At 40.2% G+C, this 144,179-nt stretch overlaps 1 protein-coding gene across 1 annotated transcript; it reads left to right on the top strand.

Moving 5' to 3' along the window:
* Window positions 1-45,287: 45,287 nt before the first annotated feature.
* On the top strand, window positions 45,288-114,905 carry ATP1B3 (ATPase Na+/K+ transporting subunit beta 3). Its single transcript, XM_053709821.1, has 7 exons — window positions 45,288-45,512; window positions 75,829-75,957; window positions 86,654-86,758; window positions 88,709-88,896; window positions 96,722-96,772; window positions 98,681-98,764; window positions 114,066-114,905. Exons 1-7 carry the CDS (start codon window positions 45,410-45,412, stop codon window positions 114,231-114,233), a joined length of 828 nt encoding a protein of 275 aa, XP_053565796.1. The 5' UTR covers window positions 45,288-45,409; the 3' UTR covers window positions 114,234-114,905.
* Window positions 114,906-144,179: the final 29,274 nt, after the last annotated feature.

Raw genomic sequence — 144,179 nt, 5'->3', positions numbered from 1 at the left:
TTACCTTGGCTGATATGACTTGAACTGCATTCAAAAGGGAGAGTTCGTGCAGCGTTTCAGATAAACATCCTAATTCCCCAAACGAAGTGCTGAAGAATCAAAGTTCATGTATAGCCACACAATAGACCTGCAGGAGATATGAAAACTATAAGTTTATACTGTAAATACTGCAGAGAGCAGTTGGCTCAGAGTTACTCTTGGAGGAATAACAAAATACTAAGCAATGATTGCTTAATGAGCAGGTGCTTTAAAGGAGCTGCAAGGAGTTCATTGGTGCAGCCAATTTAAAGAAACAGAAAGTACAATTCCCTGACATGACTCCCCCCTCAAACAAGCTGATCCTCAGCTTGAGGTCTAGGGCGGTCCGGAAACCTCCTGTGATACTGGGAAACCAATTTAGGGGCATAGATGTTAGAAGCAGGTTCCCATGTATCATCCTCTTCCGTGTAATCCTTCCATCTCACTAAATACTGTAGACTTCCCCTTGAGTATCGGGAATCGATCAATTCCTGGACTTCGTATTCATCAGAATCCTGTGTAGAGATACTAGCGGGGAGATGTGATGTACCGATTCTTGTGAGACTGTAGGGTTTTATTAAAGAAACATGGAAGGTTGCATGGATTTTCATAGTTGGAGGGAGATCCAAAGTAACAGCGTTTTTATTTACAATTTTAGATATAGTGAAAGGTCCACAAAATTTCTGAGTTAATTTTCTACTAGGCAGTTGAATCTTGAGATTCTTGGTTGATAACCAGACTTGATCTCCAACCTGGTAGTTTGGTGGTTCTCGTCGTCTTAAGTCATAATAGTGTTTTTGGGAGGTTTGAGCCTTAAGAATGTTTTCTTTGATGAAATTGAAGTTGTCAAGTAGTGCGTTGTTTAATTCATCAACTAGGGGTGAAGCAGAGGGAGTGGAAGAGATGGAACTCATACTGGGATGAAATCCGTAGTTTGCATAAAATGGTGTGAGTTTTGTGGAAGAATTGATTAAGTTATTGTAGGCAAATTCGGCGAAGGGAAGAAAGGTTACCCAGTTATTTTGTTGATAGGAGCAGTAGCAGCGTAACTATTCATCCAACCACTGATTGATTCTCTCCACTTGCCCGTTAGCTTGAGGATGGTATGCTGTAGTATAGTGATGTTGAATACTGAGGGAGAGACATAGATTTTTCCAAAATCTAGAAGTGAACTGTGAGCCCCTGTCTGATATCACTGTAGAAGGTATCCCATGTAATCTGACAACTTGTTGTATGAAGAGTGATGCAGTTTCAGCTGAAGTTGGAATTTTATGGAAAGGAATGAAATGGGCCATCTTTGTAAAACTATCTACTACTACCATGATGGTAGTTTGATTTTTTGACGGAGGTAGTTCGACTATGAAGTCTATTCCGATTTGCTTCCATGGCCTGTCTGATACAGGAATTGGCATTAGAAGTCCATAAGGGGAACTCCTTTCATGCTTACATGTTTGACAGTTGACACATCCCTTTATGTATGTTGAGATTGTGCTTCTCATTTGTGGCCACCAGTATTGTCTAGATAAGAGTTGCATAGTACGTTTTTCTCCTGGGTGTCCCGCTAAAGGGATATCATGGTGTTGGTGGATAACTTCGTTTCTGAGTGGTTCAGGTATGTAGATCTTATCCTTATAATATAATATACCTCCAATTTCTTTTAATGTCATTGTAGTTTGCAGTGGGTCAGCTATTGTTAGTCTCTTGATTTCGGATAGTAGATCTGAAGCTATACCTATGAAACGTTCTGCGGGGATCATGGATGATGGTGTGTCTGTGAGAGGTGGAGATGGAATCTGTCTAGATAAAGCGTCGGCTTTTCCGTTTTTACTGGCAGGACGGTATACAATCTGAAAATCAAATCGTGAGAAATACAAACTCCACCGAACTTGTCGGGCTGATAAAGTTTTATTGTTTTGTAAATATTGCAAATTTTTGTGGTCTGTATAGATTATAAATGGTTTCTTTGAGCCTTCAAGGAGATGACGCCAAAATTCTAAAGATCTCCGTATAGCTAATAATTCTTTGTCCCCAATGGCATAATTTCTTTCCGCTGAAGTCATGATTTTAGAGAAGAATGAAATAGGACGTAGAGGTTCTTTGGGACCTTCTTGTTGGGATAGTACTGCCCCAATGGCAAAGTCCGACGAATCAACCTCAAGAATATATTGTAGGTTGACATTAGGGAATCTCAGAATAGGAGCTTCTGTGAACTTTGTTTTTAGGAGATCAAACACTATTGTATGTTTATCAGTCCAAATGAAAGGTTGTGAAATACTAGTAAGTTGTGTAAGTGGCTTGACTACTGAAGAAAAGTCTTTTATGAATTTGCGGTAATAGTTTGCGAACCCAAGAAATCTCTGTAAGGACTTCCTATCTGTAGGTTGTGGCCAGTCCTTAACAGAGTCAACCTTTTCTGTCTGCATTTGAATACCATTTGATGAGATAGTATACCCAAGAAAGGAGATAGTACTTTTATGAAATGAACATTTCTCGATTTTGGCGTAAAGCTTATGAATCTTTAATCGATCTTTAATCGAGCTAGCACCCAGCGAACATGTTTTATGTGGTCAGGTAAGTTGTTGGAATATATCAGAATATCATCAAGGTAAACGACTAAGCATACATCCAACAAGTCTCGGAAAATATCATTTATAAAATGCTGAAAAGAAGCAGGGGCGTTACAAAGCCCGAATGGCATCACAAGGTATTCAAATAATCTGTATCTAGTTCTAAACGCTGTGAGCCATTCGTCTCCTTCTCTGATACGGACGAGATTGTAAGCCCCTCTTAAGTCCAACTTAGTAAATATGGATGCATTGGTTAACCTTTCAATCATCTCGGGGATCAGAGGTAAGGGATATCGTTTTTTTATTGTCCGTTTATTAAGTTCGCGGTAATCAATTATTGGTCGTAGTGATGAGTCTTTGTTGGTAACGAAGAACATTCCAGCGGCTGCAGGTGAAGATGATGGTCTTATGAACCCTTTTCTGAGGTTATCTTGCAGATATTGTTTTAGATGTTCTAGTTCTGATTGACTCAATGGGTAGAGATGTCCTACTGGTAAAGTGGCTCCCGGTACTAACTCAATAGGACAATCGTATACCCGGTGTGGAGGTAATGTTTCTGCTTCCGTTTTACTAAAAACATCCGAGAAGTCTTGGTAGGGCTCCGGTATGGTCACTTCTGTAGAATCGACTTGAAGAATTACTGGTTGAGGAAAAAAAGTGGATTGAAATTTTATAGTGAATTGGGACCAATCGATTTGAGGGTTATGCATTTGCAACCAGTAAAGGCCTAAGACGACTGGAAAGTGTGGTGTAGGAATTATGTCAAAGGTTATATATTCAGTATGACCCCCTGTGGTAGTGACTAAGATAGGAATAGTGTTGTGTGTAATCGGTCCTGAGGAAATAGATGAGCCATCAATAACCTTGAGAGAGACTGGTAATTTTTTCAATACAGTGGGTATTTTATTTTGCTGTACAATGGAAATATCTATAAAGTTTCCAAAAGCTCCAGAGTCGAGAATAGCGTTGACTTTCAGTCTTCTAAGGTCCCACTGTAGAAGGAGAGATAGTTTACAGTAAGATACGGTTTTCACATCAGAACTGGTGTTGTTTATGTATTTAAACTTACTCTTTTTGTTCTTTCTTAAGATTGGGCAATCAGTGACCAAATGGTTGGAATTTGCGCAGTACATACACAAATGGTTTGTTCTTCTCCTCAATCTTTCTTCTGGAGTCAGTGGTCCTCTAATAACTCCTATTTCCATGGGAGATGGTTGGTCTGTTGAGGTGCTCTTTGGTATGGAGTATGCTGCTGAAGAGGGTTTTGGTGTTCCATCCTGATTGGTTCGTTCTGCCTTTCTTTCTCTTATTCTTCGGTCTATTTGTGTGGCTACCTTCATGAGGGATTCTAGGGTGCTGGGTAATTCTATACGTGCAAGTTCGTCTTTGACAATATCAGACAGACCTAGTCTGAACTGGTTTCTGAGGGAAACCAAACTCCAAGCTGAGTCTGAAGCGTATAGTTTAAATTCGGTGATATATTCCTCCACCGTTTTTTTACCTTGTTTAAGGCTCCTCATTTTCTGTTCTGCGGTAAGTTGTATGTCCGTATCACGATATAGTTCATCCATTGCTGTGAAAAAATCTGTTAAGGAATTCAGGAGGGGGTCATTCATTTCACATAAGTGATCTGCCCAAATCCTAGGCTCTGACCTCAGAAATGAAATAGTAGACAACACCCTCACTCTATCTGTAGGATAGGTTTTAGGTTTCAAATTATACAGTAAGTGACATGCGTTCTTAAATTGCCTGTACATTCTCCTGTCTCCAAAAAACAGATCTGGTAAGCTAATTTGTGGTTCTGGGCTTGATGTGTGTTGTTCTTTTACATCTTTAATCAATTCTCTAATTACCTGATTTTCCACCTGTAAATCGAGTATAGCTTGTCCCATTTGATCTACTTTCTGGCTTAAGTTGTATACAAACTGAGGTATTTCAGCAGGATCCATGCTAAGTATGGGTTAATTTTTAATGGCTTAGTATTATGTAACAAATCAACAATTATGTTTTCCTGTTTTAGAAGTTGTAATCCAATTACTTAGCAAACAATAAAAAATATTGTTTTGTATCACAAAGAGGTATGATAACACTGGGTTCTGAATGTTATCAGTATTCTTAGTGAAAGGTTAGTTTGTTTGAAGTAGAGTAATAGTATTCCCTAAAATCTACTTAAGGGAAGACTTCTTAACTCATAGGGTGAGTTCAGAAGATAAGGTAAAGATTTAGGCTGAACAAGTATTTGATGAGACAGAAAGATCAACCTAATTTGCATATAACTGTCGTAGAAGCTGGCTGTAAAATAAACTCCAAATTCTTAACAACACTTATGTATTGAGATGACCGGTATCATAAGTAATGCTTTCCACAATGTTATACTAAAGTAATCCTCAAATTGAGGTACTCACAATTCCAGCCGGATACTATGAAGTCTATTCCAGCCGGTTACTATGTAGTCTGGCAGCTTGAAGTTTGTACAAGCATCTGTAGGGGAGACGTGTACACTGAACACACGCTGCAGCTCGAGTAGCGTGTGACGTCACTGGAGCTGAGACGGCTGTGAGTGGTTAGGAGACAAACAGCGGTTAAAACTTTCAGGTATGTGATATTAGTGAGAACAGTGTACCTTAGTTTGAAATAGTGCCAGCTTGTTGTTACAAGGTCTTTAGAGCACATATAAGGATAGAATCCCTCAGTACTGTAGATAGACTCCGGTTACCTTGGCTGATATGACTTGAACTGCATTCAAAAGGGAGAGTTCGTGCAGCGTTTCAGATAAACATCCTAATTCCCCAAACGAAGTGCTGAAGAATCAAAGTTCATGTATAGCCACACAATAGACCTGCAGGAGATATGAAAACTATAAGTTTATACTGTAGATACTGCAGAGAGCAGTTGGCTCAGAGTTACTCTTGGAGGAATAACAAAATACTAAGCAATGATTGCTTAATGAGCAGGTGCTTTAAAGGAGCTGCAAGGAGTTCATTGGTGCAGCCAATTTAAAGAAACAGAAAGTACAATTCCCTGACAAATTGCTAGTGACACTTTATTAAAAGAAAAGGCATCAGGCAATCTTTCTAAGCACAAGCAATGTGGATTATGTGTGAGACTTGTGGGTGCTGACTTCACCACATAACAGAAGTGTGTAGGTTGATCATTGATCGCAACATCAAATATTTTATATTTTCTTTATGTATCAAGCATCCAGCAGTAAAATTATTATTAAAAGCTATTATTCTTAGGGAGGCGTGTCCGAGCAGCGGCTCTGTGTAGCCGCACTTTCTGGAGCTCTGGGAGAGTGGGTTATAAACTGCTTAATATCAACTCACATATACAGCATCTGATCACGACACAATATAATTCGTGTTTCTGAGCACTATATAGATCAACTCATCTACTTTTGGCTGTGCGAATGACCCCAGGGTTGGAAATGGACAACTGTGGCCTGTACTAGTGGTGATCACACAGACAGCACCCCCCCCCCCGGGTCCCCCGGGGTGTTCAACCAGAACCGGACTCAGGATAAACCCACCTTACTACTTTGAGCTTATTTTAGCATTTATTTGATTTCCCTGGCAGAGACTGCTTGTCGTATATACCAGACCACTGAAAAGGAAAATGCCGATCACCACAACGGACGAGGAACGACATAACCTTAGCAACGCTAGATCGGGCACTGTTTAAAATAGAAGCATTATTTCAGCAACTAACAGACAGGGCTCCATCGGAAAAGAACCTTCTTCATCTTATGCAGAGAATACCGCCGACAGCTCCAACGGAGCCTTTACTACTGCAATCAAAGATCCCGGTGTGGCTCACCCTTAGGGCCCGGGAGGGCCATACAACTCGGCACACGGCACGCAGGGGATCTTTATCAGTTGAATCTTCTTAACTTGCCCCTCTGCATGCCTACAACGCAACAGGGAGATCGAGAGTTGGAGGTGATTGCAAACAAAGAAAAAAACCTTGAAGACCTTTCACTTACCATCGGATATCCTGGCATCTGAGTTCCCTGTCCTCAGCTCTTTGCTGCATGCTCAGCTTACACCCGCGACCCAAGTCACAAAGATAAAAGACGGCCATAACAGCATTAAATGTATGCAGGGAATATTTCTGGATGTACCAAACTCATGGGACCCTCCTGACACTACAAGATCACTTGTTTCATCATTTTTAAGAACTGGGTCCGAGCGGATGCCCCGGGATCTTGGACTCAACTTTAACAAAATATATATCTGTGAATGAGCCGCTAAATGCCTTGTGGGTTCCCGTGGGGAAACGGAACACTTTTCCTGCGCCATTTGACACATCATGGTATCTAAGGGTGTCGAATACGCTTGCAAGCAAACCTCATTACCTGATTTTAATAATCCCTAAGGGTTAAGAATGTAATATTTGTAGTTGTGCCCCTGGCCTAACTATTGATCAGCTGTTAAAATCTGGAAAAGTAAATGTACTGTTCTGTCTAATTTATTTCCTATTTGTACGTTAAGTTCCCTTATGTATATTCATTATGTTTTATGTGCTTAGCTTATAGATAAACGGACAGAGTGATTTGCAAAGCCCCTATACTATACTATATTGTTTATAATATGAAAACAATATTTCCTACTGCAGGGTCAGGACCAGAGCCTTGTAATGACATTTGATGCATAACATATCTTTAGAACTTAACATGCCTAAAATGCATTTTATATATAAATACATGACAATCCCATGGCTATTAAAAGCCCTAGATCACTTATATGTGTTGGCTCAGGCTCCTCTCACTCCGCCAGCGGCCGAGGTGGTGTGGGACATGGTCTTGCATAAAACTTATAGACACTGCTATTAGCTTATTAGGAGGATGTGCTATATCCACTTAGTGGAGCTCAGTTCTGGCTAAATTATGGTCCAAATTACCATTTACATGGGATGCATAAGATGGGGTAGCAAATCTTTGTATACTTGAAGGTTAAAATAATCACTCAACTGTCAGGTTAAAGGGACATTATACACTCATTTTTTCTTTGCATAAATGTTTTGTAGGTGATCAATTTATTTAGCCCATAAAGGTTTTTTTAAAATAAATGTATAGTTTTGCTTATTTTTAAATAACATTGCTCTGATTTTCAGACTCCTAACCAAGCCCCAAAGTTTTATGTGAATACGGTCAGCTACCTTCTCCAGCTTGCTGCTGTTTGTGTAAAGGGTCTTTTCATATGCAAAAGAAGGGGGAGGGGGGGAGTGTCTTATTTGCCACTTGCAGTGGGCTTTCCAGCTACCTTTTCAACAGAGCCAAACTGACAGCTTCTAAGTAAGTTTTTAAACAGTTTTATACTGGATTTTTATATCAGTATCTGTGCATCTTATTCTTTATAGTAGTGTCTATTACATGCAGTTATATGAAAATGAGTGTATACTGTCCCTTTAAAGATGTGGTAGTAACCCATGACATTTAATCAAGTTCTGGTTGTTTGTAACATTTATTTTGTTTTTCTTTATTGTTCAATCTGTTTGTCATTATATCTATATCATACTCATATAGACTGTTAAATACTAGTTCTCAGCAAGTTAACTCCATCATTACCATTTCAGCATTCCTATTTTGTTGTGAGATCCAAAAGAGGTCTCTCTCATTGGGGTATAGAAAGAGCATTCAGTCACCATAGCCCACATGTCCTGCTTCCGCTTCCAAACAATATTCCTAAGAGTAGGAATATCCTACCTCTACTTAGAACTTAATTGTCAGTTTACCAGATCCTCATTTTTCATTTCTCAAGCTTATTGCATACTGTTATAGATATTATGACATGGTTTTATTATTTAATCATACAGTTTATTTTTATGTACCTACTTTTTGTTTGCAATGTTGATTTCATATTTGCTGTAAAACATCGAACTTGACAATAAAGCTCTTTGAAAAATTAAAAAAAAAAGGAAAAAAAAAAGGAACTATTATTGTTAAAGTTACCGCAGGTAGAGGTGGCCACTGCCTAGTTTTGATTTGGACACTAGGGCATTTACCTGCATTCCCAGTGCCACAAATTGTGCAAATTATACCACAAATGCTATGTTTGGAGCCACATTATATAAGGGCTGTTGGCTGTTACATTATACAGGGGTAGAAATTTAAAGAGACAGTCTACTCCAGAATTTTTATTGTTTAAAAAGATAGATAATCTTTTTATTACCCATTCCCCAATTTTGCATAACCAACACAGTTATATTAATATACTTTTTATCCCTGTGATTACATTGTATCTAAGCCTCTGTTGTTTTAACAGATTTGCATTTTAGCCAATCAGTGCTGACTCATAAATAACTCCAAGGGAGTGAGCACATTATCTAAATGGCACACATGAACTAGTGCTGTCTTACTGTGAAAAACTGTCAAAATGTACTGAGATAAGAGGTGACCTACCTAGGTTTAGCTTTCAACAAAGAATACCAAGAAACAAAGCAAATTTGATTATAAAAGTAAATTGGAAATTTGTTTAAAATTGCATGCCCTATCTAGATTGTGAAAGTTTAATTTTGACTTGACTATCCCTTTAAAGTCACATAAACATATGTTTTTTGCTGCATCTAAAATATTTTTTTAAGCAGGAACTTAATTTCCTCAACACCATCTTTCATCTAGGTCTCCGTAAGGATCTCCCAACATTCTAGATATCTATGTATTTATTTATTACTGGCCGTTAAACTAGGTATAGCAAGTGTATGGTTGAAAGTGGAAGGACTGACTTGGCATAAAAATTTAGAAATCTTTCTCTTTATCCTTGAGAGAGGCATTTCATGGTGTGGTGTTGGAGCATTGGGAAGTCTGGATAGCAGAAAAGAATAAGGTCGGCTTTGTTGACGTTGTTGGTGGTGGGGGAGAGATGGAGGGACCTTGTTGAAAAATTCCCTTTTTTTCCCTCTCCCTGCCCCAAGCTCTGTAGTGAGGTTGTCTCAGCCCTTTCTTTCCTTGTCCCAAGTTTGCTGTTCTTTACAATATATTTATTTCTCATTTCTTTCTCATCACTTAGCATACCTAGTGGTTGTCAATTTATCCTAAATTATAGGGCAACATCTGATGAAAGAGTTGTTCAAAAACAAATCACTTTTGTATATATACTCTACAAGACAACCCCTATAGAATGCTTACTGCTTAATATTACAGTTTAAAGTTTGTATTTTACACAAATCTGCACTACCATGGATATTAACATACACCTAGATTTAGAGTTCTGCGTTAGCCGTCAAAACCAGCGTTAGGGAGTCCTAACGCTGGTTTTGGCCGCCCGCTGGTATTTAGAGTCAGTCAGGAAAGGGTCTAACGCTCACTTTCTAGTCGCGACTTTTCCATACCGCAGATCCCCCTACGCCAATTGCGTGTCCTATCTTTTCAATGTGATCTTTCTAACACCGGTATTTAGAGTCTTGACTGAAGTGAGCGTTAGAAATCTAACGACAAGACTCCAGCCGCAGAGAAAAGCGAGGAGTTAAGAGCTTTATGGGCTAACGCCGGTTCATAAAGCTCTTAACTACTGTGCTCTAAAGTACACTAACACCCATAAACTAAACTATGCACCCCTAAACCGAGGTCCCCCCACATCGCCGCCACTCTATTAAATTTTTTTAACCCCTAATCTGCCGACCGCACACCACCACAACCTACATTATCCCCATGTACCCCTAATCTGCTGCCCCTAACACCACCGACACCTACATAATATTTATTAACCCCTAATCTGCCCCCCCCCCAATGTCGCCGCTACCTTACCTACAATTATTAACCCCTAATCTGCCGACCGGACCTCACCGCTACTCTAATAAATGTATTAACCCCTAAAGCTAACCCTAACCCTAACACCCCCCTAAGTTAAATATAATTTTTATCTATCGAAATAAAATAAATCTTATTAAATAAATTAATCCTATTTAAAGCTAAATACTTACCTGTAAAATAAACCATAATAAAGCTACAATATAAATAATAATTATATTGTAGCTATTTTAGGGTTTATATTTATTTTACAGGCAACTTTGTATTTATTTTAACCAGGTACAATAGCTATTAAATAGTTAATAACTATTTAATAGCTACCTAGTTAAAATAATTACCAAATTACCTGTAAAATAAATCCTAACCTAAGTTACAATTAAACCTAACACTACACTATCAATAAATTAATTAAATACAAATACCTACAAATAAATACAAATAAATACACTAACTAAAGTACAAAAAATAAAAAAATAATTTACAAACATTATAAAAATATTACAACAATTTTAAGCTAATTACACCTACTCTAAGCCCCCTAATAAAATAACAAAGCCCCCCAAAATAAAAAAATGCCCTACCCTATTCTAAAATAAAAATTGAAAAGCTCTTTTACCTTACCAGCCCTTAAAAGGGCCTTTTGCGGGGCATACCCCAAAGAATTCTGCTCTTTTGCCTGTAAAAAAAACATACAATACCCCCGCCAACATTACAACCCACCACCCACATACCCCTAATCTAACCCAAACCCCCCTTAAATAAACCTAACACTAAGCCCCTGAAGATCTCCCTACCTTGTCTTCACCACGCCGGGTATCACTGATCCGTCCAGAAGAGGGTCCGAAGTCTTCATCCTATCCGGGCGATGTCTTCATCCAAGCGGGGGCTGAAGAGGTCCATCATCCGGCTGAAGTCTTCATCCAAGCGGGGGCTGAAGAGGTCCATCATCCGGCTGAAGTCTTCATCCAAGCGGGGGCTGAAGAGGTCCATCATCCGGCTGAAGTCTTCTATCAAGCGGCATCTTCAATCTTCTTTCTTCCGGCTCCATCTTCATCCCGCCGACACGGAACATCCTTCCTCCACGACGAACTCCCGACGCATGACGGTTCCTTTAAGGGACGTCATCCAAGATGGCGTCTCTCGAATTCCGATTGGCTGATAGGATTCTATCAGCCAATCGGAATTAAGGTAGGAATAATCTGATTGGCTGATGTTCCGATCAGCCAATAGAATGCGAGCTCAATCTGATTGGCTGATTGGATCAGCCAATCGGATTGAACTTGAATCTGATTGGCTGATTCCATCAGCCAATCAGATTATTCCTACCTTAATTCCATTTATTAGAGTAGCGGTGAGGTCGGCAGATTAGGGGTTAATAATTGTAGGTAGGTAGCGGCGACGTTGGGGGGGGGCAGATTAGGGGGTAATAAATATAATATAGGGGTCAGCGGGGGTTAGGAGTAGCAGATTAGGGGTACATAGCTATAATGTAGGTTGCGGCAGTGTACGGAGCGGCAGATTAGGGGTTAATAATAATATGCAGGAGTCAGCGATAGCGGGGGCGGCAGATTAGGGGTTAATAAGTGTAAGGTTAGGGGTGTTTAGACTCGGGGTACATGTTAGGGTGTTAGGTGCAGACATAGGAATTGTTTGCCCATAGGAAACAATGGGGCTGCGTTAGGAGCTGAACGCTGCTTTTTTGCAGATGGTAGGTTTTTTTTCAGCTCAAATGGCCCCATTGTTTCCTATGGGGGAATTGTGCACAAGCACGTTTTTTAAGCTGGCTGCGTCTGTAAGCACCGCTGGTATTGAGAGTTGCAGTGGCGGTAAATTATGCTCTACGATCACTTTTTGGAGCCTAACGCAGCCCTTCTGTGAAATCTAAATCCCAGCGGTATTTAAAAGGTGCGGGGGGGGGGAAAGTACACGTAGCTAACGCACCCCTTTGGCCGCAGAACTCTAAATCTAGCCGATTGACTCCATCTAAAAAATGCATTAAAGGTTATAAGGGCTCAAAGATATGAGGACTCAGGCGTTAGAAAAAAAAAAAGTCCTGCAAAGGGCTTTAACATAAAATACATATACATGTCTAAATATGTATATGCATCTATGTGTGTGTACATATGTATATAAATGTGTATATATCTATTTACAGACATATATACACAAAAATACATATGTACACACACACACATATATATAAAGTAGAAAAAACGGGATGCAGACGTCTTTGTTCCTAATTCCAATACTTGATTTATTGCAAGATAAAATCATCCATGTTGTACATGATCAAAAGGATAATCACACAAATCCAGCATGAACTTGTGGGAAAACTGCTGCTGACATGTTTCGCCACTCACGGCGTAATCATAGCTACAGATAAAATCCCAGCATACCTATTTAAAGGGACAGTTTACTCAAAAAATTTCTCCCCTTTAATTTGTTCCCAATGATCCACTTTACCTGCTGGAGTGTATTAAATTGTTTACAAGTAGCTCCTTTACCCTTATATTGGCATTTGAAATAGTTGATTTAGCATGTGGTATCCCCACCTATTCTGAAAGTTTGTGGCCACGCGTACCAGCTATAGATAAGCTTTGTAAACACAGCCAGCTGAAGAAATTACACTCCCAGTCGGATATAGCAGAGATAAGGTAATACAATGTTGATTTTCCATTGTTCTCTCAAAGTACTGGTGATTGTTTTAAGGACAGATATAAGATAAAGAAGCAGGTATATGTGCACAATGTGATACAGTAATGAGATCTGATTATACCTACAAGCTCAACCCATTTTATTAGGTTGTGGCTTCAAAACAAAAAATCAGAGCTTTAATATACACAAATAAGCCTTAAAAGGCTAATTTTCATACATTTTTTACTCTGCAGTTGGTAAAAAAAGCAATTGTAAAACATTAAGGGTAAAACTATTTTACAGTATACTGTCCATTTAAGGCAGCTGGAAAAACCCAATAGGTTAAAACTTAATTAACAAGACATGCTGGCAAAAGGTATTTAACCCTATGTTCACTGGAAACGTTTAAACCATTCAAGGGTTCAAGCCCTGTATATTGTACTAAGGGACTTCTTATCCACAAAATTGGTGAAGTAAATTATATGCAAAAAACTTCAGTCTATTTAGAAGTTATTAAGTGATGTACATATATACAAGAATAGGCGGTGTTTACGCCAAATGTAAGGATGCATTTAATCCTTAGTCTTCAGTGAACATAAATAAAACGGAGGCCCCTTATTAAGCAAAAAATGATGACAATTTCTTGTCCACATATATTAAGTACACGAAATCTTGTTAAATAAACCTTAACAGTTATATAAAAGTCTTTTTAGACCTTTGCAAATTTACACAAAAATTTGTGATATTCAAAATAAAGTAATTAAAACATTATTACTGTTTTTCTAGTATTTAAATGACAGTGCTGAAAACAAGGTTAATGATACTGGTCCCAGGTCCTTTCCAATACCTGGGACCCTAAAACAGCCACACAATGCAAGCTTTCAAATCCAAACAAACTGGGAACAAGGGAAGGGTGCACAGGAATATGTAATCACCCTAGACATATACAAAACACGGAAGGGAACTGCACTCTCATACTGGACATACTGTTTTAGGGTCCCAGGTATTGGAAAGGACCTTGACGAGGTACCTGGGCTTGTCCCATTTGGCCAGATGCAGTAACTAACCTTTCCATTTTTGCTTTTAAATCTTAGCTGAGAGCTTGTAAGTGAGTGCTGGGTTTTTTCTGTGTGTTGTATTAATTTTTTTTGTAATTTTCCCTATGGTTCTTGCACCCAGACCTGACTGGGGTTAACTGGCTGTGACTCTGGGAGCAGCACAGCTTCCTGTGAGTGCCAGTGGCACCCAGGGCTGGGCATGTTGCAGGGTCATGGGATGTGTACCCGGTCCAGTATGAGAGTGCAGTTCCCTTCCGTGTTTTGTATATGTCTAGGGTGATTACATATTCCTGTGCAGCCTTCCCTTGTTCCCAGTTTGTTTGGATTTGAAAGCTTGCATTGTGTGGCTGTTTTAGGGTCCCAGGTATTGGAAAGGACCTTGACGAGGTACCTGGGCTTGTTCCATTTGGCCAGATGCGGTAACTAACCTTTCCATTTTTGCTTTTAAATCTTAGCTGAGAGCTTGTAAGTGAGTGCTGGGTTTTCTCTGTGTGTTGTATTAATTTGTTTTGTAATTTTCCCTATGGTTCTTGCACCCAGACCTGACTGGGGTTAACTGCCTGTGACTCTGGGAGCAGCACAGCTTCCTGTGAGTGCCAATGGCACCCAGGGCTGAGCATGTTGTAGGGTCATGGGATGTGTACCCGGTCCAGTATGAGAGTGCAGTTCCTTTCCGTGTTTTGTATATATCTAGGGTGATTACATATTCCTGTGCACCCTTCTCTTGTTCCCAGTTTGTTTGGATTTGAAAGCTTGCATTGTGTGGCTGTTTTAGGGTCCCAGGTATTGGAAAGGACCTTGACGAGGTACCTGGGCTTGTCCCATTTGGCCAGATGCGGTAACTAACCTTTCCATTTTTGCTTTTAAATCTTAGCTGAGAGCTTGTGAGTGCTGGGTTTTCTCTGTGTGTTGTATGTATATATATATATATATATATATATATACACACACACACACACATTGGAGTCCTTTGCAGTCAAATACCTGAAAGCATAAAAAAACAGAATTTATGTTTACCTGATAAATTACTTTCTCCAACGGTGTGTCCGGTCCACGGCGTCATCCTTACTTGTGGGATATTCTCTTCCCCAACAGGAAATGGCAAAGAGCCCAGCAAAGCTGGTCACATGATCCCTCCTAGGCTCCGCCTACCCCAGTCATTCGACCGACGTTAAGGAGGAATATTTGCATAGGAGAAACCATATGGTACCGTGGTGACTGTAGTTAAAGAAAATAAATTATCAGACCTGATTAAAAAAACCAGGGCGGGCCGTGGACCGGACACACCGTTGGAGAAAGTAATTTATCAGGTAAACATAAATTCTGTTTTCTCCAACATAGGTGTGTCCGGTCCACGGCGTCATCCTTACTTGTGGGAACCAATACCAAAGCTTTAGGACACGGATGAAGGGAGGGAGCAAATCAGGTCACCTAAATGGAAGGCACCACGGCTTGCAAAACCTTTCTCCCAAAAATAGCCTCAGAAGAAGCAAAAGTATCAAACTTGTAAAATTTGGTAAAAGTGTGCAGTGAAGACCAAGTCGCTGCCCTACATATCTGATCAACAGAAGCCTCGTTCTTGAAGGCCCATGTGGAAGCCACAGCCCTAGTGGAATGAGCTGTGATTCTTTCGGGAGGCTGCCGTCCGGCAGTCTCGTAAGCCAATCTGATGATGCTTTTAATCCAAAAAGAGAGAGAGGTAGAAGTTGCTTTTTGACCTCTCCTTTTACCGGAATAAACAACAAACAAGGAAGATGTTTGTCTAAAATCCTTTGTAGCATCTAAATAGAATTTTAGAGCGCGAACAACATCCAAATTGTGCAACAAACGTTCCTTCTTTGAAACTGGTTTCGGACACAGAGAAGGTACGATAATCTCCTGGTTAATGTTTTTGTTAGAAACAACTTTTGGAAGAAAACCAGGTTTAGTACGTAAAACCACCTTATCTGCATGGAACACCAGATAAGGAGGAGAACACTGCAGAGCAGATAATTCTGAAACTCTTCTAGCAGAAGAAATTGCAACTAAAAACAAAACTTTCCAAGATAATAACTTAATATCAACGGAATGCAAGGGTTCAAACGGAACCCCCTGAAGAACTGAAAGAACTAAATTGAGACTCCAAGGAGGAGTCAAAGGTTTGTAAACAGGCTTAATTCTAACCAGAGCCTGAACAAAGGCTTGAACATCTGGCACAGCGGCCAGCTTTTTGTGAAGTAACACAGACAAGGCAGAAATCTGTCCCTTCAGGGAACTTGCAGATAATCCTTTTTCCAATCCTTCTTGAAGGAAGGATAGAATCCTAGGAATCTTAACCTTGTCCCAAGGGAATCCTTTAGAGTCACACCAACAGATATATTTTTTCCAAATTTTGTGGTAAATCTTTCTAGTTACAGGCTTTCTGGCCTGAACAAGAGTATCGATAACAGAATCTGAGAACCCTCGCTTCGATAAGATCAAGCGTTCAATCTCCAAGCAGTCAGCTGGAGTGAAACCAGATTCGGATGTTCGAACGGACCCTGAACAAGAAGGTCTCGTCTCAAAGGTAGCTTCCAAGGTGGAGCCGATGACATATTCACCAGATCTGCATACCAAGTCCTGCGTGGCCACGCAGGAGCTATCAAGATCACCGACGCCCTCTCCTGATTGATCCTGGCTACCAGCCTGGGGATGAGAGGAAACGGCGGGAACACATAAGCTAGTTTGAAGGTCCAAGGTGCTACTAGTGCATCCACTAGAGCCGCCTTGGGAACCCTGGATCTGGACCCGTAGCAAGGAACTTTGAAGTTCTGACGAGAGGCCATCAGATCCATGTCTGGAATGCCCCACAGCTGAGTGACTTGGGCAAAGATTTCCGGATGGAGTTCCCACTCCCCCGGATGCAATGTCTGACGACTCAGAAAATCCGCTTCCCAATTTTCCACTCCTGGGATGTGGATAGCAGACAGGTGGCAGGAGTGAGACTCCGCCCATAGAATGATTTTGGTCACTTCTTCCATCGCCAGGGAACTCCTTGTTCCCCCCTGATGGTTGATGTACGCAACAGTTGTCATGTTGTCTGATTGAAACCGTATGAACTTGGCCCTCGCTAGCTGAGGCCAAGCCTTGAGAGCATTGAATATCGCTCTCAGTTCCAGAATATTTATCGGTAGAAGAGATTCTTCCCGAGACCAAAGACCCTGAGCTTTCAGGGATCCCCAGACCGCGCCCCAGCCCATCAGACTGGCGTCGGTCGTGACAATGACCCACTCTGGTCTGCGGAATGTCATCCCTCGTGACAGGTTGTCCAGGGACAGCCACCAACGGAGTGAGTCTCTGGTCCTCTGATTTACTTGTATCTTCGGAGACAAGTCTGTATAGTCCCCATTCCACTGACTGAGCATGCACAGTTGTAATGGTCTTAGATGAATGCGTGCAAAAGGAACTATGTCCATTGCCGCTACCATCAACCCGATCACTTCCATGCACTGAGCTATGGAAGGAAGAGGAACGGAATGAAGTATCCGACAAGAGTCTAGAAGTTTTGTTTTTCTGGCCTCTGTCAGAAAAATCCTCATTTCTAAGGAGTCTATTATTGTTCCCAAGAAGGGAACCCTTGTTGACGGAGATAGAGAACTCTTTTCCACGTTCACTTTCCATCCGTGAGATCTGAGAAAGGCCAGGACAATGTCCGTGTGAGCCTTTGCTTGAGGAAGGGACGACGCTTGAATCAGAATGTCGTCCAAGTAAGGTACTACAGCAATGCCCCTTGGTCTTAGCACAGCTAGAAGGGACCCTAGTACCTTTGTGAAAATCCTTGGAGCAGTGGCTAATCCGAAAGGAAGCGCCACGAACTGGTAATGTTTGTCCAGGAATGCGAACCTCAGGAACCGATGATGTTCCTTGTGGATAGGAATATGTAGATACGCATCCTTTAAATCCACCGTGGTCATGAATTGACCGTCCTGGATGGAAGGAAGAATAGTTCGAATGGTTTCCATCTTGAACGATGGAACCTTGAGAAACTTGTTTAAAATCTTGAGATCTAAGATTGGTCTGAACGTTCCCTCTTTTTTGGGAACTATAAACAGATTGGAGTAGAACCCCATCCCTTGTTCTCTTAATGGAACAGGATGAATCACTCCCATTTTTAACAGGTCTTCTACACAATGTAAGAATGCCTGTCTTTTTATGTGGTCTGAAGACAACTGAGACCTGTGGAACCTCCCCCTTGGGGGAAGTCCCTTGAATTCCAGAAGATAACCTTGGGAGACTATTTCTAGCGCCCAAGGATCCAGAACATCTCTTGCCCAAGCCTGAGCGAAGAGAGAGAGTCTGCCCCCCACCAGATCCGGTCCCGGATCGGGGGCCAACATTTCATGCTGTCTTGGTAGCAGTGGCAGGTTTCTTGGCCTGTTTTCCCTTGTTCCAGCCTTGCATTGGTCTCCAAGCTGGCTTGGCTTGAGAAGTATTACCCTCTTGCTTAGAGGACGTAGCACTTTGGGCTGGTCCGTTTCTACGAAAGGGACGAAAATTAGGTTTATTTTTTGCCTTGAAAGGCCGATCCTGAGGAAGGGCGTGGCCCTTACCCCCAGTGATATCAGAGATAATCTCTTTCAAGTCAGGGCCAAACAGCGTTTTCCCCTTGAAAGGAATGTTAAGTAGCTTGTTCTTGGAAGACGCATCAGCCGACCAAGATTTCAACCAAAGCGCTCTGCGCGCCACAATAGCAAACCCAGAATTCTTAGCCGCTAACCTAGCCAATTGCAAAGTGGCGTCTAGGGTGAAAGAATTAGCCAATTTGAGAGCATTGATTCTGTCCATAATCTCCTCATAAGGAGGAGAATCACTACCGACCGCCTTTATCAGCTCATCGAACCAGAAACATGCGGCTGTAGCGACAGGGACAATGCATGAAATTGGTTGTAGAAGGTAACCCTGCTGAACAAACATCTTTTTAAGCAAACCTTCTAATTTTTTATCCATAGGATCTTTGAAAGCACAACTATCCTCTATGGGTATAGTGGTGCGTTTGTTTAAAGTGGAAACCGCTCCCTCGACCTTGGGGACTGTCTGCCATAAGTCCTTTCTGGGGTCGACCATAGGAAACAATTTTTTAAATATGGGGGGAGGGACGAAAGGAATACCGGGCCTTTCCCATTCTTTATTAACAATGTCCGCCACCCGCTTGGGTATAGGAAAAGCTTCTGGGAGCCCCGGCACCTCTAGGAACTTGTCCATTTTACATAGTTTCTCTGGGATGACCAACTTGTCACAATCATCCAGAGTGGATAATACCTCCTTAAGCAGAATGCGGAGATGTTCCAACTTAAATTTAAATGCAATCACATCAGGTTCAGCTTGTTGAGAAATGTTCCCTGAATCAGTAATTTCTCCCTCAGACAAAACCTCCCTGGCCCCATCAGACTGGGTTAGGGGCCCTTCAGAAATATTATTATCAGCGTCGTCATGCTCTTCAGTATCTAAAACAGAGCAGTCGCGCTTACGCTGATAAGTGTTCATTTTGGCTAAAATGTTTTTGACAGAATTATCCATTACAGCCGTTAATTGTTGCATAGTAATGAGTATTGGCGCGCTAGATGTACTAGGGGCCTCCTGAGTGGGCAAGACTCGTGTAGACGAAGGAGGGAATGATGCAGTACCATGCTTACTCCCCTCACTTGAGGAATCATCTTGGGCATCATTGTCACATAAATCACATTTATTTAAATGAATAGGAATTCTGGCTTCCCCACATTCAGAACACAGTCTATCTGGTAGTTCAGACATGTTAAACAGGCATAAACTTGATAACAAAGTACAAAAAACGTTTTAAAATAAAACCGTTACTGTCACTTTAAATTTTAAACTGAACACACTTTATTACTGCAATTGCGAAAAAACATGAAGGAATTGTTCAAAATTCACCAAATTTTCACCACAGTGTCTTAAAGCCTTAAAAGTATTGCACACCAAATTTGGAAGCTTTAACCCTTAAAATAACGGAACCGGAGCCGTTTTGAACTTTAACCCCTTTACAGTCCCTGGTATCTGCTTTGCTGAGACCCAACCAAGCCCCAAGGGGAATACGATACCAAATGACGCCTTCAGAAAGTCTTTTCTAAGTATCAGAGCTCCTCTCACATGCGACTGCATGCCATGCCTCTCAAAAACAAGTGTGCAACACCGGCGCGAAAATGAGGCTCTGCCTATGCTTTGGGAAAGCCCCTAAAGAATAAGGTGTCTAAAACAGTGCCTGCCGATATGATTATATCAAAATACCCAGATAAAATGATTCCTCAAGGCTAAATATGTGTTAATAATGAGTCGATTTAGCCCAGAAAAAGTCTACAGTCTTAATAAGCCCTTTTTGAAGCCCTTATTTACGATCGTAATAAACATGGCTTACCGGATCCCATAGGGAAAATGACAGCTTCCAGCATTACATCGTCTTGTTAGAATGTGTCATACCTCAAGCAGCAAGAGACTGCTCACTGTTCCCCCAACTGAAGTTAATTGCTCTCAACAGTCCTGTGTGGAACAGCCATGGATTTTAGTGACGGTTGCTAAAATCATTTTCCTCATACAAACAGAAATCTTCATCTCTTTTCTGTTTCTGAGTAAATAGTACATACCAGCACTATTTCAAAATAACAAACTCTTGATTGAATAATAAAAACTACAGTTAAACACTAAAAAACTCTAAGCCATCTCCGTGGAGATGTTGCCTGTACAACGGCAAAGAGAATGACTGGGGTAGGCGGAGCCTAGGAGGGATCATGTGACCAGCTTTGCTGGGCTCTTTGCCATTTCCTGTTGGGGAAGAGAATATCCCACAAGTAAGGATGACGCCGTGGACCGGACACACCTATGTTGGAGAAAGCATATTTATCCAATATTAATATTTAATAATGTTTTAACTGTATATTTACTGTAAGTAAATAAATATATATATATATATATATATATATATATATATATATAACATAATTTATGTAAGAACTTACCTGATAAATTCATTTCTTTCATATTAGCAAGAGTCCATGAGCTAGTGACGTATGGGATATACATTCCTACCAGGAGGGGCAAAGTTTCCCAAACCTCAAAATGCCTATAAATACACCCCTCACCACACCCACAATTCAGTTTAACGAATAGCCAAGAAGTGGGGTGATAAAAAAGTGCGAAAGCATATAAAATAAGGAATTGGAATAATTGTGCTTTATACAAAATCATAACCACCACAAAAAAAGGGGGGGCCTCATGGACTCTTGCTAATATGAAAGAAATGAATTTATCAGGTAAGTTCTTACATAAATTATGTTTTCTTTCATGTAATTAGCAAGAGTCCATGAGCTAGTGACGTATGGGATAATGACTACCCAAGATGTGGATCTTTCCACACAAGAGTCACTAGAGAGGGAGGGATAAAATAAAGACAGCCAATTCCTGCTGAAAATAATCCACACCCAAAATAAAGTTTAACGAAAAACATAAGCAGAAGATTCAAACTGAAACCGCTGCCTGAAGTACTTTTCTACCAAAAACTGCTTCAGAAGAAGAAAATACATCAAAATGGTAGAATTTAGTAAAAGTATGCAAAGAGGACCAAGTTGCTACTTTGCAGATCTGGTCAACCAAAGCTTCATTCCTAAACGCCCAGGAAGTAGAAACTGACCTAGTAGAATGAGCTGTAATTCTCTGAGGCGGAGTTTTACCCGACTCAACATAGGCAAGATGAATTAAAGATTTCAACCAAGATGCCAAAGAAATGGCAGAAGCTTTCTGGCCTTTTCTAGAACCGGAAAAGATAACAAATAGACTAGAAGTCTTACGGAAAGATTTCGTAGCTTCAACATAATATTTCAAAGCTCTAACAACATCCAAAGAATGCAACGATTTCTCCTTAGAATTCTTAGGATTAGGACATAATGAAGGAACCACAATTTCTCTACTAATGTTGTTGGAATTCACAACTTTAGGTAAAAATTCAAAAGAAGTTCGCAACACTGCCTTATCCTGATGAAAAATCAGAAAAGGAGACTCACAAGAAAGAGCAGATAATTCAGAAACTCTTCTGGCAGAAGAGATGGCCAAAAGGAACAAAACTTTCCAAGAAAGTAATTTAATGTCCAATGAATGCATAGGTTCAAACGGAGGAGCTTGAAGAGCTCCCAGAACCAAATTCAAACTCCAAGGAGGAGAAATTGACTTAAAGACAGGTTTTATACGTACCAAAGCTTGTACAAAACAATGAATATCAGGAAGAATAGCAATCTTTCTGTGAAAAAGAACAGAAAGAGCAGAGATTTGTCCTTTCAAAGAACTTGCGGACAAACCCTTATCTAAACCATCCTGAAGAAACTGTAAAATTCTCGGTATTCTAAAAGAATGCCAAGAAAAATGATGAGAAAGACACCAAGAAATATAAGTCTTCCAGACTCTATAATATATCTCTCGAGATACAGATTTACGAGCCTGTAACATAGTATTAATCACAGAGTCAGAGAAACCTCTTTGACCAAGAATCAAGCGTTCAATCTCCATACCTTTAAATTTAAGGATTTCAGATCCTGATGGAAAAAAGGACCTTGTGACAGAAGGTCTGGTCTTAACGGAAGAGTCCACGGTTGGCAAGAGGCCATCCGGACAAGATCCGCATACCAAAACCTGTGAGGCCATGCCGGAGCTACCAGCAGAACAAACGAGCATTCCTTCAGAATCTTGGAGATTACTCTTGGAAGAAGAACTAGAGGCGGAAAGATATAGGCAGGATGATACTTCCAAGGAAGTGATAATGCATCCACTGCCTCCGCCTGAGGATCCCGGGATCTGGACAGATACCTGGGAAGTTTCTTGTTTAGATGGGACGCCATCAGATCTATTTCTGGAAGTTCCCACATTTGAACAATCTGAAGAAATACCTCTGGGTGAAGAGACCATTCGCCCGGATGCAACGTTTGGCGACTGAGATAATCCGCTTCCCAATTGTCTATACCTGGGATATGAACCGCAGAGATTAGACAGGAGCTGGATTCCGCCCAAACCAAAATTCGAGATACTTCTTTCATAGCCAGAGGACTGTGAGTCCCTCCTTGATGATTGATGTATGCCACAGTTGTGACATTGTCTGTCTGAAAACAAATGAACGATTCTCTCTTCAGAAGAGGCCAAAACTGAAGAGCTCTGAAAATTGCACGGAGTTCCAAAATATTGATCGGTAATCTCACCTCCTGAGATTCCCAAACTCCTTGTGCCGTCAGAGATCCCCACACAGCTCCCCAACCCGTGAGACTTGCATCTGTTGAAATTACAGTCCAGGTCGGAAGCACAAAAGAAGCCCCCTGAATTAAACGATGGTGATCTGTCCACCATGTTAGAGAGTGTCGAACAATCGGTTTTAAAGATATTGTTTGAGATATCTTCGTGTAATCCTTGCACCATTGCTTCAGCATACAGAGCTGAAGAGGTCGCATGTGAAAACGAGCAAAGGGGATCGCGTCCGATGCAGCAGTCATAAGACCTAGAATTTCCATGCATAAGGCTACCGAAGGGAATGATTGTGACTGAAGGTTTCGACAAGCTGCAATCAATTTTAGACGTCTCTTGTCTGTTAAAGACAGAGTCATGGACACTGAATCCATCTGGAAACCCAGAAAGGTTACCCTTGTCTGAGGAATCAAAGAACTTTTTGGTAAATTGATCCTCCAACCATGATCTTGAAGAAACAACACAAGTCGATTCGTATGAGATTCTGCTAAATGTAAAGACTGAGCAAGTACCAAGATATCGTCCAAATAAGGAAATACCACAATACCCTGTTCTCTGATTACAGACAGAAGGGCACCGAGAACCTTTGTAAAAATTCTTGGAGCTGTAGCTAGGCCAAACGGCAGAGCCACAAACTGGTAATGCTTGTCCAGAAAAGAGAATCTCAGGAACTGATAATGATCTGGATGAATCGGAATATGCAGATATGCATCCTGTAAATCTATTGTGGACATATAATTCCCTTGCTGAACAAAAGGCAAGATAGTCCTTACAGTTACCATTTTGAACGTTGGTATCCTTACATAACGATTCAATATTTTTAGATCCAGAACTGGTCTGAAGGAATTCTCCTTCTTTGGTACAATGAAGAGATTTGAATAAAACCCCATCCCCTGTTCCGGAACTGGAACTGGCATAATTACTCGAGTCAACTCTAGATCTGAAACACATTTCAGAAATGCTTGAGCTTTTACTGGATTTACTGGGACACGGGAAAGAAAAAATCTCTTTGCAGGAGGTCTCATCTTGAAACCAATTCTGTACCCTTCTGAAACAATGTTCTGAATCCAAAGATTGTGAACAGAATTGATCCAAATTTCCTTGAAAAAACGTAACCTGCCCCCTACCAGCTGAGCTGGAATGAGGGCCGCACCTTCATGTGGACTTAGAAGCAGGCTTTGCCTTTCTAGCTGGCTTGGATTTATTCCAGACTGGAGATGGTTTCCAAACTGAAACTGCTCCTGAGGATGAAGGATCAGGCTTTTGTTCTTTGTTGAAACAAAAGGAACGAAAACGATTATTAGCCCTGCTTTTACCTTTAGATTTTTTATCCTGTGGTAAAAAAGTTCCTTTCCCACCAGTAACAGTTGAAATGATGGAATCTAACTGAGAACCAAATAATTTGTTACCCTGGAAAGAAATAGAAAGTAAAGTTGATTTAGAAGCCATATCAGCATTCCAAGTTTTAAGCCATAAAGCTCTTCTAGCTAAAATAGCTAGAGACATAAACCTGACATCAACTCTGATAATATCAAAAATGGCATCACAGATAAAATTATTAGCATGCTGAAGAAGAAGAATAATGTCATGAGAATCACGATGTGTTACTTGTTGCGCTAAAGTTTCCAACCAAAAAGTTGAAGCTGCAGCAACATCAGCCAAAGATATAGCAGGTCTAAGAAGATTACCTGAACACAGATAAGCTTTTCTTAGAAAGGACTCAATTTTCCTATCTAGAGGATCCTTAAACGAAGTACCATCTGACGTAGGAATAGTAGTACGTTTAGCAAGGGTAGAAATAGCCCCATCAACTTTAGGGATTTTGTCCCAAAATTCTAATCTGTCAGACGGCACAGGATATAAATGCTTAAAACGTTTAGAAGGAGTAAATGAATTACCCAATTTATCCCATTCTTTGGAAATTACTGCAGAAATAGCATTAGGAACAGGAAAAACTTCTGGAATAACCACAGGAGCTTTAAATACCTTATCCAAACGTTTAGAATTAGTATCAAGAGGACCAGAATCCTCTACTTAAAGAAGTTCTAATTGCTTTAGAAATAAAGAACGAATAAATTCCATTTTAAATAAATATGAAGATTTATCAGCATCAACCTCAGAGACAGAATCCTCTGAACCAGAGGAGTCATCAGAATCAGAATGATGATGTTCATTTAAAAATTCATCTGTAGGGAGAGAAGTTTTAAAAGATTTTTTACGTTTACTAGAAGGAGAAATAACAGACATAGCCTTCTTTATGGATTCAGAAACAAAATCTCTTATATTATCAGGAACATTCTGCACCTTAGATGTTGAAGGAACTGCAACAGGCAATGGTACTTTACTAAAGGAAATATTATCTGCTTTAACAAGTTTGTCATGACAATCAATACAAACAACAGCTGGAGAAATAGCTACCAAAAGTTTACAGCAGATACACTTAGCTTTGGTAGATTCAGCACTTGACAGCGATTTTCCTGTAGTATCTTCTGACTCAGATGCAACGTGAGACATCTTGCAATATGTAAGAGAAAAAACAACATATATATAAAGCAAAATTGATCAAATTCCTTAAATGACAGTTTCAGGAATGGGAAAAAATGCCAAAGAACAAGCTTCTAGCAACCAGAAGCAATAAAAAAATGAGACTTAAATAATGTGGAGACAAAAGCGACGCCCATATTTTTTCGCGCCAAATAAGACGCCCACATTATTTGGCGCCTAAATGCTTTTGGCGCCAAAAATGACGCCACATCCGGAACGCCGACATTTTTGGCGCGAAATAACGTCAAAAAATGACGCAACTTCCGGCGACACGTATGACGCCGGAAACGGAAATAGAATTTTTGCGCCAAAAAAGTCTGCGCCAAGAATGACGCAATAAAATGAAGCATTTTCAGCCCCCGCGAGCCTAACAGCCCACAGGGAAGAGTCAAATTTTTGAAGGTAAGAAAAAATAGTTAAATCAAAATGCATTATCCCAAATATGAAACTGACTGTCTGAAAATAAGGAAAGTTGAACATTCTGAGTCAAGACAAATAAATGTTTGAATACATATATTTAGAACTTTATAAACAAAGTGCCCAACCATAGCTTGGAGTGTCACAGAAAATAAGACTTACTTACCCCAGGACACTCATCTACATATAGCAGATAGCCAAACCAGTACTGAAACGAGAATCAGCAGAGGTAATGGTATATATAAGAGTATATCGTCGATCTGAAAAGGGAGGTAAGAGATGAATCTCTACGACCGATAACAGAGAACCTATGAAATAGACCCCGTAGAAGGAGATCACTGCATTCAAATAGGCAATACTCTCCTCACATCCCTCTGACATTCACTGCACGCTGAGAGGAAAACCGGGCTCCAACTTGCTGCGGAGTGCATATCAACGTAGAATCTAGCACAAACTTACTTCACCACCTCCATCGGAGGCAAAGTTTGTAAAACTGAATTGTGGGTGTGGTGAGGGGTGTATTTATAGGCATTTTGAGGTTTGGGAAACTTTGCCCCTCCTGGTAGGAATGTATATCCCATACGTCACTAGCTCATGGACTCTTGCTAATTACATGAAAGAAATATATATATATATATATATATATATATATATATATAGATAGATAGATAGATAGATATTTTATCAAAAAATCATTAGAATATTCATAATTAATGTTGGATTTAGAGCACTTGAATAAGCGCAATCTTGTTAGCGCACGAGTATGGGTGTTAGTTTTTTTTGTTGTTGTTGAAGTTTTAGCACTCTGTTAAAGTCTATTGGAGAATACGTTACGCAGTGCAACCTGAGACAATCAAAAAAAGCCTCTATCTAGCGAAGTTAATGCACATTTGGGAGCGCAAATAGCGCTCCACTCATAATCTACCCCTAAAGGGGAGAAAATTGTACAGTACACTGTTCCTTTAAATATAGCTGTTTTTTCTTAATATTTAGTAATAGTGCACACATTTTAACATGTTATAAAGCATGGATGTCCATATGACAGAATGCAAAATGAAGGCTGCATGCAGATATCTAGGGATTTCGCAAGTCCTCAGCTTGCAGACTTAATTTTCTTTTTTTTTTATTACAGGTTGTACAGAGAAAATGCAGTAAATGTCTATAGTGCTGCAATGCTGTGTGGGAACAGGGTGCTATACTGCAGAACAGTTTATGCAATGTACTATGCCAATTTATTGATTTTCAGTGAATACAGCCCACCAGCATGTAATGCTGCAAAATCTGGCACACAGCAACCTAAAAGTTGGACAGCGCTCAAGAGAAAACTGTGCAATGGGACTAACTACAGACTAATTAGTTAAAGGGACATACAACTAATATATATATATATATATTGTGACAGGGTGAAAAGATGGGGTTTACATAAGCAGGAGATTAGAGAGAGCTGTTTTTCCTCTGTAAGGAAATGGTTAACCTTCTCCCTGAGCCCACACACAACTGTAGTGAATGTAATTACTGAGTTGCTTTTTATACAGGTCTGTCTCTCTCTCTCTCTCTCTCTCTCTCTCTCTCTCAGCGAGCAGCTGAAGCCCAGAGAGACAGGACTGGGAGAATCCTGTAGTTTACAAACCCACAGTAATCTGGTAAGAAGAGAGAGCTATACAAACTTTATTGGATTTGAACTGTTTATTTAAACTCTGGTGCATGGTAGCTGGCCAGAGTTCTTGTAGCTAGCTCTGCTGAACTGTTTAGTTAGCCTCCTAAAAAAGGAGTAGGTTTTTATTTTGATGTTTGCCAGTTTTTCATTTGTTTTGTTGCAATTTAAAGGGACAGTAAACCCACAATATTTTTGTTATAATAAAAAGGCTGAAATTCTGCAACTACTAGCTGTCCTGACTGATTATCTAAGTGCACTGGAAACTGCCTTGTCACATGTGGTGTCAGAAGTGGGATTGGAGTGACTAGGAGTGCACTTTGTCAACCCCTTAAAGGGGCAGAACCCATTGCAATTACTAAAGACTTTGCAAACATGGAAGATGTTGTAAAAGCCCTCCTACATGCTACAACAGTCCAGCAGGAGACTAATCAGGCACAGCAGGAATGCAATAGCTTGCTGGCTACACAGCTTGAAACGGTGTTGGAGGCACAAAGAAGTGACAGAGAAATTCTTAAAGAGATAGGCCATAGACTTTTGGTCCCAGGAGTTCCTGTGCAAGCTAGTATTTCAGACAGAATTCAGGCAAGTGGGTGCCTTCAGAAAATGACTCTAGGAAATTACGTGGAAGCATATCTCCTTACCTTTGAACGCATTGCAATTAGGGAGGCCTGGCCCCAGGAACAATGGGCAGGAATCATTGCTCCTTTTCTGCTGGGAGAAGCCCAGAATGCATACTACGACCTTAAGGAGGAAGATGCAACTGATTACTCCCATCTAAAAGCAGAAATACTAACCAGAATGGGAGTTACTTCTACTGTGAGAGCACAATGTTGCCACAACTGGCGATATGATGAAGGAAAGCCCCCACGGAGTCAGATGTTTGATTTGAGACATTTGGCACAAAATTGGCAGAAACCATAGACTCAGGGACCGTAATATCTTTTGGAAAACATCATACTTGACCGTTTTTTTGCGGGAACTGCCCCGAGGGTTCAGTGAATGGGTCGCACATAGTAACCCACTACTTATAATGCCATGGTGACACAGGTCGAGAGATACCTGTCTGCCAAAGACCTTGTCAAAGTTTCTCCTGCGGTATCTAAGACTGCCACTGGTGGTGGGCCTTACCAGACAACTAAACAATTTGCTAAGTCCCAAAGGTATAGGGCTAAGATGGAGGATGAGGAAGTCCGGCCTGGAATGAGTCCTCGTCCCTGGAAAGTGAACTTTGAGATCCATGATGACGCAAAACAGATTGATTTCAGGAAAACCTCTGTAACCTGTTTTGAATGTGGAGAGAAAGGACATGTGAAGGCAAGGTGCCCTAATCTCCCAGAACCCATGCAATGCGGACTTGGGGAGGACCCAAAGGCTTTTTGTGGACTCAAATGCTTGTCAGGCATGGGGGAAAGTGTGCAACCTTTCCGAATAACTGCTCTTGTCAATGGATCTAAAACTATTTCTTTAGTGGACTCTGGTAGTGCAGTAACATTTGTGTCAGGGAACCTAAGATATCTTATAAAAAAAAAAATGATGCAGTCTGGGTACTTTGTATACATGGGTGCACTGTGAATTATCCTACGGCCAGGATAGAAGTAACTGTGTTAGACAAGAGGGAAAATGTTGTGGCTGTGGTTGTGCCAAAATTGCCCTATCCTTTAGTTATAGGCAGAACTTATCCTGGGTTTCAAGAGTTGATACAATCTCAGGTGTCTTTGAGAGAAGTAGAGCCTTAAGTGGTTACTGAAAGTCCCCATGATGTATTTCCATTTACTCATTCTGACTTATTTGTAGAAAACCCCAAACACCGCAAAACTTGGCGAGAATGCAGAGAAAATAGGGATAGGTTTAATAAAGCCTTATGTGCGGCCTTGTGGAATTGGCGGGGAAAACGGTGTAATAAAGGGGTAGCTACTCAGGTTACAGAAGAGGAGCTAACAAGAGGACAAAAGGAACCTGAACATGAGCAAGGGATGAACCTATGTATAATGCCCCCGGGCAGAATGATGCTTCTAGTAGTTCTTTCGGGCCCAATCAGGCAAATGATCCCTTACTACAAAATGCCTGAAGTCGGGTAGTAGAAGTACATGGGGTACCAGTGGGTGGTCAACCTAAAAACACTTTTATCCTTAAAAATTACCTTCTTTATTGAGTGACCAAGGAAGAGGGGCAAGAGGTTGAACAATTAGTGGTACCCTCATCTCACACCCGAAAAGTACTGGATTTAGAACACTCATCTTTTGGGAGGACACCTGGGGGTTTAAAAAACACAGGAACGGGTACTAAAACGGTTCTATTGGCCAGGGGTTTATGAGGACTGTCAACTGACAGTCCCAAAACCTAAACTAAGGGCACCACTGGTACCGCTCCCAATAATTGATACTCCATTTGAGAGGATTGGTATGAATCTAGTGGGTCCATTAGAAAAATCTGCTAGGAGTCACCAATATATTTTGGTAATACTTGATTATATGCCACCCGTTATCCTGAAGTTATACCCTTACGTCAGGCAACTACCAAAAACATAGCGAAAGAGTTAGTTCAGGTGTTTTCACGAGTAGGCAACCCAAAAGAAATACTGACTGATCAAGGTACTCCTTTTGTCTCCTGACTTATGAAGGAGATGTGCCAGCTGTTAAAGATTCAAACATTAAGAACCTCGGTCTTGTGGAGAGATTTAATCAAACTCTTAAAGGAATGTTGAGAAAAGTGGTTAGTAAGGATGGAAGGGACTGGGACTTGCTTTTTCCTTACTTATTGTTTGAGAGGTTCATCAAAGTTCCACTGGTTATTCTCCATTTGAGCTATTATACGGCAGACATCCTCTGGGTTTACTACATGTTTTTAATGAAGTTTGGGAGGAACAGGGAGTTCCAGGGTCTAAAGTGGTTCAACATTTGGATAAGATGAGGGAGCGTATAGCTCACGTTATACCCTTGGTTCGCCAGCATATGGAAAAAGCTCAAGGGACCCAGAAGTTTAATTATGACAGGAGTGCTACTTTTAGGCAATTTCAGCCAGGGAACAGGGTGATGGTCTTAGTGCCCACAGCAAAGAGTAAACTCTTGGCACATTGGCAGAGCCCCTATGAAGTCCTAGAAAAGGTAGGACCTGTAAATTATAAGATTAGTCAGCCAGGACACAGGAAAAAAAAAAGAACAGATTTTTCATATAAATCTCCTCAAAGAATGGAAAGAGAGGGAGTCTTGTGTAGCATTAGAGGATAGTCTCAGAGAGGTTCCCCTATGTCCAAACTAGGTTGTTAAAATTGCCATGAATCTTTCTCCTGAGCAAACTGAAGAGGCAAGGGAAATGATAGAAAGAAACAAAGATGTTTTTTCTACTAAACCAGGCAGAACCCAGGAGATTTTCCATGATATTATAACGAATCCTGGGGTAACTGTAAATGTAAAACCCTATAGAATCCCAGAGGCAAAACGAGAGGCAGTCAGAGTAGAGATAAAGAAAATGCAAGACCTAAATGTCATTGAGGAATCTCATAGTAACTGGTCCAGTCCAATTTTTCTGGTGCCAAAACCAGATGGATCAATTTGGTTCTGCAATGACTTTAGGAAACTTAATTCAGTTTCACAGTTTGATGCATACCCCTTGCCCTGTGTTGATGAGCTGGTAGAAAGACTAGGAAGGGCTTGGTTCCTCAACATATTAGACCTCACAAAAGGGTACTGGCAAATACTCCTAACAAAGCAGGCTAGAAAAAAACAACAACCTTTTCTACACCAGATGGTCTCTTTTAGTACAAAGTTATGCCCTTTGGGCTCCATGGGGCCTCTGCTACGTTTGAGCGGCTTATGAACAAACTTCTCAGACCTCATGCCCGATATGCTTCTGCCTACTTGGATAATGTTGTGATTCATAGCCAGGATTGGGAATACCATCTTCAGAAGGTAGAAGCAGTACTGAAAACACTCCGGAAAGCTGGTTTAACTGCCAATCCTGTCAAGTGTACAATTGGGTTGGCCGAGGCCAAATACCTTGGGTATGTTGTAGGACAAGGGTTGGTAAAGGTCTGGATCAATAAGGTAAAAGCCATACAAAATTGACCCAGACCTCTTTGGAAAAAGCAGGTTAGAACCTTTGTAGGCATTGTTGGGTATTACCGACGATTCATTCCCAACTTTGCCACTAGGGATTCTCCTCTTACTAACCTTATCAAGGCTAAAAGTCCAGATGTTGTGAAATGGAATAGTGAGGCAGAAAGTCCTTTGTAGATTTACGCTCAGAGCTTTGTAGCCATCCTGTACTGGTAGCCCCTGATTTTGACAAAGAGTTTTTCCTATAGACGGATGCCTCTGAAGTTGGTCTGGGGGCAGTGCTTACCCAATATGTGAATAAGGAGGAACATCCAGTATTGTATTTAAGTAGGAAAATGTTACTCAGGGAACAGCGTTATGCTACAATGGAAAAAGAATGCTTAGCAATCAAGTGGGCATTAGAAACACTTAAATACTATTTGTTAGGTAGACGTTTCACCCTGGTCACGGATCATACCCCTCTGAAGTGGATGCACGCCAGCAAGGACAAAAATTAAAAGGTTACCAGATGGTTTTTGTCTTTGCGACCATTCAATTTTGTGGTGGAGCATAGGGCAGGTCTACTGCATGGAAATGCTGATGCACTTTCTCGAGTGCATGTACAATGGCCGCTCCACGTGACGGTGTTCTGCTGGTGAGGGGGATGTGTGACAGGGTGAAAGATGGGTTTACATAAGCAGGAGATTAGAGAGAGCTGTTTTTCCTCTGTAAGGAAATGGTTAACCTTCTCCCTGAGCCCACACACACCTGTAGTGAATGTAATTAGTGAGTTGCTTTTCATACAGGTCTGTGTGAGTCTCTCTCTCTGTCTCTCTCTCTCGCTCTCTCTCTCTCAGCAGCTGAAGCCTAGAGAGACAGGACTGGGAGAATCCTGCAGTTTACAAACCCAGAATTATTAGGCAAATTAGTATTTTGACCACATCATCCTCTTTATGCATGTTGTCTTACTCCAAGCTGTATAGGCTCGAAAGCCTACTACCAATTAAGCATATTAGGTGATGTGCATCTCTGTAATGAGAAGGGGTGTGGTCTAATGACATCAACACCCTATATCAGGTGTGCATAATTATTAGGCAACTTCCTTTCCTTTGGCAAAATGGGTCAAAAGAAGGACTTGACAGGCTCAGAAAAGTCAAAAATAGTGAGATATCTTGCAGAGGGATGCAGCACTCTTAAAATTGCAAAGCTTCTGAAGCGTGATCATCGAACAATCAAGCGTTTCATTCAAAATAGTCAACAGGGTCGCAAGAAGCGTGTGGAAAAACCAAGGCGCAAAATAACTGCCCATGAACTGAGAAAAGTCAAGCGTGCAGCTGCCAAGATGCCACTTGCCACCAGTTTGGCCATATTTCAGAGCTGCAACATCACTGGAGTGCCCAAAAGCACAAGGTGTGCAATACTCAGAGACATGGCCAAGGTAAGAAAGGCTGAAAGACGACCACCACTGAACAAGACACACAAGCTGAAACGTCAAGACTGGGCCAAGAAATATCTCAAGACTGATTTTTCTAAGGTTTTATGGACTGATGAAATGAGAGTGAGTCTTGATGGGCCATATGGATGGGCCCGTGGCTGGATTGGTAAAGGGCAGAGAGCTCCAGTCCGACTCAGACGCCAGCAAGGTGGAGGTGGAGTACTGGTTTGGGCTAGTATCATCAAAGATGAGCTTGTGGGGCCTTTTCGGGTTGAGGATGGAGTCAAGCTCAACTCCCAGTCCTATTGCCAGTTTCTGGAAGACACCTTCTTCAAGCAGTGGTACAGGAAGAAGTCTGCATCCTTCAAGAAAAACATGATTTTCATGCAGGACAATGCTCCATCACACGCGTCCAAGTACTCCACAGCGTGGCTGGCAAGAAAGGGTATAAAAGAAGAAAATCTAATGACATGGCCTCCTTGTTCACCTGATCTGAACCCCATTGAGAACCTGGGGTCCATCATCAAATGTGAGATTTACAAGGAGGGAAAACAGTACACCTCTCTGAACAGTGTCTGGGAGGCTGTGGTTGCTGCTGCACGCAATGTTGATGGTGAACAGATCAAAACACTGACAGAATCCATGGATAGCAGGCTTTTGAGTGTCCTTGCAAAGAAAGGTGGCTATATTGGTCACTGATTTGTTTTTGTTTTGTTTTTGAATGTCAGAAATGTATATTTGTGAATGTTGAGATGTTATATTGGTTTCACTGGTAAAAATAAATAATTGAAATGGGTATATATTTGTTTTTTGTTAAGTTGCCTAATAATTATGCACAGTAATAGTCACCTGCACACACAGATATCCCCCTAAAATAGCTATAACTAAAAACAAACTAAAAACTACTTCCAAAACTATTCAGCTTTGATATTAATGAAATTTTTGGGTTCATTGAGAACATGGTTGTTGTTCAATAATAAAATTAATCCTCAAAAATACAACTTGCCTAATAATTCTGCACTCCCTGTATATATATATATATATATATATATATATATATATATATATAAAATGTAATCAGCAATGAAACAATACATGGCAAAATATTTGAATTTTAAATTAAGGTTCGAAAAGCATTTAAATGATCTTACCTCTTTTAAAAGCCTATTATTTCCTCTTCTAAGGCATATTAGGGACATGTATACAAGTGCTATTACTGTGATCAGCTTACCACTGTGTAAAATGAAGCCTGGAGTATGCACTTACAATTTTTTGGGGAACACAATTCTTATAGTTAAAGGTATAGTTAAGTCCAAATTAAACTTTCATGATTCAGATAGGGCATGTCATTTTAAACAACTCTCATTTACTTATCAAATTTGTTTTGTTCTCTTGATATTCTTAGTTGAAAGCTAAACCTAGGTAGGCTCATATGCTAATTTCTAAGCCCTTAAAGGCCGCCTCTTATGTGAATGTATTTGACAGTTTTTCACAGCTAGAGGGTGTTAGTTCATGTGTTTCATATAGATAACATTGTGCTCACGCACGTAAAGTTATTTAAGAGTCAGCACTAATTGCCTGAAATGCAAGTCTATCAAAAGAACTGAAATAAGGGGCAGTCAGCAGAAGCTTAGATACAAGGTAATTACAGAGGTAAAATACATATTTCTATAACAGTGTTGGTTATGCAAAACTGGGGAATGGTAAATAAAAGGATTATCTATCTTTTTAAACAATAACATTTTTGGTGTTTACTATCCCTTTAAATTACAGAAAAAGGGGGGCAAATAAATAATAAAAGTATAGTACAATGTTTTACTACAGCACATAATTAAACATTGTATGTGGAATTCAGTTTGTGTTATGTCCCTTTAATTCCTTTCCTCAAAAGAATGGTTGTTCATCCAAGTTATACAACAGCATATACAACCCAGGAGCCTGCACAGTACGAGATCTAATTAGCCTTCATCTATCTCCCCGCAATTAAACATGCTACACACATTCCTTTTTTCTTACCACTCTACTCCTTAAAGGGAAAGTAATTAAACATAAATTAATTGGAAACAAATTTCAAACAACTTTCCTCTCTGGCTGCTCACAACCTTGCTTAACACTTCCAAATTGAAATCAATATATTTCTATGAACGTGCACTTCCTCAACTACACAATTATCTTGTGACCTTTTCAATGCATGGTCTATATACAACAAACTCGCCTGTATTGAAAATGTAATCATAATTAAATTACTTTGTCTATGAATAAGCAAACATGGTTCTCCCTCTCAAACATAACTGCTCCATCATAATTTTCTTAGAATGGTCTACACACTCCAGAACTGAAAACAGAAAAATGGGAGGTGTATGCATTATTCTCTCAACTAAATGTAGCTTCCTCTGCATTCCTACACATTTAAAGCGATCCTCTTAATAAATGTTGCTTGCATTTCTGTTGTATTTTTTCCATAGGTTTTTTGATGTATTGAGGGCCATAATAAAAAATACATGGAGACATCTATATTCTGTAAACAATACAAAGGTCACTAACTAATGTGCTGCAATTTAGTGGGTACATGTGATAGCATTTTCTGGGCTCCTTTTCCCTTGGTATTTGGGGTATAGATGAGGATTGATGGTATGAAAATATGGTGGCAATCCTTTGCCTTGTTCATTTAACTTTGTCAACAAAGCAAAGTGGATACGATTAAATGACTATGGGCTAGATTACCAGTGGCGCATAAGTGTAGCGCACGAGCAATAAGGGGTATTTTGCTGCTATTGGGAAAGCAATTCAGGGGTAGCAATACAGGCTTAGGTGGCAATATTGTAAGATCATCTGTCCCCTTCTCTTAAGTGAACATTTATAAGTGAGGCACAACGAATTATACAAGAATTGGACAAGGGTTAAGGCAAGTTCTGTTTTAATACACTGTCTGACTATTTTGTAAAAATGCGTAATATCTTTATATTCCTTTTTGCCACCTTTTGTCTGTTTAACAAACTACTTTACTCAATTACTCCTTACCCCTCACCACCTGCACTGCTCATTAGCCCATCTCTCTTAACCACACCTTATTTTTGTATTCATGAACTTCACACATTCCTAAAGACTCTCTCTCCCCCTTGCAACTCATCACAAAAACAGTCTCACTACTGCAAATCCGCATCTCATCACATGTCACGCTCCCTCTTGCTCATACTAGCTGCTGGCGACATCTCCCCTAATCCTGGTCCCCCACATTTTTCTTGCCCTGCACACCCATGTGTACCCTTCAATAGACTTCACAAACAAAACTCTGGTAACCCTAATCTCCTTCCTCTTGCATCTAAAGCCACCACCCCCTTCACTTGCGCACTTTGGAACTCTCGCTCTGTTTGCAACAAGCTCACTTCTATCCATGACCTCTTTATCTCCCACTCTCTCAATCTTCTGGCTCTCACAGAAACCTGTTTCTCTCCTTCAGACATTGCTTCCTCTGCTGCACTGTCACATGGGGGTCTTCACTTCAGCTGCACTCCTAGGTCTGACAACAGACAAGGAGGTGGTGTTGGTATTTAACTTTCCTCTCGTTGCACCTTTTAACAAATACAGCCCTTCTCTTCCCTCACATTTTCTTTATTCGAAACACACGATTCGCTTATTCTCTTTCCTCTCTTTATGCGTTGCAATCATATACTGCCCTCCTGGCTCTGCAACTCTATTTCTAGATCACTTTGCCGCCTGGCTACCTTACTTCCTTTCCTCGGATACCCCTGCCCTCATTCTCGGTGACTTAAACCTCCCTGTTGATAATCCCACTGCCTCCTCTGCAAAACAACTTCTGCAACTCACTTCCTCTTTCGGCCTGTCACAATGGACTGACTCTCCCACTCACAAAGATGGTCACTCCCTTGATCTGATTTTCAGCTATCGATGCACTATCTCAAACTTCACAAACTCAACTTTTCCTCTTTATGACCACCACCTCCTCACTTGTAACATAACCTCCCTCCCTACAACTCTCCCTCCTTCTACCCCTCAGATTAAACTTCACAGAAGTATCAAGTCACTAGATCAGCAACAGCTCGCTAGCTCTCTCGAACCTCTTCTCTCTTCTATCCCCTCTTTTTCCTGTCCTGATGAATCTATCTGCCAGTATAACTACACCCTTACACCGGTCCTTGATAATCTGGCCCCACCTACCATAGCTCGGAAAACATACACTCATCCTCAGCCCGGGCATACTCATCTGACACGGTACCTACGTAGATGTTCCTGTACTGCTGAGCGACACTGTAGGAAATCTCAGAGTTCTGCTGACTTTCTTCACTATAAATTAATCTTGAACTCCTACTATTCTGCCCGTAATCTATATAACATTACTTCTCCACTCTTATCTCTACTCTTTCTTCAAACCCAAAACGTCTGTTCTCCACATTCAATACTCTTCTCCGCCCACCCCCACCTCAACTTTTTTCTCAGCTCAAGATTTTGCCAGCTACTTAAACAACAAAATCGACTCCATCAGAAATTAAATCAGCTCTCAACATACTACCGGTCTCCCACCCCCTCAAAAGCTCACAATCATCCAAAACCCACATAGCCATAAATTTAGCTCTTTTGCCCCTGTTACAGAGGAAGAAATCAGGAACAAAGTTCAATCCAGCACTACAGCAGTCAGCAAACTGCAAAGTCACTTGGGAGCTTCACTCAAAGCTCCAGCCAAGTATTCAAAAATCCACAGGAGAGTGACAGCAGAATAAAACTTTTATTTAGGTTTCACACAGAAACAAATAGCGACGTTTCGGAATTAGAACTTCCTTAATCATGCATACAGCTGAAATGATTTCTTCACTATATATAGGTATATACCACTAGATGGCGCTATATAACAATAAAAAGAGGAAGAAATGTCTGCCCTTATACTATCCTCTCACCTCACTACATGTCCCCTCGACCCCATCCCCTCACAACTACTCACCTCCCTCTCTTCTACCCTTACCCCTATACTCACACACATCTTCAACCTCTCCCTCAGCACTGGTATAGTTCCCACATCTCTTAAACAGGCATTTGTCACACCTACCCTCAAAAAACGTCTCTCGATCCAACCTCCCCATCCAACTAGCGCCCTATTTCCCTACTCCCTCTTGCCTCAAAGTTTCTTGAAAAACTAGTATATGCACGTCTATCCCATTTCCTTACATTAAACTTGATCCACTGCAATTTGGATTTCGCCCCCTTCACTCAACAGAGACAGCAATTGTTAAGGTTACCAACGACCTACTTACAGCAAAATCCAAAGGCTACTTCTCTCTACTTATTCTCCTTGATCTGTCTGCAGCCTTTGATACTGTCAACCTCCCTCTTTTGCTCCATACCCTCCAATCCTTCGGCATCTGCTACATGGCTCTCTCTTGGTTCTCTTCCTGTCTAACTGTACATTTAATGTAGCCTTCTCTGGGGCATCCTCTGCCCCATTACCTCTTTCTGTTGGGGTACCACAAGGCTCTGTCCTCTGTCCCTTTCTCTTCTCAATCTACACTTCCTCATTAGGTTCCTTAATAAAGTCCCACGGGTTTCACTATCATCTGTATGCCGACGATACCCAAATCTACCTCTCTGCACCAGAACTATCTCCTTTCTTGCTAACCCGTGTCACTGTCTCTCTCATATCTCATCTTGGATGTCCTATAACTACCTCAAGCTGAATCTCTCCAAAACTGAGCTCCTTATTTTCCCTTCTTCAGAAATCTCCACATCCCATGTTTCTATAACTGTTGATAACTCCACCATTACCCCAACCTCACATGCCCAATGTCTTGGGGTCACACTCGACTCAGATCTTTCTTTCACTCCTCACATTCAGTCCTTGGCTAAAGCCTGCCGCTTCCACCTTAAAAACATTGCTAAAATCAGACATTTCCTTACACAAGACACAACTAAGATTTTAATTCCCTCTCTCATCCTTTCCCGTCTTGACTACTGCAACTCCATCCTCTATGGTCTCCCTAGCTGCCGCCTAGCTCCTTTACAATCCATAACGAATGCCTCTGCCAGGCTCATCTTCCTTACACGTCGCTCTTCATCTGCCACACCTCTCTGCCAATCCCTTCACTGGCTTCTTCTTGCCTCCAGTATTAAACACAAAATTCTCACTCTGACTTATAAAACCCTCAATTGCATTGCTCCCCCCTACATCTCTGAACTTGTCTCCAGATACTCTCCCTCCCGACCCCTTCGCTCTGCTCATGATCTCCTACTCTCGTTACCTCCTCACATTCCCATTTACAAGATTTCTCCAGACTGGCTCCCATCTTATGGAACTCTCTGCCTCGCTCCACAAGACTCTCCCCTAGTTTTAAAAGCTTAAAGTGCTCCCTGAAGACTCTACCATTCAGGGACGCATACAACCTACACTAACTTTCCTATCTCCACTGCTATCCCCTTAAACCCCATAGCATGTAAGCCTATGAGCCCAGCTGTTTGTAGTCCACCTTCATTAGAGCCGACTACAACAGTGCAACTCTCGGCAGGACCCTCTACCCATTTGATCCCTGTAATTGTTTTTATATACCACCTATGTTCATAGCTCTGCGGAACCTGTTAGCACTCTACAAATACCTGATAATAAAAAATAATGCTCTTTACGCACATTAGAAAAAGCGTGCGTATTATGAGAAGTAAATGCATTCGCTTTAGCATGATTGAATTTAATGCGCGTCAGGTTTGCGCGACTTCAGATCTCTGGTTAACTGTTAGGCAAACAAAAAACCCATCAAAAATACATTTAAAAGTGCAGTTACACACATAATAACACTGTCTGATAAAAAAATGTTAAAAAAATTGCATTAAAAAGTTATAAGGGCTCAAAGATATGAGGTCTCAGGTGTTAGGGGAAGGGCTTTAACATAGAGATACAGGGCTCCATTTATTAAGCAGCAGATGCTGCTTCGGAGCCCCATAGTTTGAGGCTTGCCTGAAACGGCAGTTAAGAAGCGGCCGTCCTTAACTTGTCCGCTACCTTTTAGGTGGCGTATTGAAATCATCCCAAACCAATTGGGATGATTAACAGCCCCTGCTAGCGCAAGCCAGTGAGCAGGGGCGGCATTACACAAGCATTTCCCTAGAAGGTCGAGCTACAGCGAATCATGTCCGCTCAACTATTAATATATCTACCCCACATACTCTAAATATATATATATATATATGTGTGTGTATGTATATATACACAGGTGAGTGAGAGTTCAAGGATACTGAGCGGAAAAGTCTATGCAGGAACACACAGGAAATACTGCAACGGCGCCTCTCCCGGCACAAACCCAGACCAGCAGACCAGGCTGCCTGTTCCAGGTATACAATAAACAAAGAAAATTTCCTTATAAGTTGCTCCCAGACCAATATAGTCCACTATTTAAGGCACAACACAGACACATGAGTCAAAGTAAAGCGAATTGGTCATACCTTTATTGTGGCATGTCGGACAAACACTCGGCAAATACTAGCGGTGTGACTACCAGGAGACACAGGTGTATGGAGTGTGACGTCATCTGACGCGTTTCACGCCCTTCTGGCGCTTTGTCAAAGATATATCTTTGACAAAGTTTGACTGTAGGGACTATATTATCTTTAAAAGCCTCATTTATTTTTCTGAAAAAAGTAGAATGATAGTCTTTACCAAAAAGCTGTAATTTTGTTAATTTATGGCTTAAGAAACATCAGTCATCTACTGTAGACATACCATTCAAAGTAGCCATACACTCATTTACATATCTGGGTATTAAGATTTCAAGAGACCCAAGCACCTGGTACACCTTTGAATATTACAGAAATACTTTTGAAGGTCAAAGAAAATCTGCTTTGTTGCATAATTTGCAATTAAATATTTCAGGAAGGATTGCTTTGTTTAAAATGATCTCCTTCCCTAAAATTTTATATATAATTCAGAATATCCCTATAATTCTTAAAAAAATAAATCTCTCCACAATTTTTATTCATCACTATCATATTTTATATGGCAAGGGAAAAATTCTAGAATTGCTTTGAAAAGATTATTTCTGGGAAAAGAACATGGTGGCCTGGCGCTGCCCGATCTGGAACTCTATAGTTTGGTCTCTTTGGCGAAGTTTTGTGTAGGTTGGCTTGAGGCTTCAGATTATTTCTCTTAGCTTAACCTCGAAGAAAATATTTTACACCCATATTTACCTTACAGCACTCCTCCACTGTAATTTTAAAACCATTCCCAGATTAGTTAAAAATCTACCCTTGGTATATAATTTATTGCTTGCTTGGCAGAAGGTAGTTGCAAAGCTGGGTCTTCATTATGCAATTTCCAATTACCAGATCACCTTGGGGAATCCGAAATTTATTCCAGGAATTTAAACTAAGATATTTGAAAAATAGGCCAGTTTGGGGCTTCTTAAGGTGGCCCAATTTGTGGACTTTAATTTATATGCAGTTAAATCTTTTTTGGCTATGAAAGAACAGTATCTTTTAGATAATAAGGACTTCTTTGCTTATCCCTTCTTAGATTCTTGCACCTGGGCCCTTGGGTTTCTAGTTACGCCTCTGCGTGAAACCACACTATCGGCTTCTTGGAGAGAATCTAATCTTAAACTATTATATATGACATATTATACCCTGTATAAGGGCTATAAATGGCTAACCTAGACTTTAATAAATGCCCTAAATGTCAACTATTAGGAGCAGACCTAATGCATATGCTATGGGATTGTCAGAAAATAAAGCAAATGTGGTTAAAAGTTGAATACTGGATTAATACTTCTCTTAAAATGGTTTATTTTACTTTTTCCAAGCATAATATAATCCTCCTCCTTCCCTATAATAGTGCTATGCTTAATAATAAAATTATCAACTCTTGCATTTTGTGCATAAGAAGCCTCATCTTCCACAAATGGAAAGATAAGACAATACCCAAACTTACAGAATGTATGAGCTTTATCAAAAAACTATGCATAATTGAACAGAGAGACACAGATACTAATGTAGATTTATAAGTACGCTCCTTTTTTGGGAAATGGTCAATTTTATTTCAATCACTCTCTAAGGAAGAACAGGATATTATGATTTTTCCATTCAGGGATTCAGACCTAATTTTATTGGGAATTTGGTAGGCTCACGGATGGTACCTTGAGGAGTAGAGAGAAAAGAGGATCAAACCATATTGGATAAATATTCCCTTTTTATTTTTTGGTTTGACCTGTTTGTCTTGTTCTGTCTTATGTCATTACCACATTTTCTTGGTTAGTCTTTTAGGGACCTGTATATGCTAGATAATATCAAGGTAACTTAGAAAATGTTATTTTGCATTACAAATTATCACCCCACAATGTGGTATTTTCTTTGTACTGTATTTTTCTTCTTTTCTAAAATATAAAATCCCTACAAATGTGTACATTGAAAGGTAATAATACTGATTTGAGGCTAAATGAAAATGAATATGGTGTATACTCCTATGCTCTTTTCTTTTCTATGCACCCTGCGTGGCGTTTCATTGATGTACTTATACCTCTACTTTTTTTTTGTATTCTGTACACACTGTCGGAACTAAATAAAGATTTAAAAAAAAAAAGTCCCAAACACTGAAGAAAACATTCAAGAGGCTGAAAAGGTTCCTTCAGTAAGGTTCCTCTATTAAGTGTGTACTTGGTCACATTAACATATTTAACATCTTTGTGGGGGTTAAACACACAGAGCAAAAGATTAGCACAATACAGGTACAAATCCCCAAAACCAGAATTCCAAAATCCAAACTTTTCAATTAATATATTTTTTTAAAATAAAATTATAAAAAATGACATGTATAAGCTGTATTATGACATGTAAATATTGTCTAAATAACATGAGATTGCTGTTTACATTAGTTTCCCCCCCCCCCTCTAAATTGTCCCATTTTACAAACGCAAATATTCCAAAATCCAAACTATTCCAAAATCCAAACCTTTTCCGGGCCCAAGCAGTTTGGATAAAGGCTTTATTACCTGTATAAAATATATCTTATGTATTGGGGAACAGTTTGTGGTGGAATGTTCCTTTAAAATACCATTAAACACCTCTTATTTTAGGTAAATATTGTGCTTTTTCCCACACTCCCTAGAGAACCCAAAAAGCAAAAAAATGCAACCTAAGTTTTCACAACGCTGCAAATTGTCTAAATCAGCTATTTTATTTGCAACTTTTGCAGATTACAGAATAAAAATAGATCATGGTTGTGACGTCACAGTTAGGGCCAGATTTATCATTGATCAGAGACTTGTGGGACGCATTCATTTACAATATTTAGCATTGTACAAGAGTGCACATGTGCAATGCCGCTCCTCTGCTCTCATTGAACCAACTGTGCAAGAGGAGACATTGTCAATCACCCGGTTAGATCAGTCCTGGGTGATTTTCACCAGCCAACTCTAGGAAGCAGCAGTTTAAAACACAACCTGACAGGGGCATTTGCATAATTTTAAATCTATCCTTTATTACAGAATAGTTCTAGCATTATGAACTATTAATGTACACTATTGATTACAATAAACCTATATATTGGGATAGATTTATTCATTTGCACACTCATTTAATCGGAAATGCTAGTGTAATGCAGGCAACCTGCTCTCACCAATAGCACAAGAGCAGGGCTTGTCAATCACCCAGGTTGAATGAGTCCCAGGTGATTTTAATTTGCCAACTCTAGGAAGCAGCGGTTTAAAACACAACCAACAAGGGCATTTGCATCATGATATATCTACCCCTTATTACAGAATAGTTCTAGCATCATGAACTATTATTGTACACTATTGAATCGACAAATTACTATATATATATATATATATATATATATATATATATATATATATATATATATATAGGGCTAAATTGATCAATTTGCACACTCATTTAATGGCAAATGCTCTCACAGAATCAATTGCACAAGAGTAGGGCTTGTCAATCACCCAGATTGAATGAGTCCCAGGTGACTTTCATCCGCCAACTCTATAAGTTTGCCAAGAGGGTTTAGGAAATAGCGCTCTATAAACCGCTGTTATAAATATATAAGCTCAAGGCTCAAATGACCAAGCCTGCAACTGATAAGTGCATTCCCCTCATAATAAATAAACACTTAATATTGTTACTAATTTCTTGGTTTTTATTATAGCTAATTTAAGGAATAATGGAGTTTCTACAAAGTATATTTAGCAGACTTGTGTTCTGCTTTTTACTTATGTGACTCGATAATTGTTAATATCCTTGTATTGTACCTCACTAAATAAATATGTATTTACTGCAATTTTTACATATGCATATTAGGACGCATATATGCATATCATGCATTAGTGTTTTCTTACACAGCATTAACAAACCACGTTTGTGAATATGAATGCAGTTTTATATTTTGCTTAACGCAAACGTTAGAGCGAGGTGAAATTCCTGCTGACACAACTGTGACCCACATCTGAGGGAATCCTATATAGCACATGCATTTGCAGATATCCCATGGGACATGATATTTAGCATGTTCTATGCACTGGCACAAATAGGAGGAACGGTCGGACACGTGATAGTGCTGCGGTTGCTGAAGAGGCAGAAGTTCCCGCGCCGTGCCAACCTCACGGGAGTGCGACTAAAGCCCATATACGCGAACATTTCGGCCGCAATTCTCCAAGACGCGCTCCCGTCTCCGCAACAGCAAGCAATTACTGTATTCACTTGTACGCCGCGCGTGCTATGGGCTCTGCAGCAATAGCCACAATTGGCTGGCAAAAAAAGCGGTTACACCCTCCTGCGCATGACAACCCTCCATTAGTATTAAATTTGTTTCGTAGTTACGCCCATTCATTCGTACAATTGGTCATCTTTACGGAGTACTTACGCCTTCTTTCTAGTTTGGGGAATCTCATTGGTTAGCTAGGATCACGCCCAAGCTGTTGTGCCGGGGAATTCAGTGCTGCAGCCACAGCGGCCTCAGAAAGGAGAGCAGCTGGGGGGGAAGGACTGGTCCAGGCTGTTCGCACTCCGTATTCACTGCATCCCGTAACCCGGATTCCCCGCCCTCTGCGACACAGCCATGGCCAAGGAAGAGAACAAGGAGCAGTCCCAGTCTGGGTGGAAGCAGTTCATTTACAACCCCCGGAGTGGAGAATTCATGGGCCGCACCGCCAGCAGCTGGGGTAAGAATTCATATTCATTGTGGTGAGGAGCCATGTAACGGTACTGTGCGCATCCTCATAACCTGCTGCTGTTACATGTGGTAATGTGAATGTATGCACTAATACATACAACATAACGCATGAAATGAGCCTTTAATAAAACACGTACCGCAGTATATATAGACACATTTTTATTGGCGACTAGATTTATGTTAAAATAGTATTCACATGTGTACAGTAGTATTATTTATTTATATTTTTTTACGTTGGTACTGAGATTGTCGTTTCGAAGTAAGACTGACGAAATGTTTCATTTGAACTATCAGCCCATTTAGAGCTGAATGTTGTGAACCCCTAGCTGTTCCATTCAGCTCAGTATTTTAACCCCCGAGCTTCCTGGACATTGCAAAGGGATGCAGTTCTCTTAAGCAGCAAATTGTTTAATCTGGTTTATAAATATAGTGAGTTTTATTTATCAGCAAGGCTGCGTCTGCAGGTATCATTTGTTAATCGTGGCTATTGGATAAATTACTTCTTCACAGTAGTAGTATAAATGGATAGCTTCCAATGGTTTAATCTATTTATTGTGACCTATTATAGGATTATTTAGTTTTATGTATTTTTTTTATGCATATAACTAACCATTTGTATCTTCTCTGTTTGCAAGAGTTTAAGTGATGGTATGTTTTTATAGCATGTCAATCTAATTTAGAATCATCTGTATTTTGACATTTTAACATTCATACTTGCCAAGTGGTGATTGTTACTGCTCCATAGATCCCATAGGTTAATTTATTTTTATCTCAGGCTGCCATACATTTCACTACTTTCTTATTAAAGTTCAGGTTAAAGATGGTGTAGAGTGGATATATGTTTGGTATGATGAATATGGTTATGTGAGACGGCCTCACGGATGGTTACCTTACACTGGAGAGTAACCAAGAGGTATCATGCTTTGATGTTGGGACTCATATAGTAGAGTACAAATATAGGAATGTGTGTGAGAAGGATAAAAAGGAGCCAGGGAGTTTATGGAATGTCTCTCTAGAAGATGATAAAAAAAAAAAATGGTGGCGGAGAATGGGCAGTGGAATTGCTCATTTGAGGTTAATGATGTGCGATAGATAAGCCTATTTCTTTTACGAGGGAGTTTGTTTGTACAGGATTTGACTGATCAAGATGTAGGCGAAATGGATGGTTAAGGATGAAAGCCGGAGTAATGGCAAGGCCATCTTTCATGATGTCATGATAAATTTATGACATAGCAGTACAAGCTTTCCTTGATCTTAAGTAACAAAAATTTTTTTCTTTATCTATATATACATTTTTTTTTTTTTTAATCTAATGGAAATAGTGTTACCCTGCATTGGTTTTTAATATCTGGGTTAAAGCACTAGTGAGCTTAGCCCCTTTGGTGATCGATTGGTTAAATATTATGGTAGGGATGGGGAAGTCTCCTGTATCAGTGGTGTGACACATTTATGGTGGATGGGAGGAGGTGGGGGCGCTTCTGAAGTCAGCCGCATTGGAAGCTAAAAATAGCTCAGTGTGTGACTGTAGATGGGAGACTGAGAGAAGGGGGCTGCCATCTTCTGGTATAGATAAAATAGATCCTTCCTCACCTCATATTATAGTTCCTGCCCCCATCTATTATGTGAGGAGTGTGGGTGATGAAGGGTGTATATATGCTGCTGTTAGGAGTGTCTGGATGCATTCTTAGTCCCATTATAATTAAGGGTGCTATTGATCTCTCTATTGCCTTGTTTGAATGGGTCTTGATACTTCTTTGTGGAGGTTGGGGAGAGCTGAGCTGATGGTCTGTCATATCTACAGATCTGCTGTCCTATGGAAAGCACTGTTAACCCATTCAGTGCCTCATGAGGCATCTGTTTCCTACGGGGAGATATATATATAGATATAGATATAGATAGAGATATAGAGATATAGAGATATAGAGATATAGAGATATAGAGATATAGAGATATATAAAAAATATTTCTGTTTCACACCACTAATCTTCAGTGAATTTCTATATCTCGCATGCTTTTTCCCATATATATATATATATATATATATATATATATATATATAATTTTTCTGATACAAGTGCACTGAGAAGTGCAATTATTTTGCCATATGGGTGTGCACTTCACAGTGATCTCTGAAATATGACTTTTGTGCTTTGTTAAATGCACATCTTGTTTTCCTCTGAATTAAATACTTCACATCTCCTTGCCTATTAACCTGCTGTGTACTGTGAGATCATCCTCAACACTTCACCATGTCTGTGATGCTGGTGATTGCATTGGACCCTTTCAATCTGGCCTTACAACTATCACAACACTTGATTTAAATCCACCAGAGTGCATTTGCCTTCACATTGGACTATTTTTGTTGTTGCTGCACCCTGGTACCAAGGAACTGAGTTTGTGAAAGTCCAACCGATATATAGATATATCTATCTCCATCTCAGCAAGCCATGGCATCTTTCTGCCCTGGCATCATTTCAAAGGGTATAGCTGTTCCTCTTCCTTCAAAGCAAACACTGGCTCATCTACTTTGGTTGGCTAAAATGTTCAGTGCTTACTTCATTTCCTGCATCAGATGCATGCTTATTGCCAGAGCAGGTATATTAATTACTGGTGCATGTCTATTACAGTAGTCTAGGGGCTAAATCCCAGTTGCAAGCATTGTTGTGTCTATACTCTGCATTAATTAAAACCCCTGATTTCCTGTTTTTAGTCTGAATGAAGGAGTTGACCATTGGTAGATTGCATATGTGTTATTTATATAAAATGTGTATGAGTATTCTCACTGAAATGCTGAACACTTGCATTGATTAAACGCATCAAATTAATTAGAGCACTGTTCACTTGCGAGCTCTGGTGCATGCCCTTTTATTTTACTTTATGGTTAAAGGGACACTGTACCCAAAATTTTTCTTTCGTGATTCAGACAGAGCATGAAATTTTAAGCAACTTTCTAATTTACTCCTATTATCAAATTTTCTTCATTCTCTTGGTATCTTTATTTGAAATGCAAGAATGTAGGTTTAGATGCCGGACCATTTTTGGTGAACAACCTGGGTTGTCCTTGCTGATTGGTGGATAAATCCATCCACCAATAAAAAAGTGCTGTCCAGAGTACTGAAATAAAAAAAGCTTAGATGCCTTCTTTTTCAAATAATGATAGCAAGAAAACGAAGAAAAATTGATAATAGGAGTAAATTAGAAAGTTGCTTAAAATTGCATGCTCTTTCTGAATTACAAAAGAGAAAATTTGGGTACAGTGTCCCTTTAAAGGGACAGTCTAGTCAAAATTACATTTTCATGATTCAGATAGGGCATGCAACTTTACACCACTTTCCAATTTACTTTCATCTTCAAATTTGATTTACTGTCTCGGTATTCTTTGTGGAAAGCTAAACCTAGGTTGGCTCATATACTAATTTCTAAGCTGCTGAACCTCCTCTTATCTCAGTAATTTAGACACTGTTCATTTGTGTCATATAGATAACATTGTGCTCACTACTGTGAAGTTATTTTCGAGTCGGCACTGATTGGCTATAATGCATGTCTGTCAAAATAACTGAAATGAGGGGGTAGTCTGCAGAGGCATAGATACAAGGTAATCACAGAGGTAAAAGTATATTAAAACACTGTTGGTTATGCTAAGCTGGGGAATATGTAATAAATGGATTGTCTTATCTTTTTAAACAATACAAATGGAGTAGATTGTCACTTTAAAGCACCACTAAATACAGTAGAATTGAATAACTGACAAATAAAAATTTCTAATCACAAAATGTGTGTGACTAGAGAGCCAGTGTTCCTAAAACGTTTCTTACAGCTTCTAACTTTTTGGCTGACTTGTGCTTTCAGTAATTGCTAAAAACAAACAAACCCCATTCAATTGGTTTAAATACTGCAGTTATCTCCTTTTTTCTAGAGCCAATCTGCTGCACCAAACATCAAGACCCAGATACAAGAAAATTTCTATTTTTGTGCCCGGCAAGCTTAAGACGTCACATCTGTACATGATGTTGCAGCTTTCTATTGGTTGCAAGAGTAGGCTAGATTTCCTGACAAATATTTATTTTTGTGGAAGAACATAAGTTATTCTCAATTATGGGCTGTAGTGAAGGCTTGTGGACGACCTTAAAAGGGACTTCTGGTTTTGTGGTACCACTGTTGCTTTGAAAATAAAGGGGAGCTTTTTCGGCTCTTTGTGTTTTAGAGCTCTTGTGACGCTACGCCTCCATTCAATTGAAATGGAAATAAGACCCTTTTTAATGCTGCTAGCTGAGAGGAAGGGAAATTTCCACTCCCGCTGCTGTCTTGTGATTATAGAACCCAATCAGCACTTTTTTTTTTTTCTCCTTTCACTCACCCCCCCCCACCTCACTCTTGGTCTCCTTTTTATTCATTTTGTGCGTAGGTCGCATGAAAGGTGAGTGCCACAGAAAATGGTATACGACTCAGATACGTCTCCTGATTCTTTTCTGTGCTATAACACCTTGCTATATTGCTTGCTGTTAAAACATCTTGCTATCTGAGGATGTACAGTTTATTATTTTATATGCTGACATACATTTTTTATAGGTTCTTTTTAGTAAAGAAGTTCATAATCTCTCATTTTGTCAGTCAAAAAGCCTGCCAGACACCTTTTCAAAACTGCCGATTTGGGTGTATTTCTAATGTGCCTCTGCAACTGTCACTCTGTAAGATGCAGTATTTGTGTCTGTTGCATTAGCACTTGTCCAACTCTCAATGCAGAGGGAAAATGCTTCTGGTCACATGACCACTTGAAAAGGAAAAATGTAGATGTCAGCTATAGTTTCATTGTAGTGTGCTGAGAAGATGCAAGTCTTGTATGGTTATGCATATGAATTCAGCAATTAACCCCCCACACACACGACAAAAATGTAAATATAAATCCCACTTTTTTATGACTTTAATTGGAATTAGAGCTACAAAAAGTTTTAATGGCTCCTAACATTTTAGCCATTATACATATTTGTATTTATGTCCTTCCCTGCCCTATTTAAAAAAAATAAAATATATATATATATAATTTCTTTTTTTGCCAAATGCATTCTTTTATTTATATTTAAAGCTGAGTTTATGCTACGAATGCGACAAGCATATCTGACTTTTATAAATTACTTTACAGAGTAATTATTTTATTTTTTTCCATATGAATTAGAGTACTTAATTTTAATGCAAATCTTAAGTGTCCAAACATGGAATGTTTAATGAGTAGTGTTTTAAATTTGGGACATATATTTTTACCATTTGCGTTCATTGACGTCTTTATAAACATAATGTATGAAATGTGTGTTACCTCTGGTATTTAGTGGGTTAGGACGTGTTGGCTATACTTGTTACCTGTCTGGTACTGCTATATAATCAGGCCTGTCTGTATGACAGTGTAGGATACAGGCTGTCCCGGCAGCCCTTTCATTAGGACACTGCAGAGACATTGCTGAAGTGAAGGTATGGATTCTTTTGCTGCACTGCGCTGTTTTGTAGAATATTCTTGGCTCCTCTACCTCTTGCCCTCCTCCCTCTTACTATAGAAAGCGTCAAAAGCTACTTCCATTGATGCAGTATTGGTTGAAGTTGAATTAAAGGTCGTGGCTGTTCCCAGGGGCATCTGCCCTGCAGTGTTTTTCATGCTATTTTTAATTGTAATGTGTGTGGAGGGGGGGGGGGGTACTTAAATTATAAAGAAAATACATTTTCTTTGCTATTTCTGTTTGTGTACTAATTTCTAGTTCTATGTATTAATGATCACAATAAGATATAAGGGAGCAGAGACATTATCTGTTCTGCACTGATTGTTTTGTTCTTTTTGAATTCCATGCGGTAGTGGATATTTGCTCTGGTGCTAAGTGAAAAGTTAGTGTCACCAGGGATCATATAATGGAAGATGAATGGATTTTCCATAATTAATATACCTGCAACAAGAAGTTTAGATTGTAAAGAATCCACTTGTTTTCATTTTTAATCATTCTGCATTAAGATTGATCTATAACACTTTGTAATGCATATCCCTCTGGGGAAAAGAAAATGACTTGTGGGTGAACGAATGGTAACAGTGTTTTGTCAACTTCATTTCCTGTGTAGCAGTAGAGCTGACTAAGCTGCTTTTTTTTGTCATACAGATTTTCACGTTATAGCAGATAAAAAAAAAAAAAAAAAAAAAATGGGTGAACAGTATTTTCCCAGGTTAAAGAATAGCTCAGCAAATATTTTTTTCTTTTACTTTCCTGCACAAGTAACTTTCCGATTTAAAATTAGGTTTTTGGATGTGTCCTTGGAAACCTCAATAAAATTACTATAACTATGTATGTTTTGAATTGCATCACTAATTTTTGTATATAGTGCATGTCTCCAAAATTTAATGAGCCACCCCTATCATTTTAATATCCAGAAAGCTCTTTTTTTTTTTTTTTTTTTTTTTTTCCCCAGATACAGTATACAGATTAATTTAATGGGGTTCCTTGTCTGTGGTAAAATTGTAGGTGCTGTGGCTCCCTGGTTTCAAAATTTGTCAAGCCCTTTAATAAAAAAAAAAAAAAAAGATACTTAAAGTGATGGTAAATCCGAGCATTTACCATCACTAAAAATGTTTAGTTTCAGTTGTTAATTTAAAAAGGGTGCTAAACTCACTCTCTGTGCTGCTGCAGTTCGCTAAACTCAGAGCCTCCAGCTGCCCACAGCACAGTGTTCTTCTACTAATGAAGTGATGTTTTCAACCTCCAAACCAATAGCCATGCTAGCATAGCAAAAGGGGTGTGGGCAGAACTGCCCACTCCTGTGTTTACCTGTATAAAGGTAACTCTTAAGCATCACCCCCTCTTTCTATTTCTGTTCATCCATAAGGTGGATCGGTCTAGGGTTCTCTTTCCGCATAAAATTAACACCTTAGCCTGGGCAGTTTTGAAATCTTCCCCAATGTGGAAATTACCTGTTTTTTGGGCCACCATTACTTTGATCCTTGGTCACTGATGTAGTTGATTCTCCTTGTGGGGTGGCCGCCATGTTACCATGATGTCATCTGACTTCAATGTCTCGGGGTCCTCGTCTGAGGGCTGTTTTTGGCATGCTGTTAACTCTAGCCTCTGAGTGGGCCTTGCTGGTTGTACCTTGATTTTTTTTCTTCTGGATTGCCTGCATGCAAGTCCTATACCCCATGAAGATTTGTAGCTTCTTTATAAGAATATTCAGCCGTTATGGTCTATTATTTCTGCAAAGTAATAACACGTGTTTGAGTCTTAATTGCTGAAAAGCGATACACAGCAATCACTGGTATGGAGACTGCTACTCCACAAGCTGCAGCTTCCCTGGGAACATCTGATATGGATATAATGTATGTGTGACAAATCTTTTATTAATGCATTGTGTTTATGATGCGTTTTTTTTTTTTTTTTTTTTGTGCTGACTTTTATATTTTATATTTAGCCTCGGCAGCCCACCTGTTCCTCTGTGCTAATCCCTGCCGGCAAAATAAGCTATGTAGAAATTGTATTGGGCAAATTTATGGTGGAAGCTTTGCTACTCCCTCTGCACCTAAATAATCTACAGAATGTTTTCAAATCTTTGACTCTGTCTCTGACGGGGAGACTTTACCTGATCCACCGATTTCCTTTGATTTGGCTACCTTGTGCAATTTTGTTAGGTGTATTAGAGAGACTTTGGATATTGAGGATGAACAACCCCAAGCTTCCTCTGACTGGTTTGTCTAAATCGGAACCTAATGAGTTTTCCTGTATCAGAATAAATAAAATCTATTTATTAGACAATTTTTCAAAGGCTGAAAAACAGATGGAAATGCCAGAGAGAAATTAAGGGCTTTCCTTAAGTCTCTACGTACCATTTTCTACCCCATCTAAAGTGGGTGCAGCTATTGCTAGATTTTTCTAAGCATTTTTTTTATACTGATGATGCTGGTAAATTTTTTAAGGTGTTATGGATAAAAAGATGGAACAAACTTTATTTGTAACAAGGAGTTGTATTTCATCCTCTGTTAGCTATTTTCTCTGTCCTTAAAGCTACTGATGTCTGGTCTGACCGCTCTTAGGCCTTTGGAAGCTAAACTATTCTCTGATAGTTCAAACTTTCAAAATGGAAATGGCGCTTTCAGTCATAAATCTGATGGCTCTGGGAGCATTTCTCCCGTCTGTAAATCTCAGATGCTTGTTTTCATATTCCTATCGCAGAAGCGCACAGAGAATACCTAAAATTTGCAGTTGGAAACTGACATTTCCAATGTGCAATGCTGTCCTTCTGTATTTCTACAGCTCCAAGAATCTTCACAAAGGTACTAGTTCCACTCATGGCAGAACTCCATCTCAGGTCTTTTTGGAATTCATTGCCTAGGCAACATTCTCTTCATAGCAAATTCTTTGAAGCAAGTATCCACAGAAGAATTCTGTTTTAGTTCCTCAAAAAGCATGGATATTTTATACATTTTAAGAAGTCATTTAATCCCTTCACAAAAACTTGTATTTCTGGGAACTCTGATCAACTCTCACAATGGCCAGTCTCCCTGCCACAGTCATGCATCCATTTTCTGAGTCTGCGGTGGATCAGGCAGTTGAAGGTTAGTCAGTGGATGAAACTTCTTGGTCACGTGGCGTCTGATTCATCTTGTAACGTGTGCAAAGGGGTGAATGCGTCCTTATCAATGTTGCTTACTAAGATCTGTCAAAAGGATTTTCAGTCTGTCATCAGATTCCTTTCCCAGAAGGGTTAAAAAGTTCCCTTCACTGATGGATTCAGGTCCAAAATCTTTCCAGGGGTCCTACCTTGATGGAGCCAGATTGGATCCTTCTTCAGACAGATGCCAGCAAGCACAGTTGGGGTGCTTTTTGTAACGGACTCTATGCCCAAGGAACTTGAGAAGGACAGCTTCAAGCCTTGTCATCAAACCTGTTGTAGATCAGAGCTGTTTGTGTGTGGGGTGTTTTTTTTTTTTTTTTAAAAAAAGCACTTCTTCATTTTCAAGATCTTCTGATGGGAAAAGCAGTAAAGGTTTTGTTAGACAACAGAACCACAACAGCCTAAGTTCAATTTAAAGGGGGCACTAAAAGTCTATCTGTTTTTTAAGGATATCGCTCAATGTTTGGACTCAATGCATTGTTCAGCTTATTGCCACTGTTCATGTTCCAGGACAAGATGTTTCTGCTAATCTCTCCAATTTGAATGGGCGCTCAACAAGAAGTTGTTTCAGTTAGTCACTGACAGATAGGGAATTCCAGAAGTTAATCTTATAGAATCCAAAGGCAACAATCACATTCTGAAAATTTGCAGCAGTCTATTGACACCTCAGGCTCTGGGGGTGGATGCTCTGCTACAGGAATGTTCATTCAATCCGATTTATGTATTTCCACCAATATCTGATTCCTCCGCTATTGGGAAAGAATTAAGAAAGTAAAGGCGACATTTGTACTAATTCTGCCTTTTATGTCTTGCAGACCATGGTTTCCCTTGGTCCAGAGCCAAGCAATCCTTCCAGTTTCATAGGACATACTATGCCAGTGTTTCATCCAAATTCTCAGCAGTTAAAGTTGACAGCATGGTGGCTGAAACCTGATTTACTACAAATGAATTTTTCAGAACCTGTTATTGAAACTCTGATACAAGCCAGAAAAGGATCTACTTTAAGAACGTATTACAGAGTTTGGGATAACTTCTGTTTGAATGATAAAGCATCATACATCTATGGCTTTCTATTCAACTTTCAGAGTTTCTTGAATTTCTTCATGATGGTGGCAAACACTAAAAGTTCAGGTCTCTGCTATATCTGCAATATCTGGAATTTGATAGGCTCAAGATCCCTTGATAATTATATTCTTTCGTGCCTTGGCTCATATCCATCCTTTTAGTAGATGAGCTGTTCTATTATGTTTTATTTTTGTGTTGGATTTTCCATTAGTATTTGGAAGCACTACTTTTATGCACTATTTGAATTTTTTATGCAGAGTTTCTTTTTGGTTCCTTTCTTATATATTATATTGTTGGTGGCTATTACCATCTGCCAGATGAGTGCTGGAGTTGCAAGCCCTCTCTGTTAGAGAATCATGCCTTGTATTTTGTTAGAACAACTTTATTTTGTGAACTGTTCCTGAGTTTCTACCTAAGGTAGTGTCTGATTTTCATAAGTGTCAAAATATCATTCTGCCATCTTTTTTCCCCAGATAAGATAGTTGCAAAGAGAACCACCATTCTGCCTGGATGTGGTGCATTATCTGCATGTTTTATGTTAAAATGACACAATCTATTCATAAAACAAATTGTTTGTTTGTTATTCCTAAGGATCCACAGATTGGTCAAGCTCCTGTGAAATCTACTATTTCCAATTGGATTGTTAAAGGGTCATTCAAGTCCCAAAAAAACTTTCATGATTTAAATAGGGCATGCAATTTTAAACAACTTCCCAATTTACTTTTATCACCAATTTTGCTTTGTCCTCTTGGTATTCTTAGTTGAAAGCTAAACCTAGGAGGTCCATATGCTAATTTCTTAGAGCTTGAAGACTGCCTCTAATCTGAATACATTTTGACCACTAGAGGGCATTGGTTCACATGTTTCATATAGATAACATTGAGCTCATGCACGTAAAGTGACCTAGGAGTGAGCAGTGATTGGCTAAACTGCATGTCTGTCAAAAGAACTGAAATAAGGGGGCAGTCAGCAGAGGCTTAGATACATGTTTTACCTCTGTAATTATCTTGTATTATTATAACTGTGTTGGATATGCAAAACTGGGGAATGGGTAATAAAGGGATTATCTTTCTTTTTAAACAACAAAAATTCTGGTGTTGAATGTCCCTTTTAAAACCATTTCCACAGCATATAAACAAAATGGGGAACAGGTTCCAGAAGAGCTTATGGCTCATTCTACAAGGGCAGATGCAACACCTGAATATTTTTTTTTATTATTATTATTGTCTTGGGTATTATCTTGGTCCATATTCCTGGGTAATACCTACAAGGCTCCCTGCCATTTTCCTAGTCCACCAGTTTGGCAGTATATCTCTAAGAGGAGCAGTGGGGTGATGGTTAAATTGACATGATACCAAAATGTTGAAGCATTTGATACTGATGCATCATAGCTGTAAAAAGCCTACTAGAAAATATCACATGAACAGCTCTATGTAAAGAAGGAAGATATTTTACCTTAAATGTCCTCTGTATTCACAACCCACTGTAAAGAGCTAGGGAGTGTGCATCTGTCATGTGCAGGCACAGTCATGTTGTTTTCAGTTTAAGTAAGTTCTATGAAATATCATGAGATTTCAGTAAAATCTCATGAAATAACAGTGAAGGCAAAGCATTACCTCAGCACTGCTGATTGGCTTTTTTTCTCCTCAACTTGCAGCTGAAGTATATCTGTTTACACAGCACTTACTCTGGTGAGCTGAAGAGATTTTGAGGTGAAATGTCTTCAATTTTTACATGGAGATGCTCAGGTGATATTTTCTTGACAGATTTTTAGTTATGCTTCATACCTTTCAAGTGATTTAGCATAAGAGTATTATGTGGGCAGTTCCTTTTGGGGAGAGGTTCTCACTGGTAGGTATTACCTAGGAATATAGGCCAAGATATAGAACTTGCTTATATTTTGGTGATTTGTATCTTTTTTTGTATTTACTGTCCCAGTTTGTCAAATGAGAAGGAGCTATTTCTAAACAATTTTAATACAGTCCAACACTTTTTTCCCCTCCCCCTTTTAATGTGTCTCTATCTATATAATGCAATGTCCCTTTTTAAGTTTTTGAATCTATTCTAGAGCAATAAAACTATTAATTTCTTTCATGTAATTGGCAAGAGTCCATGAGCTAGTGACATATGGGATATACAATCCTACCAGGGGGGGCACAGTTTCCCAAACCTCAAAATGCCTATAAATACACCCCTTGCCACACCCACAATTCAGTTTTACAAACTTTGCCTCCTATGGAGGTAGTGAAGTAAGTTTGTGCTTGATTTTTATGATTTCTTCTATGATATGCGCTTCTAAGCATTCTGAAGCCCAAGTCCTCTCGGAGTACAGTGTTTGTCAGAGGGATGTGAAGAGAGTATCGCCTATTGATTTCATGGTTACCCTTGCGGGAAATCTTTTCAAGGGTTCTGTTACCGGTCGTAGGGATTCATCTCCTACCTCCCTTTTCAGATCAACGCTATACTCTTTTATATACCATTACCTCTGCTGTTAGTTTTCAGTACTGGTTTGGCTGTCTGCTATATGTGGATGGGTGTCTTTCGGTAAGTATGTATCATTATTTAAAGGGACATAATACTCATATGCTAAATCACTTGAAACTGATGCAGTATAACTGTAAAAAGCTGACAGGAAAATATCACCTGAGCATCTCTATGTAAAAAAGGAAGATATTTTACCTCACAATCTCCTCAGCTCAGTAGAGTTAGTTCTGTGTAAAAAGTTATACTCGGCTGCTCCCAGCTGCAGGTAAAAAAAATAAAAAAATGAAGAAATGAACAGCAGCCAATCGGCATCAGCAGTGCTGAGGTCATGAACTCTTACTGTGATCTCATGAGATTTGACTTTCATGAGATTTCATAGTAAGCTTCCTTTACCTGATTGGTGAAATAATATGAGAGTTCACGATGCTCATCCCTTCAGTTGTCCCGGGACAGACACACTAATATGCTGCTTAGAAATCCTTTACAATGGGAGGTGGCTACTGAGGTTTTTTTGAGGTAAAATATCTTTCTTTTTTACATAGAGATGTTCAGGTGATATTTTCTAGTCAGCTTTTTACAGCTATGCTGCATCACTTTCAAGTGTTTAAACATTTGGGTATTATGGCCCTTTAAGCTATTGTTTGGAACTTTATGTATTAATATAAAGTTTTAAATATATGTATTTTACTTATATTTGCCATGAGTCTGGTCTATGTGTATTTCCCTTTTTTTTTTCCCCCCAATTTGACTTGTTTTTTCTTTAACAAACTTGCGGGGCAAATTAGGCTCGTCAGAGCGCAAAATGCTGTTATTTATTGCGTCGTTCTTGGCGCGAGAATTTTTTGGCGCGAATGTGCATCTCTAATGACGTATGTTCGTCATTTCCTTCATCTTAGTTGACGCTAGGTTGTTTGGCACAAAATTGTGTTTATGATGCGGGTTGCGTCATTTCCGGATGTTTGTTGGTGCCAAAATTTTTATTTTTAACTCCACTTCTTTATGCTCAGAGGGCTATGCTATTTGCTTTTTGACAATTTTAGCATTTTGCATTTTTTCCCATTCCTGAAACTGCTATATGTGGAAATAAGATTTTTCTGTTTAAATGTTATTTTATTTTTTCTTTTACATTTTACAAGATGTCTCAATCTGATCCTGTCTCAGAAGCTGCTGTAGCAACCATGCTGCCTGAACACAGTTCTACCAAAGCTAAGTGTATCTGTTGTAAGCTAATGGAGATTATATCTCCAGCTGTAGTATGTAACAGTTGTCATGATAAGCTTTTTGCATGCAGAAAAGGTTTCTATTAGTGCTAGTACAGTACCTGTTCCTTCAACATCTAAAGTACATGACATCCCTGTTAATATGAAAAATTATATTGCTGATGCGATACAGAAGGCTATGGCTGCTATACCACCTTTAAATAAAGTAAACGTTCTTTTAAAACTTCTTATAATACTGATGACATTTGTAACGACTGACAACATACTGATATATCCACTTCTGATGAGGATCTCTCTGATTCAGAAGATCCTACTTCAGACGTTGACACTGATAAATCATCTTATCTTTTTAAGATTGAGTATATATGTTCTTTGTTAAAAGAAGTGTTGATAACTTTGGATATTGAGGAAATCTGGTCCTCTTGATAATAGATCCAGTAAACGTTTTAAATTCTGTTTATAACCCTCCTGTGATTACTCCAGAGGTTTTTCCTATTTCTGATGTCATTGCTAAGGAATGGTCTAAGCTTGTTGCTTCTTTTGTTCCTCCTTCAAGGTTTAAAAGGTTGTATCCTTTGCCAGTAGCTAAGTTAGAGTTTTGGGAAAAAGTCCCTAAGGTTGATGGGGCTATTTCTACTCTTTCTAAGTGTATTAATATTCCTATGGAAGATAGTACCTCTTTTTTTAAGGATCCTTTTAGATAGGACAATTGAATCTTATCTAAAGAAAGCTTATTTACATTCTGGCTATATTCTCAGACCTGCCATTTCTATGACTTATGTTGCGGCTGCATCAACTTTTTGGTTGGATAGCTTAGCACATTGGGAAAAAGATTCTGATTTGCATAGCATTGTTAGTTTGCTTCAACATGCTAATCATTTTATCTGTGGTGCTATTTTTGATATCAAGATTAATGTTAAATCTATGTCTTTGTCTGTTTTAGCTAGAAGAGCTTTATGGCTCAAATCATGGAATGCTGACATGGTGCCTAGGTTACTATCTCTCTATCATTTAATTTCTTTTGGTTTACAGTTGGGTTCTATTTCCACTATTACTAGGGGGGAAGGGAGTTTTTATTTTTGTCCCAAGATAAAAAGTCGAAGGGCAAATCTAAAGCTTCTAGTCGGTTTTGTTCCTTTTTGTCAGAATAGAGAACAGAAAACCGCTTCTTCCCCTAGGGACTCTGGCTCCAATTGGAAGCCATCTTCAAGTTGGAATACATCCAAGCCTTATAAGAAACCAAAGCCAGCCCCCAAGAACTGCATAAAGGTATGGCCCTCAATCCTATTTTGCCGGTGGTGGGCAGATTTAATTTATTTCAAGACATTTGGGCAGGTTCCGTTCAGAATCATTGGATTCAGAATATTGTCTCTGAGGTATCGAATAGGTTTCAGAATAAGATTTTTTTTTTTTTCCCTCACGTTCCAACAAATCCTGTTTAAAGCTCAGGCCTTTCTGAAGTGTTTCAGATCTAGAGCTTTCAGGAGTAATTGTACCAGTTCCACTTCTGAAACAGGGTCTGGGTTTTTATTCAAATCTATTCATTGTCCCAAAGAAGGAAAATTCTTTCAGACTTTTTCCGGATCTGAAGTTTTTGAATTAATTTCTAAGGGTCCCAACTTTCAATATGGTGACTAAGGACTATTCTGCCTTTTGTTCAGCAAGATCATTACATGTCCTCAATAGACTTACAGGATGCATATCTTCACATTATGATTCATCCAGACCATTATCAGTTTCTGAGATTCTCTTTTCTAGACAAGCATTACCAATATTTTGCTCTTCCGTTTGGCCTAGCAACAGCTTCTTGGTGTCCTTCTATCTGTAATCAGAGAGCAGGATATTGTGGTGTTTCCTTATTTGGACGATATCTTGGTACTGGCTCAATCATTTTCATTTAGCAGAATCTCACAGAAATCAACTTGTTGTTTCTTCAAAAACATGGTTGGAGGATCAATTTACCAAAGAGTATCCATGAGTCTGTCCTTAAAGGGACATAATACTCATATGCTAAATCACTTGAAACTGATGCAGTATAACTGTAAAAAGCTGACAGGAAAATATCACCCGAGCATCTCTATGTAAAAAAAGGAAGATATTTTACCTCACAATTTCCTCAGCTCAGCAGAGTAAGTTCTGTGTAAAAAGATATTATTCAGCTGTTCAGCTGCAGGTAAAAAAAAATGGAGATGAACAGCAGCCTATCAGCAGTGCTGAGGTCATGAACTTTTTTACTGTGATCTCATGAGATTTAATAGTAAAATTCCTTAAACTGAATTGGGAAATAAGATGAGTGTCCACGTAAGCTCACTCCCTTAGCTGTCCCAGGACAGACATACTGATTTGCTACAAAAGTCCTTTACAATGGGATGTGGGTACTGAGGAATTTTTTAGGTAAAATATCATATTTGTTTGTTTTAAAAAAAAAAAAAAAAAAAAAAAAAAAAAAATCAGGCAATATTTTCTAGTCGGCTTTTTACAGCTATGCTGCATCACTTTAAAGTGTTTCAACATTTGGGTGTTGTGGCCCTTTAACATACAAGAGACAAATTAAATTGGTTTCTGCCTGTCAAAACCTTCAGTCTCGATCATTCCCTTCAGTGGCTATGTGCATTGAAGTTTTTGGTCTCATGACTGCAGCATCGGACGCGATCCCCTTTGCTCGTTTTCATGAGACCTTTGCATGCTGAATCAATGGTGCAGGGATTATACTTGGATATCACAGTTGATATACTTAAATTCCAACATTCAACTCTGTCCTGGTGGTTGGACCATCATCTGATTCTTCAAGGGGCCTCTTTTGATCGTCCTTCCTGGACTGTGATTTCAACAGATGCAAGTCTCACAGGTTGGGGAGCTGTCTGGGGGTCTCTGACGGCACAAAGGGGTTGGAATCCTCAAGAGGCGAGGTTACCAATCAATATTTTAGAACTCTGTGCTATTTTCAGGGCTCTTCAGGCTTGGCCTCTACTAAAGAGAGAATAATGTATTCTTTTTCAGACATACAATATCAAAACTGTGGCATATATCGATCATCAGGGTGGGACTTGCAGTCCTTTAGCAATGAAAGAAGTATCTCAAATACTTTCTTGGGTGGAATCCAACTCCTTTCTAATTTCTGCGATACATATCCCAGATGTAGTCAATTTGGAAGCAGATTATCTCAGCGGCCAGACTTTACATACGCGGGAGTGGTCTCTCCATCCAGATGTATTTTGTCAGATTGTACAGATGTGGGGTCTTCCAGAAATAGATCTCATGGCATCCCATTTAAACTAGAAACTTCCCAGGTATCTTTCCAGGTCCAGGGATCCTCAGGTGGAGATGGTAGATGCGTTATCAGTTCCTTGCCCATACCAACCTGCTTAAATCTTTCCGCCTATAGTTATTCTTCCAAGGGTGATCTCCAAAATCATAATGGAACATTCACATGTATTTCTGATAGCACCAGCATGTCCTCACAGATTTTGGTTTGCGGATCTTGTCCGGATGTCAAGTTGCCAACCTTGGCCACTTACTCTAGAACCAGACAACCTGTCTCAATGGCCGTTTTTCCATCAGGATCTCAAATCGCTAAATTTGAAGGTATGGAAATTGAACGCTTAGTCAGAGGTTTCTCTGACTCGGTGATTAATACTATGCTACAGGCTCATAAGTCTGTTTCAAGGAATATTTTGGAAAACCTATATTTTATGGTGTTCTCATAAATTCTCTTGGCATTCTTTTCAAATTCCTAGAATTTTACAGTTTCTTCAGGATAGTTTGGATAAAGGTTTGTCTGCAAGTACTTTGAAGGGAGAAATCTCTGCTCTTTCTGTTTTATTTCATAGAAAGATTGCTAAGATTCCTGATATTCACTGCTTTGGTTAGTGTCAAGCCTGTTAAATCAATCTCTCCTCCTTGGAAGCTTAATTTGGTTTTGAAGGCTTTGCAGGCTCCTCCTTTTGAGCCTATGCATTCTTTGGATATTAAACTACTTTCTTGGAAAGTGTTGTTCCTTTTGGCTATCTCTTCTGCTAGAAGAGGTTCTGTATTGTCTGCTCTCTTGTGAGTCTCCTTTTTGGATGATTTTCCATCAGGATAAGGCTGTTTTGCGGACTTTCTTTAAATTTCTTTATAAGGTTGTGAATTCGAACAACATTAGTAGGGAAATTGTTGTTCCTTGTGTCCTAATCCTAAGAATACTCTTGAAAGATCTTTACATTCTTTGGATGTGGTAAGGGCTTCTTGTACTTTTAAGAATGAGGCTTCGGGTGATCAGATTTGCAAAGCAGCAACTTGGCCTTCTTTGCATACATTGACTAAATTTTGATGTATTTGCTTCTTATGAAGCAGTCTTTGGTAGAAAAGTTCTTCAGGCAGTATATATATATATATATATATATAATTTGTGGATTTAATTTTTTCAGCGGAAATAGCTTTTTTATTTTATCCCTCCCTTTCTAGTGACTCTTCTGTGGTCTCATGGACTCTTGTCAATTACATGAAATTTAAGAACTTACCTGATTAATTTCTTTCATATTGGCAAGAGTCCATGAGGCCCACCCTTTTTTTGGTGGTTATGATTTTTGTATAAAAGCACAATTATTTTTCCTGTTCCTCTCTTTGTATGCTTTTTTTACTCCTTATTTTTTCAGTTTGTTAAACTGAATTGTGGGTGTGGTGAGGGGTGCATTTATAGGCATTTTGAGGTTTGGGAAACTTTACCCCTCCTGGTAGGATTGTATATCCCATACATTATTAGCTCATGGACTCTTGCCATTATGAAAGAAATTCATTTATCAGGTAAGTTCTTAGATAAATTGTTTTTCTTGTACATTGTCCTTCACAGGGATGTGCAAATTCCTATTGCGCGACGCCCGGGTCATGCAGTTCTTTGGGCTGGGTATGTGGTGGTTTTTTTTTTTTTTTTTACATTTATCCCTACTGCGGGCAAGCAGACCACAGCAAGGCTAAAACTTTTTTTATTTTATTTTTTATTTGATATTTTTACAGCGGCCAGCAGGGGGTGCGGCGGTACATACTTGTCAATGTGTAGCTTGCAGGAGCGCTAATAAGGTGCCAGGGATCTGTTAAGTATAGAGTGCAGCGCTGGGGTTATTAACGGCGGTTGTTTAAACTTTTTCTGCACATTTTAGTTTCTCTTTCCATCTCAAATGAGGGATACAAAAAAAGTGTAGCATAGGTTTTGCGCTCCAGTGTCGCCTCGAGTCACTGAGAAGAAGCGCTGCAACATGTAGATGGCAGGTAATTTTTCCATTCACCTAATCTTTTGCCCCTGCTGTGTTCACCGCAGATCCTTGAATTGTAATCCTAATAGGTTCAGTGTGGTCTCCCCTCCTCTCTACCGGAGCTCCTGTAAAGCTTGTACCTCCGTTGTTCTTACTGAGGGATTCCCCTCTTTGCACTGTCAGCAAAGAGGGGAATCCCTCACTAAGAATAACGGAGGCACAGTCAGGCGCTCCGGTAGAGAGGATGGGAGACCACACTGAACCTACCTACAGACGGTGTGAAAATGTTTTGCTTGGGGTAGTGGAGATTGGTGAGGGCTGTGTAGGCATAGCGGACTGCTCTTCCTAGCTGTAGATCACATTCTCTGTGGGTCACATACTTTGCTTCTTTTGCTAAGGAAGATGCACAGCCACCATCTTAATCCTGCCTGGGGTTCTCACAATTAGTGTGGTTACTACCTCATATTTCCTCACTGTGCCCCCTCAGTACCTCATTATGTTCCCTGACTGTGCCACCTCAGTACCTCATTATGTTCCCTGACTGTGCCCCCTCAGTACCTCATTATGTTCCCTGACTGTGCCCCCTCAGTACCTCATTATGTTCACGTACTGTGTCCCCTCAGTACCTCACTATATTGCCGTACATTGCCGTACTGAGGGGCACAGTAAAGGAACATTATGAGGTGCTGAGGGGGCACAGTGAGGGAATAATGTTCCTTTACTGTGCCCCCTCAGTACCTTACCATGTTCCCTTACTGTGCCCCCTCAATACCTCATTATGACCCAACAATTTCTTGTCTAAACCAAAGTTTGCTCATGCTAGTTGTGTGTGTGTATATATATGTATATATATATATGTATGTTTATGTATATATCTCTCTATCGAATTGTGTCAGGACAAGTAGATTGGGCTGCCACTTTAGTCCCTTGGGCAAGTAGATTTTTTTTAAAATTTCAACACCCCTGCTTCAGCTTCCAAACAGAACTGAATGTTTTGCTAATACTGGTTTACCTTTGCTAATTCTGTTAATTATGAATGATTTTCATTTCTCTCGCTCTATGTGTAATGTTTATATAATTAATAAACCAATGTAAATTTATGCCAAAGTTTAACAAAGTTGTCTGAAATTTGGAGCAACAAAGTACATGGTTGTTAGCCATTTAATGTGTGTTTATGTTTAAGGTAACTTTTTAATGATAAAACAAGATGTGATGTTCCAACAAAATTCTCAGTTAAAGGACCACTAAAAACAAATGACAAACTACACTATTTTGAACCTAAAATCTCAAAGAAAAGAGAGGGCGCATAATATATATATTACAACTTCAAAAAACAACGTACACCGCTCATTCAATATATGGCACTTGTACCTATTAACATACAATTATATCAAAGTCCCATGTTGAAAGTCACTATGATAGTGCAAATAATCAGGTATGTCCTCAGTGTGAATGATGGCTGCACTCCTCTTCACAGAAGATACTGGAAAAACTGTGAAAGAGAGGGGAGGGGCACCTCATGTGTAGAATCACCAAATCAAAAAAGCCAAAGCTTATGCACTCGAGCCAAATTGGTACTCATATTTAAAATAAGCACCCCAATGTGCTAATGGAAGCAGACTGACATAATATGATGTGTCAGTACACCCACTCCAGGATATCCCTGCCAGGTGTGTCTGTAATGGAGAGTCAAGACAACAAAGGAAACCACATGTGCAGATCAACCAAATAGATGGAACAATATAGATAATTATGGCAAATGGGTACTCCCAATAGCACACCTATGTGCTGGTAGATGCAGACTGATCATTTTAGGTTATGACATATCAGCTCACTCCAGGTGTTACCACTGATATGGTCCAAAAACAGGATAAATGCACAAACAGACCAATATTGGGAAATTAAAGGTAAGGTAGAAACCACTATACTTGTGTCATAGTAATAAACATTTTTATTAAGACTGAAAACAAAAATTGAAATTTAAAAATTAAAATATTAAATGAATATAAGTAGTGGTAAAGGGGATAATCCCTCTAATACAACGCGTTTCTCGGCACTGAAGGGCCGTTTCCTCAGGCATGTATTCACCTTACCTCTATCCTGCTATTTAAACCTTTATGCTACCAATACACAATTGATTAAATAACACCCACAATGGGCGTGTCCATAAGACACATGTTATGCATTAATCCAAACAAACCAAACATTATTTTTATACATAAAGCATTATGTTTAGAATATTCAAATACATACTCATCCTGTTATTCAAACTTTAAGTTGCAACCATATCTTTCTCTGTTAACACATCTACATTCCCCATTTTTTTCTATATTGTTGTTTTTATCAGTTTGGTGTCCTATATTGACTGAGTGTTCTGTATTTCAATAAAATTGTCTCATTTTTAAACAGTCCTCATTAATTTTTAATCCGTTTTTAAGCTCCCTTAAAAGGTATCTAAAAGGTAGATATGACCTGTTCAGAGTGTAGTCTGCGATGATTGGCTACTAGTCATTAACTATAGAAGTATAGCAGTAAGTGTAAGGTTTTGGTTACCTATTAAAACGGTCTGCCCAATCACAAACAATTGTTAAAATGAGAACTCGTCCATGATTGGTAGATGCGACCTGTTCAGAGAGTGTAGTCTGTGAGGATTGGCTACTAGTCATTAACTATAGAAGTATAGCAGGAAGTATAAGTTGTTTGTATGTAGAATACATGCAATTGAGCAATGATTATTTAGAAAGATATCCTGGAAGATCTGAATCCTGCATTATGTACATCATTAAGGTAAAAAACAAATCCTTTTGTTTTATAAAATGGAGTTCAAATCATAACAAACAATTATGGTACATGAAAAGGAAGGGAGCTTAAAACAGATTTAAAATTAATGACTGTTTAAAATGAGACAATTTTATTGAAATACAAAACACTCAGTCAATATAGGACACCAAACTGATAGGTACATTTTAATAAAAACAATATAGAAAAAATGGGGAATGTAGATGTGTTAAAGAGACACTGAACCCAAATGTTTTCTTTCGTGATTCAGATAGAGCATGCAATTTTAAGCAACTTTTTAATTTCTTCCTATTATCAATTTTTCTTCGTTCTATTGCTATCTTTTTTTTTTTTTTTTTTTTTTTTTAAAAGAAGGCATCTAACCTTTTTCTTTCTTCAGAACTCTGGACAGCACTTTTTTATTGATGGATGAATTTATCCACTAATCAGCAAGAACAACCCAGGTTGTTCACCAAAAATGGGCCAGCATCTAAACTTACATTCTTGCATTTCAAATAAAGATACCAAAAGAATAAAGAAAATGTGATAATAGGAGTAAATTAGAGCATGACATTTTAAGCAACTTTCTATCTGAATTACCAAAGAAAAAATTTGGGTTCGGTGTCCCTTTTTAAAAGAGAAATTCATTATGGTGGAGAGGAAGATGGTTGCAACTTAAAGTTTGACTAACATGATGATGATGATGTATTTGAAACATAAACATAATGCTTTATGTACAAGAATGTTTGGTTTGTTTGGATTAATGCATAACATGTGTCTTATGGACCAGCCCATTGTGGGTGTTCTTTAATCAATTGTGTATTGGTAGCATAAAGGTTTAAATAGCAGGATAGAGGTAAGGCGTATACATGCCTGAGGAAATGGGCCTTCAGTGCCGAGAAACGCGTTGCATTAGAGGGGATTATCCCCTTGACCACTACTTATTATATTCTATTAATATTTTAATTTCAATTTTTGTTTTCAGTCTTTTAATAAAAATGTTTTTTACTATAACACAAGTATAGTGGTTTCTAAAACCTTACCTCTCATTTCTCCATATTGGGCTGTTTGTGCATTTATCCTGTATTTGGAGCATATCGTTGGTAACACTTGGAGTGGGTGAGCTGATACGCTCTAAACTAAAATGATCAGTCTGCATCTACCAGCACATAGGTGTGCTATTGGACATTGTGAGTACCCATTTGCCCTAATTATCTCCATTGTTCCATCTATTTGGTTGATCTGCACATTTGGTTTCCTTTGTTGTCTTGACTCTCCATTACAGACACACCTGGTGGGGATATCCTGGAGTGGGTGTACTGACACACCATATTATGTCAGTCTGCTTCCATTAGCACATTGGGGTGCTTATTTTAAATGTGAGTACCAATTTGGCTCGAGTGCATAAGCTTTGGCTTTTTTGATTTGGTGATTCTACACATGAGGCGCCCCTCTCTTTCTTCTATTTTGAACCATCATATCTAAGAATATTTTTGCAATGAAAACTGAAGTTTTATTTTGTCAAATTAGTGTATTGTTTTGTTTCTTCATTTCACAGATTTCCCTGTCCCGTGAACAACAGAATCCCTGTTAATCAATCACAAACTAATATTCAGATTTTTTTTTTTTAGATGTATTTTACTGCAAAAGGTAGCATAATAAATAATGAATAATTGCAATGTTTCACTTGCAAAAATGAAACGTTATGCGCTGTTGAAATGTGAAGTTTATTGGTCCTTTTAAAGACTGAGGATTTTTATAGATAAATCATTTGATGAGCTTCTCTAAGGATTGTGATCAACTGCATAATTAGCTAGGGTCAACAGTGTTAGAACAAAAATACTGCAGTAAAGCAATCTATAAGGACATATCCAAAAAGCTGGTTGACACTAGAAGTTTAGAAACCATGTTTTCCTGGATCCTGAGATTTGTCGACTGCTTATTTTATGTAGTGTTTAGTAAAACGGCAGTATGGGAATGAATTGTAAAGTGAGACTTAATCCAATAGCCAAAGGAACTAAAGAAAGCTGTATCCTGGTCTGCAGTAACTTTGATCCCAGCCCTTCCTGCACCTTAATCCTTTTTGTTACAAGATGTGGTTCAGCACTTGCAATGAAAGGAGACAGTGTTTAGTTCCATTTTTTTTTTTTATATACACTGATAATGCTTTTAAGTGAGCCTAAGAAATGCTTCATCAACCATGCATAGCAGGCCTGTCATTAAGGATCCCTGGCATTCTACAGATTTAACTCTGTGCTGCAGTCCCATCTATCAACTAGAAATTGTTTGGGTACTATATGCTTGTTACCAAGGGTCACCTGTAAGCTGTTGCAAATCGGCATCAGATTAAATCTGGTTAAATTGTTGTCACTTAGAATGTAGTAGGTTGTTGAGCTTTATAGGGGTTTTGTGTTCTCTCGTTCTCTCTCGCTCTCTCTGGTCAAGGGGTTAAATCACAGCTGCATGTGTTGCTTAGCAGAAGTTTTTTTTTTTTTCCACTGGCAATTAAGAGGTTACATACTGGTAACCAATGGTTTAATCACTAAAATGTATATTTTACTTATTGATAAATATACACAATGAGAACTGAAAACTTCTAGCTGCTAGATATCAGAGAGGGAAATAAAAGCCCAGTCTTGCAGAATTGTCTGTTTTTGCAGTTGGTGAAGCCGTGCACCCTGTCTGGTTTCCGAATAGGGCCTTTTGTAATCATGAGAGGGTGGAAATGAAGGCCCTTCAAAATATACTGCAAGTCTCTCCAGTGAACACGTAATTGGTGTGCTGAGGCGCTGTCATTTCATTTCCTAGCAAACCAACCATTTTTATTAAAAATATATACTGTGTTTCTCCAACATAGGTGTGTCCGGTCCACGGCGTCATCCTTACTTGTGGGATATTCTCTTCCCCAACAGGAAATGGCAAAGAGCCCAGCAAAGCTGGTCACATGATCCCTCCTAGGCTCCGCCTACCCCAGTCATTCTCTTTGCCGTTGTACAGGCAACATCTCCACGGAGATGGCTTAGAGTTTTTTAGTGTTTAACTGTAGTTTTTCATTATTCAATCAAGAGTTTGTTATTTTCAAATAGTGCTGGTACGTACTATTTACTCAGAAACAGAAAAGAGATGAAGAATTCTGTTTGTATGAGGAAAATGATTTTAGCAACCGTAACTAAAATCCATGGCTGTTCCACACAGGACTGTTGAGAGCAATTAACTTCAGTTGGGGGAACAGAGTGCAGTCTCTTACTGCTTGAGGTATGACACATTCTAACAAGACGATGTAATGCTGGAAGCTGTCATTTTCCCTATGGGATCCGGTAAGCCATGTTTATTACGATTGTAAATAAGGGCTTCACAAGGGCTTATTTAAACTGTAGACTTTTTCTGGGCTAAATCGATTGATTATTAACACATATTTAGCCTTGAGGAATCATTTTATCTGGGTATTTTGATATAATAATATCGGCAGGCACTGTTTTAGACACCTTATTCTTTAGGGGCTTTCCCAAAGCATAGGCAGAGTCTCATTTTCGCGCCGGTGTTGCGCACTTGTTTTTGAGAGGCATGGCATGCAGTCGCATGTGAGAGGAGCTCTGATACTTATAAAGGACTTCTGAAGGCGTCATTTGGTATCGTATTCCCCTTTGGGTTTGGTTGGGTCTCAGCAAAGCAGATACCAGGGACTGTAAAGGGGTTAAAGCTTAAAACGGCTCCGGTTCCGTTATTTTAAGGGTTAAAGCTTCCAAAATTGGTGTGCAATATTTTCAAAGCTTTAAGACGCTGTGGTGAAAATTTGGTGAATTTTGAACAATTCCTTCATGTTTTTTCGCAATTGCAGTAATAAAGTGTGTTCAGTTTAAAATTTAAAGTGACAGTAACGGTTTTATTTTAAAACGTTTTTTGTACTTTCTGATCAAGTTTATGCCTGTTTAACATGTCTGAGCTACCAGATAGACTGTGTTCTGAATGTGGGGAAGCCAGAATTCCTATTCATTTAAATAAATGTGATTTATGTGATAATGACAATGATGCCCAAGATGATTCCTCAAGTGAGGGGAGTAAGCATGGTACTGCATCATTCCCTCCTTCGTCTACACGAGTCTTGCCCACTCAGGAGGCCCCTAGTACATCTAGCGCGCCAATACTCCTTACTATGCAACAATTAACGGCTGTAATGGATAATTCTGTCAAAAACATTTTAGCCAAAATGAACCCTTGTCAGCGTAAGCGTGGCTGCTCTGTTTTAGTTACTGAAGAGCATGACGACGCTGATATTAATATCTCTGAAGGGCCCCTAACCCAATCTGAGGGGGCCAGGGAGGTTTTGTCTGAGGGAGAAATTACTGATTTAGGGAACATTTCTCAGCAGGCTGAATCTGATGTGATTACATTTAAATTTAAATTGGAACATCTCCGCATTTTGCTTAAGGAGGTATTATCCACTCTGGATGATTGTGAAAATTTAGTCATCCCAGAGAAACTATGTAAAATGGACAAGTTCTTAGAGGTGCCGGGGCTCCCAGAAGCTTTTCCTATACCCAAGCGGGTGGCGGACATTGTTAATAAAGAATGGGAAAGGCCCGGTATTCCTTTCGTCCCTCCCCCCATATTTAAAAAATTGTTTCCTATGGTCGACCCTAGAAAGGACTTATGGCAGTCAGTCCCCAAGGTCGAGGGAGCGGTTTCTACTTTAAACAAACGCACCACTATTCCCATAGAGGATAGTTGTGCTTTCAAAGATCCTATGGATAAAAAATTAGAAGGTTTGCTTAAAAAGATGTTTGTTCAGCAGGGTTACCTTCTACAACCCATTTCATGCATTGTCCCTGTCACTACTGCCGCATATTTCTGGTTTGATGAACTGCTTAAGGTGCTCGATAGTGACTCTCCTCCTTATGAGGAGATTATGGACAGAATCAATGCTCTCAAATTGGCTAATTCTTTCACTCTAGACGCCTCTTTGCAATTGGCTAAGTTAGCGGCTAAGAACTCTGGGTTTGCTATTGTGGCGCGCAGAGCGCTTTGGTTGAAATCTTGGTCGGCTGATGCGTCTTCCAAGAACAAGCTACTAAACATTCCTTTCAAGGGGAAAACGTTGTTTGGTCCTGACTTGAAAGAGATTATCTCTGATATCACTGGGGGTAAGGGCCACGCCCTTCCTCAGGATCGGCCTTTCAAGGCAAAAAATAGACCTAATTTTCGTCCCTTTCGTAAAAACGGACCAGCCCAAGGTGCTACGTCCTCTAAGCAAGAGGGTAATTCTTCTCAGGCCAAGCCAGCTTGGAGACCAATGCAAGGCTGGAACAAGGGAAAGCAGGCCAAGAAACCTGCCACTGCTACCAAGACAGCATGAAATATTGGCCCCCGATCCGGGACCGGATCTGGTGGGGGGCAGACTCTCTCTCTTCGCTCAGGCTTGGGCAAGAGATGTTCTGGATCCTTGGGCGCTAGAAATAGTCTCCCAGGGTTATCTTCTGGAATTCAAGGGACTTCCCCCAAGGGGGAGGTTCCACAGGTCGCAGTTGTCTTCAGACCACATAAAAAGACAGGCGTTCTTACATTGTGTAGAAGACCTGTTAAAAATGGGAGTGATTCATCCTGTTCCATTAAGAGAACAAGGGATGGGGTTCTACTCCAATCTGTTCATAGTTCCCAAAAAAAAGAGGGAACGTTCAGACCAATCCTAGATCTCAAGATCTTAAACAAATTTCTCAAGGTCCCATCGTTCAAGATGGAAACCATTCGAACTATCCTTCCTTCCATCCAGGAAGGTCAATTCATGACCACGGTGGATTTAAAGGATGCGTATCTACATATTCCTATCCACAAGGAACATCATCGGTTCCTAAGGTTTGCATTCCTGGACAAACATTACCAGTTCGTGGCGCTTCCTTTCGGATTAGCCACTGCTCCAAGGATTTTCACAAAGGTACTAGGGTCCCTTCTAGCGGTGCTAAGACCAAGGGGCATTGCAGTAGTACCTTACCTGGACGACATTCTGATTCAAGCGTCGTCCCTTCCTCAAGCAAAGGCTCACACGGACATTGTCCTGGCCTTTCTCAGATCTCACGGCTGGAAAGTGAACGTGGAAAAGAGTTCTCTATCCCCGTCAACAAGGGTTCCCTTCTTGGGAACAATTATAGACTCCTTAGAAATGAGGATCTTTCTAACAGAGGCCAGAAAAACAAAGCTTCTGGACTCTTGTCGGATACTTCATTCCGTTCCTCTTCCTTCCATAGCTCAGTGCATGGAAGTGATCGGGTTGATGGTGGCGGCGATGGACATAGTTCCTTTTGCGCGCATTCATCTAAGACCATTACAACTGTGCATGCTCAGTCAGTGGAATGGGGACTATACAGACTTGTCTCCGAAGATACAAGTAAATCAGAGGACCAGAGACTCACTCCGTTGGTGGCTGTCCCTGGACAATCTGTCTCAAGGGATGATGTTCCACAGACCAGAGTGGGTCATTGTCACGACCGACGCCAGTCTGATAGGCTGGGGCGCGGTCTGGGGATCCCTGAAAGCTCAGGGTCTTTGGTCTCGGGAAGAATCTCTTCTACCGATAAATATTCTGGAACTGAGAGCGATATTCAATGCGCTCCAGGCCTGGCCCCAGCTTGCGAGGACCAGGTTCATTCGGTTTCAATCAGACAACATGACGACTGTTGCGTACATCAACCATCAGGGGGGAACAAGGAGTTCCCTAGCGATGGAAGAAGTAACCAAAATTATTCTTTGGGCGGAGTCTCACTCCTGCCACCTGTCTGCTATCCACATCCCAGGAGTGGAAAATTGGGAAGCGGATTTTCTGAGTCGTCAGACATTGCATCCGGGGGAGTGGGAACTCCATCCGGAAATCTTTGCCCAAGTCACTCACCTGTGGGGCATTCCAGACATGGATCTGATGGCCTCTCGTCAGAACTTCAAAGTTCCTTGCTACGGGGCCAGATCCAGGGATCCGAAGGCGGCTCTAGTGGATGCACTAGTAGCACCTTGGACCTTCAAACTAGCTTATGTGTTCCCGCCATTTCCTCTCATCCCCAGGCTGATAGCCAGGATCAAGCAGGAGAGGGCGTCGGTGATTTTGATAGCTCCTGCGTGGCCACGCAGGACTTGGTATGCAGATCTGGTGAATATGTCATCGGCTCCACCTTGGAAGCTACCTTTGAGACGAGACCTTCTTGTTCAGGGTCCGTTCGAACATCCGAATCTGGTTTCACTCCAGCTGACTGCGTGGAGATTGAACGCTTGATTTTATCGAAGCGAGGGTTCTCAGATTCTGTGATCGATACTCTTGTTCAGGCCAGAAAGCCTGTGACTAGAAAGATTTACCACAAAATTTGGAAAAAATATATCTGTTGGTGTGAATCTAAAGGATTCCCTTGGGACAAGGTTAAGATTCCTAGGATTCTATCCTTCCTTCAAGAAGGATTGGAAAAAGGATTATCGGCAAGTTCCCTGAAGGGACAGATTTCTGCCTTGTCGGTATTACTTCACAAAAAGCTGGCAGCTGTGCCAGATGTTCAAGCCTTTGTTCAGGCTCTGGTTAGAATCAAGCCTGTTTACAAACCTTTGACTCCTCCTTGGAGTCTCAATTTAGTTCTTTCAGTTCTTCAGGGGGTTCCGTTTGAACCCTTACATTCCGTTGATATTAAGTTATTATCTTGGAAAGTTTTGTTTTTAGTTGCGATTTCTTCTGCTAGAAGAGTCTCAGAATTATCTGCTCTGCAGTGTTCTCCTCCTTATCTGGTGTTCCATGCAGATAAGGTGGTTTTACGTACTAAACCTGGTTTTCTTCCAAAAGTTGTTTCTAACAAAAACATTAACCAGGAGATTATCGTACCTTCTCTGTGTCCAAAACCAGTTTCAAAGAAGGAACGTTTGTTGCACAATTTGGATGTTGTTCGCGCTCTAAAATTCTATTTAGATGCTACAAAGGATTTTAGACAAACATCTTCCTTGTTTGTTGTTTATTCAGGTAAAAGGAGAGGTCAAAAAGCAACTTCTACCTCTCTCTCTTTTTGGATTAAAAGCATCATCAGATTGGCTTACGAGACTGCCGGACGGCAGCCTCCCGAAAGAATCACAGCTCATTCCACTAGGGCTGTGGCTTCCACATGGGCCTTCAAGAACGAGGCTTCTGTTGATCAGATATGTAGGGCAGCGACTTGGTCTTCACTGCACACTTTTACCAAATTTTACAAGTTTGATACTTTTGCTTCTTCTGAGGCTATTTTTGGGAGAAAGGTTTTGCAAGCCGTGGTGCCTTCCATTTAGGTGACCTGATTTGCTCCCTCCCTTCATCCGTGTCCTAAAGCTTTGGTATTGGTTCCCACAAGTAAGGATGACGCCGTGGACCGGACACACCTATGTTGGAGAAAACAGAATTTATGTTTACCTGATAAATTTCTTTCTCCAACGGTGTGTCCGGTCCACGGCCCGCCCTGGTTTTTTTAATCAGGTCTGATATTTTATTTTCTTTAACTACAGTCACCACGGTACCATATGGTTTCTCCTATGCAAATATTCCTCCTTAACGTCGGTCGAATGACTGGGGTAGGCGGAGCCTAGGAGGGATCATGTGACCAGCTTTGCTGGGCTCTTTGCCATTTCCTGTTGGGGAAGAGAATATCCCACAAGTAAGGATGACGCCGTGGACCGGACACACCGTTGGAGAAAGAAATTTATCAGGTAAACATAAATTCTGTTTTTTTTTTCCCCCCTGTATTGATATACCTATAACTATTCACATGCAGGAATACATATGTGATGTTACTAGCTGTGCCAGTGAAATCCCAAGCCATTCACTTAATTTGTTGCTGACACTTTTTATAAAGATTTATTGATGTTGCATAATAATAAAGAGGCTAATGTATCTTTATTCTAACAGCTCTGATCTTGCTGTTTTACCTGGTGTTCTATGGATTCCTCGCTGGGCTCTTCACCCTCACCATGTGGGTCATGCTTCAAACATTAGATGACTCCGTCCCCAAGTATCGCGACAGGGTTTCTTCTCCAGGTAACAATTTTATAATTGTTTAGAACACTAACTTTTTAAGTATTGTCTAATATATTATATCCATGTATCGCTATAGCATTTATTTTATTTTTAAAGCTAAATCAATATAATTATATAACCTTTTTCAGTGTCACATGCTAATGTACAGCTGTATGCTTTCTGGTAATGTTTACTAAAAAAAAAAAAAATTAATTTTTTTTTTTTCTATTTTTTTTATGCTAATCAGACAAGTGCATTTAATCTGGAAAGTGGTTATATTTAAAAACTGTCAATACATGTATTGCCCTTTTTTAAAAAGCATTTATTAATGTGTTTGTAGTTTCCACTGACTTCATAGTATAGTGTAAAAATAAGATTACCACTAAAATTGTCTGACGTCTGAGTTAACAGTGAGCAGGTCGGTCTAGCATGCAGTCTTTGCATGATGACTTTTTTTTTTCTATAGATCTTCCTTTATAACTGACCTGTTTGCTCTCATTCTTATCTTATTTGCAAGCTCCTGGCCTATCTTGTTTAGGAGATCTCCTCCAGTCTTTCTGTTTTCATTCAAAACATGTTTAAAGATAATTTTAAAAGTAAACTTTGTATTCTCATGTTTTTTTGATTTGCAGCATTCCTGGATTTGTGTCTAATTAAATCTGTAATATCTGAGGCTGCTTGCAGGTTTAAATATGTGTATTGTGTCTGTTATCCAATCAAAAAATCTAAGAATACATTTAATTTTTTTGTTTTTATTTTTGCATTCGGTCAGCATAATCCAATTATGTTTATAAAGTCTTGGCTATGAAACACAGGTAAAATCAAGCATATTGCAAAAAAAAATAAAAAAAATTGGCTTTTATTCCTTTTAATCATCTAACAGTTTTAGATAATCTGCCTTAGTCACTTCATCTTCCTTTTGGTTGAAGTAGAGATTCATAGGTCATACTTGGTATGAGACCCTAGAGGTCTGAATTACACACCTGTGCTGAATTGTTTGTTTAGTACCAATATATTATATCAATAGCATGGCTCAATTAGTTAAAGTGAAGGTAAACTTTGAACGAAAGCCCGGTTTTTAAAAATACTTTTAAAAACAGGGGCACTTTCATCAAAGTTTAGAAAGCAGCCGTTTTTGTTTAAAAACTTACCTTTGTTCTTTTCACAGCCGGAGCAGCTTCCCCCGCCCGGAGATCCTCTCTTCACATGTCAATGACTAATCCAGCTTCCTCCAATCACGGCATGGCCTCAGGCAAGGACTCCCCTGGGGGTGAAGCCGTGATTGGAGGAAGCCGGATTAGTCATTGACGTGTGAAGGGAGGATCTCCATGTGGGGGAAACTGCTCCGGCTGTGAAAAGGAGAGAGGTAAGGGTTTTGTTTTTTTTTTTTTTTTGTTTTTTTTTTAACGGCTTCTTTCTAAACTTTGAATGAAAGTGCCCCTGTTTTTAATAGCATTTTTAAAAACCGGGCTTTCATTCATCAAAGTTTACCTTCACTTTAATACATACCAGGTCACAGGTGAGACCACCTCCTCTTCTGGTGGAATGGACAGATATTGACCACTCCCCTTTTACAAATGGTGGCTTTCTCTAGAGGCTTCCATCATGCTTATTTATGACTGTCTCAGGATTGACAAAACTAATCAACTCTTATGAATTTCGAGACATTCAGTGATCCAGTCTCCCCTATGAAGGCGCATTGGGGATTCAAGGCTCCATTTGTCACTTGAGTGACCCAAAATGTTGAAGCTGGTCAGTATTCCTCTGGGAACATTGTTCTATTCAAGGAATGCTGTCAGTGGTCCACAAAGGGATTAACATAGTAGCATGGAAAAGTTGTTGTTATTATTATTATTATTATTATTATTATGTCATAATGTCCCAGGCAGTTTGGGAAGTTGTTACACTTAGGTCTCCTGTTTATTTCATTTGTTATACAGATAAATTGTACTACTATTTAATCTCTTACAATTTTAGATTTGTATTTATGTTTGTACCAAACCTTCAGAGGATTGCTCTTACACTGATTACAAGGACACGTTTACTACAGTCCTAAAACATTGAAATTCCACATTATGCTGTCAATCCTCTAGACTGACACACTGCTTTGTAAGATTTTCTCCCCCTCTTTTCTGGGAAGTGCAGACTTCAATGTCCCATTTATACAGATTGAGAAGAAGGCCATGGATGCTGTTTATAAACTAAAATTTAAAGGTATACAATTTACTTTGTATATCTCTCTGAAAGGACGAAACAAATTTTAAAGTATGTTTGTAATGGTTGTATATTTTGTCATAGGGAAAAGGAGCATTGAACATGGTATTTAATCCCAAGACAAATATATGTTTTATTCTGTTTTTCTTTTTTGCCTTTTAGTTCCCCAAAAAAGGAAAATCATACATATGTAATTAACTGACCTTTCTACACACTGATTAACTAGATCCGCACAGGAGGCAGTTTATTAGGTACCAGTCCTAAAGTCTGTGTACACGGGCCATTTTTTGCAGTACAGCGGTCCCACCCCTTGCTCTCTCTCGATCATCCCTCTCTTTTGCTCTTTCTCCCCTTCTCCCCTCTCTTTTGCTCTCTCCCCTCTCCTCTTCCCTCCCGCTCTCTTGCTCTCTCGGCATACGCCCGGCCACACCCACTCCACCACACGACGCCAGGTGTGTTTGTCCTTGTGTGCAGTCTCTACTGCGCATGACCGCTTCGGACAAACACACTTGGCCTTTTATTATATAGGATAGTTCATAATATCATTTAAGAATTACAATATCTATACTGTGCACAAATCAAATGCTCCTTCTAAAAACAATCTGCATTTTAGCTGCTTTTGTCTAAGTATGCTGGAAATATATGCAGTATTCTTGCTTGCTAGGCCAAAAAGTGCACTGTTTCATTTATTGGATAAAAGTAATCTTTAAAGGTTCCTTACGGGTTTGAATAAATGCTTTTCTTGGTAGACAGCAATATAGGGCATATGAGCAACGTCACAAGGTCAAATTCTTGTGGTATTTTTCTCACTTGGACAAATGACTACAACTAAGCTATATTAAAACTGTTTTTCTTAGAATTTTCTCTAGAATTACTGGTTGTTAGATGGTAAAGTTGCTCCATATTAAAAGCTGCATTGGCAACATTGTTATAAATAACAGTTTAATTCATCATTTATTTTTAATTTTTTTGTTTAATCTTTTTATTAATAATTTTCTTTTAGCAATAACATAGAAAGCATGTCCATTCACAGCAAAATAAGATAGACATATACAGGTTTCAACCAAACCATCATAAGAAGTAAGCATATAGTAAATTATTTAGTCAATAAGTTAAAAGTACAAAGAAAAATGTATGCTTACCTGATAAATTAATTTCTTCTATGGTACGACGAGTCCACGGATTCATCCTTTTACTTGTGGGATATTATCCTCCTAACAGGAAGTGGCCAAGAGCACCACAGCAGAGCGGTCTATATAGCTCCTCCCTTAGCTCCCCCCCCCCCCCAGTCATTCAAACGAAGGTACAGGAAGAAAAAGGAGAAACTAAAAGGTGCAGAGGTGACTGAAGTTTAAAATCAAAAAATATAATCTGTCTTAAAATGACAGGGCGGGCCGTGGACTCGTCGTACCATAGAAGAAATTAATTTATCAGGTAAGCATAAATTTACTTTTCTTCTATAAGGTACGACGAGTCCACGGATTCATCCTTGTGGGATACAATACCAAAGCTACAGGACACAGATGAACGGGAGGGACAAGACAGATGGTTAAACAGAAGGCACCACTGCTAGAAGAACTTTTCTCCCAAAAATAGCCTCCGAAGAAGTAAAAGTATCAAATTTGTAAAATTTTGAAAAGGTATGAAGCGAAGACCAAGTCGCAGCCTTACAAATCTGTTCAACAGAAGCAGAATTTTTAAAAGCCCATGTGGAAGCCACCGCTCTAGTGAGCTGTAATCCTTTCAGGAGGCTGCTGTCCAGCAGTCTCGTATGCCAAACGGATGATGCTTTTCAGCCAAAAAGAGAGAGGTAGCCGTAGCTTTTTGACCTCTACGTTTTCCAGAATAGACAACAAACAGAGAAGATGTTTGACGGAAATCCTTGGTTGCTTGCAAGTAAAACTTCAAAGCACGAACCACGTCCAAGTTGTGCAACAGACGCTCCTTCTTAGAGGAAGGATTAGGACACAGAAGGAACAACAATTTCCTGATTGATATTATTGGTAACAACCTTTGGAAGGAATCCAGGTTTGGTACGCAAAACCACTTTACCAGCATGGAAAACACGATAAGGCGAGTCGCATTGCAACGCAGATAGTTCAGAAACTCTTCGAGCCAAAGAGATGGCAACTAAAAACAGAAATTTCCAAGATAGAAGCTTAATATCTATGGAATGCATAGGTTCAAACGGAACCCCTTGATCTTTCACTTTACCCTTCCCAGTACTTGGTAGAGAAGGCAAAGAGTGACTGGGGGTGGAGCTAAGGCAGGAGCTATATAGACAGCTCTGCTGTGGTGCTCTTTGCCACTTCCTGTTAGCAGGAGGAGAATATCCCACAAGTAAAGGATGAATCCGTGGACTCGTCGTACCTTATAGAAGAAAAGTATACTAGGAACAAATGTAATGAACATATAGATCTCCATTTTCTATTATATACTCTCCATAGTTCATGAGGTCACTTTTGAACCCTAAACAAATGTCAGTTAGGAGAGCTGAGAAAAATATATATATATATATATATTAAAACTTAGTGATGTGACAGATTGGTGAGTCACAAATTTACCATCACTTTAAATGTTCTGCCTTCTCAGTAGACTTTGGTTAACTTTTTTTATTTTATTATTTATTTATTTTTAGTATGGCCAAAATGTCAGTATTCATTACAGAACCTAATTTTGGATAGGTCTGCAGGCTGCAGCATTTGGATATTTTTGTTGCTACATTTATTACTGTAAATGTGCAACTCACAAATATCTGCAAATATATCTAGTGATTTAAATCAAAATCCACATAGTCAGTAAGACCAATTTTAAATCATGGTTATCATTTTTAGAATAACTTTTCTGATTATTTTCCAGTTATATCAGACCATTACTGATTTGGTTTATATATCATAGATCATTAAAGTGAATGAAATTATTGGAACATTAACTATTTCCGTTTTAGTAGTTTAATTATTGATATTTGATCAAGAGAAAATGTTTTACCTTAAATGAATGTAACGTTTTATGCAGAAGTGCCCAGTTTAAAAAAAATAAAAAAATAAAATACTCAAACTTTCATTCATTAAACTTTACAAGGAAGCTTCTTTTTTTAAAATACCTACCTTTGCTTTATGGAAAGCAGACTGTCGATCCTCCGCTCACAGCCCCTGCTGTAGTTGGCGCAGCAATGACGGATCAGTCTTCCTCCTGTGCCCCTGTTTTTAAAAGTATTTTTACAAACCGGCACTTATTCTTTAAATTTAACATTCACTTTAATAACAAATTTAAATAGTTTTATTTAACTACAATATATTTATTTTTAATGATTGCCCCTCCTCACACGTATGTCCTTGTGCCAGATCTATTCCACTCAAAATAATCTTCTATTCATTAAGCTTCTTGAAACATAGTATGGATTGGCTTGGGAGCTATGGTAGTAAAGGAACAGTAAAGTCAAAATTTTCAGAAAGCACATACAATTTTACAATTACCTACTTTTATCTAATTTGCTTCAATCTCTTGGTATCCATTGCTGAAAAGCGTACATAGGTAGGCTCAAACAATGTACTACTGTGAGCTAGCCAATGTGTTCAGCTACGACCCAGTAGGGCATTGCTCTTCAACAAAGGACACCAAGAGAATGAAGCAATGTGATAAGTAAATCTGAAAACCTATATGCTCTATCTGAAACCCAAAAAGTTATATTTTCATGTTTATCCCTTTTAAGGTCTATTTCTCAACTCTGTATGTTTATTTTCTAACATTTTTGCTGTAAAGAAGGGGTATGTTTCTGCAGAGACAAATTCAGTTAGAAATACAAAACTAATATGCGATGTGTTCAAGATAGAAAAATTGCCCAAAAAATCTGGGAGAGCATGGCGTTGTGAATGTATCAATGGAATCCATTTTCCAAAAATATGAAACATTACAGCCATGAATATACAGCATCTTGCTATATATTTTAAAATCTGTATTTCAGAGTGAATAACATTAAGATTATAATGTATCTTTAAAGACACTACCGTTTTACTTTTTAGATAGCTTTTTCTTCAAAGCATTTTATTTAAATAAAAAACTTTATTTATATTTTTAATCATTGATTTTTATCCACTTTAGTTGCAAATTGTTTCTAATGAATACCGAGTTTTTGCCTATGCCCAGTCATCAGATGGTTATAGTATATGTGCTCTATCGCAAGAAAGTTTTTCCTGAGATTGAATCATTCGTTCCTTCAGGATTACGTTGAAGCCAAGCAAGTCAAATCAACAACTGCCATATATTTTCAACAAAGAGCAAAGGCTCACATGAAGCCTCTTGCTTTCATAACAAAAATACCTGCTGGGGACCGTTTTTTGTTTTAAACTGCTTTTACAGAACGATTGAATAAACATGACCCTGGATAAATATGTAAACAACATAGTATCAGAATGTTACCAAAATAAGCACCAGTCAGAAACCCCATGCAGGCAAAGTTTCTAGTGTTCTGCAGCTTTTTAACCAGTGTGTTGCCAGTATACAGGGGCAGCACAAAACTCTACTTATCAGATACACACAACATTTAGAGGGGCAAAAAGTTAAGCAAAGCATAAACTGGATAAAGATAACAAAACGTAGTTGTTAAAATTAGGAAAATAATGTTAGTATTCATGTTGCTGTGTTTCGATTTGTTTCCAAATTTCTCCTTTTGCTTTACTTTGTCATTTAAAATAGCTGATTTTACCATCTGTCTCCCATTGGTACTAAAAATGTCAGTACTTTGTGTACTGCTTATAGAAAAACTATATTAACTAGAATGTTTTTGTATTAAATCATGCTCCCAGTGGGGGTGACACAGAATAATGTAAAATAAACATAGTACCTCTAAGCATTGGTCTTTGAATAAACAGTGAGACACAAGATAAGAATAATTTGGGTAAATAATTAGACTGCTACTGGCTATTTAATTATCGGAAACAAAAGGAACAATTTCCCGTACATTTTTTTTAAACTTCGCATCTGATATTACTAATTGGAAACGCATTAAATAGGAAAACTATTTTACAGTATGTAAAGGCGAACAGCAAGACTGCGCTATTAGACCCACCCTCCTGCAGACTTGTTAGAATAGTGGCGGTGAGACCTTGCTATTAAAAACCCCACTTACATAGAAAGATTTGTTGCTGGTCTTTAAGGGGTTAAAGAGACATGCAAACCAAACATTTTCTTTCTAATGACACAGTGAGTCCATGGATCATCATCATCAATTATTGTTGAGAATATCACTCTTGGCCAGCAGGAGGAGGCAAAGAGCACCACAGCAAAGCTGGTAAATATCACTCCAACAAGTGGTATCCTTCAGATTTATGCTAGAACACCTTCGCTTATTACTTAAGGAGGTTTTGGCTACTTTGGACGACTCCGACACAACTATTGTAGTCAATCCTAAAAAGTCTAGTAAATTGAACAAATACTTTGATGTTCCCTCGGCGGTGGAGGTTTTTCCAGTTCCTGACCATGCTGTGGAGATTACTCGAGAATGGGAAAGACCTGGTATTCTCTTTTCTCCATCTCCTATTTTTAAGAAGTTTCCTATAGCGGATTCTATTAAGGAGTCGTGGCAGATGGTTCCTAAGGTAGAAGGAGCGATTTCCACTTTGACCAAGAGGGCTACTATTCCTATAGTGGATAGTTGTTCTTTTAAAGATTCAATGGATAAAAAATTGAAGGCTTTACTAAAAAAGATGTATGGCAACCTGCGGTGCGTATCGCTACTGTTACCAGCGCTGCGGCTTACTGGTTTGATGCATTGTCTGAATCTCTTCAGACGGATACCCCTCTTGATGAGTTCCAGAACAGGATTTGCGTTCCTAGCCCACAGGGCCTTGTGGTTGAAGTCCTGGTCTGCGGATGTTTCATCTAAATCTAAGCTCATGGCTATTCCTTACAAGGTTAAGACCTTGTTTGGACCTGGTTTGGCGGAAATTATCTGATATTACTGGAGGGAAGGGTTCTTTTCTTCCTCAAGATAAAAAGAATAAGCAGAAGAGACGTCTGAGTAATTTTCGTTCCTTTTGTAATTTTCCTGGAAGCCCAACCAGCCCCCCCCCCCCCCAGGCTTGGATAAGAGATGTACCGGGTCCCTGGGCAGTGGACATTGTATCCCAGGGATACAAAATAGACTTCAAATCTTTTCCTCCCAGAGGCAGGTTCACACTGGCCATTTTTTGCAGTACAGTGGTCCCACCCCTGGCGTTCTCTCCCTCCCACTCTCTTTTGCTTTCTCTCTCTCCCCCCTCTCTTTTGCACTCTCTCTCTCTCCCTATATATATATATATATATATATATATATATATATATATATATATATATATATATATATATATATATATATATATATATATATATATATATATATATATATATATATATATATATATATATATATATATATATATATATATATATATATATATATATATATCTATATATATATATATCTATATATCTATCTATCTCTCTCTCTCTGGCCTCTCTGGCCTCTCTCTTTTTCTGTCCACATCTCCCCCCCTCACTCCACATCTCTCCCCCCCCTCTCCCCACATCTCTCCACCCTCTCTTGAGCTGTTTGAGCTCTCTCCACGGGCCTTCGCGTTAGGCTCCGCCCCCTTCACGCTCGGCCACGCCCACTTCTGCTCGACGCAGTCGGCAGAACAGTTAGGGACTTAGGCCAGGTGTGTTTGTCCTCGTGCTGTCTCTACTGCGCATGACAGCTTCGGACAAACACACTTGGCCTTTTATAGTATAGGATTAGTTATGAATGATATGGCAGAAGTTGATCCATGACCAGCTAAATCCGTTCTTATTGAAGTTTCGGTGGTAAATGATATAATTTATGCTTGCCTTTTATATTTTTTAGAGATATGTCTTCTGGCCTTCTTAGGTAGGGGGTCAGTCTTTGGGTATTATATGTGTTTGTTTAGAAAATGTCAGTCTCAGTCTTGAAGTGAATTGGCAGAAACTGTTTCATGAGTTAATTTTGCTTTAATCCTAAGTATTAAGTTAGATTCTTTAATGTACGCTTATTTTCTTTTATGTAAACCACAATTATAAAGATGGTTTTGTTTTTTTCTCTGCCTTGTATTTTGAAACTGGATTGTATTTAAAAAAAAAAAAAAAAAAGGTGGAGAGCCAAAGCCTTACCCATTCAGTAATGAATTACCAGCACGTGCCACAAGAGTGATCAGTAATAACAATACATCTAATTTTGGATTATGCTGACTACTTAAGTGAAAGGGGACCTAATCAATGTTATCTTTAAAGGGACAGTAAACACTTTGTAATATGTATGATTATGTATAGTTAAAAAAACAAACAAAAAAAACCCCATAGCAATTGCTTTTATTATTATTTCTTTTCTCTAATTTTATTAGAGGATACAAGTACAAAACAATGCTTTGTTAGATCATTTTATTATTGCACTGTTTGCTTATATCTATGTGTTTACGTCATTAACCCCTGCAAATAGGTTAAAGCAGCCGTGCTGTACAAAGAGCTAACTAAAGACATCCTGGTGAGTCAATGACAAGAGGCATGTGCGTAGCCACCAATCACCGGCTAGCTTCCAGTAGTGTATTGCTGCTACTAAGCCTACCTAGGTGTGCTTGTAAACAAATGATACAAAAAGAACAGACAAATTGATAATGGAAGTAAATTAGGGTGGTTCTAACAGCATAAGGTTTTCAGAAACATCCTAAGTTCTATGTTTTTTTATTTTTTTTATTTTATTTTTAGATAATTAACAATACCAGACATAAACATAGGTCCATATAGAAGTACAATCAGTACTCAAAACAGAATGTTATATAAAAACAGTACTGAATGTTGCCATTGAAAAGGGATGAATCCGCTTCAGGTATATCGAGAATTAATTCACACATATAATCCTTACATAATCAATATAGATGCGCTTCCCCTACAAAACTTTCTAGATAGATTCACATTTCTGACATAATAAGCACACATATCTAGTACCTGTCAGATATTCTAGCGGTTCAGCACCTTGGTACCACTTTCTGATTTGGTGTCTAAATGTAGCCACCAATCCGCAAGCGCTACCCAGGTGCTGAACCAAAAATGGGCCGGCTTGTAAGCTTACATTCAAATACAGATACCAAGAGAACGAAGAAAAATTGATAATAGGAGTAAATTAGAAAGTTGTTTAAAATTGCATGCTCTGTCTGAATCATGAGAGGTTTTAATTTTGACTAGACTATTCCTTTAAGTAGTCTGGATTGGCTCCTGCATATAATGCGAGTAATGGGTGCAGATTGGCTATTGATGAATTGTAACAAACAAGGTGCATTCCAAACATCTTCAGACTCGCCAAGTACTTCAGAAAAAAGCTTGTAATGACAAGGTGTTTACTGTCCTTTAAAATAATTTTCTTGGTTTTATTACACTAATTATATATTAAATTTTTAAATCTGTTTTAGAGTTGATTTTAATCGTTTGTCATTTATGCCTAAACCCTCTCTTCCAGGTCTTATGATTTCTCCTAAGTCTTCTGGACTGGAGATTACATTTAATAAGAACGACCCCAAGTCGTACAGTGAGTTTGTACGAACCCTTCACTCATTCTTATTGCGTAAGTAGATGATACTATTACTACTTCTTATTTTATATATCTATATCAATGTAAATATTTGCATAGGAAATTAGTACATCTAAGCAAGTATCCCCGCTTGCTTTCCCCCAGAAATTCTTAATATGCAATGTCTCCAATGCACAAGAGAATTGTGGGTAAGATATGCAAATTTGGTATGCAAATTCTCAGTTTTTTTGCTTCAAAAATAGTTTTAACACAGCGATCCTTTTAAACAGGAATATGACAGTGTGTGTGTGTGTATATATATATATATATATATATATATATATATATATATATATATATATATATATATATATATATATATATATATATATATATATATATATATATATATATATATATATATATATATTATATATATATATATTATATATATATATATATATATTATATATATATATATATATATTATAATCTATCTTCATTATTTGCTTATTGCCTGCTGGTTACATTGTGTATTTTATTCTTAAGAAACTGCAATAGTCCCATATAAATTAAATTGATAGTTTTTGCATGCTATTTTGATCAAACTTGTTGTGCAGCTTCTTACCATAGCCAAAATGATCATATGTTCTTGGTCAGAGATGCAGCTAAAATGCTAGTACTGTCACTCTTGAAATCGCTGGTATTTGTGCGCATGCCCTTGGCCAGGCATGCAACTGCAGATAATTTTTTTTTTTTTTTTCCTTTTTTATAAGGAGCATTAGTCTATATCCAAGTTGATTAAAATGCTGCAGACCGTATTTAACAAGCAGCGGTCATCAGACCGCTGCTTCCCTAACCTTTTGCCACCTCTTAGGTGGCGAATTTCATTCTCCCCGGTCTCGTCCGACTGGGGAGATTGCACGTGAGAGCAAAATAGCGCTTGTGTACAATGCTGAATTCAGCCAGCGGTGAGCTACGGCGTGTATGTACACCACCTGTCTGCCTCAGCTTGATGAATCGACCCCTAAATGCATTTCATACACCTCCCTACTTTTGGGTACCACCATATTGGAACAGGAATGCAATGAAATCTAGATTTCAAAATGTCAGCACCCATGAGTGTAAGAAGGCTGTGAATAACCCCAATACTGTGCCTATGAAATATACTTAGTTTTAATGTCCCTTTTATACAGGGTTGTAACTGTTCTGTTAAAGCAGTTAACTTTAATTACGTTTTAGTCAGTTGTAAAGTTTAGGTAGATAGGAGTTAAAGGGACACTGTACCTGAAGATTTTTGTTTCAAAAGCCCAAAGGCAGTACATGCTGTGAACATTTTCAACCGATGCAATGTTTTATAAAACTTTAAAAATGGATTTATTCTCCAGTTAATAAACGCATTCTAATTGAGCTGGTGCTTTAGTGTAACTGCCTAATTTTAAAACTGAATTTATTTTCAAAATTACCTGCAGAACATTTTCTTTAAAAAAAAAAAAAAAAAAATAGCAGAAAGTGAAAAATAGTTCTGCCTCCCGGTTCAAAAGCTAGATAACCCCTTTATTACCCATTCCTTAGTTTTGCATAACCAACACTGTTACGTTAATATACTTTTTATATCAGCCTCTGCAGACTGTGCCTTTATCTCAGTTTCGCCCCCCCCCCCCCCAAACTTAAATTTTAGCTAATTAGTGCTGGTTCCCCGCATAACTTAATAGGAGTGAGCACACTCATTGACTAGCAGTGTCTGACTCTGAGAAGCTAATAAAATGCACTGCGATCAGAGGTGAACTGCAGGGGCTTAGAAACAGACAGATATTTAGAGGTTATAAAGTATATGTTGGCTATGCAGAATTGGGGTATGGGTAGTAAAGGCATTATCTAGCTTTTTAAACAAAAAAAAATATATCAAGTAGATTGTCACTTTTTTTAATCTTACCAGGTTTTGTGCTTAGACGTTAAGAAAAATAATAATTTGGGGCTTAACTTTGTCTTTGTGTTTTATAGCATACAATGATACCAAACAAGCCAAAAACAAGCCATGCACCCCTGGCCTGTACTTTGACCAGGATGGGCCTGATCAGAAGGAGTCTTGTCAGTTTAACAGGTCCTCACTGGGACTGTGTTCTGGTATTGATGATGCCAACTTTGGGTACAGCGAAGGAAATCCCTGTGTGATCGTGAAGATGAACAGAGTAAGTTTATGGATGGAAGGAATTATTTTCTTGTGCAACAAGCTGTGTGTTCTACAAACCACTGTCCAATAAATACATCTGTGGCCCTCCTCATGTGTAGTAATAAGACCACATCTATAAAGGAAGTTGCCTCAGCCAAAGCAAACAATTTAATTTCTGTTATGGGGGAGCCATTGGGAGTTAAAGGGACAGCCTGCTACAGAATTTTTATTGTATAAATAGATAATCCCTTTATTACCCATTTCCTCAGTATTGCATAACACACACAGTTATATTATTTATACGTTTTTATCTCTGTGATCAACTTGCCTAAGCCTTTGCAGACTGTCCCCCTATTTCAGTTCTTTTGACAGACTTGCATTTTAGCCTATCAGTGCTGACTCTATATAATTCTACAGGAGTGAGTACAATGTTATCTATGGCACACATGAGCTAGCGCTGTCCAGTTGTTAAACTGTCAAATGGACTGAGATAAGAGGTAACCTTCAAGGGCTTAGACTTTTGCAATTCAGCCTCCCTAAGTTTAGCTTTCAACAAAGAATACCAAGCAAACAAAGCAAAGTTGAAGATAAAAAATGTCATGCCCTATCGGAATTTTGAAAGTTTAATTTTGACTAGACTGTCACATTAAGTGATGTGCACAATATTGGACTGAATACAATGAGTGTTCATGGGGCAACCCATGGACCAAAGGAACCAGGCAGTATGTTTGCTATGGATAATAATGAGAACAATACTTAATGGGACACACAAGTCAAAGTAAACTTTTATGATTCAGATAGAGCAGGACATTTTAAAACAACTTTCCAATTTACTTCCATTAACAAAATGTGCAGTCTTATTATATTTACACTTTTTAAGTCACCAGCTTCTACTGAGTATGTGCAAGAATTCACAGAATATACATATATGCATTTGTGATTGGCTGATGACTGTCACATGATAGAGAGGGAGTGGAAATAGACATAATTGAATTTTGTCAGAAAAAAAATCTGCTACTCATTTGAAGTTCAATCTAAGTGCTATTGCATTGTCTTTTTATCATGTATTTGTTGATTATGTAAATATACTGTATTCACTGGTCCTTTATTGTCAAACAATAAAAAGACAATGCAGTAACACTTTGAATTTGAAATGTGCAGTAGAATATTTTCCGGTAAAAAAGTTAAAGGGATTCTGAACCCAATTTTTTTCTTTTGTGATTTAGATAGAGCATGTGATTTTAAGCATCTTTCTAATTTACTCCTATTATCATTTTTTCTTTGTTCTCTTGCTATCTTTATTTGAAAAAGAAAGTCCAGAACCCTGGACAGCACTTGTTTATTGGTGGATGAGTTTAGCCACCAATCGGCAAGAACCCAGCTTGGTCATCAAAAATGGGCCGGCATCTAAACTTACATTTTTGGTTTTCAAATAAAATACCAAGAGAATGAAGAACATTTGATAATAGGCGTAAATTAGAAAGTTGCTTAAAATTGCATGCTCTATCTGAATCACAAAAGAAAATATTTCTTTCAGTGTCCCTTTAAATTAAGTTAAAAAGTTAATCTATTTATCCCTCCTCCTGAATCATGTGACAGCCAGCAGCCAAACACAAAATGCATATATATGTATACTGTTCAATTTTTCACATGCTCAGTAGTACAGGATTATTTAAAAAAAAAATAAGAAATGCTTTATCTGAATCCGGAAGCTTTTATATTTTTTTCTTTTTTAAGACACGATGAGTCCACGGATCATCTTAATTACTAATGGGATATTCATCTCCTGGTCAGCAGGAGGAGGCAAAGAGCACCACAGCAGAGCTGTTAAATAGCTCCTCCCTTCCCTCCCACTCCAGTCATTCTCTTTGCCTACGTTAGTGATAGGAAGAGGTAAAGTGAGGTGTTAGATTAGATTCTTCAATCAAGAGTTTATTATTTTTAAAGCAGTGCCAGAGTGTGCTGCTTTGTTCTAGGGTGTAGCCGTAGTACATATCGGTCTCTACAGTAGAGCTTTTGGTGGCTTTAGAGCAATGGGAACTTGTGGGACATAATTCTCACTGCGCCTCCCATACATTTATTCTGCCCTAACCCTGATAGCCTAAGCACATAAATGTATAGGAGGCGCAGTGAGAATTACAAGGTAACTTTTTATTCTAGGTCTGGGGTAAAGGACCAGAAGAAGTGGAGCACTTTAATTTATGGGACATAGAGACTCCTTTTTGTAGAGGAGGACAATTTAGACAGCACCTTATTAGCAGGCACTGGGGCGGAGGAGAGATTAGGACTTTTTCACTTTGAGCTTTGCGTCTGTACAAGTAATGACAGAACGCTTAGTATGAGGTGAATGCTTAGTTGCTGGCTAGCAAGGGACAGTCCCACTTTGGCTGCAGACTTTCAGTATGCTTATTTTACTGTCGGCAATAGATCCGTTTTTCTATATTAATGGAGACCGGAACTCTCCTTGTGAACGCCCACGATGGGCGGAGCGTCGCCAACGTGGCGTTCAGCCTGTGTATTTTATTCGGCATTAGATTCATTTCTATAATAATGGGGATCTCGCCTTGTTAACGCCCGTGATGGGCGGAGCTTCAAGTGGCGTGAATTTGGCGTGCGCACTCTGCTTCTACTCTATTTCTGGCAGCATGTACTTCCTTCTAGTTCGGAAGTGGTTATTGAGCTGCGTGAAAACCGGACAGCACTACTATGCTGTATTCGGATTTTTTGGGTCTGCAAAATTTAAATGCTTTTGTAGACACAGTAACACATTTTTATGTTTTCAGCTTTGCATAAGCGATTACATCTGTGTCCATTTGAGTATCGTTAAACTTCCTCTACATGCAGAAATAAATGGGGCGTTTTAACATTTGAAGACACAGTGGCATCTCTTATGTGTTTAATGTTTATTTAATGTACCCATAAACAGATGTAATCTTTTGAGTACCGTTAACCTTTCCTCTTCATGCAGAAATAAAGGTGACGTTTTAACATTTAAAGACACAGTAACATCTTTTATGAGTCAAATGTTTAATAAAAGATTACAAGAGTTTATGTACATTAGAGTACTGTTAACTTTTTCCTCTACGTGAAGAAATATATATAACTTTTTAACATTTAAACACCCAGTAACATCTTTTATGTTTTTAAATGTTTCATAAGGATTACAACTGTTTATGTGATACTTTGTTTTTGAGGCAAGAAAAAATGTCGTATTAATGTTTAAAGACACAGTAACATCTTTTTTGTTTTAAATGTTTAATAAAAATAATAAAAATAAAAAAAAATTCAACTGTTTATTGGATTTTTTATTTTTGGACATGAGGTCCTGCTAGATTTTCAGGCAGCTACTGTTTCAATATCTTTTGATAAGGTTCAATTTATGCCGCAAATCTCTCCTCAAGTGTCCCAATGTTATAGCCCTCACAGGCAGTGCTCTGCGATTTACCTCAATCTCCTTCTGGAGTTACTTGGCTATTCTCCCCCCCCCCCATGTTGCGGGGTTGGCGCAAAAGGAAATGGGTTACATCAGTGAATAACTTTTTCTGAATGTCTCTTCCCTGAGAACTGAAAAGGAGGATTCTTCGGTAGTGTTTGAGGAGAAAATCTCAGACAGTAATTCATTGATCTGTAGGAATTTCCTTCAAGTTTAGCCTGATATACCTCCATTAATTAATTAATTAATTAAGGGGGCTTGGAAAACAGTTTCCAAGGGGGAAGGAGCCGTTTCCACCTTAGCTAAGAGATCTACTATTCCCATAGAGGGTAGTTGTGGCTTCTAAGACCCTATGGAAAGAAGTTAGAGGGTCTATTCAATGAGATGTATGTACAACAGGGCTTACAGGCAGCCAGCTGGGGTACATTGCTACCGTCTCTAGTGCGGTGGCATTTTGTTTAGAGGACGGAATCTTCCTTGGATGAAATCCAGGATAGGATAAAGGCTCTTAAAAACTAGCTAATTCCTTTTATATGGATGTCTCCTTTCAGGTTATCAATTTGGGAGCCAAGATTTCGAGTTTCTCTTTTCCAGCTCGCAGAGCCTTATGGTTATAACCTTGGCCTGCGGATGTGTTTTCTCGGTCTAAATTGCTGGCTATCCTTTCAAGGCGAAGACCTTGTCTTTTTGGGACCTGGCCTGTCGGAGGTTATCTCCGATATCTCGGGTGATAAGGGTCTTTTTTTTCCCGCAGGTTAAGAGAAACAAACAGACAAAAAGGACAACAGCGCAATTTTTTGTTCCTTTTTGGAATTTCAAGGGGAAGTTTTTCCTGTTACTGTCTCCAACCAAGAACAGACTAACCTACTTGGAGATACAATCTATTAAGCCTGTTGTTGAATTAAGGACAGCATGACGAGCATGCCCTGATCCGGGCCCGGATCTTGTAGGGGGCAGTCTTTCCTTCTTCGCTCAGACTTGGGTTGAGATTTTCTGGATCTCTTACGTTTTGAAGAATTTTAGATATCAGTAGTTTAAACAAACTTCTCAGGGTACCGTCCTTAGACTATTTGTTCCATTTTTCCTTTGACCCTAGAGAATTAAGTTATATCAACAGTGGATGAAAGGACGTGTACTTACTTGTTCCCATCCACTGGGATCATCCAAAGTTCCTAGGGTTTGTTTTTTTCTGGTCAAACATTTTCAGTTTGTGACTTTTCCTTTCGGTCTTGCAACAGTTTCCAGAAATTTTACAAAGGTTCTGGTATCTCTGTGGCGGTGCTTCGTTTTCAAGGAATTGCTGTGGCAACTTATCTGGACGACATCCTAGTCCAGACGCCTCTTCATCTAGCAAGATTCCACATGGAAATGTCGTTTTACTTCCTGCGATCTCACAATGGGAAGATACATTGGGATAAGAGTTCCTTTGTCCCAAATTCAAGAGTAACTTTCTTGGGAACCATAATAGATTCCCTATCTATGAAGATTTTTCTGACAGACGTCAGGAAATCAAATATTTTTGATTCTTGTCTAGCTCTTTAGTCCTCTCCTCGGCTGTCAGTGGCTTAGACATGGAGGTAATCGGGTTGATGGAAGCGGCAATGGATATCATCCCGTTTGCTCGGTTCCATCTTTGTCTTCGACAATTAAATATGCTCGGGTAATGGAACAGATTATGCAGATTTGTCTCTTCAAATTCTTTTGGCTCAGGAGACAAGGGATTCTCTTCAATGATGGTTGTCTCTGGATCATTTTTTCCAGGGATCCTGCTTTCGCAGACTATCTTGAGTGATTGTGTCAACAGACACCAGCCTTCTAGGGTTCCCTAATAGGCTCAGGTAGTGTGGACTCAGTCAGAACCTGTTCTTCCTATAAACATCCTGGAGATGAGAGCGATCTTAAATGCTTTTCTAGTCTGGCCTCAGTTAGCCTCGGTTCAGCTTATCAGGTTCCAGTTGGACAACATAACTTCAGTGGCTTACATCACTCATCAGGGAGGAACAAGGAGTTCCTTAGCGATGACAGAGGTAACCAAGATAATTCAGTGGGCGGAGGCCCATTTTTGTTGTCTGTTGACGATCCACATCCCAGGGGTGGACAACTGGGAGGCGGATTTTCTGATCAGGCAGACTTTTCATCCGGAGTGGTGGGAACTCCATCCGGAAGTGTTTTCCAGCCTGATTATCAGGTGGGCTCAGCCGGAATTTGATCTCTTGGCATCTCGACGGATTGCCAAGCTCCCGAGATTCTGGTCTAGGGACTCCCAGGCGGAACTGATAGATGCTGTGGTGGTTCCTTGGACCTTTAGTCTAACATACCAACTTCCTCCGTTTACGCTTTTTCTTCGAGTCATTGCTCAGATCAAGCAGGAGAGGACATCAGTGATCCTCTTTGTTCCTGCTTGGCCTCGCGGGATTTGGTATGCAGATCTGGTGTATGTCATCTCTGCCACTGTGGAGACTTCTGTTGTAGAAGGACGTTCTAATTCAAAGGTCCTTCTTTCACTTAACTCTAGTTTCTCTGAGGCTGATTACTTGGCGATTGAACGCTTAATTTTGTCTAAGCGAGGTTTTTCTGACTCTGTCATAGTGACCATGATTCAGGCTAGCAAGCCTGTAACTGAAATGAAATAAAAAAAAAAAATAAAATTTTTTTTCAATAGATATGGCGTACATATCTCTTTGGTGTTAATCCAAGGGCTACTCATTTCTAGAATTTTGTATTTTCTCCAAGAAGATTTGGAGAAAGGTTTATTGCCTAGTTTCCCTAAAGGGTCAAATCTCGACATTATCTGTTGTGTTACACAAACGTCTGGAGGAGGTTTCGGATGTACAATTATTTTGTCAGGCCTTGGTCAGGAGCAGGCCTGTGTTCAAACCAGTTACTCATCCATGGAGTCTGAATTTAGTTCTTCAACTTCTTCTAGGGGCTCCGTTTGAGCCTATGCATTCCTTCGATATCAGGTTGTTATCTTGGAAAGTTTTATTTCTTGTTGCTATTTCCTCTGTTTGTGGAGTGTCAGAGCTCTCGGCATTGCAGTATGAGTCTTCTTACCTTATTTTCCATTCAGATAAGGTAGTTTTATGTACTACATTAGGATTTCTTCCTAAGGTTGTTTCTGATCGGAACATTAATCAGGAGATTGTTTCTTTTTTTTTGAGTCCTAATCATCCTCCTCAGAAGGAACGACTGTGTACAATTTGGACGTGGTCCGTGCTTTAAAGTTTTCTCATGCAGGCGACTAAGGATTTTCGTCAGTTTTTTCTTTGTTTGTGGTTTTCTCAGGAAAACATAATGGACAGAAGACTGTCTACTTCTTTCTTTTTGACTGAAGAGTATCATTTGTTTTGCATATGAGACTGCTGGACAGCAGCCTCCAGAGAGAGAGTTACGGCTCATTCCACGAGGGCTGTTGCTTACTCTTGGGCAATGAAGCTTCTGTGAGGCTGCAACTTGGTCCTCTCTTCACACTTTTTCAAGGTTCTTCAAATTTGATATTTTTATTTCGGCTGATGCCGCTTTTGGGAGAAAGGTTCTTCAAGCAGTGGTGCCTTCCGTTTAGGATACCTGTCTTGTCCTTCCTGTATCATCTGTGTACTCTAGCTTGGGTATTGAATCCCATTAGTAATTAAGATGATCTGTGGACTCATCGTGTCTTAAAAAAGAAAAGAAAATTTATGCTTACCTGATAAATTTATTTATTTTTTGACACAATGAGTTCACAGCCCGCCCTGTTCTTTTAGACAGATTGTGGGTTATTGTAAACTCCAGACACCTCTGCACCTTGGCTTTTCCTTTCTTTTCCTAACTTTGGTCGAATGACTGGAGTGGGAGGGAAGGGAGGAGCTATTTAACAGCTCTGCTGTGGTGCTCTTTGCCTCCTCCTGCTGACCAGGAGGTGAATATCCCATTAGTAATTAAGATGATCTGTGGACTCATCGTGTCAAAAAAGAAATAAATTTATCAGGTAAGCATAAATTTTCTTTTTTTTACTTTAGTGGCCCTTTTTTAAGTAACCGATAAAGTTTTTGAACTTAAATGGTATAAATATGGCTTCCTTTCTGTGTAATACTGCAGTCTAATTTTGACTTGCAGGCAAAGGACCACTCATGCAGTAGAATTGCATAATTAAGACAATGATTTAACACTTACTCTGAATTTCAGCAGTAGATTTTTGTTAGTTGTTTTTTTCTGGCCAATCAGACTAGTATACATATACCCTGTGAGCTTGTGCACATGCTCAGTAGGATCTTGTTCCCCAGAAAGGGTGAATATAAAGACACTGCAAAATTTGATAATGGAAGTACATTGGAAAGTGTCTTAAACTGTTTGTTCTATCTGAATCATAAAAGTTTATTTTGACTTGTGTCCGTTTTTGTTTAAATCTGTTTGTTTTTTTTGTTCTCTCCAGATTATTGGATTAAAGCCAGAAGGAAATCCAAAAATAAACTGTACTTCTAGGGTGAGTTTTGTCCGTCCCTGGAATGCTAAAGTTTTTTGTTTTTTTTTTTGTGTTTTTTTTTTTAAATTTTCATTATTTGATATTTAAACAGGTTACAAGTAATTTGGTGATGCCTAGTTTATATAACTTTTAGTAGCATGTAGCACTAAAATCCACTAATATCCTATCCATGTATAAAAATATCTGTTTAATAAAGCCTTGAGAGAGAGCTCTCTATCTAGAGAGATACACAATTTGGTTTTTATCACAGCCTCTTTTCTGCAAATACCTTTCCTTGTGTGACAGTTTATTTTGCATTGTTGGGTGATATTTAATTACCTCAAAATATGTCACACATGGTAGTTTTGTTTTTGTGGGGTTTTTTTGTTTGTTTTTTTTTTAATTTTGTTTTTAAATAAAAATGTAAAATTCTCCTAACCTTAAAATGCCGGAAATGTTTTTCATTGACTGTAGCTCTGCTGACTTGGAAATGGTACTCAACACTCCTGTTTCATTTGCTCCTTACATTCATTCTCCAAATCCTGCAACTTCTGCTTATAGAATGTTGCTAAAATCTGGCCTTTTGTAGCACAACAACATTGTTGATTCGCTTGTGTCTTGCCTTGATACTATGAACTCTTCAGATTTGCCCTTCTTTCAATAAACTGACCATTTACTCACCATACTTTTTCCACATGCAGCCTTTATCAATCAGCATTCATTTCCAGTGCATATCTAGGGCTGTCCCTACAGTGGCATTAAATAGCCTTCTGTATCAAATTCACTGTTCTAGACAGAACTCGCAAAGCTCCCAAATACCTCCAATGTAATTGCAAAGAATTCCCCAAACTGAACTTCATTCTGTTTCTGTCCCCGCAAATAAGACTAAATCAGCCCTTTGAAACTTTCTTCCTCAATCTGTTGTACTCTAGATTGCAGTATACATAGCTAAGATGCACAATCCCTTTTGATGCACTACTGGGGTTTGTAGGACACAGTCAGGGCATATTGCTAACACTGCAAGCCTGCTGTCCAATTCCTTCACCCGCATTACACATAAACACCCTTACTAGATGCCTCCTGAAGTTTTTAGGCCAACAGCTGCAGATTTTTTTTTTAGTGTTATTCAACAATGACAGTAATTTATCAGGCCAGCTGAATACACAAAGCTTCTACCATCTTAACATACTATTGACTAAAAAAACAGGCTGTGAGTTATACTCTCATACCTGATGCATCGTATAATAAGTAATCTGCTAAAGGTCTAACTTAAACCTATGATTAAATACATCTAGAAAGATTTGCGTTTTTAGAGAACGGCCATTGATTCCAGCACATCTGCATTTCTATCTGTTGTTATGCACATGTATTCTGTAGCACTCCAAGCCCCCAAAACAATGCTATTTGAAAAATAACAATTTAACATACTGTTTTTTTTTTTTTTTCCTTTTTTTTTTTTAAACACTAGATAAAGTAAGACATTGATGTGTTATGCTGTTCTGTAATGTTCAACTGATATTGTGCTTGAACCAAGGAATCACCAATCCTAAATGCAAATCAACTAGGGGACATATTTTCTTCTCTGTAAATGCGGCATTCTCCAAAGCTCCTTTTGCATGTTTTCTACAAACAATGTTTTATTATTAAAGCAGTTTCTTCTTTATCTGGCGGTTCCACACTCATCAGATTTTATCATAACTTATGTCTAGAATCATAACAAAGTGATGATGACCTTGTGCAAAGCACCAGTAACTCTGCACAATATTTACTGTCTCACAAAACATGGCCACTTGGAATAGTCGTAAAAAAAAATGCTGCACTCCTTTTCTCTTGAAATTAAATTTGCCCAGTTTTATGGCCTCTGCAACATAACTATAATTGGTACTCTCATTTGTTACACCAAGCCTAAACTCTCTTAACTTTCTGCAGAAAGAAGATGTAAACCTTCAGTATTTTCCTGAGAAAGGAAAGCTTGACTTGATGTATTATCCATATTATGGGAAGAAGACGCACGTAAGTATTTTATTTTTGTATTTTTAAATAAGGTTTTTTCACTTTTTTTTTACATTTTTCGGGTCGGTTTATGCCGTATAATACAGTGTTTCCTATGTACTCCTTAAATCATGGCCTTTGCAATGGTTGACAAATCTATATAGACATTATGAACCAGCCACACACTGTGATATATGTACGTTCATACTAGAGCTGCAACAACTAATCGTCATAATCGATAATAATCTATTATGAAAATAGTTGTCAACGAATCTCATAATCGATTAATCGATTAGTTGGTTTTTCAACCTTTATAAGTATATATTTGTTATTTTTAGAGCGGACTAGATATTTCCCCTAACCTTATAGCTGGTTATTTACCATTGCATATAGGTATTCAAGATATTTTTATGTTAGAATGAAGTCAATGGTTACTTTATTGAGAGGCCCCTTGCCAAGGTAGAAAACACTTAGCATTGGTGAAGAGCAAACAAAGATAAATATCCCACTTTGGTTAAATTGGCAAAACCCTACTTATACACATCAACAGCCTTTGTGGTTTTGTTTTGTTTTGTTTAATAATAAAACTGTGCTCTGCTGCTTAAAAATTGAAGAAACAGTTGTGTTAATGTAAAGTTTTAGTCTGAAGTTTATATTTGTAACACTCTCAGTATGTGGATTTTATTTAAAACATAGTAAACTATTATTGATTCTCTTTTTATCCGATTAGTCGATTAATCGAAAAAATAATCGGCCAATTAATCGATTATGAAAATAATCGTTAGTTGCAGCCCTAGTTCATACATACTGTGCAAACGTCTTAGGCCACCATTAGATTTGTTGTTTTAGCAATGGTATAATGAACATATATAATTATTTTTCAGTCTCTTTATTAGAATACAACCAGAAAATACAGGATATTTGTATGCAGTATTAAAAAAAAAAAAAAAAACTGAAACAAGTCTTAGGCTTAAAGTGGCAAGTATTTAGTGTGATTTCCCTTACACCTGAGCAATAGCAGTAACCTGGCTCTCGTAAACCTAAATGGAATGGCTCCCTAATTAATGTCACTGCTAACACCTGTTTGTCCTACAATTTCATGGCAAAATTACTGCTGTGAAAAAGTTCTATTACACCAGGTTTGTGCAAGACATGCTTGAACATTACATAAACATGTGGTATGAGGTTCAATTCATTGGAATAAGACCAACTTTCTATCACTTCATTCCATTCAAAATGCCAAAGATCACAGAATTTGACAGACCTAAAATCATACTTTTGCATCCGCAAGGCCACTCTCAAAGGAAAATCAGCAAACAAACTAGATACTTAAGATGTGGTATTCAAACTGGTTTAAAGCTGGTCAAGGACAAAAAAAGGACTTGAAGGCTAAGAAAAACTGATGAGAAGTTTCTCAGTTTCTTCTTTGAGAGACTGAAAGAAGTCCAGCAAGGACCTGGCTCAGCATCTGGCAGCTTCATCAGGATGTCAAGTTGACCCTACCACAGTCTGAAGAAGCTTGATCAGGAATGGCCTTTGTGGAAGAGTAGCAGCCAAGAAACCACTTTTCCTTACATAAGGCAAGGAGAGTCCACAACTGCATTCCTTACTGTTGGGAGATACAACACTTGTCCACCAGGAGGAGGCAAAGACACTCCAGCCAAAGTCATTCTTTTCCTTTTGTGACTATAGGAGGTGGCAGATAAGTGTCAGAAGATTTGGATAGTCCTGTAATGGGTATGTTCCCTTCAAAGAAAGGAATGGAGTTTTAAGTATTAATACAAGAAAAACAGAGGTAGCCAGGTGGTGTGAAATAAAAAATACACTTTATTTAATATCAATTAAAAAAACATGGAGAGGGATGTCCCCATATGCTACAAACAAACTAGTTCATTTGTAGCATATGGGGACATCCCTCTCCATGTTTTATAATAGATATTTAATAAAGTTATTTTTTATTTCACACCACCTGGCTATCTCCGTTTTTCTGGTGTATCTAAAGAGCCAGTGAGGTGAATGCTGCACTCGCACTGCCACCGCAACTACGCTGGGCATTCCCCCCACTGTGAACCATTAGGACATTGGAGTCTCTATAGTACAGGATCGTTAGTACTCGCATCCCCATTTGAGCTATCCCGCTTTGGGCACCTAGATTACCTGCTACACTAATGCTGGAGGAATCATAAGGTGAGTGATGTAAGTCACATGACCGGGAAAGTGTGGACGGACAAGGATCCAGAGGCAGCGGTTGTTTCAGGCAGCACAGCTTACGGCTCCAAGACGGCGGTATTAAGGTGATAACCTGGGACACACACCAGGACTACGGTAATTTTACCCTCAACAATCTGGATTTGGTATTTGATTGTTTATACAAGTGTGTATGCTCATGGGGAACAGCATGTTTGTCTGCAAGTGACATTACAATAATTAAGCACTACGGATACAGGCTTTCGCTTGCTACAGTGGTTAACATTGGGAATATTACTATACATTTTGAGACATAAGCGGCATACTAAGAGGCAGAGAGTTAGACTGTTTTTGGACAACCCCCCCCCCCCCCCCCCCCCTTTTTTTTCTCCTGAATTTTAAGTAGTAATGTCAACCTCTCAGTGAGAGTATTGATGAAAGAGTCTGGAGATGCCTAACAGCTCCTGGGCAATCGGTGTTGACGAGTTTCTTTGCTTGCTGTTACACACTCAAGTCCATGTCAGCGGCATCGCTGCAAGACGGTCACACTTGAGAGACTGTAGCTATTCCACAGAATGAATCCTGGAGGTAAGATTGTTTTATATATACATTTCTATTTTTTTGAATAAAGTGTTTTTTGTCTGTCCTTAAGTGAATATATCCTAGCTATGGAGTACTCTTGATATTATATTAGAACTGTTTTAAAGACTAAGAAGGGAGGCAAGCCTGCTAATACTCATAGCGCTATTAGCCCCTCTGAGTCGTCTACCTCTCAGGAATTTAAGTTCTGAAAGATTACTAAACTTTCTTCCATATCTGCTCCACATGCAGTTCACCGCAGCTCAACTAATCTTCCATCTGGAGGGGCTTTTTTTTCTGCAGACTTTACCGCGCAGTTACAATCGGTGGAGTCTGCAGCCCTGAGTGCCTTACCTCCCTCTAGCAAACGTAAGAGAAAGGTTAAACATAGTTCTCCTGACTTGGTCAACTAAATATTTGTCGGATTTAGCTACTATATCCCAGCTAGCCGAGGATGAGTTAACCTCTGTAGCTTCAGAGGGTGAACTGTCTGAGTCGGAGTTCAGTTTCTAAACCTCCTTCAGAGGAGAAACCCTCCCTTTTTAGATTTAAAACTGAGCATCTGCGTTTTTTAATAAAAGAAGGTTCTGTCTACGCTAGAGGTTCCGGAGGCTACTCTCCCTAAGGAACCTAAGATCCCTAAATTAGACAGGGTTTATGAAGACAGAAAGGTCCCCCTCGTCTACTTTGAAAAAATTATTCCCGGTCCCTGACTCTCAATTAAACTTTTGGGACTCCATTTCTAAGGTGGATGGTGCTATTTCTACACTGGCTAAGCGTACTACTATACCCCTGGAGGATAGTTCCTCTTTTAGAGAGCCTATGGATAAGAAAATGGAAACCTTTCTGCGGAAAATGTTTCAACATACAGGGTTTTTATTTCAACCGGTGGTTGCTGAAGCAGCTACCTACTGGTGCGACACTGTCGGAGCTTATTGAGGTGGAGACTCCCCTTGAGGATATTCAAGAGAGAATTAAGGCTCTGAGAATTGCCAACTCCTTCATTTGTGACGCAAATATGCAGATTATTCGCATAAATGGCAAAGGCTTCTGGCTCTGCCATCCTAGCCTGCCGGGCTCTCTGGTTGAAGTCTTGGTCTGCGAATGACTTCAAAAACCAGACTCCTTTCTCTTGTAAGATGCATAGAGTCCACGGATTCATCCTTTACTTGTGGGATATTCTCCTTCCCAACAGGAAGTGGCAAAGAGAGCACACAGCAGAGCTGTCCATATAGCTCCCCCTCTAGCTCCACCCCCCAGTCATTGTCTTTGCCGGCTCTAAGCAATCGGAAGGGTAAAGTGAATGTGGTGTTATAAATGTAGTTTTTTATTTTCTACAAGCAAAAGTTTATTTTAAATGGTACCGGTGTGTACTATTTACTCTCTAGCAGAAAGGGGATGAAGATTTCTGCAGGGAGGAAGATTATTTTAGCATGTTGTAACTAAAATCCACTGCTGTTCCCACAAAGGACTGAGGAGTGCAAGAAAACTTCAGTTGGGGGGAACGGTTTGCAGGTTAGGCTGCAATAAGGTATGTTCAGTCATTTATTTCTAGACAAGACTGTGATAATGCTAGAAAAGACTGATAATATCCCCATGAGGGAAGGGTAAGCTGTATTCAGAGACTAAGTATGGAATTTCAAGCTTACATAGCAGGGCTTGTTTATGCTGGTTGTCACTACTTTCATGGCAAACGTTTTTTATTGAAAATATCGTTTTTTTTAGATACTTTAAAGGTTCCTTTGGGTTTCTTTCAGGGGTTGTTACCCACATGGCTATTATTAAAACATTTGGGAGTGTTTCTTTAGGCCTCACAAGCACTGGAGTGAGGTTGGAGGCGCCTAATTTTGCGCCTCAGATGCACAGTTATATTTGACTAGAAGTTAAGGCTGTTTCACATGGAGGGTCCTGCTGCAGTTTCAGGGCCTATAAGAAGCTTTTTCCCCACAAATCTGGTTCCTAAGGGCAGGTAGGGCCACAGCAAAGCTGTGGCAAGGTGCTGAACGTTTTTTAACCGTTTTTTTTTTTTTGGCTTACTGTCGATCCGGTTTTGGCATTAAGGGGTTAATCGTTTTTATTGCTAGTGGTGCAATCTTACTAATGCTTTAGGTACATACTGTAAAAAATTCGAAAAGTTTGCTGCATTTTTTCACTGTTTTGCAAAATTGTGTGCCTTTTTTATCTCTTAAAGGCACAGTAACGTTTTTTTCCAAGCCTGTTTGTTTTACTACTAGTCTGTTAAACATGTTTGACACCAAGGAAAATCCTTGTTCAATGTGTTTAGAAGCCATGGTGGAACCCCCTCTCAGAATGTGTCCCAATTGTACTGATATGTCTATACACTTTAAAGAACATAATGTTGCACTTAAAAATGTGGCCCAAGATGATTCTCAGACAGAAGGTAACGAGGTTAGCCCGTCAACCTCTCCCCAAGTGTCACAACCAGTTATGCCCGCTCAAGCGACGCCTAGCACCTCTAGTGCGTCTAACTCTTTTACCTTGCAAGACTTGGCAGTTATGAATAATACCCTCTCAGTGGTTTTTTCTAAACTGCCTGTGTTACCTGCAAAGCGTGATAGCTCTGTTTTAAGAACAGATACTGAGCATTCTGACGCTTTAGTAGCCGTATCCGATATACCCTCACAACACTCTGAAGTGGGGGCGAGGGATGTGCTGTCGGAGGGAGAAATTTCCGATTCAGGAAAGGTTTCTCCTCAGACAGATTCAGATACGTTGGCTTTTAAATTTAAACTAGAACACCTCCGCTTATTGCTCAGGGAGGTATTAGTTACTCTGGATGACTGCGACCCTATGGTGGTTCCAGAGAAATTGTGTAAAATGGACAAGTACCTAGAAGTTCCCGTTTACACTGATGTGTTCCCGGTCCCTAAGAGGATTGCGGATATCATTACTAGGGAGTGGGATAGACCAGGTATTCCCTTTGTTCCCCCTCCTGTTTTTAAGAAAATGTTCCCCATATCTGACCCCATGCGGGACTGGTGGCAGACGGTCCCTAAGGTGGAGGGGGCTATTTCTTCACTTGCTAAACGCACAACCATACCAATTGAAGACAGTTGTGCTTTTAAAGACCCTATGGATAAAAAATTAGAGGGTTTACTTAAGAATATTTTTGTTCAACAAGGTTTTCTTCTCCAACCTATTGCGTGCATTGTTCCTGTAACTACTGCAGCTGCTTTCTGGTTCGAGGCGCTGGAAGATGCGCTCCAGACGGAGACCTCATATGAGGACATTATGGACAGAATTAAGGCTCTTAAGCTGGCTAATTCTTTTATCACAGATGCCGCTTTCCAACTAGCTTAATTAGCGGCAAAGAATTCAGGTTTCGCCATTTTAGCGCGCAGGGCGCTATGGCTAAAGTCTTGGTCGGCCGATGTGTCGTCAAAATCCAAACTCTTGAACATCCCTTTCAAAGGAAAGACCCTCTTCGGGCCTGAATTGAAATATTATTTCAGAAATCACTGGGGGAAAAGGCCATGCTCTCCCTCAGGACAAGTCCTTTAAGACAAATAACAAACAAAATAATTTTCGTTCCTTTCGGAATTTCAGGAGCGGTCTCGCTTCATCCTCCCCTGCTACAAAGCAAGAGGGTAACGCTTCACAACCCAGGTCAGCCTGGAAACCTTACCAGGGCTGGAACAAGGGTAAACAGGCCAAGAAGCCTGCAGCTGCCTCCAAGACGGCATGATGGGGTAGCCCCAGATCCGGGACCGGATCTAGTAGGGGGCAGACTCTCTCTCTTCGCTCAGGCCTGGGCAAGAGACGTACACGATCCCTGGGCCTTAGAGATTGTATCCCAGGGATATCTTCTAGAATTCAAGGACTCCCCTCCTGTCAGCCGTTTAGGAATCAGTCCGGGATGCAACCCAACTGCTAGCGTGAATAGAAAAACACACGCTAGCACACTGAGAAATAACCAGGACGTGACCCACTCAGGAAACAGATGAGAATGGTAACAAAAAATAATAATTGTTCCAGTATGCAGGAAAGCCACAAAAGAAAAAACGTCCCTTTAAGCAGGTTAGGAAAATATAAAGATAATGCTCTTATTTGCAGCTTGTAAATGTCCCTTTAAGCAGGCTTGTAACAAACAGAAAGACAAAGTTCTCTCTTGCAGCTTGTAAAAGTAAATGTCCCTTTAAGCAGGCTTATAACAAACAGAAAGACAAAGTTCTCTTTTGCAGCTTGAAAAAGTAAATGTCCCTTTAAACAGGTAGTAAATAGGAAAATATATATCCAAGAAAAGATTGAGGGATAAGGCATAAGCAAGGTCAGGCAGGCAGAAGTCGGTATCCAAACATCAGTAGCAGGAATAAGGCAAAAGCAAGGTCAGGCAGGCAGAAGTCGGTATCCAAACATCAGTAGCAGGGTTAAGGCAAAAGGCTTGGTCAGGCAGGCAGAAGTCGGTACACAAGAATAGAAAACAGAACTTGGTAAGGTACTCACAAACTCCAAGGGGAACAAACAAACGGGCCCCGAGTAAGATCTCCCGCCGTGGTTTAAAGGCAGGAGCGGCGACTTCATCAGAGGGGTGTGTCGGAGGATGCGTCACGTTGCTAAGCAACGTGACGTCATTCACTCAGAGAAGATCCGGGAGCCGCGGTGACACGGCGATGAACGGACAAAATCATGACACCTCCAAGGGGAAGGTTCAACATTTCTCGTCTGTCTACAGACCAGACAAAGAAAGAGGCGTTCTTATGCTGTGTAGAAGACCTACATACAATGGGAGTGATCCACCCAGTTCCAATTCCGGAACAAGGGCTGGGTTTTTACTCAAACCTGTTTGTGGTTCCCAAGAAAGAAGGAACGTTCAGACCAATCCTGGATCTCAAAATTCTAAACAAATTCCTCAGTCTTATCATTCAAGATGGAGACCATTCGGACAATCTTACCAATGATCCAGGAGGGTCAATATATGACCACTGTGGATCTAAAGGATGCGTATCTGCACATTCCTATCCACAAAGATCATCAACAGTTTCTCAGGTTCGCCTTTCTGGACAAGCATTGCCAGTTTGTGGCTCTTTCTTTCGGGTTGGCCACTGCTCCCAGAATTTTCACAAATGTGCTAGGGTCCCTTCTGGCGGTTCTAAGACTGCGGGGCATAGCAGTGCGTCGACTTTCCAAAGAGCCAAGTCTCACACGGAAATTGTATTGGCCTTTCTGAGGTCTCACGGGTGGAAGGTGAACATCGAAAAGAGTTCTCTCTCCCCCCTCACAAGAGTTTCCTTCCTAGGAACTTTAATAGACTCGGTAGAAATGAAAATATTTCTGACGGAGGTCAGAAAGTTAAAACTCTTAACCACTTGCCGAGCCCTTCATTCCATTCCTTGGCCATCTGTAGCTCAGTGCATGGAGACAATAGGACTAATGGTATCGGCAATGGACATAGTCCCTTTTGCACGGATACACCTCAGACCACTGCAACTATGCATGCTCAAACAGTGGAATGGGGATTATGCAGATTTGTCTCCTCAAATACAGCTGGACCAGAGATTCTCTTCTCTGGTGGTTGTCTCAGGATCACCTCTCTCAGGGAATGTGTTTCCGCAGACCTGAGTGGATCATTGTAACGACCGAAGCCAATCTGTTGGGCTGGGGTGCAGTCTGGGACTCCCTGAAAGCTCAGGGCTTATGGTCTCGGGAAGCTCTTCTCCCGATAAACATTCTGGAACTGAGGGCGATATTCAATGCGCTTCAGGCATGGCCTCAGCTAGCTGCGGCCAAATTAATCAGATTTCAGTCGGACAACATAACGACTGCAGCTTACGTCAATTATCAAGGGGGAACAAGAAGTTCCCTAGCAATGATGGAAGTAACCAAAATAATCAGGTGGGCCATCTCTCAGCAATTCACATCCCAGGAGTAGACAACTGGGAAGCGGATTTTCTAAGTCGTCAGAATTTTCACCCGGGGGAGTGGGAACTCCACCCAGAGGTATTTGCCCAGCTATGGGGCACTCCAGAATTCGATCTGATGGCGTCCCGTTAGAACACCAAGCTTCCTCTTTACGGGTCCAGGTCCCGGGATCCCCAGGCGGTGCTGATAGATGCTCTAGCAGCGCCTTGGTCCTTCAATCTGGCCTATGTTTTTCCACAGTTTCCTCTCCTCCCTCGTCTGGTTGCCAGAATTAAGCAGGAGAGGGCTTCTGTGATTCTAATAGCGCCTGCGTGGCCACGCAGGACCTGGTATGCAGACCTAGTGGACATGTCATCTGTCCCACCATGGACACTACCAATGAGGCAGGACCTTCTAATACAAGGTCCTTTCAAGCATCCAAATCTAATTTCTCTGCGTCTGACTGCTTGGAGATTGAACGCCTAATTCTATCAAAGCGTGGTTTCTCTGAGTCGGTTATTGATACCCTGATTCAGGCTAGAAAGCCTGTCACCAGGAAAATCTACCATAAGATATGGCTAAAATATCTTTTTTGGTGCGAATCAAAGGGTTACTCATGGAGTAAGATTAGGATTCCCAGGATATTGTCCTTTCTCCAAGAAGGATTAGAGAAAGGATTATCAGCTAGTTCCTTAAAAGGACAGATATCTGCTTTGTCTATTCTTTTACACAAACGTCTGGCAGAGGTACCAGACGTTCAAGCGTTTAGTCAGGCTTTAGTCAGAATCAAGCCTGTTTATAGACCTGTGGCTCCGCCATGGAGTCTGAATTTAGTTCTTTCAGTTCTGCAAGGGGTTCCGTTTGAACCTTTACATTCCATAGATATTAAGCTTTTATCTTGGAAAGTTTTGTTTTTGGTAGCTATCTCTTCTGCTCAAAGAGTTTCAGAGTTATCTGCTTTACAGTGTAATTCACCTTACCTGGTTTTCCATGCAGATAAGGTAGTTTTGCGTACCAAACCCGGTTTTCTTCCTAAGGTTGTGTCTAATAGAATATTAACCAGGAAATTGTTGTTCCTTCTCTGTGTCCTAATCCTCCTTCGAAGAAGGAACGTCTGTTACACAATCTTGATGTGGTTCGTGCTTTAAAGTTCTATTTACAAGCAACTAAGGATTTCAGACAAACTACTTCATTGTTTGTTATCTATTCTGGTAAGAGGAGAGGTCAGAAGGCGACTGCTACCTCTCTTTCCTTTTGGCTGAAAAACATCATCTGCTGGCCAGCAGCCTCCTGAAACAATTACTGCTCATTCTACCAGAGCAGTGGCTTCCACATGGGCTTTTAAAAATGAACGGATTTGTAAGGCAGCGACTTGGTCTTCGCTGCATACTTTTTCCAAATTTTACAAATTCGATACTTTTGCTTCTTCGGAGGCTATTTTTGGGAGAAAGGTTCTACAAGCAGTGGTGCCTTCCGTTTAAGGTACCTGTCTTGTTCCCTCCCTTCATCTGTGTCCTAAAGCTTTGGTATACCACAAGTAAAGGATGAATCCGTGGACTCGATACATCTTACAAGAGAAAACAGAATTTATGCTTACCTGATAAATTACTTTCTCTTTTGATGTATCGAGTCCACGGCCCGCCCTGGCTATTAGGTCAGGTAGCTTTTTTGTTTAAACTACAGTCACCACTGCACCCTATGGTTTCTCCTTTTTCTTCCTAACCTTCGGTCGAATGACTGGGGGGTGGAGCTAGAGGGGGAACTATATGGACAGCTCTGCTGTGTGCTCTCTTTGCCACTTCCTGTTGGGAAGGAGAATATCCCACAAGTAAAGGATGAATCCGTGGACTCGATACATCCCAAGAGAAAGTAATTTATCAGGTAAGCATAAATTCTGTTTTCTCTTCCTTTCGAGGGGAAGATTTTATTCGGTCCAGGGCTGGACTCCATTATTTCTATGATTACCGGAGGGAAAGGTGCCTTCCTACTGCAAGATAAGAAGAATAGGCCTAAGAGACGGCAATCCTCATCCAAGTCCGAGCAGCCCAAGAATATTTGGAAGCCGGCTCAGTCCTGGAATAAGTTCAAACAGACTAAGAAGCCCACCGAGAACAAATCCGCATGAAGGGCCGGCCCCCGATCTGGGATCGGATCGAGTAGGTTGCAGACGGTCTCTTTTTTCAAACTCTCTTTTTTTTTTTTTTTGCAGGATGTACAGGATCCTTGGGTCCTGGAGGTTGTATCTCAAGGATACAGGATAGGATTCAAGTCTCATCCGCCCAGGGGCAGATTCCTACTCTCCAGTCGGTCTACAAGACCAGAAAAGAGGGCTGCCTTCTTAGGTTGCGTACGGGATCTCTCCTCTCTAGGAGTAATTGTCCCGGTACCTACAGCAGAAAGAGGTTTGGGGTTTTATTCAAACCTTTTCGTGGTTCCAAAGGAGGGAACTTTTCGTCCAATTCTGGATCTAAAGTGCCTAAACAAGTTTGAGTGTTCCCTCTTTAAATATGGAGACAATACGGTCAATCCTTTCTCTGGTTTAGGAAGGACAGTTTATGACCACAATAGACCTGAAGGATGCATACCTTCACGTCCTGATACACAGGGAACATTTTCAGTTTCTGAGGTTTGCTTTTCTGGACCAGCACTTCCAGTTCATAGCTCTTCCGTTTGGCCTAGCTACTGCTCCGAGGATTTTTTTGAAGGTTCTGGGGGCACTTCTAGTCGTTGCCAGAACACAAGGTATTGCAGTAGCGCCTTGCCTGGACGATATCTTGGTACAGGCACCATCTTTTCGTCTAGAGGAAGAACATTGAGTCCCTTCTCATTCTTCTTCGATCACATGGATGGAAGATAAACTTGGACAAGCGTTCTCTTACTCAAAGTACAAGGGTGAATTTCCTGGGAGCAAAAATAGACTAGACTCCATATCCATGAGAATATTCCTCACAGATCAGACGTTGCAAGCTAACTTGTGCATGTCTTGCCCTCCAGGCCTCCTCGAGTCCATCAGTGTATGGAGGGGATCGGACTCATGGTGTCATGTATAAACATCATTCCTTTTGCCAGATTCCATCTCAGACCCTTACAACTATGCCATGCTGAGACAATGAAACAGCGATCATTCAGATTTGTCTCAACAGATTGTGCTGGACAACCTGTCTAGACTTGGCGACTCTGTCCAGATCATCTGTCCCAAGGCACATGCTTCTTAAGACCGTCCTGGGAGATTGTGACTACAGACGCAAGCCTTTCTGGCTGGAGAGCTGTTTGGGGTACCAAGAAGGCGCAAGGTCTGTCGACTTAGGTGTCCTTCCTTCCGATCAATATTTTGGCCAATCTTCAATGCTTTTATGTCTTGGCCCCTTCTGGGTTCGTCCCAGTTTATCAGATTCCAATCAGAGACTATAACCTCGGTTGCCTACATCAATCAATCATCAGGGGGGAACGAGACGTTCCTTAGCGATGAGAGAAGTATCTCAGATACTAGTGGGCGGAGACTCAGATGTACGCTGTCAGCGATCCACATTCCAGGTGTGGACCACTGGGGAGCGGACTTCCTCAGCAGGCAATCCTTTCACCCAGGGGAATGGTCTCTCCACCCTGAGGTGTTAGCAGAGATATGCAGCCAGTGGGGGACTTCCGAGATAGATCTCAAGACCAAGCTACCTAGGTATGGGTTGAGGGATCCTCAGGCGGAATAGATGCCCTATCGGTACCATGGAGGTTCAGACTCCTATCTTTTGCTCCATTACCGCTTCTCCCTTGTGTGGTGGCTCGCATCAGGCAGGAGCGGGCATCAGTGATTCTGATTGCTCCATCATAGCCGTGAAGGACGTGGTTTGCGGATCTGGCGGGATGTCCTAATCTCCTCCAGTGGAGGTTACCTTGTTGCAGAGATCTGCTGATACAGGTTCCCTTCGTTCATCAAAATCTAGATTCTCTGAGGCGGACTGCGTGGATATTGAACGCCTAGTCTTAGCCAAGAGAGGGTTCTCAGAGTGTTTATCGACACTCTGGTTCAAGCTCGTAAGCCAGTTACTCGTCGTATCTACCATAAATTGTGGAGGACTTGTACTGGTGTGAAGAGCGTGGCTTTTCCTCGCATAAGGTTAAGGGTGCCAGAATTTTATCTTTTCTCCAGGACGGACTAGAGCAGGGTCTTTTGGCTCCCTGAAGGGACAGATATTGGCCCTGTCCGTGCTACTACACAAGAGATTGGCTGTGCTTCCCGATGTGCAGTCCTTAAGGCTCTGACTAGGATCAGACCTGTGTTTAGATCTGGGGCTCCACCTTGGACCCTAAATCTTGTTCTGCAGCAGGCTCTGTTTGAGCCTATGCATACTGTTGGCATTAAATTTATCTTGGAAGGTTCTTTTTTTGCTGGCTATTGTTTGTTATTTATTCGGTGTCCTCTAGAGTTTGGGTATAGTTTTCCCAACTGTAGGGAATTGAGTAATGGATTTTCCCTGCCTTGTGGAAGGAAAACATAATTTATGATTACCAGATAAATTCCTTTCCTTCCTGGCAGGGAGAGTCCACGACCCCGCCCGTAATTTAATTTTTTATGGGCGGCTTCCCTTTTTTATATTTCTTCGGGCACCTTTTATACCCTGATGTTTCTCCTACTTTTGTTCCCTCGGCAGAATGACTGGGGATAGGGGAAGTGGGAGGGATATTTAAGCCTTTGGCTGGGGTGTCTTTGCCTCCTCTTGGTGGGCAGGTTGTTGTATTTCCCAACAGTAAGAAATTAAGTCGTGGAAGGAAAGGAATTTATCTGGTAAGCATAAATTATTTTTTTCTGAAGGGGAACAGGGTGAAAAGGCTAAGATCTCTGATGAAGCGCATGTGCCCATGCGCGAAACGCGTAAGATTGGAGCTTACCTTGTAACCAGAAAGCCTGCTCCGCAATAAACCCATTTATTGACACCTGGACTCAGCCTTCCTCCTTCCTCATCTTGAAAAGGCTAAGATATGGTAAAGCTTGCAAAGTTATGGAGCGACGATCCCATGTTTGAAATTTTTGGGTCCAATCGTCAACAATATGTGAGAAGAAGAGTTGGAGAGAGATGAAACAAGGAGTGCTTGCGGCCTTCAGGGAAACATGGTGGAGGGTCTGTCCTGGATTGGGGCTGCATTTCTGCCAGTGGTGTTGGCAATATTGTTCGAATTGATGGGATCTTGAATGCTGAGAAGTACAGATAGGTTTTAATTCATCATGCCATTCCTTCTGTAAAGGGCCTGATAGGGAATGGTTTTATTTTTCAGCATGATAACGATCCCAAGCATACTGCTAATGAAGTGAAATTATATTTGGAGAGAAACGACTAATAAAACCCTGACTGACATGGACTGGCCTCCAGAGTCTATACCTGAATATTATAGAGGCAGCATGGGATCACCTGTGCAGAGAAAGAAATAAGACCACCTAAATCTGAAGAACAACTCTGGGAAGTGCTGAAAGAAGCCTGGTATAATATGCCGGAAGATTACTTCAGGACAGTCTCCCCAAAAGAGTTCAAGGTCTGCCAAGGGAGGTCACACTAAATACTGCCTTTTGTGTACATATTTCCTGTTTGTATCTTAATAAAGAGATCGAGAAATAAATGTCTGGTCATTAAAAGTTTGCCAATAAAAAAAAAATGGTGGCCTAAGACTTTTGCACAGTAATATGAGATATATATATATATATATATATATATATATATATATATATATATATATATATATATATATATATATATATATATATATATATATATATATATATATATATATATATATATATATATATATATATATATATTCATTCAGATTTTAAAGTAGGGGAATGTGCTTAAAACATTATTTAAAGGAATAATGTAGGGAAATAACAATTGCTCTGTACCCATAGTTAACAGTTTATTTATTTTTTAGCAGATAACTCCCTTAATGGGATAATGCATTTAGGCAAGCAGCTAAGTGTTTTTGTTTTCAAAGTAAGTGCAAGGACTTTTTTGTTAAGCTTTCCTATTAAAATACTGTAGTATTGACAAGATAAGGATAGGTGGCAGTTTACACAGGCAAAACAAGTTATTTCAAATGATTGTCCCATTTATCAAGATAAATGCCACTCATGGTTAGTTGTCCTGGTTACTACCTATTAAAAATTACTAAAATCAAATTGGACACTAAACAGATTTGTTTCATGTCCCTGCTGCCTTAGATTGAACCTGCCCTGGTTTACACAACTTTATATCGTGAGAGGGAGATAAATGCTGTTTATTCTTTGTGCCAAATTGCCAGTTTAATAAATGTATTAAAAGGAATTAATGTTATGATTTAAAATTAAAATAAAAAGTACTACTAAATATGGTGTTTCACAATGGCTAAACACATGCAAAGAGGGGGTAGTGAGTGTGGTGTGGATGGGTGATTTGGGGGGGATTAGTGGCAAGTAACATTTTGTCATAGCTAGTAGCTTTGGCTAATTATGTATCGGCACCAGCAGTCGCCAAACTATTTTCACTTACTAAATTGTCATCACGGGTATAACATATTTTAAAGAGATGGCCATAGAATTCTGGGGGTTTGTGAGTTGTTTGCAAGGGTCCTTCCCTTCTGGGGGAAGGGAAATGGGCTAAAATATTTCAGCTTTGTTATGTAAAAAAAAAAAAGTATAAAAATTAAGGAATACTTATTTGAATATCTTCTTTAGGAAAATTACGTCCAACCTTTAGTTGCAGTGAAAATTACACCGTTTAACAGCACTTCGGAGGAGATTGTAGTAGAGTGTAAAATCCATGGATCCCCCAATCTGAAGAATGAAGATGAGAGAGACAAGTTCCTTGGACGAGTGACTTTCAGGGTCCGTATCGGGGAATAGATGATGCACCCAGTGTACAACAAATAGAAAACATTGTGTCTTTATTTTTTAATTTTATTATATATATATTTTTTTTTTTAATTGGCCAGACCTTTTATTTTAGGACTTGAAACTATCTGGAAAGATTACGTAAATGGCACATGATTCAGGGTAGCATAACACCAATGTGCTTCCAAACATGATGTTTTAACCTCTTCCGTGCTGAAAATGGATGTGAATTGTTGCTGGCTGCTCCAGCCCTTAAGAGGTTAATTCTGCCTGCCCCCTTGGGGGGTTGAGTTTACAGACCATTTTAAAATAATTATCATTTCATATTAGGGGACCTGTAAATAGTTATCGAACATAATACTGGTGGTGTTCGTCCAATTTTGATGTGGTTTTATTCCTTACCCCATCCCTTCTGTGAGTGTTAAAAGCTTAATGTGTTGTGCTATGTAAATATTTAATTGATTTAACACTGGTTTAACAGTCATATCTCAAACGCCTACACCGTTTTAGGGAACAAAATGACATAAATACGTAAAGGGTACTTGACCAACATGTACAAAAAATAAATTAAAAAAAAAAATATGGAGAAAAAGGAACAATTTTATAACCTCTGCAAGAATTGTGTGTCTTGTGCAGATGCCTTAAGTCCTGTATGAAACAAAATAAAGTGGATTTTAAAGGTGACGTGTCATTATCACTGTTCTCTTTTATATCAGATAAGGTTAAAAAAATTAAAAAAACAAAAACAAAAAACCTGTCTTGGTTATTTTTTAATCCTCTGCTTTCTTAAACTCTCTTTGCAGAAAGCGCTTTGCATCTGTATTGAATTTTATTGTTTTCTAGCATTCTTATTTTTGTTCACATATGACAGGTCTGAAACCTAGTTTCCATGTATAGGGGTATTCCTTTCTTCCTAAGCCATTGGACAGAAATCACACTGTTCACTAGAGAGTCCAGCTCAGAAAATGTTGCATAGATGTTTCTTATGTTGGTAGTCTCAACTGTGCCTTTAGTGTGAGGCGACTAAATATTATAAACGATCATTGGAAAGTAAAACATTTGTGAGCATAGCCACTCCCTTCCCTTTGTGATATGCATCTCTGCTTCCACGTGTTACTTCCCCAGGCTGTAAGGGGTAATTTAAGGGGTTACATTACTGCTGCAAGTGTAACATAGTAGAGATTTATGATCATTTATTGGTATAGCACAGCAATATTCTGTAGCGCCGATACAGAGAGAGGGGTATACAATGACAAACATTTGTGATAAGATGCAAAAAACATTAGACTAAACAAATCTAGTACAGCTGAAGAGTTTACAGGGTGAGGGTGCAGAGACAAAAGGTTTGGGTAGCTTGTCACATGGATTGAAGTTGCAGCTGTGAGTCAAGGCAGTTCGATATTTATTTTCGGTAGGATAAAAACAGAAAAGCATCTCTGAACAGGTGAGTTTTCTAAAAGTGTCTGAAGCTATACAAGGTTGGAGACAGTCTGATGGAGCAGGGCAAAGAGTTCCAGAGGACAGGATCAATACATGAGAAGTCTTTTATGATAGAGAAGGATGTAGAGATAATATCAGTGAAGAGACATAGGCCAGAGTTTGATCAAAGAAGACAGGTCTAGCCCCAAGGCAGAGCATGCTGTTATCTGAGATGTCACTGCAGAAAATGCAGCATGTCTGCAGAAAGAATAGGACACAGGAAGGAACAGTTGGCGCTTTCACTTTGCAGTGCTGCTCCAGATAAGGCTGTTATATTTAAACAGTGTTTGCTCTGGAAAACTTGAAGTGCACCCAGATCACAAGTACTGTTTGAAGGAAATGGTCAAATACAGAGCAGCACTGCAAAGCGGCAGTGCACTGACAGTCTGCAAGGGATTTTTTTTCCACCCAACCCCCTTGCCTTTCCCACTCTGAAAAGTTATGACTCCTGAATGTAGAATATTCATGTGAGCAATGCATATTTTTATTTCTACATTATCTTATAATTGTGATGTTAGACCAAGAGCAAAAGAAACACATTTCTCTTGTAAGATGTATCGAGTCCACGGATTCATCCATACTTGTGGGATATTCTCCTTCCTTACAGGAAGTGGCAAAGAGAGCACCCACAGCAGAGCTGTCTATATAGCTCCTCCCTTAGCTCCACCCCCCAGTCATTCTCTTTGCCTACTCTAAGTACTAGGAAGGGTAAAGTGAGTGTGGTGACAAAAATGTTAGTTTTTATTTTCTCAAGCAAAAGTTTGTTATTTTAAATGGTGCCGGTGTGTACTATTTACTCTCTGGCAGAAAAGGGATGAAGATTTCTGCAAGGAGGATGATGATCTTAGCACTTTGTAACTAAGAGCCACTGCTGTTCTCACAAGGGCTGAAGAGTACAGGAAAATTTCAGTTGGGGGAACCGTGTGCAGGCTAAACTGCATTGAGGTATGTTCAGTCTATTTTTTTTCTAGACAGACTGTGATAATTTTAGAAAAGTCTGGCAATATCCCCATGAGGGAAGGGTAAGCTGTATTCAGACACTTAGTAGGAATCCCAGCTTACATGAAGGGCTCATTAGTTACTGGTGACACTGATAGGAATAAACGTTTTTTCTCTTAAGTGTATCCAGTCCACGGATCATCCATTACTTGTGGGATATTCTCCTTCCCAACAGGAAGTTGCAAGAGGATCACCCACAGCAGAGCTGCTATATAGCTCCTCCCCTAACTGTCATATCCAGTCATTCTCTTGCAAGCCTCAACCAAGATGGAGGTTGTAAGAGGAGTGTGGTGTTTTATACTTAGTTTATTCTTCAATCAAAAGTTTGTTATTTTCAAATGGTGCCGGAGTGTACTGTTTATCTCAGGCAGTATTTAGAAGAAGAATCTGCCTGCGTTTTCTATTATCTTAGCAGAAGTAACTAAGATCCATGGCTGTTCTCACATATTCTGAGGAGTGAGGTAACTTCAGAGAGGGAATGATGTGCAGGTTTTCCTGCAATAAGGTATGTGCAGTTAATATTTTTCTAGGGATGGAATTTGCTAGAAAATGCTGCTGATACCGATCTAATGTAAGTAATGCCTTAAATGCAGTGATAGCGACTGGTATCAGGCTTATTAATAGAGATACATACTCTTATAAAAATTTAATATAAAACGTTTGCTGGCATGTTTAATCGTTTTTATATGTATTTGGTGATAAAACTTATTGGGGCCTAGTTTTTTTCCACATGGCTGGCTTGAATTTTGCCTAGTAACAGTTTCCTTAGGCTTTCCACTGTTGCAATATGAGTGGGAAGGGCCTATTTTAGTGCTTTTCTGTGTAGATAAAATTACTGACACAGACATCCAGCTTCTTCCTGCATGATCCAGGACATCTCTGGAGGGCTCAAAAGGCTTCAAAAGTCGTTTTTGAGGGAGGTAAAAAGCCACAGTAGAGCTGTGGCAGTTGTTGTGACCGTTTGAGAAAAAAACAAAAAACGTTTGTCTTTTATTATTCTGTTTTTGTTATTAAGGGGTTAATCATCCATTTGCAAGTGGGTGCAATGCTCTGCTAACTTGTTACATACACTGTAAAAATTTCGTTAGTGTAACTGCCTTTTCTCCAACATAGGTGTGTCCGGTCCACGGCGTCATCCTTACTTGTGGGATATTCTCTTCCCCAACAGGAAATGGCAAAGAGCCCAGCAAAGCTGGTCACATGATCCCTCCTAGGCTCCGCCTACCCCAGTCATTCTCTTTGCCGTTGTACAGGCAACATCTCCACGGAGATGGCTTAGAGTTTTTTAGTGTTTAACTGTAGTTTTTATTATTCAATCAAGAGTTTGTTATTTTAAAATAGTGCTGGTATGTACTATTTACTCAGAAACAGAAAAGAGATGAAGATTTCTGTTTGTATGAGGAAAATGATTTTAGCACCGTAACTAAAATCCATGGCTGTTCCACACAGGACTGTTGAGAGCAATTAACTTCAGTTGGGGGAACAGTGTGCAGTCTCTTACTGCTTGAGGTATGACACATTCTAACAAGACGATGTAATGCTGGAAGCTGTCATTTTCCCTATGGGATCCGGTAAGCCATGTTTATTAAGATAGTAAATAAGGGCTTCACAAGGGCTTATTAAGACTGTAGACTTTTTCTGGGCTAAATCGATTCATTATTAACACATATTTAGCCTTGAGGAATCATTTATTCTGGGTATTTTGATATGATTATATCGGCAGGCACTGTTTTAGACACCTTATTCTTTAGGGGCTTTCCCTAATCATAGTCAGAGCCTCATTTTCGCGCCGGTATGGCGCACTTGTTTTTGAGGACAGCATGGCATGCAGCTGCATGTGTGTGGAGCTCTGATACATAGAAAAGTCTTTCTGAAGGCATCATTTGGTATCGTATTCCCCTTTGGGCTTGGTTGGGTCTCAGCAAAGCAGATTCCAGGGACTGTAAAGGGGTTAAATATAAAAACGGCTCCGGTTCCGTTATATTAAGGGTTAAAGCTTCCAAATTTGGTGTGCAATACTTTTAAGGCTTTAAGACACTGTGGTGAAATTTTGGTGAATTTTGAACAATTCCTTCATACTTTTTCGCAATTGCAGTAATAAAGTGTGTTTAGTTTAAAATTTAAAGTGACAGTAACGGTTTTATTTTAAAACGTTTTTTGTGCTTTGTTATCAAGTTTATGCCTGTTTAACATGTCTGAACTACCAGATAGATTGTGTTCTGACTGTGGGGAAACCAAGGTTCCTTCTCATTTAACTATATGTATTTTATGTCATAAAAAAATGATGCCCAAGATGATTCCTCAAGTGAGGGGAGTAAGCATGGTACTGCATCATCCCCTCCTTCGTCTACACCAGTCTTGCCCATACAGGAGGCCCCTAGTACATCTAGTGCGCCAATACTCCTTACTATGCAACATTTAACGGCTGTAATGGATAATTCTATCAAAAACATTTTAGCCAATATGCCCACTTATCAGTGAAAGCGCGACTGCTCTGTTTTAGAAAATTCTGTAGAGCATGAGAACGCTGATGATATGGTTTCTGAAGGGCCCCTACACCAGTCTGAGGGGGCCAGGGAGGTTTTGTCTGAGGGAGAAATTTCAGATTCAGGAAACATTTCTCAACAAGCTGAACCTGATGTGATTACTTTTAAATTTAAGTTGGAACATCTCCGCGCTCTGCTTAAGGAGGTGTTATCCAATTTGGATGATTGTGATTATCTGGTCATTCCAGAACCACTATGTAAAATGGAAAAGTTCTTAGAGGCCCCGGGGCCCCCCGAAGCTTTTCCTATATCCAAGCGGGTGGCGTACATTGTTAGTAAAGAATGGGACAGGCCCGGTATACCTTTAGTACCTCCCCCCATATTTATAAGATTGTTTTCCTATAGTCGACCCCAGAAAGGACTGATGGCAGACAGTCCCCAAGGTCGAGGGGGCGGTTTCTACTCTACACAAGCGCGCCACTATACCCATAGAAGATAGTTGTGCTTTCCAAGATCCTATGGATAAAAAATTAGAAGGTCTGCTAAAGACGTTTGTTCAGCAAGGTTCCCTTCTACAACCAATTGCATGCATTGTCCCTGTCACTGCAGCCGCGTGTTTCTAGTTTGATGAGCTAGGAAAGGCGATTATTAGTAATTCTTCTTCTTATGAGGAGATTATGGACAGAATTCGTGCTCTTAAATTGGCTAATTCTTTCACCCTAGACGCCACCTTGCAATTGGCTAGGTTAGCGGCGAAAAAATTCTGGGTTTGCTATTGCGGCGCAGAGCGCTTTGGTTAAAATCTTGGGCAGCGGATGCGTCTTCCAAGAACAAATTGCTTGACATTCCTTTCAAGGGGAAAACACTCTTTGGCCCTGACTTGAAGGAGATTATCTCTGATATCACTGGGGGCAAGGGCCACGCCCTTCCTCAGGATAGGTCTTTTCAAGACCAAAAATAAACCTAAGTTTCGTCCCTTTCGCAGAAACGGATCAGCCCCAAGGGCTACGTCCTCTAAGCAGAAAGGAAAGCAGGCCAGGAAACCTGCCACTGCTACCAAGACAGCATGAAATGCGGGCCCCCGATCCGGGACCGGATCTGGTGGGGGGCAGACTCTCTCTCTTCGCTCAGGCAAGAGATGTTCTGGATCCTTGGGCGCTAGAAATAGTCTCCCAAGGTTATTCTCTGGAGTTCAAGGGGCTTCCTCCAAGGGGGAGGTTCCACAGGTCTCAGTTGTCTTCAGACCACATAAGAAGACAGGCATTCTTACATTGGGTAGAAGACCTGCTAAAAATGGGAGTGATTCATCCTGTTCCATTAGGAGAACTAGGGATGGGGTTCTACTCCAATCTGTTCATAGTTCCCAAAAAAGAGGGAACGTTCAGACCAATCTTAGATCTCAAGATCTTGAACAAGTTTCTCAAGGTTCCATCGTTCAAGATGGAAACCATTCGAACACTTCTTCCTTCCATCCAGGAAGGTCAATTCATGACCAAGGTGGATTTCAAGGATGCGTATCTACATATTCCTATCCACAAGGAACATCATCGGTTCCTAAGGTTTGCATTCCTGGACAAGCATTTCCAGTTCGTGGCATTTTCTTTCGGATTAGCCACTGCTCCTAGGATTTTCTCATAGGTACTAGGGTCCCTTCTGGCGGTGCTAAGACCAAGGGGCATTGCTGTAGTACCTTACTTGGACGACATTCTGATTCGAGCGTCGTCCCTTCCTCAAGTAAAGGCTCACACGGACATTGTCCTGGCCTTTCTCAGATCTCACGGATGGAAAGTGAACGTGGAAAAGAGTTCTCTATCTCCGTCATCGAGGGTTCCCTTCTTGGGAACTATAATAGACTCCTTAGAAATGAGGATTTTTCTGACAGAAGCCAGAAAAACAAAACTTCTAGACTCTTGTCGGATACTTCATTCCGTTCCTCTTCCTTCCATAGCGCAGTGCATGGAAGTGATAGGTTTGATGGTAGCGGCAATGGACATAGTTCCTTTTGTGCGCATTCATCTAAGACCATTACAACTGTTCATGCTCAGTCAGTGGAATGGGGACTATTCAGACTTGTCTCCGAAGATACAAGTAAATCAGAGGACCAGAGACTCATTCCGTTGGTGGCTGTCCCTGGACAACCTGTCCCAAGGGATGACCTTCCGCAGACCAGAGTGGGTCATTGTCACGACCGACGCCAGTCTGATGGGCTGGGGCGCGGTCTGGGGATCCCTGAAAGCTCAGGGTCTTTGGTCTCGGGTAGAATCTCTTCTACCGATAAATATTCTGGAACTGAGAGCGATATTCAATGCTCTCAAAGCTTGGCCTCAGCTAGCGAGGGCCAAGTTCATACATCAACCATCAGAGGGGAACAAGGAGTTCCCTAGCGATGGAAGAAGTGACCAAAATCATTCTATGGGCGGAGTCTCACTCCTGCCACCTGTCTGCTATCCACATCCCAGGAGTGGAAAATTGGGAAGCGGATTTTCTGAGTCGTCAGACATTGCATCCGGGGGAGTGGGAACTCCATCCGGAAATCTTTGCCCAAGTCACTCAACCGTGGGGCATTCCAGACATGGATCTGATGGCCTCTCGTCAGAACTTCAGAGTTCCTTACTACGGGTACAGATCCAGGGATCCCAAGGCGGCTCTAGTGGATGCACTAGTAGCACCTTGGACCTTCAAACTAGCTTATGTGTTCCCGCCGTTTCCTCTCATCCCCAGGCTGGTAGCCAGGATCAATCAGGAGAGGGCGTCGGTGATTTTGATAGCTCCTGCGTGGCCACGCAGGACTTGGTATGCAGATCTGGTGAATATGTCATCGGCTCCACCATGGAAGCTACCTTTGAGAGACCTTCTTGTTCTAGGTCCGTTCGACCCACTCCAGCTGACTGCTTGGAGATTGAACGCTTGATCTTATCAAAGCGAGGGTTCTCAGATTCTGTTATTAATACTCTTGTTCAGGCCTGAAAGCCTGTAACCAGAAAAATTACCACATAATTTGGTATATCTGTTGGTGTGAATCTGCAGGATTCCCTTGGGACAAGGTTAAGATTCCTAAGAGTCTATCCTTCCTTCGAGAAGGATTGGAAAAAGGATTATCTGCAAGTTCCTTGATGGGACAGATTTCTGCCTTGTCTGTGTTACTTCACAAAAAGCTGGCAGCTGTGCCAGATGTCTAGCCTTTGTTCAGGCTCTGGTTAGAATCAAGCCTGTTTACAAAATTTTGACTCCTCCTTGGAGTCTCAACCTAGTTCTTCCAAAAGTTGTTTCTAACAAAAACATTAACCAGGAGATAGTTGTGCCTTCTTTGTGTCCTAATCCAGTTTCAAAGAAGGAACGTTTGTTGCACAACTTGGATGTAGTTCGTGCTCTCAAATTTTACTTAGCAGCTACTAAGGATTTCAGACAAACTTTGTCTTTGTTTGTTGTTTATTCTGGTAAACGGAGAGGTCAAAAAGCAACTTCTACCTCTCTCTCCTTCTGGATTAAAAGCATTATCCGATTGGCTTATGAGACTGCCGGACGGCAGCCTCCTGAAAGAATCACAGCTCACTCCACTAGGGCTGTGGCTTCCACATGGGCCTTCAAGAACGAGGCTTCTGTTGATCAGATATGTAAGGCAGCGACTTGGTCTTCACTGCACACTTTTTCTAAATTTTACAAATTTGATACTTTTGCTTCTTCTGAGGCTATTTTTGGGAGAAAGGTTTTGCAAGCCGTGGTGCCTTCCATTTAGGTGACCTGATTTGCTCCCTCCCTTCATCCGTGTCCTAAAGCTTTGGTATTGGTTCCCACAAGTAAGGATGACGCCGTGGACCGGACACACCTATGTTGGAGAAAACAGAATTTATGTTTACCTGATAAATTACTTTCTCCAACGGTGTGTCCGGTCCACGGCCCGCCCTGGTTTTTTTAATCAGGTCTGATAATTTATTTTCTTTAACTACAGTCACCACGGTAACATATGGTTTCTCCTATGCAAATATTCCTCCTTAACGTCGGTCGAATGACTGGGGTAGGCGGAGCCTAGGAGGGATCATGTGACCAGCTTTGCTGGGCTCTTTGCCATTTCCTGTTGGGGAAGAGAATATCCCACAAGTAAGGATGACGCCGTGGACCGGACACACCGTTGGAGAAAGTAATTTATCAGGTAAACATAAATTCTGTTTTTTCACTGTTATTTCAAATTTTGACAATTTGTGTTTCTTAAAGGTGCAGTAACGTTTTTTTATATTGCTTGTAAACTTGTTTAAAGTGTTTTCAAAGCTTGCTTGTCTCATTGCTAGTCTGTTTAAACATGTCTGACACAGAGGAAACTACTTGTTCATTATGTTTGAAAGCCATGGTGGAGCCCCATAGGAGAATGTGTACTAAATGTATTGATTTCACCTTAAACAGTAAAGATCAGTCTTTAACTATAAAAGAAATATCAGCAGAAGATTCTGACGAGGGGGAAGTTATGCCGACTCTCCCCACGTGTCAGACCCTTCGCCTCCTGCTCAGGGGATGCACGCTAATATGGCGCCAATTACATCAGGGACGCCCATAGCTATTACCTTGCAGGACATGGCTGCAATCATGAATAATACCCTGTCAGAGGTATTATCCAGGTTGCCTGAATTAAGAGGCAAGCGCGATTGCTCTGAGGTTAGGAGAAATACAGAGCGCGCAGATGCTGTAAGGGCCATGTCTGATACTGCGTCACAATATGCAGATCATGAGGACGGAGAGCTTCAGTCTGTGGGTGACATCTCTGATTCGGGGAAACCTGATTCAGAGATTTCTAATTTTAAGTTTAAGCTTGAGAACCTCCGTGTGTTGCTTCGGGAGGTATTAGCTGCTCTGAATGACTGTAACAGTTGCAGTACCAGAGCAATTGTGTAGGCTGGATAAATACTATGCGGTACCGGTGTGTACTGATGTTTTTCCTATACCTAAAAGGCTTACAGAAATTATTAGCAAGGAGTGGGATAGACCGGGTGTGCCTTTTTCCCCACCTCCTATATTTAGAATTTTTTTTCCAATAGACGCCACTACACGGGACTTATGGCAGACGGTCCCTAAGGTGGAGGGAGCAGTTTCTACTTTAGCAAAGCGTACTACTATCCCGGTTGAGGACAGTTGTGCTTTTACAGATCCAATGGATAAAAAATTGGAGGGTTACCTTAAGAAAATGTTTATTCAACAAGGTTTTATTTTACAGCCCCTTGCATGCATTGCGCCTGTCACGGCCGCGGCGGCATTCTGGTTTGAGGCCCTGGAAGAGGCCATCCATACAGCTCCATTGACTGAAATTATTGACAAGCTTAGAACACTTAAGCTGGCTAACTCATTTGTTTCTGATGCCATTGTTCATTTGACTAAACTAACGGCTAAGAATTCCGGATTCGCCATCCAAGCGCGTAGGGCGCTATGGCTTAAATCCTGGTCAGCTGACGTGACTTCGAAGTCTAAATTACTCAACATTCCTTTCAAGGGGCAGACCTTATTTGGGCCTGGTTTGAAGGAAATTATTGCTGACATTACTGGAGGTAAGGGTCACACCCTTCCTCAGGACAGGGCCAAAGCAAAGGCCAAACAGTCTAATTTTCGTGCCTTTCGAAATTTCAAGGCAGGTGCAGCATCAACTTCCTCCGCTTCAAAACAAGATGGAACTTTTGCTCAATCTAAGCAGGCCTGGAAACCTAACCAGTCCTGGAACAAAGGCAAGCAGGCCAGAAAGCCTGCTGCTGCCTCTAAGACAGCATGAAGGAACGGCCCCCCTATCCGGCGACTGATCTAGTAGGGGGCAGACTTTCTCTCTTCGCCCAGGCGTGGGTAAGATATGTTCAGGATCCCTGGGCGTTGGAGATAATATCTCAGGGATATCTTCTGGACTTCAAAGCTTCCCCTCCACAAGGGAGATTTCATCTTTCAAGGCTATCTGCAAATCAGATAAAGAAAGAGGCATTCCTACGCTGTGTGCAAGACCTCCTAGTTATGGGAGTGATCCATCCAGTTCCGCGGACGGAACAAGGACAGGGTTTTTATTCTAATCTATTTGTGGTTCCCAAAAAAGAGGGAACCTTCAGACCAATTTTGGATCTAAAGATCTTAAACAAATTCCTCAGAGTTCCATCTTTCAAAATGGAAACTATTCGGACCATCCTACCCATGATCCAAGAAGGTCAGTACATGACCACAGTGGACTTAAAGGATGCCTACCTTCACATACCGATTCACAAAGATCATCATCGGTTTCTAAGGTTTGCCTTTCTAGACAGGCATTACCAATTTGTAGCTCTTCCCTTCGGGTTGGCTACAGCCCCGGGAATCTTTACAAAGGTTCTGGGCTCACTTCTGGCGGTTCTAAGACCGCGAGGCATAGCGGTGGCTCCGTATCTAGACGATATCCTGATACAGGCGTCAAGCTTTCACGTTGCCAAGTCTCAAACAGAGATAGTTCTGGCATTTCTGAGGTCGCACGGGTGGAAAGTGAACGAGGAAAAGAGTTCTCTATCCCCACTCACAAGAGTCTCCTCCTTAGGGACTCTTATAGATTCTGTAGAAATTAAAATTTACCTGACGGAGTCCAGGTTATCAAAACTTCTAAATGCTTGCCGTGTTCTTCATTCCATTCCGCGCCCTTCGGTAGCTCAGTGTATGGAGGTAATCGGCTTAATGGTAGCGGCAATGGACATAGTGCCATTTGCGCGCCTTCATCTCAGACCGCTGCAATTATGCATGCTGAGTCAGTGGAATGGGGATTACACAGATTTGTCCCCTCTGCTAAATCTGGATCAAGAGACCAGAGATTCTCTTCTCTGGTGGTTGTCTCGGGTACACCTGTCCAAGGGTATGACCTTTCGCAGGCCAGATTGGACAATTGTAACAACAGATGCCAGCCTTCTAGGTTGGGGTGCAGTCTGGAATTCCCTGAAGGCACAGGGATCGTGGACTCAGGAGGAGAAACTCCTTCCAATAAATATTCTGGAGTTAAGAGCGATATTCAATGCTCTTCTGACTTGGCCTCAGTTAGCAACACTGAGGTTCATCAGATTTCAGTCGGACAACATCACGACTGTGGCTTGCATCAACCATCAAGGGGGAACCAGGAGTTCCCTAGCGATGTTAGAAGTCTCAAAAATAATTCACTGGGCAGAGTAACACTCTTGCCACCTGTCAGCAATCCATATCCCAGGCGTGGAGAACTGGGAGTCGTCAGACTTTCCATCCGGGGGAGTGGGAACTCCATCCGGAGGTGTTTGCTCAGTTGATTCATCGTTGGGGCAAACCAGAGTTGGATCTCATGGCGTCTCGCCAGAACGCCAAGCTTCCTTGTTACTGATCCAGGTCCAGGGACCCAGAAGCGACGCTGATGGATGCTCTAGCAGCGCCTTGGTTCTTCAACCTGGCTTATGTGTTTCCACCGTTTCCTCTGCTCCCTCGACTGATTGCCAAAATCAAACAGGAGAGAGCATCAGTGATTCTGATAGCACCTGCGTGGCCACGCAGGACTTGGTATGCAGACCTAGTGGACATGTCATCCTTTCCACCATGGACTCTGCCTCTAAGACAGGACCTTCTGATACAAGGTCCTTTCAATCATCCAAATCTAATTTCTCTGAGACTGACTGCATGGAGATTGAACGCTTGATTCTATCAAAGCGTGGCTTCTCTGAGTCAGTCGTTGATACTTTAATACAGGCACGAAAGCCTGTTACCAGGAAAATCTACCACAAGATATGGAGTAAATATCTTTATTGGTGTGAATCCAAGAATTACTCATGGAGTAAGGTTAGGATTCCTAGAATATTGTCTTTTCTCCAAGAAGGCTTGGACAAAGGATTATCAGCTAGTTCCTTAAAGGGACAGATTTCTGCTCTGTCCTTTTGCACAAGCGTCTGGCAGAGGTTCCAGACGTCCAGGCATTTTTGCCAGGCTTTGGTTAGAATTAAGCCTGTGTTTAAACCTGTTGCTCCCCCGTGGAGCTTAAACTACAGTCACCACTGCACCCTATGGTTTCTCCTTTCTCTGTTTTTGGTCGAATGACTGGATATGGCAGTGAGGGGAGGAGCTATATAGCAGCTCTGCTGTGGGTGATCCTCTTGCAACTTCCTGTTGGGAAGGAGAATATCCCACAAGTAATGGATGATCCGTGGACTGGATACACTACAAGAGAAATAAATTTATCAGGTAAGCATAAATTATGTTTTTATTGCAATTTGCATAGCTGTGCAAAGTTACTAAGGCTTTATGATGCTACTGTAAAAATGTTGAGTTTACTGCTTTTTTACACTGTTTTGCAGAGTTTGTGCAGCTTTTTTTTTCTCTTAAAGGCACAGTACCATTTTTTCTAAGTGTTATTTGCTTTGATTAAAGTGTTTTCCAAGCTTGCTTGTTGCATTACTAGCCTGTTTAACATGTCTGAACAAGGATTTTCCTTGATGTCAATGTGTTTAGAAGCCATTGTGGAACCCCCTCTTAGAATGTGTCCCACTTGCACTGATATGTCTATAAATTATAAAGAGCATATTTTAGCACTTAAAAATATTGCAATAGATGATTCTCAGACAGAAGGAAATAAGGGTTTGCCATCTAGCTCTCCCCAAGTGTCACAACCAGTAATGCCCGCACAAGTGACGCCAAGTACCTCTAGTGCGTCAAATTCATTTACTTTACAAGACATGGCCACAGTTATGAATACAACCCTCACAGAGGTTTTATCTAAACTGCCTGGTTTACAAGGAAAGCGTGACAGCTCTGGGTTAAGAACAAATGCTGAGCCGTCTGAAGCTTTAGTAGCCGTATAAGATATACCCTCACAATGTTCTGAAGTAGGGGTAAGGGATTTGTTATCTGAGGGAGAAATTTCTGATTCAGGAAAGACTCTCCCTCAGACACAATCTGATATGACGGCCTTTAAATTTAAGCTTGAACACCTCCGCTTATTGCTCAGGGAGGTATTAGCGACTCTAGATGATTGTGACCCTATAGTGGTCCCAGAGAAATTGTGTAAAATGGACAAATACTTAGAGGTTCCTGTTTACACTGATGTTTTTCCAGTCCCTAAGAGGATTGTGAATATTGTTACTAAGGAGTGGGATAGACCAGATATTCCGTTAGCTCCCCCTCCCTGTTTTTAAGAAAATGTTTCCAATATCTGACACCATGCGGGACTCGTGGCAGACGGTTCCTAAGGTGGAGGGAGCTATTTCTACTCTTGCTAAGCGTACAACTATACCTATCGAAGACAGTTGTGCTTTCAAAGATCCTATGGATAAAAAAATTGGAGGGTCTCCTGAAGAGAATTTTTGTTCACCAAGGTTTTCTTCTCCAACCTATTGCGTGCATTGTTCCTGTAACTACTGCAGCTGCTTTCTGGTTCGAGGCTCTAGAAGAGGCTCTTCAGATGGAAGGGGTAGCCCCCAATCCGGGACCGGATCTAGTAGGGGGCAGACTCGCTTCGCTCAGGCTTGGGCAAGAGATGTTCACGATTCCTGGGCTTTAGAAATTGTGTCCCAGGGATATCTTCTGGACATGAGACTCCCCCCCCCCCCCCAAGGGGGTGATTTCACATTTCTCAATTGTCTGCAAACCAGACAAAGAGGCATTCTTACGCTGTGTAGAAGACCTACATACCATGTGATCCACCCAGTTCCAAAAGAGGAACAAGGGCTAGGGTTTTACTCAAACCTGTTTGTGGTTCCTAAAAAAGAGGGAACTTTCAGACCAATCTTGGATCTCAAAATTCTAAACAAATTCCTAAGAGTACCATCATTCAAGATGGAGACTATTCGGGCTATTCTACCATTGATCCAGGAGGGTCAATATATGACTACTGTGGACTTAAAGGATGCGTATCTACACATCCCTATTCAGAGATCATCATCAATTCCTCAGATTTGCCTTCCTGGACAGGCATTACCAGTTCGTGGCCCATCCCTTCTGGTTGGCCACGGCTCCCAGAATTTTCACAAAGGTGCTAGGGTCCCTTTTGGCGGTTCTAAGACCACGGGGCATAGCGGTAGCGCCTTATCTAGACGACATCTTAATTCAGGCATCGACTTTCCAGCTAGCCAAGTCTCACACGGACGTCGTGTTGGCTTTTCTGAGATCTCACGGGTGGAAGGTGAACATTTTAAAAAGAGTTCTCTCGTCCCTCTCACAAGAGTTTCCTTCCTAGGGACTCTGATAGACTCGGTAGAAATGAAAATATTTCTGACGGAGGTCAGAAAATCAAAACTCTTAACCACTTGCTGAGCTCTTCATTCCATTCCTCGGCCGTCAGCTCAGTGTAAGGAGGTAATCGGACTCATGGTAGCGGCAATGGACATAGTTCCTTTTGCCCGCCTACACCTCAAACCACTGCAACTATGCATGCTAAAACAGTGGAATGGGGATTATGCAGATTTATCTCCTCAACTGCATCTGGACCAGGAGACCAGAGATTCTCTTCTCTGGTGGTTGTCTCAGGACCACCTGTCTCAGGGAATGTGTTTCCGCAGGCCAGAGTGGCTCATAGTAACGACAGGTGCCAGCCTACTAGGCTGGGGTGCAATCTGGAACTCCCTGAAAGCACAGGGCTTATGGTCTCGGGAGGAAACTCTCCTCCCGATAAACATTCTAGAACTGAGAACGATATTCAATGCGCTTCAGGCGTGGCCTCAGCTAGCTGCGGCCAAATTCATCAGATTTCAGTCGGACAACATCACTACTGTAGCTTATATCAATCATCAAGGAGGAACACAGAGTTCTCTAGCGATGATGGAGGTAACCAAAATAATCTGATGGGCTGAGGATCACTCTTGCCATCTCTCAGCAATCCATATCCCAGGGGTAGAGAACTGGGAGGTGGATTTCCTAAGTTATCAGACTTTTCATCCGGGGGAGTGGGAGCTCCATCCGGAGGTATTTGCCCAGCTGACTCAGCTATGGGGCACACCAGAATTGGATCTGATGGCGTCCCGTCAGAACGCCAAGCTTCCATGTTACGGGTCCAGGTCCCGGGATCCCCAGGCGGTACTGATAGATGCTCTAGCAGTGCCCTGGTCCTTCAATCTGGCCTATGTATTTCCACCGTTTCCTCTCCTCCCACGTCTGGTTGCCAGAATCAAGCAGGAGAGAGCTTCGGTGATTCTGATAGCACCTGCGTGGCCACGCAGGACTTGGTATGCAGACCTAGTGGACATGTCATCTGTTCCACCGTGGACTCTGCCAATGAGGCAGGACCTTCTAATCCAAGGTCCGTTCCAGCATCCAAATCAAACTTCTCTGCGTCTGACTGCTTGGAGATTTGAACGCTTGATTCGGTCATAGATACCCTGATTTAAGCTAGAAAGCCTGTCACCAGGAAAATCTATCATAAGATATGGCGCAAATATCTTTATTGGTGTGAATCCAAGGGTTACTCATGGAGTAAGATTAGGATTCCTAGAATATCTGTTTTTAGTAGCTATCTCTTTCGCTCGAAGAGTTTCTGAGTTATCTGCTTTGCAGTGTGACTCACCTTATCTTATTTTCCATGCAGATAAGGTGGTTTTGCGTACCAAACCTGGATTCCTTCCTAAGGTTGTTTCTAATAGGAATATCAATCAGGAAATTGTTGTTCCTTCTCTGTGTCCTAATCCTTCTTCAAAGAAGGAACGTCTTTTGCACAATCTAGATGTGGTTCGTGCTTTAAAGTTCTACTTACAAGCAACTAAAGATTTCCGTCAAACATCTTCATTGTTTGTTTACCCTGGTAAGCGGAGAGGTCAAAATGCTACGGCTACCTCTTTCTTTTTGGCTGAAAAGCATCATCCGTTTGGCTTATGAGACTGCTGGCCAGCAGCGTCCTGAAAGGATTACTGCTCATTCTACTAGAGCAGTGGCTTCCACATGGGCTTTTAAAAATGAGGCTTCTGTTGAACAGATTTGTAAGGCGGCGACTTGGTCTTCGCTTCATACTTTTTCTAAATTTTACAAATTCGATACTTTTGCTTCTTCGGACGCTATTTTGGGAGAAAGGTTCTACAAGCAGTGGTGCCTTCTGTTTATGGTACCTGTCTTGTCCCTCCCTTCATCCGTGTCCTAAAGCTTTGGTATTGGTATCCCACAAGTATGGATGAATCAGTGGACTCGATACATCTTACAAGAGAAAACATAATTTATGCTTGCCTGATAAATTTATTTCTCTTGTGATGTATAGAGTCCACGATCCGCCCTGTTTAAGACAGGTAGTATATTTTTATTTTAAAAACTTCAGTCACCTCTGCACCCTATAGTTTCTCCCTTTTCTTCCTTCGGTTGAATGACTGGGGGGTGGAGCTAAGGGAGGAGCTATATAGACAGCTCTGCTGTGGGTGCTCTCTTTGCCACTTCCTGTAAGGAAGGCGAATATCCCCCAAGTATGGATAAATCCGTGGACTCGATACATCACAAGATAAATAAATTTATCAGGTAAGCATAAATTATGTTTTTATTTATTTATAAGGCGCTTTAAAAAATTTAACAATTCAATCTTCAACTGCTGCAATATTATACAACTAGTTAATCGACACATTGCAATAGAGCTGGTGCTTTTTCAAAATTAAGCTTTTATGATTCAGGTTGGTCGTGCAATTTTTAACAACTTACCAATTTACTTTTATTTTAAAATTTGCTTTGCTCTCTTGGTATTCTTTGTGGAAAGCTAAACCTAGAGGTAGGTAGGCTTATATGCTAATTTCTAAGCAGTTGAACTATCTCTTAACTCAGTGCATTTTGACCGTTTTTCACAGTTTAAGGCACTGCTCATGTCATATATAAAAAAAAACATTGTGCTCACTCCTGTAGCGTTACGTCAACAATAATTGGCTGAAGTACGGGTCTGTAAAAAGAACTGAGATAAGGGGGCAGTCTGCAGAGGCTCAGAAACAAGTTAACTAGTTAAAAGGTGTATTAAAGGGACAGTCAAGTCCAAATAAACTTTGATTCAGATAGAGCATGTAATTTTAAAAAACTTTCCAATTTACTTTTATCACCACTTTTGCTTTGGTATTCTAAATTGAAAGCTAAATCTAGGAGGCTCTTAAGCTAATTTCTTAGCCCTTGAAGGCATTTTGACCGTTTTTCACCACTAGAGGGGGTTAGTTCATGTGTGTGTTGGATAACATTGAGCTCACGCACGTGAAGTTAACTAGGATTCGGCACTGATTGGCTAAAATGCCAGTGTAAAAAGAACTGAAATAAGGGAGTAGTTTGCAGAGGCTTAGATACAAGGTAATTACAGAGGTAAAAAGTGTATAACTGTTGGTTATGCAACATTGGGGAATGGTTAATAAAGGGATTATCTATCTTTTTAAACAAAAAAATTTCTGGAGTAGACTGTCCCTACAATTTAAAAATGAATTTCATTTAAAAATGACCTGCAGAAATTTCTCTAAAATCTCAAAGTGAAAAAAAGTTCTGCCTCGAGGGGGTCAGGGAATATTCAGAGATTAGAGAGGAAATATTATTGGGAGCGAGGCTGATTTAAACCTTTGATTGCCAGTATGATCCAGTCGTATTTGCATGCATTAATAGCATTTGAGGGTTTAATCAATGGGTGTTACTGGTAAATATGGCATTTAATCACTTTGCGTTACTGCTTCAATAAGCCCTCCTTTTTAATTGCCGTTTGTCTAGAAGCTTTTCATTGTTTGCAGATCAAATTTAGTTTTCTTTTGATGGTCACTAGAAAATCTGGAGTAAATCTGTTAAGGGATGCAGATATATCTTACAGATCCCTAGTTTACAGTTTGCTGCTACTTGTGTGATTTTGCAGACCATCCAGTTGCTGGTTTATCTGCCAATCCCCTGGTGTATGGTATGATCTGGCCCAAATTAAAAGGGACAGTCAACACTAAAATTGTTATTGTTTAAAAAGTTAGATAACACCTTTACTACCCATTCCTAAGCTTTGCACAACCAACTTTGTTATATTAATATATTTTACAATATTCAAACCTATACATTTCTGCCTGTTTCTAAGCCACTATAGACAGCCTCTTTATTTGTTTTTCAAAACAAAAGACTGCTAGTTTATGTGGTACAGGTAATAGTAGTATAGGTGCGCACACAGCTACCGATTCTGAGAACAAAGGATGTATATGTAGAAAAAACTAATATATGAACTCTATATACCTTGATATATGCTAAGACTAAAACTTAATGACCGGTCATATTAAAACTGCTTCCTCTCAAGAGGATAAAACATGTAATAATCTAAAACCTATATAATGGTTTTAAAAAAAACATACTGTATAAAATATACAGCAAAAATTGCAGACAGATTCTAAACACAGGTTAATGTACAATGCCTAATGTGTTCCAAATGTATTTCTTTCATGTAATTAGCAAGAGTCCATGAGCTAGTGACATATGGGATATACATTCCTACCAGGAGGGGCAAAGTTTCCCAAACCTTAAAATGCCTATAAATACACCCCCCACCACACCCACAATTCAGTCTTCCAAACTTTGCCTCCTATGGAGGTGGTGAAGTAAGTTTGTGCTAGATTTCTACGTTGATATGCGCTTCTCAGCATGTTGAAGCCCGGTTCCTCTCAGAGTGCAGTGAATGACAGAGGGATGTGAAGGGAGTATTGCCTATTGAATGCAATGGTCATCCTAACGGGGATCTATTTAATAGGTTCTCTGTTATCGGTCGTAGAGAATCATCTACCTCCCTTTTCAGATCGACGATATACTCTTATATACCATTACCTCTACTGATTCTCATTTCAGTACTGGTTTGGCTATCTACTTTATGTAGATGAGTGTCTTTTGGTAAGTATGTTTTCCTTTATTGAGACACTCTCAGCTATGGTTTGGCACTTTAAATGTAAAGTTCTAAATATAATGTTTGTACTTATATTTGCCATGATTCAGGTTTATCAGTATATTTCCTTTTTTGCAGACTGTCAGTTTCATTTTGGGAAATGCACATCGTAAAAAAAAAAAAAAAAAAAAAAATTCTTACCTGAAATTTCTCAAATTTACTTTTTTCTAAATTGCGGGCTGTTAGGCTTGCGGGGTGCGCAAAATGCTATAATTGCGTCATTCTTGGCGTGAGACTTTTTGGCACGAGAATTAAGTTTGTTGACGTATTTTTGTCATTTCCGGCGTCTTAGTTGGCGCCGAGAATTTTCACATAGTTGCGTCACGCTCGTGTTTGTTTGCAGACGTTTTTGGCGCCAAAAAAATATTTTGTCAGTTGTGGGCGTCATACTTGGTTCCAGACTTTTTCATGTATTTTTGATTTTGGTTTCCAGAGGCTTATTCTGTTTGCTTTTTTTCCCATTCCTGAAACGGTCATATAAGGAAATTGATAATTTTGCTTTATATGTTATTTTTTCTCTTACATATTGCAAGATGTCTCAATCCTGCTGCCTGATGTCGGTTCTACCAAAGCTAAGTGCATTTGTTGTAAACTTGTGGTAACTGTTCCTCCGGCTGTAGTTTGTGATAATTGTCATGATAAACTTTTACATGCAGAAAATATTTCCATTAGTAGTAATCCATTACTCAACATCTAATGCTCAGGATATTCCTGTTAATGTGAGAGAATTTGTTTCTAATTCTATTCAGAAGGCTTTGTCTGTCATACCACCTTCTAATAAACGTAAAAGGTCTTTTAAAACTTCTCATAAAATTGATGAATTTTTAAATGACCGACAACATTCTGATTTATCTATCTCTGATGAGGATCTATCTGGTTCAGAAGATTCTGCCTCAGATATTGACACTGACAAATCTTCATACTTATTTAAAATGGAGTATATTCGTTCCTTATTAAGAGGTGTTAATTGGATTAGATATGGAGGAGACTAGTCCTCTTGATATTAAAACCAGTTAACGTTTAAATTCGTTTTTTTAAACCTCATGTAATTATTCCAGAGGTTTTTCCAGTTCCTGATGCTATTTCAGATGTAATTTCTAGGGAATGGAATAGACTGGGTACTTTACTCCTTCAAGGTTTAAGAAACTGTATCCTTTGCCGACTGATAGATTGGAGTTTTGGGAAAAGATCCCCAAAGTTGATGGGGCCATCTCTACTCTTGCAAAGCGTACTACTATTCCTACGGCAGATAGTACTTCTTTTAAAGATCCTTTAGATAAGAAACTTGAATCTTATCTAAGGAAGGCTTATTTATGTTCAGGTCATCTTCTTAGGCCTGCTATTTCTTTGTCTGATGTTGCAGCTGCTTCAACTTTTTGGTTGGAAACCTTAGCGCAACAAGTACCAGATCATAATGTGTATAGCATTGTTAAAGGGACAGTCAAGGCCCAAAAAAACTTTTATTTTTCAAATAGGGCATGTAATTTTAAACAACTTTCCAATTTACTTTTATCAACAATTTTGCTTTGTTCTCTTGGTATTCTAGTTGAGAGCAAACCTAGAAAGGCTCATATGATAATTTCTAAGCCCTTGAAGGCCGCCTCTAATCACATGCTTTTGTATTTGCTTTTCACAGCAGGGGAGAGTAGTTCAGGTAAACCATATAGATAGCATTGTGATCACGCCCGTGAGTTGTGGCAGACACTGCACTAATTGGCTAAACTGCAAGTCAATAGATAATAACTAAAAGTCATGTGATTAGGGGCAGTCAGAAGATGCTTAGATACAAGTTAGTCACAGAAGTAAAAAGTCTATTTCTATAACAGTGTTGGTTTTGCAAAACTGGGGAATGGGTAATAAAGGGATTATCTATCTTTTTAAACAACAAAAATTCTGGTGTTAACTGTCCCTTTAAGTTAATTCAACATGCTAATAATTTCATTTGTGCTGCCATTTTTGATATCATTAGAATTGATATTAGATATATGTCTTTAGCTAGAAGAGCTTTATGGCTTAAATCTTGGAATGCTGATATAACTTCTAAATCTACGTTGCTATCTCTCTCTTTCCAAGGTAATAAATTATTTGGTTCTCAGTTGGATTCGATTATTTCAACTGTCACTGGGGGGAAGGGAGCTTTTTTGCCTCAGGATAAAAAATCTAAGGGTAAATTTAAGGCTGCTAACCATTTTCGTTCCTTTCGACAAAATAAGGAACAGAAACCTGATCCTTCCCCTAAGGGAACGGTTACCAATTGGAAGCCGCCTTCAGTCTGGAATAAATCCAAGCCATTTTAAAGATCTAAATCAGCCCCCAAGTCTGTATGAAGGTGCGGCCCTCATTCCAGCTCAGCTGGTAGGGGGCAGACTAAGATTATTCAAGGATGTTTGGATCAATTCAATCCAAAATCCTTGGATTCAGAACATTGGTTCTCAGGGGTACAGAATAGGTTTCAAAGTAAGACCGCTTCTGAGAAGTTTCTTTCTCTCACGCATTCCAGTGAACCCAGAAAAAGCTCAGGCTTTCCTGAAGTGTGTTTCAGACCTGGAGTTATCTGGGGTAATTGTGCCAGTTCCTTTTCAGGAACGGGGTCTGGGGTTTTATTCAAATCTGTTCATTGTCCCGAAGAAGGAGAATTTTTTCAGACCAGTTCTGGATCTATAAATTTTGAATCGTTATGTAAGAATACCAACATTCAAAATGGTGACTATAAGGACTATTCTGCCTTTTGTTCAGCAAGGGCATTATATGTCCACAATAGAATTACAGGATGCATATCTTCATATTCTGATTCATCCAGATCACTATCAGTTCCTGATATTCTCTTTTCTAGACAAGCATTACCAATTTCTTGCTCTTCCTTTTGGCCTAGCGACAGCTCCATGGATCTTTTCAAAGGTTCTCGGTGCCCTACTTTCTGTAATCAGAGAGCGGGGTATTGCGGTGTTTCCTTATTTGGACGATATCTTGGTACTTGCTCAGTCTTTACGTTCTGCAGAATCTCACATGAATCAACTAGTGTTGTTTCTTCAAAGACATGGTTGGAGGATCAATTTACCAAAAAGTGCTTTGATTCCTCAGTCAAGGGTAACCTTTTTAGGATTCCAAATAGCTTCAGTAGCCATGACTTTGTCTCTAACAGACAAGAGATGTCTGAAATTGGTTGCAGCTTGTCTGAATTTTCAGTTTCAATCATTCCCTTCAGTAGCTATGTGCATGGAGGTTTTAGGTCTCATGACTGCAGCATCGGACGCAATCCCCTTTGCTCATTTTCACATGAGACCTCTTCAGCTTTGTATGCTGAACCAATGGTGCAGGGATTATACAAAGATATCACAATTAATATCCTTAAATCCCAATGTCTGACTATCTATGACATGGTGGTTAGAGCACCATCGTTTAGTTCAAGGGGCCTCTTTTGTTCGTCCAACCTGGACTGTGATCACAACAGATGTGAGTCTTTTAGGTTGGGGAGCTGTCTGGGGATCTCTGACAGCGTAGGGGGTTTGGAAATCTCAAGAGGCAAGATTACCAATCAATATTTTGGAACTCCGTGCGATTTTCAGAGCTCTTCAGTTTTGGCCTCTTCTGAAGAGAGAATAGTTTATCTGTTTTCAGACAGACAATGTCACAACCGTGGCATATGTCAATCATCAGGTTGGGACTCACAGTCCTCAAGCTATGAAAGAAGTATCTCGAATATTTGCTTGGGCAGAATCCAGCTCCTGTCTAATTTCTGCTGTCCATATCCCAGGTATAGACAATTGGGAAGCGGGTTATCTCAGTCGTCAGACTTTACATCTGGGAGAGTGGTCTCTTCACCCATATGTGTTATTTCAGATTGTTCAGATGTGGGGGCTTCCAGAAATAGATCTGATGGCTTCTCATCTAAACATGAAACTTCCCAGGTATCTGTCCAGGTCCAGGGATCCTCAGGCGGAAGCAGTGGATGCATTGACACTTCCTTGGAGTTATCTACCTGCTTATATTTTTCCGCCTCTACTTCTTCCAAGAGTGATTTCCAAAATCATAATGGAGCGTTCGTTTGTACTGCTGGTGGCTCCAGCATGGCCACACAGGTTTTGGTATGCAGATCTTGTTCGGATGTCCAGTTGCCAACCTTGGCCACTTCTGTTAAGGCCAGACCTTCTATCTCAAGGCCCGTTTTTCCATCAGGATCTCAAATAATTAAATTTGAAGGTATGGAGATTGAACGCTTAGTGCTTAGTCATAGAGGTTTCTCTGACTTAGTGATTAATACTATGTTGCAGGCACGTAAATCTGTGTCTAGAAAGATTTATTATCGAGTTTGGAAGACTTACATTTCATGGTGTTATTCTCATAAATTCTGTCGGCATTCTTTTAGAATTCCTAGAATTTTAGTTTCTTCAGGATGGTTTAGATAAGGGTTTGTCTGCAAGTTCCTTGAAAGGACAAATCTCTGCTCTTTCTGTTCTGTTCCACAGAAAAAATCGTAATCTTCATGATATTCATTGTTTTGTACAGGCTTTGGTTCGTATCAAGCCTGTCATTAAATCAATCTCTCCTCCTTGGAGTCTTAATTTGGTTTTGAAGGCTTTACAGGCTCCTCCATTTGAGCCTATTCATTCTCTGGACATTAAATTACTTTCTTGGAAAGTGTTGTTCCTTTTGGCCATCTCTTCTGCTAGAAGAGTTTTTGAATTATCTGCTCTTTCTTGTGAGTCTCCTTTTCTGATTTTTCATCAGGATAAGGCGGTTTTGCGGACTTCATTTAAATTTTTACCTACAGTTGTGAATGCCAACAACATTAGTAGAGAAATTATTGTCCCTTCGTTGTGTCCTAATCCTAAGAATTCTCTGGAGAGATCTTTACATTCTTTGGATGTGGCAAGAGCTTTGAAATATTATGTTGAAGCTATTAAAGGTATCGGACAGACTTCTAGTCTATTTGTTATCTTTTCTGGTTCTAGGAAAGGTCAGAAGGCTTCTTCCATTTCTTTGGCATCTTGGTTAAAGCTTTTGGTTCATCATGCTTATTTGAAGTCGGTTAATTCCCCGCCTTAGAGGATTACGGCTTATTCTACTAGGTCAGTTTCCACTTCCTGGGCTTTTAAGAATGAAGCTTCTGTTGATCAGATTTGCAAAGCAGCAACTTGGTCTTCTTTGCATACTTTTACTAAATTCTACCATTTTGATGTTTTCTCTTCTTCAGAAGCAGTTTTTGGTAGAAAAGTACTTCAGGCAGCTGTTTCAGTTTGATTCTTCTGCTTATAATTTCAGTTTTTTTCATTATAAAGATTAAAACTTTTTTTTGGGTTGTGGATTAATTTTTCAGCGGAATTGGTTGTCTTTATTTTTTTTTTTTCCAAAGAGCTTTATTTGAAAATAAATTGAAACAAAGGTACATGCACCTTAAGTGCTATTTCTGGGTTGACCATATTCACCCGTACAAACATTACAATGGTACATAAAGAAAATAAGTCCATATACATGTAGGAGGAATGAGTGGTATGCCCTGTGTTCCACCCCGGACATCTTCATCAAGGTGCATATCTGCAATGGGGTAACAAGCTCTGTCTCTTTCCACTTTTTTACTTCCACTTTACACTCCCCTAAATCTAGAACCATACTTATATAATGAAAAAAAAAACATTAAAACTAAATTTCAAAAGCGACATATAATGAAGACGATGATGTTACCTATAGTGACATAAGTTGTCAATGTGGGCTGCGGGCATGGACCCGTACATTGACCAGGGCACAATCTGAGAGCGAGATTAAGGAAAAAGAAGAAAGGCTGTAAGATAGGGGAGGGGAAGAGAAGAGGAGCGGGAAAATCCTGCGAGTTATGTTCAGATGGATTGGGTACATATAAGGGAGGGGGGAGGAAGGAAAGGAGATAAAGCAGCATGTACACTTTTCCCCAATGTCTCATCATACATCTCCATTCCACATATGGAGCATAGTATCATACTCTTCCAGTTTAGCTGTATTCATGTAGTGGTATTTTTCCAACCGCAGGAGGTCACAGACATTCTGTTTCCAATCACTGACCGTGGCAATCCGTGTGGATTTCCAATGCGCAGGGATCAGGGTTTTCGCCCCCATCAGCATAATCATAAGTAGGTTTTTTTTTAATTGGGTTCTGAAATTTGAATGGGAAGTGAAAGAGTAAAGTCTCTGGGGTCCTAGGGATATCTATCTCTAAGACTTGTGTCATCTTATCCCACGTGTCCCTTCAGAAAGTCTCCAGAAGGGGGCAATCCCACCAAATGTGCAAGACAGAACCCGCATCCCTTCCAGCACCTGTCTGTCGTGTTTGGATATATCGTCTTGAGACGTGTTGGTGTGAGGTACCATCTGCTTAGTAATTTATAGTGTGACTCCTGTATACGGGCAAAGACAGACACCGTCCGGGCAGCCTTAAACATGCGCTGCCAGTCCTCTGTTGTCAGTTCAGCACCCAAATCCTTGTGCCACATCCTGACATAGGTCGGGGGTGGGCTGTCTTTAGGGAGTAGTAGTAGTCGGTAAATCTTGGAAGTCAAGTGTCTGGGGGTAGTAGCCTGCGTACACAGGGTCTCGAAAGGAGTAAGTTCCCTAAGAAATTGTTGTTTATGTTTATGTGTGGTTATGAAAGGACTTATCTGCAGGTACATATACCACGATAGTGCCTCGCTCTAAGCCCTCCATTGCTAATAAGAGTGTTTACGTAATTACTTTGTAATGATCCTGTCACATGAGGAGGCCTAACTTGTAAGGGGATTTCTGGATTATCATATATCAGCGTCAGCGGGGAGTAGGTAGTAGAGATGTGAGAGTCAGTTCGGACTGTTCTGTCCCACTCGCGGAACATCTCCCCCAGCAAAGGGTACATGGTGATACATCGTGGCCTATACACCTCGGCCTTCCACAGCAGGGAAGCCAGGTCCCCAGTGCGGAGTATTTTTGCACACCGCCTTGGCCCCACTCGACCGCCCTCTGGAGTAGGATTGCCCTCCTATAGAGGCCCAAGTTAGGAAGCCCCAGCCCTCTGTCCTCCCTGGGCAGGTACATCGTCTTTTTGTTCACCCTGGGTTGGATATTTTTCCAAATATATTCCTCTATTAGCTGTTGTAGCACCGGGAGGAAAGAATGCGGCAGGGGGAGTGGGACCGTCTGGAAAAGATATAGTATCCTAGGTAGGACATTCATCTTGACCACGTTTATCCTTCCCAGCCAGGAAATCTGTTTATGTTTCCAAGCTGAGAGGTCATGTGAGATTTTAATTTTGAGCGATACATAGTTGGCTTTATATGTTTCTACCGCTGACGCCATGATGGTTATGCCCAGATACTTCAAGGACTTTGAATTTATTCTAAAGGGGCAGTGATTTTTTTAACCAAACCACAGTCGCAGCTGGCATAGCGATTCCCAGCAGTTCCGATTTTGTATTATTCAAAAGAAAATGAAAGACTTCTCCATATCTTTTGAATTCACCTAGGAGGGCAGGGACCGAGGACTCAACGTCCGTTAGCGTGAACAACAGATCGTCTGCATCTTGTGTTCCTTTGTTCCCAGGGTCAGTCCCTTTATTTAATTATTCGCACAAATGTTACTGGCCAGAGCCTCTATTGAGATGGCAAATAGCAGGGGCGACAGCAGACACCCCTGTCTGCTGCCGTTTGTAATGGAAAATGGTTTCGAGAGAATATTATTCACCTTGATCTGCGCGGTAGGTGCGGAATATAGGGCAAAAACCATCGTAACAAACCTACTACCAAAACCCATTCTTTCCAGAGTATGTTTAAGGAATAGCCAATTCACCCTATCGAATGCCTTTTCGGCATCTGTTGATAACAGAGCTAGGGGCATCTTATTGATTGTGGAATATGCTGTAATTTGCAAAATTTTAATGGTGTTATCCCTTGCCTCTCTCCCAGGAACAAATCCCACCTGATCCAGAGAGATCAGCAAGGGGAGGAATCTATTAACTCTATTGGCCAGCACTTTTGCTATGATCTTCACATCCGTGTTGAGGAGTGATATTGGGGGATAACTCTGCATTTTGTTTGCAGGTTTCCCTGCTTTTGGTAAGACCATTATGTATGCTGTGAACATAGAGGTTAGCAGAACTCCCACATCGGGCAGCTCATTAATCAGGTTTTGTAGGTATGGTAGTAGGATAGGCGAGAATACTTTGTAATACTTGGCCCCAAACCCGTCCGGGCCAGGGCTCTTGCCATTCGGCAAGTCAGCCAGGGCCTTCTGTACCTCCTCAAGTGACAGGGGGGATTCCAAAAAGGCTATTGCATCCTTCTCTAATTTCGGTAGCTAAGTGTGGTTTAGATAGCCCTGAGCATTGTGCGTGTCTGCAGCTCACTCCCCTGTCTCAGTATTTGAAGCTGTTTTCAAATTATAAAGTGTGCTATAATATGATCTAAAAGCTTCCGCTATCTTGGGGCTATCTCTACAGATGTTATTATCTCTGTCGTCGTATTGCTCTCGCAAGCAGTTTGCCCGCTTTGTCACCTCCCTCATAGTACTTTTGCCTGAGTCGTAAGGCTTTCCTTTGGTTGTCTTCCTGCAAGAGGAGTTTAAAGTCCAGTCTAGCCTGGGTCAGTCTCATTTCTAGATCTGCATCTTGTGGGCTCTTTTTATGCTGCGTCTCCAAACTTAAGATATTCTGTAGGAGGTGGTTGTATTTCTCTATACTTTGCCTCACTAACCTAGCCTTGTGTTTGATGAGGTGACCTCTCATGACGCTCTTGTGGGCCTCCCAAACTGTGGATAGTGTAACGTCAGGAGTCATATTTAAGTCAAAATATTCTTTTAGTAATGTGGCTATGTCATCAGTGATTAACTGGTTACCCAGAAGTGAGTCATTCAGTCTCCAAATGAACGGGCTGTCCGGTTTATCCGGCCCTAACATCGGGGCATGGTCTGACCATGTGATAGAGGAAATGTCGCTGCGAGTGACATATGCAATACCTTGTGAGTCTGTAAAGAAGCAGTCGATGCGCGAGTACTTCCTATGAGCACTAGAGTAGTACGTGTAGTCTAAGTCGGTTGGGTGCCAAGTACGCCAAACATCATGTAGGAGGTGTTTCTTCATAACCGTGGCAACCTGCTTCAAGATGTGATAAGAAACGCTAGACTCTCCATTGGAGGTGTCCAGCCTTGGGCTTAGTGCAACGTTAAAATCCCCACCCAGTATCACCACTCCCTTGGCCAGCTCTGAAAGCTTATTTGAGATAGTTTAAAAAAAAAACATGTTGTGCTGAGTTAGGTGCATATATAGTGGACTGACCTTACTTGGCAGGATCAGACTGATATACTTCAGGAAAGTTTTCTTCTGTGAAAAGCACACTGGTCTAAAAGAGGCTGCCTCCGGGTGGTAAATCGCCATAGAACAAGCCACTGAGCTGTTGTTCGTTCCTGGTAGAGCGCTTCTCTCTTTGTATGCAAATTATTATGACCCTGGGGAAGTCTCCCTATGGGTGATGGGGGAAACCAGACGTGGACTCCTTGCCCAGTGTGCTTAGAGGAATGTGGCTGCACCTCACTGACGAGGCCCATAGGAGGCCGAAACGATCGTCTGGGGTTGTCATGTTCCTTGTTCAGAGGAGAATTGCCTGGTATTTCGGGGCTGGACTGACCTTACTTGGCGGGATCAGACTGATATACTTCAGGAAAGTTTTCTTCTGTGAAAAGCACACTGGTCTAAAAGAGGCTGCCTCCGGGTGGTAAATCGCCACAGAACAAGCCACTGAGCTGTTGTTCGTTCCTGGTAGAGCGCTTCTCTCTTTGTATGCAAATTATTATGACCCTGGGGAAGTCTCCCTATGGGTGATGGGGGAAACCAGACGTGGACTCCTTGCCCAGTGTGCTTAGAGGAATGTGGCTGCACCTCACTGACGAGGCCCATAGGAGGCCGAAACGATCGTCTGGGGTTGTCATGTTCCTTGTTCAGAGGAGAATTGCCTGGTATTTCGGGGCTGGACTGACCTTACTTGGCGGGATCAGACTGATATACTTCAGGAAAGTTTTCTTCTGTGAAAAGCACACTGGTCTAAAAGAGGCTGCCTCCGGGTGGTAAATCGCCATAGAACAAGCCACTGAGCTGTTGTTCGTTCCTGGTAGAGCGCTTCTCTCTTTGTATGCAAATTATTATGACCCTGGGGAAGTCTCCCTATGGGTGATGGGGGAAAC

This window comes from Bombina bombina, chromosome 4 (assembly GCF_027579735.1).
Source record: "Bombina bombina isolate aBomBom1 chromosome 4, aBomBom1.pri, whole genome shotgun sequence".
NCBI lineage: Eukaryota > Metazoa > Chordata > Amphibia > Anura > Bombinatoridae > Bombina > Bombina bombina.
Note: the sequence above shows the minus strand (reverse complement) of the source record. Positions and strands in the feature narration are given on the sequence as shown.

Bases quoted from the DNA above. Each gene is read 5' to 3' on its own strand.
- ATP1B3 (XM_053709821.1), top strand. From the start codon at position 45,410: ATGGCCAAGGAAGAGAACAAGGAGCAGTCCCAGTCTGGGTGGAAGCAG. The intron at 96,773-98,680 runs GTGAGTTTTGTC...AACTTTCTGCAG, and splicing joins AAATAAACTGTACTTCTAGG to AAAGAAGATGTAAACCTTCA. The intron at 98,765-114,065 runs GTAAGTATTTTA...TATCTTCTTTAG, and splicing joins ATTATGGGAAGAAGACGCAC to GAAAATTACGTCCAACCTTT.